Source organism: Embiotoca jacksoni, unplaced genomic scaffold (assembly GCF_022577435.1).
Source record: "Embiotoca jacksoni isolate LCO1_2020_lvr unplaced genomic scaffold, fEmbJac1.0.p SCAF_3, whole genome shotgun sequence".
NCBI classification, from domain to species: Eukaryota; Metazoa; Chordata; class Actinopteri; family Embiotocidae; genus Embiotoca; species Embiotoca jacksoni.
Window position 1 is genome coordinate 8,191,190 of NW_027185381.1, and position 142,275 is coordinate 8,333,464.

The following is a 142,275-nucleotide window of genomic DNA, read 5'->3' on the forward strand; positions in this document are numbered from 1 at the left end:
TCTTTGGTGTAATTATAATTTTGTTCCTGCATATTGTCTTTTAAATGATCTTTTCTTAAACCCTCCCCCAGAAATACTTTCAGGACATAATAGCTCTAACCTTTGACTTATTTGTTACTAAAGCTACTGATGGAGGAAGAGAAGCTGATTGTATTGTCTCAGACATTGTCTTCCTCTAATTTTTCAGCACAAACAATGGAGTCAAGATCCTTTCCCATTCTTGTTAAACATGAAAATGAGCAGCGCTGTTAAGGCACTGGCTTTCACTTGAGCTAATGATAATATTTGGCTTGCATTAGGTAGCGCCTTTTCTTCCTATGTTCCTCATTGGTGGATTGGAACTCTGATTATTTTGTGGGTTGTACATACAAGAAACTCCAGTAACTTGTTTTATAAAGCACAGGTAGAGCACAAAATACCATTTAAAAGTTCAAGCCATGTTTTGTCTGAGGTAGTTCCTCTGATTTAAAACAAAGTGACAAGTAGTGTCCCTGAGTCATATTTTCATTGTGTGGCTTTTGGAAAACGTCATATGGAGTAAACTTTTTAGTTTTATCACCTTAACACCGCTAATACCAGCATCAGACTACAAGAATTCAGCCCAAAATGTACCCAAATTTAGTCACTGCAGACACATTTGCCGTGTCAGACCCCGAATATGAATGTCGGGAACGACAAACAGTGAGACACAATTGAAGAACAGCGATGCGAAAAGTCAAGCATGTCAGAATTGTTTGTTTTTTACCTGCTTACTTTGACATATCCTATGACGTGTTCCTTGACATTGACTAATAAGATGGGAGGGTGCATCACACTTAGTGCTTCTGCAGCTGTGACTGACAACTTCACCCGCTTCCCCGACGACACAGGAAGTTGAACACAAAGGTGACTGATGATTGTTCCGGGTCATTCTTGTACTGTTCCCAGTCTCCCGACTGTTTCTTCTAACATAGTTACCATCGTGAAAGAAAAATATACCAATGTAGTCTGATTCCGGCATACAGGAGGAGCTCCAGGATTCAGGGCTGTCGAGTCTGTCTGAGAGGCTATCACTGTAACACAGTAGTATCTGTAGGGATTGTCAGTCACTTATTAAGACTTAGTCTGACAGTTGCTCTCCTCTTACCACCAAATTACTGCTCTATTGGTGTTCTGTGACCTCCTGTTTTACAAATTACGCACTTGTATCTTTTCGGTGTGCTACAAAACAAAAATAACACTTTTTTAAGACTTGTTCGGCATCTCATGAAGATTTGTGACGCAACTCGCCCAGCGCCCCCACCGTGGGGGGGCTGACAGGAACAGGGGAAGGCTTGTGGAACTGCTTAATAGTCATTCACTCATTTTACTCTGGCAGGATTTGAGTTGGGATTGACGGCCTGATTTGAGAAATATTTGAACGTTCCTCTTGTTTCCAGCAGAGGAGGCAGAGAAGAGGGCAGGATTTGACTTCACTGATGGATGTTATGGTCTGGTGGGTTTCTGTGGTTCAAATACCACCTCTGCCCCTTCCTCCTATAATTTTTAACTTCAACAGTAAAAATGGGTTTAGTACATTCTTTGGGCTGAAAAAGTTTTGGTGACAGGAAGGAGAGTCTCCTGATTCCGTGAGGTTCCTACTTATTGTCTCACCCAACAGGGAAGCCTCGATTTCACTTCATTTGTATTGAAGATAGGAGGACGATAATAAGAATTTCATTGTATAGTGTAACCGCCTGGATTTGTACCGTGCATATGACAATAAAAATCTCTTAATCTCCAGAACTGTGGTGGTAAACCAGAGACGCAAGCAGTGCTTACATGACGTTATCGACAGGCTGGCCGTCTTGGGCCGAGATCAAAAAGCAATATAATAATAATCATAATTATTATTATTATGATTATTATTATAATAAGTATTGTTGTTATCATAATTATAATAATAATAATAAGTTTAACAACTCATCATTCCTCATGTGCCTGTAATAAATTAAGCCATGCAAATCAAGACTATGTGCAGAGTGATGTTCTTTGTTTCAAAAAGTTTACTGCATTTCTGCATCACAACTACAGCAGCTACAAAAGCGTTTACTACTTCCTGCTGTCACTATTGAATAACTAAATGCTGCAGCCTGTTAACTGAAGCGCTACTGAAGATTCCAATGGATTACACAGCAACTTAGTGTCTCTTATTATATTCCTCATCAGGGAGACGATCATGATCTATTATCCTTCTAAATTAAGACCATGATATACAGTAATTCAACCAAGACTCTCTCCAGTTTCTGACACAGATATCTGTTGATGTTTCTCCTCTGACAGCTTCTACAGGCCGAGAGATAACAAATGTCCCACAGAGGATTTTTTGCAGATGGACAAACTCTAACTGTTTATCATTATGGCCGTCTGCCTTTACTCAGCAACCACTGCAGCTAGGTGGGATGCAAGCCTCCCTCCATAGACTGTCCTGTGCAGACGCAGCACTGCCTCGGCCTGCTGTGCAGCACCAGGGCTGCAGCGGAATTTTCATTATTTTCAAGGCGGCTGCTCCTTCTTGGGTGGTCCTCGCCATGTGTCGGCCCCCAGTATGTGTAAATATGTGTGTGTGTGTGTGTGTGTGTGTGTGTGTGTGTGTGTCTTGTTGCTTGCATATTTTGTGAATAAATTTTGTCCGTGTGGTTTTGCAAGTGTGCATTTTTGTCCAAAAGTGCACAAGTCACGGATTCCCTCCCGAAGTAATTAGCCATGGCTGCCTTTTACGAGGGTGATAATCTAAACTGGGCAGCAGCCAAGTGGTTGGGACACAGCTAAGTACAGCTTTTGTCCACCACTAAAGAGGAGATGTCTCCCAAACTGACAGAAATAGGAGTTCTAGAAAATTAACTGATTCAGGACCTGATGATGGCTTTAATTTTGTTTATTTCTTAGAAAAATTAGATTAACTATTCACTAAGCTCCAGAACATTGAACTGATAATTACAGGACAGGTTTGATTCCAGGTCATTTCCTGCACATTTTAAAGTTTGAGGCAGTCAGGGCACACGCAGTGACATTAACCCTCCAGAAAGAACTTGTAAGGGACCTGCACTGGTGTGGTACTGCCAAGGGGCAACCAGGAGTGACCCAGTGGTATCACAGCTTAAGGCACTTCCGCATCTGCCTCATTTCTCAGAGCCTGTCTATGGGTACTGCAGAAGAAGTTCATAATTTCTTCATTTTCAAAATGAAACTTTGAAAACTGACTTATTGGCCTCGATTTGAAATGACCTTTTCTTTCAACAAACTGCATATTTTCCTTAAAATTTGTATTAGATTACATTATTCTTTCCCAGAAACCTCTCAGGAAAGTATTAAGGCATTATGGACCATAAAGCATACCTAAATTTCTTCTCCTTCTCCTTGTCTAAAAGTGAAACAGTATAACCAACACACGAGGCTGCACACTATCAGGTATTACCAGGAATGTGCACTGGTGCATTTTTTTCAGTGTAGTGCATTGCCAGATGATGTGCAAACTGAGCTGTTGAATAGGGTGAGGCAGGCTCACTAAAAGTCCCTGATTGTGCAAAACTCCTTCAGGCAAATGTATGTCCAAGGTGCATGCACCCCAGCTCGATACAAAGCACCAACAAATGCTTCAATATTTGTGGTTGCTTGAGAAGAAGTCTGCTTGGAAATTTGACTCTTCTCCTCCGAAATGATTTTTCCATTGTTTTGGCCAATTCCACAGAGCTTGGAAATGGAGCCAAAAGAGTCAACTGTTAGTCCCAGCAAAGCTGCACATGCTGTGTATAGGCCGTCATGCCATTATCTCAATACAAATGTACCACACTAATCACACAGAAAAAAAATGCAACCAATTTTATTGCCATGACTTGTCATGTGGCTGGTTTACCAAAATAATACTGCACATTCACATTTCGCAATAATTCATAAGAGCTATTCTTGCAGCAAAAAGATGAGTAAGGAAGAGCTGAGGAATCATAAAATGACTAAATACTAATATTTAGTATAAAGAGGTGTGTCTGTTGTGGGCAGTGTGATTACACATTGTTGTGAGGTCTTTTCAACTGAATATCAAATGTCCAACTGTAAAAGTTAAAAGGAGAACAACACAGTGGTGGGTGGCTGTGGTTCAGATGGTAGAGTGGATCATCTCTCTCTTGGTGGTTCAATCCTTGGTTTCTTCTGTCCACATGCCAAAAGTTTCTTTGGTTAAACAAGTTGCTCTCGATAGCAGACCAGCACCTAGCACAGCGACTTTGTCACCATTAGAGTGTGAGGACGCTTTCACATCTACCTTGTTTGGTACGGACCTTCGGTTTTCTTTTTGGTCCAAAATTGCAGGTGTGAAAGGTGCCATGGACCACAGTCCGGACAAAAGGACAAGAAGTTGGACCCACCAAAAGAAGTGGTTTTGGTCTGGATCAAAATGAACCAGTGTTCAGTTCTTTTGCAGTGTGAAGACACTTTTTGGACTGTTCAGACTTTCCTTTCAGATCAATCACAGAAAATTGAGGCAGCGTGCAACATGCAAAACAACACAGTCACACAAGTGGCCGTGTGTAGATACAAAGGAGATTAGTGCAGGGTAAGTATAGCTCATTTTGTTCTAGCTTTGCTCTTTTTGTGAAAAACAACAATCAACAGAGTAGTGTTTTATTGCGTTGTCGTAACTTAGTTCGAAAGTAAGTTTTCAAGTGTGGTCTTTAACACCAGACTTTTTCCCAAAGCACAAGAATTACCACAAAGCCAATTACCTAGAAAGAACCTTTTCTATTCTTGGAAGTCAACTGCTTGCAGCCAGAGGATAATGATGCAAAGAAAGGGGGATACGGACAGAAACAGCACTGATGGACAATGGAGACACCTGAATGAATTAGAAGTGGTAGAGGCAATAGTTAAAATATATAGGAAGTATGACAGTAAAGTCCATTAGAGACTGATGGAGGCTGACGCCTGCTGAAACAGGAGCAGAGAGACAACAAACACCAACAGATCTGTAGGCAGAGTCAATGAAGCTGTCGATCTACTGTTTTTAGTAGAATTTTTTTTAAAAAAAGGTGTTTTTTTTTTTTTTTTCATTTTCGAAGGAGCATAAAAGTGTGCACGTGTGTGCCTTAGTCTGACTGAGTTTGTCCTTGTATGTGTGAACATGCCTCTTTCTCTTCCCCGCAGACAAGAACAATAGCCCTGCGGTGAAGTCCTGAAGAGCAGCCAAAGCCGGGAACAATGAGAGGGGCTTCGCGTGTCTCAGCAGGAGGCGGTTCATGCCCGGGCCCTCGTGAGGCGAAAACGTCAAAAAGACACGACTACAACCAGGTGAAATGGCCGGAATGCCAGAATCCCATCTGGCTCGCTGCAAAGGAAAATACTGCCAAAAACACCCAGAAAGGGAGAAAGTGAAGGATTATGTTCACTGTCCAGAGAGGTGGAATGTCAGGCTGGGAAGGATGTAGATGTGATTGGACCGAAGCCACTGGTATTCAAGAATCCAGCTCTAATTTCTCCACAGAGGTAGACGGGTGGGAGTGAGACGTCATGGCCAAAATATATTCTCTCTCTCTCTCAAAGAATATATTTTGAAGATGCATCTTCCACCACATTAAAAATCAGTTGTATGGATATGTCAGATGCATAAAATCTCTCCACTAGCTGAGACAATCTGATGTGCATCACGGTCACTGAACGTGTTCAGTGTAAATTGACGAAGAAAGAAGAATATGTTTTCTTTATAACGATGTACATTTGAAAGAAGACATTTCATCTATTTCAAATCATGTTGCTTGGATACACTTATTTGAAGAAACACTTTGGCTGAAAGGCTCTGCTATTTGAGAGAGTTTTTAATGAATCCGAGCAGCTACGAGGATCCTGCTGGACAGCTAATCCCCCAAAATAAACATACGAGAATATAAATCTTGGCTAAATCAACATTCAAAAGATTCCACATGAAGACGAAGTCATGGAGATGGAGGGCGCTTTAGACCAGCGATAAATGCGAGATTATAATTCCTGTGCCATACACCTGAATGTGTATGACTTGCTGTTCTATAGCAGCTCTGAAAAAGCCAGTGAGTGTGAAGCACATTGGAAACAGCTGATGCTGATTGGCCAATAAAAGCAAAACTGTCTGAGCCAACGCTATGCTTCATTTATGTGTATTTTTTTTATATTTGTGCAATAAAAAAGAACGAGGATTTTTTTTTTTTTTTTTTTTTTTTTTTTTTTATCTTGCCAGATTATTTTTTTTTACAAAATGAGAGTATATGGTTGGCTGGGGAGAACCAGTTGGCACAGAGGAGCAGCAAAAAGGCTGATGAAAAGTCAAAGGCACAGTCGGATCTGCTTCTCATTCTTCTGTAGACGGCATGTCTTGCTGCCAACATGCTTTCCCTCCACTAAGCCAAAACATTAAAGCTACGTAAAACAGGTGCGTCAAGTAATTTCTGGTACTCTCGTATTGTCGTGTAACTGCAACGTTGCGGTTAGACAGTTTTTTCGAAAATGTGACAAGGTATATAGATTTGTATGGTTTATTTAATAAAAGCTGATGATGAAAAAAAATATTGATTCACATTTTGGATGGAAATGTGTCCTAACATGTGTTATCGATCAAGTTTCACGTTAGTCATACTCCAGGGCTTGTAGACAAGTCTGGACTTGTCAACTCGTCTCAGCAGTAAATATTCTGAAAAATCAAGCCAATGTTTTTATAAGACAGAATCACAAATCACAAGTTTGTCTCAGAGACCTTTGCAGTCTATATAGTATTTAAGCCTGGTATCATGCGTGTAACACACCCATCACAGAGGATACTGTGTCAGTTTCACATTCTGCCTCACCTAGCTGTGAAAGCTATACGCATGTATAAACAGGGTCCAAGACAGAGGTCATGTGACAGAGGTCATATGACAAAGTACAAAGAGTGATGAAGTCCACATGGGGAGGAGGTCGGGCCTACTCGGACTAAACAAACACAGGAACTTCACTGGGAGAGTTGGTCTTCGAGTCCCTGAGAAAGAAAAAGTCAACGTGGATTTCTGTTAAGTAACATACTTCCATATCTTAACATAAAATATTTAAGTTGCGTAATAAACATTTAGCAACTTAAATGACGTACGTAACATTACTTACGTAGAATGACTTATTTAATCGTAAACCATGTCTTACTAACCTTAGCCAAGTCGTTTTTGTGCCTAAAGCTGAGGCGAGCTATTGTTCACACGAGCCACAACATGACATTGACACAATACCCTCTAGTGGACAGACGGGTGTATTACATGACTTAGCATGATACTGGGTTGAAAATTTCAGACTCCATTCTGTTTAGAAAAAAATGGAGAAACACATGGCAATATTGGTAAGCGACAAAGAAATAATTGGCACCAGTAATGCGGACCGGGTCGATTTGAGTCGGTTTATTTACTTTCATTCTCTCTCTAGCTCACAACAGCCTCAGTCTCTCTCTCGCTCTTTCTCGCTCTCTCTTTATCACAATGGATGATAGACTTTTTTCACTGTCCACTTGTTTCCCTGTAAACTTTTATGTGTATTGCCCGCATTTTGTCAACACACACATGAACACTCACAACTCACAACACACACACCAACCCAGTCCATTCCCCGACCGCCACTTTGCTGATTTGACATAAAGACATCAGAGAGTCTGAATATGAACAAGCCAGGACACGTCACTGCGCTCACTTTTCCTCTCGGGCTCTGCTCCATGTCCCAGATCTTTCAATCATTCACACCGAGGGAGCTCATGGATGGATTGATGAAAGGAACATGTAATTATGATCATGATTGAGAAACATTGTAGTTTCCATTTTTCCATAAAGAGTAAATCCTCTATACAGACAAGGACAAACGGTGTTTTGCCCTTTCTCACTATTACTTTTCTCTTTCTTTCTGCCTCTCTCTGCTTCTCGGTATCACCCGCCGTGTCCTTCCCTGCAGGTGTGAATTTTATTAAAAGCATATGTGCCGCAGTGGCCTTTTATATAATTTTTAAGTCATAGTCCCTGCAGAGAACACCTGGAACAGTTTTAAGGTAGGCAGGTTGTGCTTTTAGTGCTCAGATATGTGTATGTGTAGACTATTGGGTAGTTTATCTGTACGACTTTGTACATTTACTGAAATCTTCTGTTAAATATCTTTGTGTCCACTCTGTTTATACACAGAGCTGTCAAAATTACCAAAATATGTATTATTTTTATTAATCTTGAAGATCTCTGTTTTGTTGTGCGTTAGTGCGGCATCCCGTCTCTGATGGGACAATCAGTTCCTGATGATAGAAAACCCATCACTGGCTACATTACCACAGCTGGTTTAATTCCTAATTCTGCAATTTCAAAGGCTTTTGTCAGCAGGCCACAGGCTCTGTCACTAAGAGCCACTTTGAGACGGAACTTATTGAGGAAGTACCCTGTTTTTGTTTTTCTTTCTTTGTCTTTAGAGTAGGTATGTTCTGAGCACAAGAGGAACTCTAATGACGCAAGTGTACAGTGATTGGTTCCCTGCTTTATCTTGCTGTCAGCTATCTCCCACAGTGGAACTTTGCCAATATATCACTGTCTTTGAAGCCACCAGACTCCCTTAACAAAAACTGTAATTTTACCTTGCAGAACACGGGGAGTTGCTAGTCAACGGCTTCTGTTACTTGTGTTTTAACATGTTAGTTCGTCTTTAATCAGCCTACTCAAAAGTCAGTTTACTCAGGTGACTGAGGTGGTAAGGTGCAGGTGAGGCCAAGGAGACACTGTTGATGTTAAATATAGTGTTGCTGGAAATAACAGGTGTGCACAGCAAACAGGTGGAAGTTTGATCTTTAGGGTCTACCTGAAGGGACTTGAAGTCAGTCACAGATGGAAAACACTTAGAAAGTATACACAGAACTACATTTCCAGGTTTGGCATCAAAGGGATTATTTTTAACAGTACACCAAAGCTCATTCACATGCAAGGAATAAAATCAATGCATTCATTTGCAACACCAATGAGTTGACTTCAAATGAAGTGAGATTAATCTGCATGTCATTAGGATCCTTTCTTATAAACAGGTCGACAAAGCGCTGCACAGATCGTAATAGGTGCTTTGGGACATGTTTAACCCTTCTGTTTCCGCGTCCTCTGGCTTCCTGTCCTTTGTGTGAAATCCCATTTAATCACTGCTATTGATTGTTGTTAATCACTGATATTGGTTTCATCTCATTTGGTGACCACATCTGCGGTACTAATGATACGCACAGTGCCATCTGTTCCGTTTTGAGGCAGACCCGGTTATCTGCCAGGTGGCACCTATTCCCAGTTGACATACTCAAACGACGCTCAGTCGACCTGCCCGTCCCGTATAGAGCTGCCGTGGCCCACCAGCTAATCACTGTGTTTCCTTCGGGATGTGTGGGTCGGTGTGCCGGGGAGGATGGGCAGCTGCTAAGCTCTTAATGTGACCCTTCAAAATTGTGTGTGTATTTTCTTTTGATTGTGAGGAAATCAGCATTTTAAAAGTGTAACCCCCCCACCCCCATAAAAAAAAAAATCCCCATTATGTTTTAGATGTTCATGTCTCCTGATTATTTGCCGCTGACTTTTTATGGAAAAGTGTGAAGTCATAAAGCACAATGACAAAGCACAAAAGGGATGGGGTGGGCATCCATCCTCAAGCATATCACTTATTCAACTTTCCACAATAGAGACAAAACAATAAAAAAAAAAAACCACACAAAAAAACCAGTGGTGACGAGTCACTGGATTGTCATTGTGGGCTGGTGCTCAGAGAGACACTGAAATGATAATGGGCGTTGTGTCCTGCGCCTAAAGGGGACTGCAGTTTTACAGTCAGAAGAGAAGGCCTTTTACTGTCTGGTAACGCAGCACCAACAGATGTGTTTACACAACCTTTATTACCTGTCATTAACGAGCTGTCAGCATGTGTGTGTGGAAACAATTGAAGGTTTACCTCAGAGACATATGTGCAGAGGATGTGGCTGAGAGTTGGTTTCAATATGCGGGATTGATCTGAAAAAGTGGGAAAACACTGAAGGTGTCTTCGAGTAAAGATCTTTCCATTACCTGGGGAGATAACCTTGGCTGCTCTCTAACCTATATGAAAAGACTGATCGTACTTTCATGTCTGTGCAGACGGTAGAAAGGTTCAGGACATGTTTAGTCTAGTAGTAGCTTGGCACGGAGACTGGAAGCAGTCAGGACGGATTTAAAAGTCAGGAAAGTGTGAAGCAGATCAGTGTTTGAAAAATCCAAGTAATCCAAGTAATTGCAGCTCCTGTTAAGTATGACTAATGAGTAAAGTAATGTGATGACCTCAGGTTATACTTTTCCAACACTGATAGAAGACACAAAAGTTGTTAATAACAAACTCCTAAATTTCAGGAAAATAGAAATCAGCAACCACAATGTGAGACAACTTTTCCATAAATCTTCATATTATTGTTGTGCGAAATTCATTTTGACTTCTGCATTGTGTTTTTTGTCAGCTGAGTTTTGTCCTTGCAATAAACATATTTGTTGCAATAACATTGCAAAACATTTTTTGTTCCTTTTTCTACAAATGTAGCATGTTGGGACATAACTTTGTTGATGAAAAACAAGTTTTAGATGTGAACATAGTATATTTTTTTTTTCCCCCTCTTACAAAGACGGAGAGTGTGCAAACAAAACCGCAGCTGGGTGAAGGTGTTGGACAAACGCAGCCTAAAAAGGAAATGTAAATATTCATGATGCAAACATAAATGTTGCGTCTAGAAATGTTGGCATGTTTTGAATTTCAGTTCGCATTTTATCTCTACTTTACCCTTTCAGTCGTATCAATTAATTTGTTCTTTATGCATGTCAGAAGGCATTATGAGTTTGCTCCGGTGTGGAAACCCCAGAGCTACTTGCAAGTTTTTCCTGTGCGGTTCAAAGAAAGAGTTTAATATTTTGGGTAATCTTGCCGAGTCCAAGATGAAAAGTTGACTCTCATAACAAACTCCGAATCTGCTGTTAAATATGAAGCTGATAAGTTAAGTCAGTGTTAAGCGTTTAAACAGCAATTTGTGTTTTTTACGGGAATTTCTGCACTAGATGTTTATTTCAGGAATGCCAGAGCAGCTTTTGTTCCCTGAGGACAGAGTAAAACTATCTTTTCTGGTCTTAATGCTAAGCAAGCTGGATGCCAGCTCTAACTGTTTAGCCTATTTACTGGGTAGTATACAGGCAAAGTAAATAATAGCAAATGTAAAAAAAATAAACAACAATACGCAAGAATATGAAGAGTGCCCTGGTGAGGGAAGTGAAAGTGTGAAAGGTGACTTTATAAAGAAGGAACTTAATGACAATGCTACACCACACGCAGCCACACAAGAGTTCCCGTCTCCGTCTGGTGTTTCGGTGGGATAAACTCAGCCCTCCTTCCACCACAAATATGTTATCACAACTTTCTCTGTTTATGGTCGAAAACATTTGACAATCCTGTAAAAACTGCAGAGGAATAACGAGTGGAGAGGCCACGCAAAGGACCAAAAGTGTCTGTTTATTTTCTGCCTGTCCAGAGTTTGTTGCCGTTTCTGGTTGGCTGCAGCCGAAGCTTTGGAGAGGTCCACAGCTGCAGGCTGTAGTGCACCATACAGACCACTGCAATTATAGTAGAGCATGTCAGCCAAGCAAACAGCTACAGTGGACACTCCAGGGAGCGTGTGTGTGTGTGTGTGTGTGTGTGTGTGTGTGTGTGTGTCTGTTCTGTTACATTGTGTGTTTAGTTATGGACAGCTGCCAGTGGAAGGAGAGAACAGTGAAGGGGGGGGCTGGGGCTGGTTGGATATCAGTGTTTGCTCTGGCTCACCACCAAAAGACTCCTCTGTTTTTCTCAGCTGGCGATAATAAATGGAGAGGACAGAAACAGAGGAAAAAAGAGAAAGACTGACCAAAAGCAAGAGAAAAAGAAATATAATGTGGAAAAATGGTGGGGTTGGGGGGGGGAAGGAAGAAGAGATTGTGAGGCAAAGAAGGCAAAACGCATAAGAAAATTCTGATGAATGTCTGTAGTGAACGTAAAAAGGGGAGCAAAAGATATGTAAGAAAATCAGAGGAGAGAGAAGTGGAAGAAGGGAGTATAGAGAGGTGAAGCAGACAGGAAAATGAATAATAGGAAACAGGAAAAGAAAAGACAAAGGGAACAATAAGGGGAAGGAACAGGGAGAAGAGGATGGAGGAAAGGGAAGGAATATGTCCAGAAGTGCACTTTAAGTCAGTGTCCTCAAACTGATGTTGGACAAAAACTGTGGGCAAATGTGAAAAGGCTCTCGTAGCCTCAAAACCCATTACTGGTGTGAAATAAAGTAGAAAAACAGTCACACTAATTAAAAAAAAAAAAAAATAGTCTCTTCTTAGCTCTGATCAAAACCAGCTCAAAACTTAACCAAGGAAATAATGTTTTGATTGCAGTACAGGAGACAGACATTTGAGGCACTAAAACCAACCAACTACCAGCAACCACCGCTGTCACTGTTCTGCTTGGACAGGCACGGTGATGCTGAAGATTACTCCACCGCTTCATTAATCTAAATCATTTTCTTCATCTTAGTTCAAAGATTAACGGTTGCGGTTTTGTTCTTTTTTTGAAGTCACTGTTTAAACACACACCAGTAAGCCATCACATGGCCTTTAATAATGCCTTCACTCAGAGGATTCACGGTTAAATCGTGTTGAGTTATGTACTTACATCTCCTCAAATGTTTCCAAAAATATATATATATTTTTTTTTTATATGTTAATCAAGGTAACAGTTAATTTCATTCACCCAATTGTCAATGGCATCATATCCACTTTACCTTCCCTATTTGCTATAACTTGTGGGAAAATACTTTTCATGGTAGCTACTGAGCAGCCAGAGGTGGCGCTGTCGCTGCTTCGAGCTGACTAACTTACAGCCGCTAACGATTGGGTTTCGACGGTGTAGATCCTAAATCATTTAACATTGCCTCCAACAACAATCACTAAAGGAGGCAGAGGGTTGGCGAAATATGAGACACAGAGCAAACAACCCATCAAGGCCTGCTGACATGTCCGACAAATGAACGAGGTTCCTTGTGTTTAGACATCAAGACGATGTGGTTTGGTTTGCATCGTTGGCGTTAGTTTTGGGTGTAAGTAAGATTGGTTTTTTTTTATGTTTGGAACATTATGTGCGCAAGTTTTATTAAACATTATGCACGTTACGCAAGAGAGATGCCATTTCTAATTGCTAAGCGAAAGATCGATTGCCCTCTGCTGCTGTTGTTCAACAATGCAGACAACAATTCCCACGTTCTCTCACTGCTTCACGACATCATCAAACTCCATCTCTTGCTATCGGTTTGATTGAGAGAGCCCCCAGTGGCAGAAATTACATCCTGCGCGTTTAACATTTTGCATTCGGGGCGCATGCGTTTTAAGGATGTGGCCTAAACGTGAGCCATGCGTGAGCAGCAGCTGCAGCACTTACACTCTCTTGGTACAAGAGACGCACGCACCCTTCCACAAATACACACAGAGTGCGTCAGAGGGTCGCATGTTAGCGTCATGTTCACTCGTCAAGCTGTACAGCGGTTACAGTCGTAAAGGATTACAACAAGAGGACTCCACTCCGACACACACACACACACACACACACACACACGCAAACCTATCATCCCCATTTGTGCCTTTGATCGCTGAGACCACAAATCCAGCTGGGACGGTGTTTATAGTGTGTAGTTGTCGCCTCTGTGTGACTTTAGAGTGGAAGAGGTGGGCGTCGCACCGAGCGACACGACTTCCAACTTCATAAAGATCAGCCAAGTGCAATTAGTTGTGTTTTTACACTGCAGCCCAGTTACCCAGCAGCCCCTGGGCTTTTCATGTAGGCTTCTCTGTCTCTGCTTAAAAGACACACACACACACACACACACACACACACACACACACACACACACACACACACACACACATACACACACAAAAAAAAAGGCAGTGAAGCAGCCATGTTAGCTAATTGGGACCCACATCTGACACAGGCCTCCTCACTGATGTCAGAGCCCAGCCCAGATGTGACGCTGTGGGCAGATGAAAGAGTTTAATGGACTTTTTTTTTTTTTTTTTTTTTTCCATCCATGGAAGCAAGGAGCGAGTGGTGGTCTGATAGAAGAAGAGATAAAAGACGTGGGGATAATTTTAAGCATAATGGCTTGAACACGGGACTCTCCGTCTCCGAAACAGAATCACAATCCCGACGTAAAGAGCGGATGGGAGGGAGGCACATAAAAGAAGCCGACTCCTGGGGTTCAGATGGCTCCTCAAAATGTTTGTTGTTGTTCGGTTTGAAGTTTTCTGTTGACGATAAGAGCCCCCTCTGATCATGGGGCCGTCTTATTGAACTATTCAGAAGGAAGCTCATTACGGCCATCTGATAAAAAAAAAAAGAGCTAAACAAAAAGGCCGATTTGTGTTTTCATGACAAAAGACAAACACACAATATCTCCGTCCCAGTGGGTTTGTTTGCTTACTTTGCTTGCCTCCCCTCCTGGATGTGCTGCAAGTGTCTCTTGAGGCTGATAGTGTTTTGTGGTGAGAGGATTTAAAATCTTAGCACTTCTCCTTCTTTGTTGAGGGAGTCTAATCAAAGGAGGGAAAATCCTCTTAGATGCAGCAGGACCAGGGATTGGATCTGTTAGGGAGATGACCAACAAGCCTTTCAGCCGCTCATGAATGAAACCTTCTGATTCCCAGTGAAAGGACTTTATCTGTTCCTGCTCTAGTCAGATCCGGATGAGGAGCATCTCCAATTTTCATCTACAACTGTTAACAAAGATCTTGCACACCTTAAAGTCTTAATTATGGCTGTGTAGGTCCAAAAACTGTAAACCACTTTATTTAATGGGTGTTGAATTGCCATTAATTTGTTGGACTCACAAGCAAAGTACAAGCAAAAAGCAGCAGATGCCGAGACATCTAAACTTGTATGATCTCCAAAAAGCTGGATCTTGTATTTCTAAGTCAAAGTGAAACTCAACAGCATCTTTTCATTCGATATAAGTTTTTTTTAGGTAGTTAAAAACCATTTGCCTGGTGTTATCAGACCCTGTGAATAGATAGGGTTTGGTCACGCTCCTTTGGAGACTATGACCAGTTGTTGCATCCTACTGGGAGTAGATCTTAGGTTAAGTTTGAAATTATTGGAGCAGCCTTTAACCAGTCAGCGTTGACGTATGTTGTGCGCAGAAATTCATGGAGCTGTGGACAACTGATCGGTCCAACACTCAGAGTAGTAGAACAAACCTTCATGCGAACAGAGTTTCCAGACTTTAATTGCGGCAACGAGACAGTTCTCATTTTGGCGTCCCAGTCTAAGCTGAGATAGAACCGACAATGCCATCACTTCTTCAAACTGAAAAAGTTCACCCAGAGCAACAGGAGACGTTATAAACAAAGAGTTTTTCCATGCAGGCTGAGTGGTGCTTTGGTCATCATTCCTAACAGTATTTTGGTGCTTACAAAGTTGATTGCGACAATCTTTGTGTGTTGAGTTCAACTGAGGAGGAAGATGAATGTTTTGATGATTACATGGGTTCTGACTAACCTTCGCTTGTGCCGGTGGAAAACCAAGACATGATTACATTTAATATGTGGATAATAATAAGGCACAGAATTTGTGCACAACTACAAAGTTGAACTCAATTTTACAACAGAGAGGTTAAAAAGAGATTAAAAAGAGTGGAGTAAAATGTCATCATATGTGTCCAGTGACAGTGAGTATGAGGAAAAATTGGTGTAAGAAATAATACAAACAATGCAAAAGCTTTGGCAAAAAGGAAGAGTGGCTACATAGACCGTTACCAACACTAACTGAAAAACTCCTTAAAGATACAGAAAGGTGAGACATTGGACAAAGTGTTTGACACATGGTTATAAAAAAAAAAAACAGAATAAAATAACGTCTGGACGAGCACAGAAGTCCATCTCCCTCCGCTTTCGACCTTTTACTTCTCCCAACGGTCACATGGGGGCATACTTGAACCAACAGACTGCTCTTTCTCACCCGCTCTGGCCTGTTGTGACACACACAAACACACGCACACATTCACGCCGACATTCACTCTCACACAGGCTGACACCCCCTCTCTTTTGAAAATACACAATCCCCATTCACTCTGCAAAATCCACACACACCACGTCCTGTCTGCTTGGGTACACTTTATCAACATACACACGCTCCTGCACACACAGGCACGCACGCACACACACGCACGCACGCACACACACACACACACACACACACACACACACACACACACACACACACACTTCACAGAGGGCCCCTCGCCCTCGCCCCTTGCCTCTCCATTTGGCTGGTGCTATTTGTTCCACACTGTTTGTCGGTGACTGACGAAAAGCTGCTCAGAGCTGGTGGTGCTGTGAGGCCACATGATGGAGGGCTTGTCCAGACTTGTTGGAGGTTTATGTCATGACCTGAGACTTTTTCAAGCATTTATCTATCACATGTAAAGCTATTTGCAGCGCTATTTGGAAGCAGATGTCACCACTGGTAAACACCAAGTCAATTTAACTGATCTCAGAACCCAAATATAAATTGTGTTCTCTCCTATGCTGACAAAGTTTGGTCTCTAACTGTCTCCACATACTGAACACAATAGGCTCCGGCACTGATGAAGGCTATTCCGATGTCTTATTGAAACTCGTTTTCTTAGCTGGCTTGCTAATGTAAAGTAACAGGTACATTCACATTCAGGAGTTGAAGGGTGTGTTAACCATGCAGCGGAGGTCATGACTTCTGGAGAGCTGTTTGCAGTGGCTGAACTGGCTGAACTGACTGCTGCTCAATGGTCGGTGAGTCACTACAAACTAAAAGCCTGTCTCCATTTAACCACAGTGTCGTGTGCATGTGGGTGTGGAGGATTTGGACTGTTTCAAAGGCACTTGACAGAGCTGAGGTGACCTCCAGGGTGAAAGGGAAGAAAACCGTTTCATACAGGACAAGAAGAGTCTGTGTCAGCCAAACTTTGTAAGTGTCAGAAACTGGCACAACCAATTTCATATGTATGTCATGAGGTCCTCAGGGTCACACCGTCAACACCAAGTTCTAATGTGAAGTTCCCAGGCACCTGAGGGAAAACATTCAGAGTAAATGAGCTGAACCGTGGAGCGATGGCAATAGGGTTCTCCAACATGACAACAGCCCGCTCAAAGCGGATTTAGAACGCACAACAACCTGCACTCTCGCTCACAACAACATAATCTTTGCTCCCCACCAACCATACTCCCTGGATTTGGCTCCCTGAGACTTCTTTCTGTTCCCCAAAATGAAGTTCAAGCTAAAGGGTCACTGTCTTGACGCTGTGGAGGAGATCCAGCACAAATCGCAGATAGTGGTTGGCGCGCTTACAGAACGAGACTTCCAGGGAGCGTTCCAGGTGAGGCAGGAGCGCTGAGAGGGGAGAATCTGCTCAAAGGGGCGACTTTGAAGGGGATGGTTAGCCAGATGTAAAAATCACGTTCGGTCTTTGGATGTTATAGATGCAGTCTTTGAACTTTTTGATTGCACCACAAATTTGGAGTCTTCCCAATTTCTAAATTAGATTTCAAAACCAACATGTCACAGTGTGCCTTATTTACTTTTATTGTGTACCAATGCCCGCGTTATAGTTCCCCGCTCACTGTGTTCTTAAAGCAGGGAAAAATAGCATGTACAAACACAAGACAACCTTAAAGAATGTATATGAATGGACTTTTATGCAACTGGGCTCTTTTTTTTGATACAGTGGATGTTGCAGACCTTTTCCTGAGATAATTGGCCTTTATAAACACATAAGATACAGATCAGCACTTCAGCACTTCCGTTCTTTCCATCCCTGCTGTGAGTGCATCTCTACAGCCTTATCTCTCTCTAACAAACACACACCCCATTTCCATCCCTCTGTCTTTCTTCTGTTGACTTTCTCTCTGACTGCTCGTGAAAAGGTGTATTTATTGTTTTCTCTGTGTGCACATGCAGGCACGCACAAGACCGAGAAAAGCCATCTGATTATGCTTACACGAAACTGGACCACACATCAGCAGGCACACAGGCACATGTGGTGAACACGCGAAAACACACACACACACACACACACACACACACACACACACACACACACACACACACACACACCTGAGCCACACTTGACTCTGTGGGTGGTGAACTGGCCACATTTCACTTCTTGAAACAGCAACATTCAGCAAGATAGAGAAAGTCGTGCTGCGTAATCAGGGGCTTAAAAACAGTAAAGAGTTGGCATCTTGATCAAGGCAAAACATTTACTGCCCTTTCTGAACTGGTTTCTAATACTAAATATATGTCCCTTTATTCTCTAGTTTTGAATACTTATATCTAAGTTGTGTTTGTCCAGTAGATTAATTTTATACATGTAATTAATAAAGTATCTATGTATCTTTCTATCTATGTATCTTTCTAGCTATGTATGTATGTATGTATGTATGTATGTATGTATGTATCTATCTATCTATCTATCTATCTATCTATCTACAGAGCCACTGAAAAAGTGGCTCTGTAGTGGCTTTCCACCAGTTAGGGGAAAGTCTTTAAAAAATTCCATCTAATTATTTCAATATTATAAATATACTGTTCTTGAATAAAACAATATTACAACAAGTAAACTTCATTTCTTTGGCAGAGATGTTAAATATTACATCCATAGGATAACATGTAACTAATTTGCACATGTTTCCAGTATGTGAATGTGAGAAAAAAACTGCCTAATCTTTGGAAAGTCTAAAGCAATGACAAGATTATCATATAGACAGGACAAAGTGACCCCAAGGTCTCTTTCTCTTGGGGTTAGGCATTTCAGCCTCAACTTGCCCTCAATATAAAAACAGTAAAGGTTGTACACATTTGTGTGAAAAAGTGTGCAATTCACATTATTTTCTGACAGCTAAGGCTTAAATAGTTGAGAATTTCACATTATCCTCACCAGAATCGCCATATTTAACCTCAAACGAGAAGTTGTGGCTATTTGACAAACATAATACAAAAAATGTTTAGTATGTGTTTACTCTGCTGTACTGATACTGCAGTAGTTTAGAATTAGATTTATTTTCTTCATTTTATAGAGGTCACAAAAAATGTTTGGGAACCACTAATGGATTGTTTGCAGGTTTTATTATAAATAAGTGAATAAAAAACTAAATTACGTTCCTCTTGTTTCATTCATTTTAGTCCAATTTCAATAGGCTAAACAGCAAAACAATTGGCCAACAGGAGGCAAAAGTCATTTTTATGTCCTAAAATGATAAGACGGCCTCCTCAGGTAGACTCATGCACTATTTAAATCATACAATGCTGATTCTTGCCAGTTCAGTGCCCCTGTCCCGCACCCAGTCACTCTCTAGGAACGGTCCAGGGATCACGAGGAAGATTTTGAGGGTGGGGGGGGTGGAAGGTAAAAAAAAAAAAAAAAAAAGGGGGGGATGAATTTGGGGGACGGACAGGAAAGGGGGTGCCCGTAGTGTCTGGGAGCAGATGGCGTGCCTCTCCCTCTCTCTCTTTTTGGTGACGTCCACTGGGAATTGGAGAGGCCTTTAAGCATTCCTTTAGAGGCCAGAGACAGATAAGTGAGTTATGCAGTTCGCCACCATCTGGGCTCAGACAGCGCCTGGCCTGCAGCTGACAAGTGTGCATGCATGTGTATACTATAGCAATAGTCATGGGGAGGGGTAGGGGCGTGTTTCCATAGCGATAGGTCCTATTCCTGGAGAGAGAGGTCTGTGCATACACTTGCACGGCGCCCTCCTCCACGGTGCTGTGTCGTCATTGTTAACTCGGGATGCTGACTTTGAGAACCGTATTTTTTTAGTTTTTCTTTTGTTTTGTTTTTTTGTCCATCGTCATTGTCGACAAATTTCGTCCCATTCTTGTGCAGCTGACAGTGTCTTTATGGAACATAGCATCTGTTGTGAAACAGAGGGAGGGAGCGAGGGATGATGGCAGGACACCATGTTAGGTTTGCCAATTTCCCTGTTCCCATCGTTCAAGGCTTTGTGTGCATTGTAAGATGCTGCGCTGCGCTGCCAATTCTGATCTGCGCTTGACCTGCTGTATATCTGCCTGTTGTTATCAAGGTCTAAGTCTTTTGTTTTACTCAGGGGCAACATTGTACAAATGCATCTGTGTATACAGTTCTGGGTAATTTTTGAACTCTATTTCATTCCGTCTTGTTACTGAAAACCATCAATAAATTAATCTTACAGTTGCAGTTTTGGTGAAATAAAAACACAACAACAATCGTTAGCAGCACAGCTAATGCAACTACGACTTCCACCGCGACTTTCTCGTCTTGGGTTATAAACATTAGTTCTTAGCAGCTTCCTTTCAGAGGATTAAAGGAGGCAAAACAGCCTAAGAGGTGTCCATTCAAATTTTTAAAAAAAAGGCTATAATAGAAGTTCCCAAACTTTTCAGACCATGTATCAAACCAAATTCACCTCCCACTGCAGATATCAACATTTTTTAACATAACGCTACTGTTTCAAAATCAAAGAACACATTTACATCTCTTTCTATACAAGGCACCGCCCGGTGGTTCAACTGAAAGGTTCATCTGACCTGCCGCATCCTCGACCCTCGACTTTATTTTGGACATTGATGCCATTCAAAAATTCCACTCATTCTGTTTGCTGAAATCAGAAAATGAGGAATCCCAATCCAACTGCATCAAATTAACGTAACGTTTTTCTATGTGAGGCGTCACATCTCCCTATGTGGCAAAATTTCTTTCTTAAATAATTAACAACTAATTTTGACATCATTATAATGCCCTGCGTATTCACTGTTGTATGTAAAAAAAAAAAAGAACCTGGACAAAAACTGGACTTTCGGCCAGTTGGAGTGCAATTGTTTGGCGATTCAGCAATACTCTTGCACACCACCAGGTGGAGTGTCCCGTACCGCTGTTGGTACATAAACCACAGTTTTGGAATCAGTGAGTTAGACAAAGCAAACTCTATGAGCACAAGTTATACAGAAGAGGTTCTACAGAAGTTATACGCTAACCAAAAGAATCCTTAAAGGGGAACTCTCACCCTGCACAGTCAAAACCTTATTTTTTAAACAATGCGGAATAGTTGAAATTAATGAGGTAGTTTTGCAAGAGACAGATTTGAAAAAAGAATCCATTATCAATACAGCAGGGACAGACATATCCTAACTAGTATTTAAACTCCAAAAATGCTGGTTTCTAGACTCTTTCCATCCTGGTATGTGCTGATTTATAATTTCTCCAACAATGTTAAGCAATAATAGTCAAAACAAATTTGACATTTACTTCCAGTCATTTGCCAACACTGCTGAGGAAGCTCCTTTTCTAAAATCACACCTTTTAAGTGACACTCTCTGATGTATTTCAATTTGAATTTGTTTTTATCTTTGCCAGGGATCTGTTGCTATTCTGATGCTCTGATGGGGTACAGTGCCATCTCTATGAAGATAAGCTGCTGCTCAGCTCCTCGATACATTGATTTCCATGTACACAATGTGGGCTGAATACCCACAGTGTAAGTACAAAACCCCAAAACACACACTGAGACAGTTTCCCTTTCTCTTCAGTCTCCCTCTCGCTCTCTTAAGTCTTCTTCAAAGCAGCCGTCCGCCACATCACCTGCTTCTCTTTCCCCTCTCAGCCAACTATTCATGTGCCCCTCTATCCATCCATACACTTTTAAATGTGTGTGTGTGTGTGTGTGTGTGTGTGTATGCATGCATGCATACGAGTGCATGTCCGAGCAGGCTTTTCCTGCTGTGTAATTGCAGGCTGTGTATCGGCCCATTGGCGCTGCCCTGCGTGGAAACTGAAAGATGTTGCTAATCCGCCAGGTCAAGCAGCCAGCAGCGCTTGAATTCAACCCCAGGACCACAGCCACAAATTAGGACAGGCTGACAAGGCCCTGAGGCATTCTGGGTATTGTTGGGAGCTGCCAACGGGCCTCTAAAGCTTCAGGTCCTGTGTGAAAGGACAACTATGGAAAGGTGAAGATTAATAGTGGCTTGGTGACCTGGGAGTATGGCTGTAGATCTATATCGCCACCAGACACTTTCTGTGATACACACACACACACACACACACACACACACACACACACACACACACCCTCTGAGCTATGAGAAAGTTCAGGGATAAAATCCAGGACAGATCAAAATTTCTGCAAACAAAACAACCACAGAAATTTCTTACATTTCAGGTTCTCCTCATCAAATATTTTCTCAGATTAAAAGCTGCTATGTTTTTTTCTAAAATAAAGCAAACTATGAAAGAGAGGAGAAGATTACAGATCCCACTGAAAAGAGACACCCATGCCCGAACATGATGCTGGCAAAAGCAAGCAGCTGAGTGTCAGTGGGATGAACCTAAATTCTGCCACTCCTCGGTGCTCTGCTGCCTGATGAATGATGGTCCTTTGTTGTGTTTCCCATAAAGGCTGCCGTGGCCATCCCTTTTCATAGGACCTGGCGAGCAAATGTGAGGCGTGAATAGCATTAGTCCGAGTCAGTGCACCCATAGCGGTGTAGCCAGCCCTGAAAACACAGCCTGCTAGCCCTCCTCCCGAAGTTTTATGAGCCAAGATGATTGAAGGAGAAGAAAACTGCACTGCCAATAGAGAGCGACAGGGAGGAGAGGAGCGAGGAAGAGAGGCGTCGGAGATGGATGGATGGACAGATAAAACAGAGACAGCAGCCGCTCGACAGAGGAGCCACATCCCGTGGAAGAGAGGATGTGAAGGGGAACAGGTTTGCCTCGGAGGGACTGAAAAGCTTTCACACAAAAGGAAGAGAGGAGAAGAATGGAGGTGGAGGACTCTGGCTGTCAGGACTGGCGCTGGGACGGAGTTAGATCTCATTTCTCAAGTGTCATCGCACTATCTGTGTGTCCTCCTCTCTCCTCTCTGTCCAATTACTGCCACAATGAGAGCAGGCCTCTTCCTGCAGAGCTGCATATGGCTCTCTGGTTGTAAAGCCATCACTCCCGAGCACTGCCATGTAGTTTTTGATAGGTACAGTATGTGTGAAACTCAAAGGGCCACAGTAGGTTGTTGTTTGACTGAGCATGAGCGGCTGCTGCGAGCACTCACCTCAACATGATCTCCTCTGAGTGCTGACAAGCCACCAGTCTATCTACAGTGCAGGATGAAATCATCCACTGTCAGCTTCACCCTCAAAGATTATTCCTGAGTTTTTTTTAAAAGCAGGCTTTCTTCTTTCTTTTTTTTTAAGGCACTTTCCAACTCACCCAAAGATCAAACGCAATGATTTAACAGTAAAACTGGTGACCTTGATCTGATGATAATTCTGATTCTAAAAACCTGTTTAATATGCATATTATATCAAAGCTTCTACCTAATAACAAAGAGGAGCTCCAAACATTCCCATGACATTTGTGTTGTGAAGGCATCCAATAGCCACATAGCATCACTGGCTGTGCTGGTGTGTGTCTTCTGTGGGAATGCGATACACACCATATGTTGATGGTGATCGGTCGATGATGCCACAGAAACCGGGGCTTTGTATCACTGCTGCTCGGGGTCAACTACAGGATCAGTCAAACAGCAATCAGTGTCTTTCTCCAGGACAGTTTTGCAGCCTGGACACTGACTATTATGAAACATTTACAAATTGTTCTTGACCGAGTTGAGTCCGAATTTTTTTTTGGAAAAAGGTTTGCTGCTTGACGTGCGACCACACATCACCACTTAAACACTTTAATTAAAAGCTATTGCTTTCATATAATCATGTGATGCTGCAATATGTCCATGAACGTGGGTTAAACATGACGTTGAAGAGAGCCTAATAATAGGGATCAAGTGTGAATATATTGATGTACTTTGTGGTACATCTAGTGTGAAACTAAATACAATAACACACCAATAATATGACGCAGATGCAGCTAATATTATTAACAATGGCTCCATTTGATTTAGATGTGTCAGTACAGGAGTCCTGGTATTGTACTGAGACTGCTGAGTAGCTGTCATGGCTTACAAACAAACTTTAATAGAACTGATCAATTCTTATTAGTTACACCTGCTTTTCCTGCTATGACAAGTTACACTGTTATTCTCCTCAAGTCCAAATTGAGCATATGAAAAGACCTGAGTCTGTGCGTGTACATAACCATAAAAGCAAAGCAAACGAAGCAAATGATTAGGCCAAAAAAAAAAAATGAGTAAAGATATTATCAAAAACAAGACATTTCACTAGTGAAATGAAGGTGGTGGAATTTCGTGCTGCTTTGGCACCAGACAGATTTTACCTTTTCAACAGGCCGGCCTGCAGAGAGTATACACTCTTTAATTGATGATCTTTATAATAATTTCCACATTCAGTCAGTTTGTCTAGTGTTAGATTATAAAAGTGTTTTTGTTTGAAAAGTGTGCAATTGACAACCTACAGTGAGACCGTCAGAGAAACATTACACTGTTCTGTATGTCATTAAATACAGTCTTTCAGGACAGAGGTGGCGCCAGCGACTTTGTTTTGCTGGTTCTTAACCTTTCACAAACATTGAATGTCGCTCATAAACGTGTTGGTGGTCACTGTTTGCTTTCTAATGCAACACCGCAGACACACGCCTACACAAAGAAACCCAGAACCAGCCCAGTGGCAACTACAACATCATGCCATGCCCACATATTTAGACCATATAGATATAAAGTGCACACTCTTGTCTACATAAACACATCTCTGAATATAGAAGTTCACACAGGACCTGCAAGCATCAAGCAACAGACACGTGTGTGTACATTTCAGCCCCAGATTCTGACGTCACAAAACTCGAATCAACTGTTCTCTGCACCGCAGACGCACTGAGCATCACACAGTCAGAATCTGTGCATCAACCACCAAATGCATTAAATCCATGACAGGCAACATAGGTGAAAAAAAACGTGCACTTACCATTACACATCTTCATAAGAGTCTGTTGTCTCTGTGTTTATAGCTGTTAGCCGTTACTGCTTCAGAGGCCGCACTTCAAACATCTCCGCTGATTCCCAAATAGCAGTGGGGGTATTTATTTTTTTTAAGAACTGGACCTCTTGGGAATGTTTGCAAACACAGCAATGCCATGTATTTGCACACTCGATGAGCAGCTCCTCTTCCTCATATGCGTAAATGACGGCAGGTGTTTGATCTACAACTTCATGACACCTGTTAACATCACCATGTATGAGGCCTCGTAGCTGCTCAGTCACTCTCGCTTCCAGGTTTTGACTGAGTCTCCAAACGCTGCCTTTTATGGAGTAAAACACCCGACACTTATGTATTACTGAGTCACCAAGACATTGCGCTGTGGCCATCAGGAAGTAGAAGTCAGGTCAGAAATTAAATGCGCTGTGCCCATTGGCTGAATCAGGTCATCTGTCTTGGCTTCACGTCTAACATCTAACATAGCCGAACTGATTTATTTTATTAATATATTTTTTTCAAATCATAAATTATATAGAATATTATAGAATTCACATATTAAAAAAAAAAAGAAAGATGATTGATAATTCAAGGATATGTCTTGTGGTTGCTACAGCTACCCGGGTTCAGCTACAGCACCCCTCAGCCCTCCGATAGAGATAAGTTCACCTAAGTTCACCTGAATCGCCTTTGTTAGGAATTTTGATGCCATTGCTGCCAAGTTTTTGGAATAGATTTTATGGCAGCATATCGGACCAAATGACTTTACATTTTAAAATAATAATAGCCTACGTATCGTCCGAGATTATTGTGAAAACTTGCTCCCGCAGATCGACACTGAATCCTTTGAAATTCAGAGCCTGCAAACTGCAGCCTTTTGGTATTGTTGACCTGTATTCTTTAAATTGCATTCTTAAACTTTATTTGTCTTTGGGTTGACGATAAAAAAAAAAAGTAAAAAAAACTACAACACAGGCTGTTGGGGATTATTTCATTACAGGGTAGAGAGGTGTGTTGCCCCCCCCCAGCAGACTCCAAACTCGCAGTGAGCCACTCGCCCCATCACGTTGTGAAACAGTGTAATGGATCTGCCTTTTCTTCTGCGCAGCATTAAATCCGATCCCCTTGATGCGTGGGGAGAGCAAAGTGAATTAGAGATTGAGGCGGCAGGCTGATTCACTCCCCTTCACCTCCCTCCTCCTCCTCAAACCGAGGCCGAAGTCGAGATGGAGAAGAAAAAAAAAAAGAAAAAAAAAAAGGAGGAGACACCGAAAGAAGATATTTGAAAAGCTGCCACGAGTTCCCTGTCACACCGCCTCCTGCGTGGATTGAGCCGTGCTCTTTGTTATCCACGGGCATGAATACTGAGTGGATGTAAAGAGAAAAAGGCCCAGGAGAGGAAAATAAAAGAAAACATTGGGGCATGTCTGCATCTGCTAAAAGCCAAACTAAAAATAACTCGGTCTACGAATTTCCTCTAGTAATTTACCATGATAACGTCAACTTTTAATACTGATAAATACTGGATCTTTAGTGTAATATTTAGTAGCCTAATTGTTATCGAGAACATTATAATCATTGACCTATAAAACCTTCCCGAGAAAGGAGTGAGTAATATAGGCTACACAACTTTAAAACGACATTTTTACTTCAATCTTGAATTAAATTAGGACCACATTGGCATTTTCAGACGGTTTGGAGGCCTTCGATTTTAATGCATCGCCGTTTCTTTGTTTTTTTTTTCTTCCTTTTTTAATCGGCTGCATGGATTTTTGTTTTTTAATGTTGTTTCATTATTTTTATATTTCAATCTGTGCTTGTGCTGTAAAGATCCTTTGCCGGACACAGTCACACCTTTTACGTCTCTGTCTACCCACTCCACTCATCCACACTCAGTGGAGGGGGACAGGTGTCCAACAATCAAACAACTATCCATCCCCCACCCATCCAAAATACGCTACACACACACACACACACACACACACACACACACACACACACACACACACACACACACACACACCGTACCAGACACTCATTAAGATCCCGGAGAGCAAGCAAAATTTAGGCATTTTGACTAAGTGTCTTCATTAATCCGAATGATACTTCTTTTATTGTGAAATAAATGCAAAGCCTTGTGCCAGAGACCTAAAGCTCAACAGGCCCGAGCGTCAGGAGGTCAGAGCCCAGTTTGAAACAAAACATATTCAAGTTAAAATCATTCAGGGCGACTCGTTTATATTATTTTATGTTCTACAGTTGAAAATCGTTAAATTAGGGCGCTTAAATGATTCAGAAATTACAAACACAACTGCAGGATACTAAGTTAAATTTAGTTTTTGTTTTAAAGCTGAATTTAAAACTTGGTATTAATGAGACAAACAGAATTACATTTGCACTTTGTCAATAATTCCTTTTTGACAGTTTTGGTCTGCAGCTCTTAAACATACACAGACCTGGATTCAGGCCCTATTCGTCACGCTATAGGTTTAAAAAAAAAAAAAAAAAAGAAGTGTTTTTCAGGGAGGGGGGGTAAAGGGGGTCAGGGAGCTTTAACTCGGTGACAAAGCCTCATTTGCAGGTCAATGCGATGGCACACTCGCCTCTCCTCTCCATCCAGCTCGCCTTTGTTCCCTGTCGCCTGCGCCGATGCCAGATGGTCATGGAAAATGCTAATTCCCCCTGGCTGATTTTCCTCCTTTCTATATTTAATTGCAGTCTTTGCAGACTGTCCCGTTAATTGAGTGTTTTGAGTAGAAAATGTGTTCTCTGAAAATATATTTTTGGTTGCTACATTAGCACTAAACCCATGAGCATCTATATAAGTCAAAGTGGCTGCATCTAAATTATTCAGATCCCTAAAGCAGCAACATTTTAGATGAAATATTGAGGTATCCTATTTTAGTTTGGGCTGACGGACTATTATTGGGAATCAATAAGATTATTTGCTAGAATTAATAGCAGATTCACCTGTATGCCAATACATTACCTTTTAAACTCCACAACATATCATATGTGAATCATATATACAACTTATTCGTTCCTTTTTGCCAATCTTGTGTATTTTTATCACCCAGTTTCAAAATAAGTGCTAAATATTAAAAAAAAAAATACTCAGCATTCCTGTTTCATTTTTACATATTTTAATGAGAATAAATGTTAGAATTTAAATGACATCCAACTATTAAAAAAACAATCAAATCTGTTTATTTATTTAAAGAAATCTATAACCTATAGTTTTAAATAAAAAATAATTCATTTCTGAAAGGATTATGGTGATAACTGGCTATAAGATCAGTTACATTTTTATTATGCCACTGAAAGCAAAACATATAATATACTGATGACATGGAAATCTTGTAACTGACTTATTAAAGCAAATAGATAATATTTTGCTAATGACTGAGACAAATGAAGCTGGATGTGAGGTAAAGGTCAGATGGGGGACTGTAGGGCCCGTGAGGCTGGTTCTCTCCATCAGCAGCTGGTTGTTGAATGATATCCTATTATAGAAGGCATGTTAATGAGGTCTGTATGTTAGCTGTCATCTCTTTCCTTTATGTCCATCATACATACAACAGGGCTGAATTAAGTCATGATTGTCATAATCTCCTCTATGGAGGCTGTTTAAACTGTAAAACTCTATCCAGTCGCATAATTCTTAGGCCTTGGAGCTCTTATAAAGTCATAACATGTCTCTTATTTTTCATTCTAGTTTGATTAAAACGATTAACTATTTAAAATACAACTCCAATGTCATTTTTGTTTTTTTATCTGCTTAAAGAGAAGCTTGCTGTTTGCTTTTCAGGCCTTAACCTCTGACCTTTCCCCGAATGGCTCAAATTCAATACCTTTTTTTGAGAAAACGAACTACTTTTGGTTCTTTTTACTGGGACAAATTTTATATAGTTACACAGCTGTAGAGACAAATAAAGGAAGATGACCCCTTTAGCACGATGCGGGGGACTGGAGCCCCTGAATGTGTCCAGTCTCCAACATAGAGGGGACTTCATTAAAGTAACACATAAACAGCTGTTGTCTTTAACATGTAAACTATTGAGAATTTAAAACTGCACTGAATGGCCCCGCAGCTCCCCGTGGGCATATGGGCGTTAATTAGCTGGATATAGCCATAGATTAATTATAATATTTTTTTTCGTCCATTCGTATCAATAGAGCAGCCAGACAAAGTGTCTTTTGTTCTCTGATGCAGGACATTCTGTGGCTGACTGAATAGGTCTTGGCTATGTCTACATGGATTTGCCATATGGCAACAAAAAGGAAAGAATGGAGCCGGAGAGCGCTTTGTGTTGGAAATCAGAACAAGCTCCGTCAGAGCTTATGGCTGCATAGAACTGACAAAGTCACTCTGGCCATCAAAAGTCTCCATTTTTATCAAAACATTCATGTCAGACAGTCAAAACTATTCACACCAATGGAGGGACTCGTGGAAAATTATGAAACGAGACTTTCTTACTTCCCGTTTTCTGCGCACTGACAGAGAGCCCAGGCCCAGTGCGCATTCAGACGCTGCATTTTGGCTTCTTTCAATTAAGGGTAAACTTGCAAGTATGACCTGTTGAATGGTTTGTTTCAATAGACGAGAACAATTACAAAGACTAGTAGTTTTCTTTTTCCAGCTCTGGCAGGTGGCCTCCACGCCCGGTGTATCTACGGCGGGGTAAGCAGTGTGTGTGAGTGGGTCTTTAGAGGGGCTTGTTGAGTGCGGGAGGATGTGGGGGTGTCTTCGTGGCGGACAAAGCGGGGATCCAAAGGCAGCTGCTGCTTCTTTAGAGGGACGAAAGGGCCTTTAAATCCTAGCCTATATCCCGCAGCTGCCATACTGCCTCAAGGCTGCGCGTCTGAATGCGTTTTCACCCCGCAAAGGTCTGAGCCCACAGAGGCAGATACAGGCGGAGCGCAGTGGGGAAAAGGACCTGATCAGACTGCGGAGGCAGGTACATCAAATATCTGAGAGCGCATCACTGACTCTTGGTAGTCGGGTATTTGTTGTGATACTTTAAGGGCCACGACTGGAGCTTTAGTTTCATAATACTGCTATGTTTCCCGAAACATGATCCAGATCCGCGTCAGAAGCAACCAGACAACACAAAGACGGCAAAGTGTCTTAACACAGTTTCAGTTTCTAGACCTCTTTTAACCGCTATAACAAAAATAAAATAAATAAATAAATAAAAAAAAAACAAGAAGCAGGCTAAACTGGACAAAACACACAAACAAATGTACTTAAAGTTGAAGTGAAATATTTATTCCAATCTTTTGCAAGACATAATTAGGGCACTTGTATGAAAACACACATAAAAACGTCTCAGAGACACAAAGAAACCTATTTTTCAAGTGTGGACTACTAATGGGAAGCTACATGATTGCAAAATATCACAATAACAAAACGTAAATAATCAAATAAAATATGCCCTTTGGCTAAATCAACAAGGCATTTAACAAATATAAAGAAACATAAATAAATCTTAAGTTAAAATAGACTTAAAAATATACATTTACAGAAAAAAAAAAAAAAACAGAACAGAAATAAACATTTATAAGCTATTGTCTCTATAAAGCTGTACACTTTTGGCCAGTGTAGACGATTCTTTAAAAGAAATTTAGGATTGCACAGATGTTAAAACATTTAACACTGTCGAGTGGCTGTATGCAAAAGCAACAATGAATGCTACATTTTGTACTGGATAGAAAGTCATTCGGCGAAAGTTCCCTCTCCTCTCCTCTTCCTCTCCCCAAACCGTTTAGTCCTGAGAGTCTTGTCCGGTGCTCAGGCTGCTGCGCTCCGCCGGTGATCGCACCGAGCCGGCAGCCGACCGGTCGGACTTCTTTGTCCCCCCCCCCCCCCTCCGGGGTTTCATCTCGTCTCGTTACTCCAGCGTTTAAGTGGCGGAGTTTCCCCGAGATCCTCAAAACGCGCAGGTATAACTTTTTGTGCAAAAAAAAAAAAAAAAAAAAAAAAAAGAAAAGAAAAACACCTGGGGGGGGGGAGGAAGAAAACACGGTGAGTTTTCTGAAGAACAGACGTTCCGAAGAAAAAAAAAGACGGCGAGTCAGCTCTCTGAGGAAACAGGAGATGGAACCTCGGCAGCGGGCGTCACCCTTTTTACCCAAAGCCCTTTTCCCGCCACATCGTGACGCACATCCCCCTCCCCCAACCACTAGTGTTACTACAGCGACTACTATCACTACTACTGCGATTTCACCAGCGCAAACTCTCCCCACCTCCCTCCACCCAGATAAGACCGTCTGCGCTTTTTTTTTTTTTTTTTTTTTTTTGGCTCACGTAATCCTCAGCAATTAAAGCGTAAAAACCCCACAACAGAAATACGAGGGGAGTAAGGCGGCAAATAGTCTAAACACAACCGACAATATTTAACATTTTTGACTGTCTGGGGTGTAACAAATCTAAACTGTTACATTGGCCTTAAAAAAAAAAAAAAAAAAAAAAAAAAAAACCGAAATCATCAATTTTAGAAATCATAATAAATCTTCATACCTTCAACGTATCCTTTTTCGTGGAGTTTGTTCCACCGGTATCGGAGACTTGGGAAGATGGCAAGAGCTCGTTTCATTCGATATTCTGTCAGCAGCCCTCCTTCGTTTCACGAAAAAGTCTGTAGGGGGAAAAAAAAAAAAAATAGTTAGGCACATAAATCCACTCGGGATGAAATTACGCACGGAAAGGAGCGGAAGATACGGGGGGGTAATTTGGACACTATAGGCCGCAGCTCTGAAGAAAAGAGCAAACCATGAGATTTAAAATGCCTCTTATTCACCTGTGATGTGTGTGTTGTTGTCAGTAGTGTCTGTCCTCTTGCGTCTAACACACGGGACCTGTCTGTGAGTCGGCTTCCCTGAGTTGAGCTTGTCAGCGCGGTTCTCCTGATTGACCTCGACTGGGGAGGGAGTGCTGCTGCTTTCGGGCACGGCCAAGCGCTCCAGTACATCCATATGAGGGCTCTCCGGGACAGCAGAGTCCGAGGAGACTTTCTGCTTCACGGGTGTCTCAGGCACCCGGGTCCTCTCGTCCTGTACAGAGTCCTGATAAAACGCCGGGGTGTTATCCACGGGCACCTCTTCCCACTCGTAATCCCCATCCAACGGGGTGTTGGCCTCGAAATTAAAGTTCCATCTCTGCTGGTCCCGCTCGGATATCTCCCGCAGCTTGGCTTTCACCTCCCGGTTCAGTTCGTCGTGATCCACCGGTCCAAAGAGGTTGCGGCAGACGCTGGTGCGTCTGTGGAGAGGGAAGGTCCTCCTGGCCACCAGCCTCTCCAGCGCGCTGCTCAATAACTGGACGTGGGACATCGCCAAAATCTTTCCAAAACAGCCCCCCAAATAACAAGACGTGTACGGCTGGTTGATCCCCGATGAGAGCGTAAGCTATCAGGTCTTGTTGTTGTTGTTGTTGTTGTTGTTGTTGTTGTTGTTGTGCCTGAAGTGTGTGCGTCTCCTCCACTCGCTCTCTTTACACCTCGCAATTCAGTTTAAATGTACCTATCGTGGTGTGTCTCGGAGTATATAAACTCACAGCAAGTCGTAAATCAGAGCAGGCACCTCAGACGACTTGCTCATTGGTTGCCTCAAGTCCAACCCTCTCCAGAAAACACGCACACACAAGCCCCACCCGGTTTTCTCATCTCCTTGGCTGTGCGCCGAGCAGAGCGCAGCGTTTGGAGTTTTCTGCCAGTGTCAACCGCGAGCGGACTTTCCCGGTGTCAGCGGGGAAGTGTTGGAGCTGCATGAGCCTTTAGGTACTTTTAAAGCCCGCTTCCATTTTCGCTTTCTCTTGGCATTTTCGGAGCTGTGCGTCCGATCATACAATGAATTGATCATATTACACTGGGCCATATGACAAGCGTATTAACAAGTTGAACATTTTCATTAAATCAGGACTAAGTGTTGTTGTTGTTGTTGTTGTTTTTTAAACATACAGTGAAAATCAAACAAATGTTGGAGAAATTGAACCTCGCCAAGCTTCTGTCCAATAATTGACCCTTCAACGTTTCCCAACACATACTCTGTTTCCACACACATTGCCTGCCCCCTTTCTTTCTGTCTCTGACCACAACAACACTGCCGATAAACTCCACGGGTCATATCGTATCTTCAGTTAGCAGTCTGCAGGGATTTAGCGCTGAGAGCTGCTTTGGTTTTACGCACAGGAACAAAGCGAACAACAGTAATGGAGGCCATGGTCGTACAAGAAAATTGTTTTAATGTAGTCAAAAGCCCAGCTGGGGCACTGTTAACTTAAAAAACAAAATCAAGACTTTTTAGCCTTTTTCATCCGAATTGTTCTTCAAGAAGAATTATGGCCTTTAGTCGTTTAAAGAGAATATAATACAACAAAGTAGTGGATTACAACCTTTTACCATTTCATATTCATTTTATTGAACTGAATATTAAATCAGCAGTTGTGACACAATCGTCCTGTTACCACTTATATGTGTGCTTGCTTTCAGGATGATTGTTGGTAGACTGGTAGTTGAATTTTAATTAATTAATAATAATTCATTATTCATGATTTTGTATGTACATTCAGATCACCGTTAGCTAGCATATTCTGATTTTGCAATTTACCAGAACATTAAGATTAATATCTCTGCTGTCCTCAGATCAGAACAGTCGGGGGAGACGGACAACGCCTTTGCAGTGGATGATGGGTACACAGCGCCCCTTAGTGGTTTAAATCGAAACTGCTGCTTGTTAAAAGAGCAAATCCAGTAGATAGATGCCACTAAATAAAACACATTTATATGTAAATGAACAGTTTTGATCAATAAAACTCATTCAATCTGGACTAGAGTAAAATATTTTTTATAGGTATAACTGATTTGATAGCTATAACATACTGTTGCTGAAGAGCTTGATCCAGTTAAATCGACAGCAGGTTAAAGTACAATGCGGAGAAGCCTTGACCATCGTGTAAGTCACATATAGGTCGAGATGTCACAGTTTATCTGTGAGTGTCATCCCAGTCACATGAAGAAAAGGATGGAGAGAGTGATATCAGCAGCCTTTCGTCGATGACTCACCTACTCCACCAGCAGTCAGGCGTTCTCCTGCTGATGTTAAGTTCCTCAGGTTGGTCGTGTGATTCAATCATCTGTAGTCACGCTACAAAGGCTTCCTGTAGTCAAACTGCAAACTCATACATTCTCCACATGATTAGATGATTTGATCTGCTCAAGGAACATCAGTTTATTCCACCCATCCGTCTTTCATAAGGAAAAGCAGGTTTTCTTGATTGTTGCTGTTCATCAATAATGATGACATTGACAAGATCATTTTTGAATGCGTTAAACTGAGCTTTGATTAACGCCACGTATATCTGATTGTTAGGGCCATGCCTGTTGGCTCTAATTAAAAAGATGAAACAGAAGCTCTCAAGAGTCTGTGATTGAGCCAGACAGGGATCTCTGTGTTGTGTGTTGTCTCCCTCTAGTGGTGATTGTTGCTTATTAAAATGTGTCCCTTTTTATTTAGGGAATGTCTCATTAATCAAATAAAGCAGATGTAATTTAATGAAACAGCTTCAGTTTAATCATATGAGTGACTTTGTTGAGGTAATTTACAAACCAACACACTTGCAGTGGTGGAATGTAACTAAGTAAATTTACTCAAGTACTGTACTTGAATACAGTTTAGAGGTACTTGTACTTGAGTATTTCCATTATCTGCTACTTTATACTCACTCCACAACATTTTAGAGGGACATATTTAAATTCCTTCTTCACCGTATTTTCAAGGCTATAGTTACTTTTCAAATCAATATCTTAGATGTAAACTAAATGATTAAATTGGTAATGTATGAATTGTTCATTAGACTATTCAGCATCATGTGTTGAAATTTGCGATACCATGAAAACATTAAAATGCTGCCTACATGTACATGTCAATAATGTAGGTAATATAGGTAAAGACCTATAAGGCCATTTCCAGGGCGTTGCAATCCACCCCACCCCCACACGGACCACTCACCTCAACAAAGTGATTCTTTTGCATCACCACTGGGTACTGGACAGGATAAAGGTCATTTCATCCCACAATCCCATGCAATACCTATAAAACAGTTTCCCCTGCATGCTTCCCCTAAGCTTGAAGTTGGCAACCATGAGACAAACTCAGCTGGAGGGATTTCCTGGAAGAGTTAGAGACTATTTCCTGCCTAATGAGCCACTCCACGTATGAGTGTAAGCTTATCAGACCTTTCTAAGAGATTGATGGAAAGAAAAGATTTGTCTCTTCCTCTTGTTTGCATTGTGGCTCCGGAAAGTCTCTCGTCAAGCAGGCTCCGAAAAGTTTCTTTGGGCTTCTCTCTTATTTGAAAGTGATTCCTTTTTGTTTTACTTTCCGCATCTAATTGACGACTCCCCTGTGTCCTTATCTTGTGACCTCCAACCAACTCAGTATTACCATACGAAAGCAGATACAAAGGGAATGGGGGTGACTGTCAACTGTTTGTCACACTGAATAAAAGCTGGCCTACGGAGGAGTGACTGGGGCCCTTTTTGCTGGACACCTCTCTTTGAGGGTGCATGTATGTGTTCCTTTTTGCAAGAATAAATGTTCGATGTGTTTGATTTTGAACCAAGCCTCTGAGTAATTTTTCCAACAGAGATGCGTAAAACAATGAGCAGTGCAGGCAGTGTGGCATGACTGCAATCAAGCATGTTTAACACAAGCAGTTGGTCCATTGCACATATTGTTTAAGGAGCTGTCCATTGCTGTCAGCATTCAGTGAGCTCTGTAGGTATTCCTTTAGTGACTACTGGCACATTATATATCAGCAAAAGAAAAAAGATTTTATGAACACTTTAAAACACTTTAAAAATCACATTCTTTATTCACCTTCCAAATCCATCACCCTGCATCCACATGGAGCATATGTTCTGAAATAAAGTCACTCAGATCATTTTATAGAGATTCACAGTTCAAAGAGGTGAAAATGGTGCTAAGAATGTTTTCATACTTTTGCAGAAGCAAAGACTGAAATTTCACCATGTGCTCCTTGGAACGAATTTATGCTTTTTCTTTCCAGATAAGACTTCAGAGCTACGTGCGTTTGTCTTGCTGACCCTTGAACTTCTTCTAAACTCCGCCCCTCCATTATTTTAGCTGTAAGAGGCCTTTTAAGGTCTTAGATTTGTGCTGTGTGTTTCATAGTTTTTAAAGTTTCATTATAGTAATTAAAGAGCAGCATGCTCTGCTCCAGATTAACAATAACAGACAGATTCAAAGGAGCAGCAGTGCTCAAAGGGTTTTTATTTTTTACTGCAAATTTTGTTTTAGTATCCATGCAGTTAAGTATTATAAACTGGTTTTAGACACACAGTCAAAGCCTCAGGCTACTCATTCTACTCATTTACCTTTACAAAAATAAAACTTCTGTTCTTGCAGTTTATGCTCTGTTTGTTAGGTGTCAGTGTGCCTCATCCAGCCTGCAGAGAAGGAGCCTGTAGTTAGTAGAATACTAATCACATAAAAACACACACACACACACACACACACACACACACACACACACACACACACACACACACACACACACACACACAATAACAGGTGACAATAACACATGCCTGTCTTCCTTTTTTACAACACAAACACAAAGCAATGTACAAAAAAAAACCACCAATGAGATATTACAGAGGTTAAGTCTGCACTTAGGTTACTGTTGGAAGAGGCTGAAAAAGCAGTCCAATCAAATACTTGTAAAAAAAAAAAATCAATGATGTAAAAACTGAATGTTGCAGGTGAAACTGCGTAACGAGATGTCAGTGATAAATTCAACTCCATAACTAAAAGTATTTTAAACCATGATTCTTTTCAGTGTTAAATTATGGATACATAACAAAGTAACCTGTGAGTAGAAAACCTCCGGCCTGAAGTCCCAGACTGGTTACACAAGAGACAGATGAACGTGGTTTGGCCATGTGCTGTCAGCTGAGGGATTTTCCCAGAAAGTTAAGTCTTGAGGAGAATCTTCTGAAAGGATCTCTTTCTGGATAAACTTGGTAATGAGGTCTTAACAAAAGTTATACTGGCTCAGTATGTGGAAAGCTCTTTAAGACTTCTGTAACAGTTGATGAAGAGCAGAAAGGGTCTTCACAGGTTTTCACAGCACTCCATCTGTGGGAAAATCAAGCTGTTGAGGACCATTGTGTAAGTTTACACCCAACTGAGTGGACGAGATGACATCATCTGCATCTTTCAGTGACACTCTTCATCTAATTCCATGAACTCTTAAGTAAATACATTTTGTTATGATGCTATAAACACAAAGTTTCTAGAAAGAAAAAAAAAATTTGCAAATGGTTTCATAATAATGCAATCAACTAAAAACTTAAATAATAAGCAATACATGATAATCATATTATATTATAATTTACAAATAGCTGCAAACGTTGTCAGGTGTTTATGCTCTTTTGGCCTATTTAGGTCTTTAATTAATCAGAAAGCCAAAACATCACCAACATCTAAAAGTTAGATAAATAACAAGATTTTTATTTTAAGCCTGGCAACCTTCAAATCGATTTTTTTTTTTCCAGATCTTTATAACTGCTCTATGAAGCATTAGTAAAATAATATTGGGATACTCACTAATGTCATTGTTTACAACTTATAAAGCATTTTATAAAAGCTGCTTGTTCTGTTGAACTAATCATTGAATTTCCCCATCCTGTACTGTACAGCAAACCTTTTTTTCAGTGTGATCAATCAAAAGCTGTCACTTCGTAGATCATCATAATCATTTATTTAAAAAAAAAAAAACAATTGTTGGATTTATTTGCATAGCTTTAAATAATTTGGTTGATCAAGGTAAAAACCAGCAGGAGAAAGAATTTGTATGTTTTATTCTTTTTCTTTTACTTTTCCTCATTTCTGTTTTTTTTGTTTGTTTTTGGCTAATGACGCGAGACATACACTAGACGGAAGTGACGACATACAAATTACCTAAATAAATCCATGCCCAAAACATATTGTCAGAGCTCCGTTTCTAAAGTACGTCTTTATACTTTAAGCCTTGAAACCGCGCGGCGCAGCGGAGTCAGCTGTGTTAAACCCACAGTCACTGTTCAAAACTTTGACATTCACTTCTCAATAACGAGGCACAATTGTCCTCAGCTAAACCCGCCAGATAGGTCCCGGGGCTGTCAATGCGCCGCAATTACGGAAAGGAGCAGAAGTAACACTTCCGTGTTCAAGATTTTTTGATTCCAAAGTAAAAAAAAAACAACAACACGTCAACGCGTGGATATTGGAGAGCCTTTTATTCTGAAGGAAACAGACCGGAAACGGCATTGTTGCACAAGCGAACGCCGCCATTCCCCATGTGATGTGTTTTGGAGTTCGTGCTGTGGAGGGTCTGCGGCGGGTCGTCTGTACGGTCGTAGCGCTCTCCTTAAATGGGACACGAGACACCGCGAACATATTTTCTTTTGCGCTCACAGGGCGGGATTGAAACGCGTGTGTTTCACTCATGTAAAGCGGCGGCAGCGGGTCCTGAACTCATCCGGACTTCAGTCAGTAATCCTCCAAAATTCAGCTGGTAAGTCGTGTTAGCATCATTTGAACTGCGGCGAGGAGCCACGTCCTGCACAGACGCGGTAGGAAACACGGCCTCGCTGATCGGGTCGGCGAGTTCATTGATAACAAAAGCTTTTGCGTAAAGTTAAAGTTATCCTTGTTCGGCGAGGTCAAACAGCCACAGAAACAATCTGCCGCAAACAAGCGTCGTTCACCGAGCTGGTCTCACGCACAACATCGCAGTGCAGAAACCGTGAAAGTGTTTTTTTTTTTTTTTTTTTTTTTTTTTAACAATGAAACGTTTATTTGTGACGGGGGGAGGGGGGGGCGACGTCAGAAAGTGGTCGCCATTGCTGACACATGACAGTCCTGCCCCGCTTTGTTGTTCGGGGAATGCTTTGACATAAGTAGGCGGTGTTTAAAGGACGAAGTCCGGAGCCGCGTTTCTCTCTGCGCGTCGGTCCGCCGGTTGATCCGTGCAGGTCCACCACAGCTTGCAGGACGTGATTTTCAGGTTCCTCTCTTCTGCCTCCCCTTGTGTCGTCCCAGTAACGTTCATTTCCCTCCGACCAACCCCAGGATGCTGACAGTCACCAGGGTGGGGCTGACGCGGATGACAGCAGAGCTCCGGGATCGATCAAACCGCACAGGATCGTTTTAAGAGCAGCACCGTGGGCGGCTGCTCGGCTCGAGCCATGAGCAAGCCCGAGACGAGGAGAAGCGGCGCGGCCGCGATCAACGCCGCCGGTAAGAGTGCCGCTGCCGCGGCCGCCGCCGCCGCCGCGTCCGCCGCCGAGCAGGTCAACAACGGCTCAGTGGATCCCGGGTGTCCGGAGCAGGGCAAAGCCAAGGTGATGAAGCAGATCTCCAGGGAGAGTCTGCAGCGGAGGAACACGGAGTGCGAAGTCTACGACGACGGGACCAACACCTTTTTCTGGTGAGTGCTTTCTGGCGGTGTCAGTGATTCGAAGAGAGATACTCAGCAGTCCTGCAGACAAACGTGTTACATGTTTCAAGGTGAACTGAAAGACGGGCCCAGGTGACCCCCCCCCCACCCCCCACCCCCCCAATTCATCACAACAAATATTACAACCGTGTTCAAACTCTTAATTTAAACGTGCAGACAGTGATCCGTACAAGTCAACCCGAATGTTTGAAGGTGAAAATGTTCCGATGCCAGGCGTCGCCGAGTCTTACCGCACGGGGTGTCACTTTTAAAGGTGCTCTGCTGAGGGTTCGCCGTGCTGTCATCGGTGCTTGTGTTGCACATCCAAGCTCAGAGCTTCAGCAGAAAAAGATCCGTGACAGCCCTGAAGTCAAGACAGATGCGATGTCCATTAAGTAAACCAGAGGAGTGCCACAGCTGACAAAAATGCACGCACGCACGCACGCACACACACACACACACACACGCGCACACGCACACGTGCAGAGTGAGTGTGTGTTTATATTTGCAGGGTGCAGGTGTTGCAGGGTATGCGGCGGCTAGTCTAGAAAAGTGACATTCCCTCGGGTGGCCTGTAATTTATAGCTAGCTTGGTCCTTCAAGCTGTCGCTGCAGGAATATTCAAGCCTGTGTGTGTGTGTGTGTGTGTGTGTGTGTGTCTTTGTGTGTTTCACCTCTGCTTTGTGTGTATGGCGTGGGTCAATAAGAATCTGCTCAGCTATCCAATATCTCTGGCAGCAGAGGAGACGGGTCCTCCCACAGAGCACCTTAATGAGAATTTCTCATTACCGTGTTGCATAGTGTCGGCATTAACAGGAGCAACGATGCTGAGATACCTAAGCTTATTAAAGCGGGAGGATCCTGCGGTATGTGCAAGGATTTCTAACATACAGCCACCCCATTTATATGAATTAGTGTCGACTAAATACTATAAACGCCTCTCGTTATATGCAGTATAATTCAACAGCCCCGCAAACAGCGTTCTCCAGATGTTTTAACAGAACCCGACCTACCCGAAGGTAGAATTTTATTCACATTTACCCAAATAAAGTGTTAACTGAGTGTATAGATACGTTTTAAGTTGCAATCGGAGAACATAGGGTCGTAATGTTATAATTATTTTGACAAAAATCTTATCTCAGGTTGGTCTTACAATGATCAGCTCTGGTCAACACTGCTTGTGATTAATGTGATTGCAGGTGAAGGATTTGCTGTCACAATAGTTGGCACACTCAGTTTGGTTGTCATGGAGAATTGATAAAGAATGGTGTGGTTGCTGTTTACCTTCTGGTCAACTTGGAAACGTTTGGGAAGCACACTGGATATTTGTAGGCCAACACTGCATGCAGGAACGCACATATATATAAAAAAAAAAATGACACGATCATGCAACGTTTTAAGAGCAGAGTCTCGATAACGGTAAAGAAATGTATTCGTACACCAGCATGGAAATACAGGAAGTGGCAGTGAAAACGGTGGTTGCGCTCAGTTGATTTGTGACTGGAGTCGGTACCGGAGCTCACTGGCTGCGTGTGGGAGTCTCCTCCAGTGCTGCGGAGTTTGTTTGGATGACGGCAGCTTCCTCTGGTTGGTAAGGAAGGATCACCTCGGGGCATGCTGCCTACTTTATTGGCACAGATTAGAGCTGAAGAGGTGTCTGTTTTGTTTTTCCTGAGAGACGGGAGGATTCGCTCGGGCAGACCATATATAGAACTCAGACTGATGAAACAACATTTTGTGCTGGCATTACCACTTTTGGTTGTTCCTTTAAATAGTTCTGGTGGAGAGGCGCTTCAAGTCAAAGAGACTTTTGGGATCGTTTTGTGGAAAACGTCTGGTCAGGTACATGAAACTGACAGCAGAACATGTATTAAATCCTTTTCGGAAAAACATTGGGCTGTTCGTACATATTGTTTTAATTTGTCACGAGGCTGTCGGAAACCAGTAGCTCGTTTAGCCCGGATGCTCAACCTCAAGTGTCGCCTGCCTCCGGGTCGCAGCAGACTGGCATTGCCGCTGCGTCTTCCCGCTCCCCGTAGTGTTGTGTGGTTGTCAGGCAGGAGAGCGGCCCGGCCCTCCTCCGAGTCTCCTGCCTAACAGGTTGGACGAGGCGGTGAAACGGGGAGAAAGCGCTAATGACACCTGGCGAGCCATCTTGTGACTCAGGCTCTGAGCCGGTGGGGGGGGGGGGGGGGGGGGGGGGGGGGGGGGGGTGACGTTCTGTGATTTGACGGATGACAGCAGCTCACTAGAAAGAAAATAAGGTTTTCAAGCCATTGCTGTATTGCAATATCAAGTACCCTTAAATAATAATGTGTATCTGTGTAGCTGCAGGCTTTCTATAATATATGCAACATTTACTTCAATTGCTGTCTCACAACTATAAAAACGTATCAAAGATTCATGCCGTTGCAGCAGATGATGCTTGTGTACAGTTTGTTTTTTTTATTCCAAAACAACTTGATGACTCCATCCTTTAACTGCACTCATGATGGCAGCATGAAGTGGTGCCTTAAGGCTGTTTTCTAGTTTCAGCTTTAAAGAGCTGATAGGAACAAACTATTTATGCCGTAAAAGGCTGTATTGGTTCATTTTTGGACATCAGAGCTGCAAAGCAATATATAAACAGGTCTGCCTGCGATGGAGCTCAACAAGTTCACAAGTTAAGGTTGTTAATCATTAAGTGCTTTCTACTGTCAAGGGTCAGCTGCTGAGACAAAGCTTCCACATGTTGTTCTTCTGCTCGGCTGACAAATGTGAGGCTAACATTCACGCTCCTTTTACATCTGTTTTGATGTCAGCTTACTGCTGAGAAAACACCTCTGCACCTCCAGTACATTAGCATCACTGACGGCGTCACACGGTTTGTCACCAGATGATTGACGCAGAAGCTATTTTTGACTCTTTTCCCTTAAGTTAAAGAAAAGTTTGAACCAAAGTTTGTTGTATGTCCTTTTTGCAACTATTTTCAGCTGCTGTAACCCAGTTTTCCAGCGCAAATCTGTTTCATCTTGTCTGTTTTATCTCGGCTGCCTTCATTTCCCCCTATATTTACTTTTGATGATTCGAGTCAACGATTTTTCAGGCACAAACGCGGAATGTGAAGCTTTGTTAGGACTCTCCGTTTAGTTCTTAGTTCAAATTGCAACGCATTCATATTGCTAAACCTTCTGCCATGATGCAGTCAGTAACATCAGCTGATTTGATTTTTCTCCTCTGAGGATTTTTTTTTTTTTTTTAAATGTTCTCTCTACAAATGGTGTTAATGTCCTTCTCTCTGTGCCTTCTCTCCGGCTCTCTCTGCAGGCGAGCCCACACTGTGACAGTGCTGTTGCTTCTGACCTGTGCACTGGTCTACGTCACGCTGCTGGAAGAGACTCCTCAGGACACGGCCTACAACACTAAAAGGTCAGTAGGCTGCATTCGTCACTTTCTCAGTGTCTGCAAAGCCACAAGCCACGAAAGACCCGAGGCAGGCCAGAAAAATTCCATTTAAAGCACCGGAGCTTGTCGATTGGACCGTGTCTTTGTTTTGGCAGCAGTTTCATTCGTAATCAGCATCACTGGGAATTTGACGTACTCCTCTTTCCCTCGCAATGGGAAGGTGACTTTGTCCTCGAGTGATATTCTGTGAGGGCACGTTTTTTTTTTTTTTTTTTTTTTTCCAGATGCGTCAGCTTATGCAAACTGTTTCCCTCTTTATGTGTAACATGTTGGGAAGTTGCAGAGCTGGGTGTATTTGTCCATGTCTCATTGGTCATGTCACATTGTCATTCAATGCCCAGTGAAAGGAATGAACATAACACAACCAGCTGACCAGCAGTTTTATGCCTCTGTGACTGCAGGTATTATGTCATAATGAATAAGTCACCTTCTCATAAACACCTTGCTGATTAGACTTTGGTGGTGAAAGGTCACTGTGACCTCGTGTCCTTCCCATTCTCGTGTATGCAATGATTCAGGAAAACCTTTAGGAATGTCTTTATCTGTGACACAAACGCTGAGTTCATCCTTGAGTCAAGCTGATTAGACTTTAGTGGGGTCAAAGGTCACTCTGACCTCACAAAACATGCTTTTGTCCATAAGTCAAGACTCCATTTGCAAATTAAAGCAAAATTTATACTTAAATGTCTAACAGGATAAAATGATGAACTGATGAGAATTTTAATCCCAATGGTCAAAGCTCAACTTCGCTCTGACATCTCAATCTTCTGCAAAACACTGTTCTGGCTATTATTCAACACCAGAACTCTTGAACAGGACGGAGGATTGGGACCACAGTTTACATTTGGTTGGATACTGAATTGGTGACTGTCATCTTGGGTGTCCATCGAGAAACTGCTGATTGTACCGATCCGTCTTTGCTGTCGGGTTGAGGACGTGTGTGAAACATCTTGAGAATTTGTAGCTTCCAAGTCTCCACACTCCACAGTCTGTAAAGACTGGGATGTAGAGGACAACCTACTGGTTGGCGAGGCTGTAATTTTAGTTTATCTCATATTTAACACCAGACTTGGCACGATGCCACAGCAACATTGGTGTGGTGCAGAGTTCCTGGTTACAAAATGAATCACTTCTCTTCCCAGTGGCATTCACCTTGAGCTCAGCTGGCCCTCTGTCAAGGCCACGATGACCATGAAAAAAGAAGAACATGGATGCTTGGTCCCCATTTAGTAATGGAAACTATTTTTGTATTGCTTATTTGTTCAACTTGCAGTAGATTACATTTACTGAACCATAGCGAGAACCAGAGTGCAAATAGCAGAAAGTGGCACAGTGAAGTTGGCACTGAAACTCAGTGGCAACTGTACTGACTGCTGTGTGCTTCCAGAAAACAGTGTAGGAAAGAAGGCAGCGCTCCAGAAGTCAAAAACAGCAACAGAATCAACCTACATTTTTAGGGACCAAAAGTAGAATGAGGATACTTTCAAGAATCGTGCCGTCAATAGTTCTTATCTATTAACTTCATGCGCAGAGCTGTAAACAAAAAGAATCTAAATCCTACATAAAAAAAAATTGGAATCTTTTCAGGTTGCTTGGCAGGTATGTTGCTCCGAACATCTTGGACAAATTACCACAGTTCAAAGTTGTGGATTTTGGCTGTCGTCTCGGTGTCTTCTGTCTCCTCATGTAATCTCACACGGACTGCATGAGGGGGACATCAAATCTGTTATTCTTCTTGTGGCAGAAGATGTGAGTAGATCTGATTAGTTGTGAGTCTGGTTGTATGTTTGGGCTCATTGTGTTGCTGCAGAATGAATTTGAAGCCAAACCGACCTCTCACTGATGGAACTGCATGATGGATACGAATTTTAAAATCAAACTTCCCGCACACCTTTTCGGTGTATATGTATCAGAGGGCTGAAAAATAAAAGCAACTTCCAGGTTGTGGCGGGTTTCTTTGTGGCACAACGTTCATGGGGAAGAAATCTGTTTTAGCATCACTTCTAATTTATTTTATTTAATTACATGGGGCAACACAGCTTCTTCTATTTCTGTCCTCTCTTTATGTGGCTTGCGATTTGCTAAAGACTCAAATATGTCCATTTTTACCAAAGCTACACTGAAGGTTTCAAAAAAGTCATATTAGACTAAGCTGCTTTCGTTTTTTAAAGGTTTCATTTGCTTTTAAGCAAATGTAGTTGTGCGTTTAGGAGAGTGTCAATGACGTGTGTGTTTGTGACAGAGAGAGAGAGAGAGAGTGTGTGTGTGTGTGTGTGTGTGTGTGTGTGTGTGTGTGTGTGTGTGTGTGTGTGTGTGTGTGTGTGTGTGTGAGGGATTGTGGGACAGTTCTTAACTGGATTTGCTGCAGTCTGGATAAAGACTATAGAGCTTCATCCTGGCAGCAGAGTACACACAAACACACATACATGAACACACGAATGAACACACACGAACACACGAATGAACACACACACACACACACACGGACATTCATTTGAACACCAATACTCACTTGTACACTTGAGTAACCCTCAATATAGTTCACACACATAACTTCACTTTGACACATTGTACTCTTTGAATGACATGCACTTAATTTTCCACCTACACACACACACACACACACACACACACACACACACACACACACACACACACACACACACAATCACTCAATGCTACACACTCATGCTGTAATCTCATTGTATGCCCAGTCTCTTAAACTTCGCCTGTTTATTTGTAGGCTCAGAGTAACGTCCTCCTCTGGTCTCTTTTCTGGTCTTCCGATCGTAACACAACGGTGATTAAAGGCAACAGCGCTCCACATAGATTGGCCTGATCTCTTTGTAAACACAGAGGGAATATTAATAAGGGAGAAATCCATGGCCAGCTGCTGAGACAAGCCTCCAGGTTTGAGATCTACGAAGTTATACGTCATTACTTTCCCCTGCCTGCTCTGTGCACCTACGTTTAAAACCCATCACAGATCTTTGAGCAAGCCCAAGGTGGAAAAGGATGGATGCTCAGAAAAAAATGACTAAATATTATTGCATAAACTCAACTAGTATGTTTCTATTTCTAATTGTGCTCCTGTAGGGGGATTGTGGCGAGCATCCTGGTCTTCCTATGTTTTGGAGTGACACAGGCCAAAGATGGACCTTTTACCAGACCACACCCAGGTAGGAAAATCACAGTCATCACCCGCTCAACTGTTTCTGTCTCATACGCTATCACGTGTCTTAATATTTAATAAAATGCCAATCAACATTCAGGTTGAACGTTTAGGAATTTGAGTCATCCAAGATGTTGTACTGCTGTTTTATTCCACTGTGAATCACATCCACAATATGTCAGCGAAAGTGAAAAGGTTGAAATGCATCTCTGAACATCCCCCGATACATTAAAAACAAACCGGAGAAGCCACGGCGTTGAGTCGGACTTAAAAGGGTACATTGATTATTTCTCCATCCATTCACTTCCTGTGTAGAGTGGTACCAGGACCACAGCTAATGCAAATGTCATGTGTGTGTTAAAAAAAACCTGGTTGTGCAGATACAAAGAGATAAAGTGTATGGGCCTGAATGCAGCAGATGTATTGCAGCAGCTGGATTTGTGTGGTGGGTGTTTAGATGATGATAAATGCCCTTTTGAACTGTTTTTGATCCATTTCAGTGCACTCGTTTGACTGTCACAAGAAATGTGCCTCGGGCTTGTTGTTGTGTATCTTGTTTTTCACCACACACACACACACACACACACACACACACACACACACACACACACACACACACACACACACACACACACCAACAAACTCCCCAGAGAAAAAGAAGGAAGGGAGGATAAGAGGGTGCGGAGGGCAGATAGACACACGTTGAATGTTGTTGTTGTTTTAGGCGTGAAGTGGCCGGGCAAGATTTTATGTGTCTGTTGATGCATCACTTATACCTTCTTGTCGCCCCTTTCTCCTTTTGTTGGATGAAGCGGGGATTTTGTTGGTGTGTGTGTACAGAGTGACTGCGTGTCACTCCCTGACCTGTCGATCCTGCCAAGTAGGTTCCTGTGTTGTTCAGCTTGTTGCTGTTGCGGTGACACGCCATATATTTGTATCCCAGGGAAAAGACCCAGAGTTTTTTTTTTTTTTTTTTCAGATTTACAACCTGTAACTGGGAGTGTCACGGCGGACATTCGGATTTAAAACACTTCTTATATTATGTGGGGCTTTAACTACTGTGTCCTACTAAAAAAAAAAAATGCTCAAATCTTTCACCACATTTTAATCAGTTCTTTTTATGAGTTTTAACTTGAATGGAAATGAGGCCTTCACTGATTGTAGGAATCTGACATCACCACAGCTCAGAATCATGATTCACCACTAAAGACACTCCTGAGCTGCGAGCAGCCCATTTTTTTTTTATATTTGTGTGGTCATGTGTTCTTTTTAAATGCCTTGCACCAAAACCCACATTAACCACGTATTCATTATGGAGACTAGGATGAATAATGGCGTTAATGGAAAGGCTTAACGTCAAAATCAGGGCAGGATAATAGAAGTCACACAAGCTAACATTGAAATATTACAATTCACTGAATACTGAATGACATTCAGAAACAGATGGTGCTGTTACAACAGGGTCTTTTTATGATTTGAAGTGACGCAGCTCGTGTCTGGTGTAACTTCTCTCTCTCTCTCTCTCTCTCTCTCTCTCTTTCTATTTCTCTCTTTCTTTCTCTCTCTCTTTTGCTCACTCTTTCTCTCTCTCTTGCTCTCCCTCGCTCGCTCCTGCAGCTTACTGGCGGTTCTGGCTGTGCGTCACTGTCGTCTACGAGCTGTTCCTCATCTTCATCTTATTTCAGGTTGGTGTTCTGATGATAATATTGATGCCCAGAACGGCTGAAACGTTTGCATTAAAACACTTAAGAGGAACGGGTACCTGAGCAGAGGCCCATACAAAGACATCGCTGAAGCGAGTATGTTAGTTACATGGTGAACTCCTCTTTCTTGGGTGTTTTAATCAGTGGTTGAATCCAGATAAGTACATTTACTCAAAAAAACATACTTAAGTACAATTACTTCAGTATTTCTTTGTTACCTTCTGCTTCTGGAGACAAATATTGTTCTTTGTACTCCATTTATTTTATAGCTTTAGTTATGAGTTATTTTACAGATTCAGATCATTAATATGATATATAAATCAATAAGTGATGCTGTATTACTATAGATTGTTCTACCCAGCAGTATATAAAGTAATTAAAATTAGCTTCAGATGCTGCTTTTAACTGATGTACTTATTAATGAAACTATAATTATATTCCAATAATATAGAGAATGTGATTCTGAAAGACTCGCTCTGCATACTTTTTACTTTTGGTACGTTAAGTACATTTTGATGCTGATACTTTTTGAAGGATTTTGAATGCAGGCCTGTACTTTTAGTAGTTTTACACTGTGGTGTTGCTACTTGAAGGATCTAAATACTTCTTCCAAGCTGGTTTTACTCGACCATGTTGGTGATACAGTCTCTCCCTTGAACTCCCAGCAAGGCAGCAGAACTCAAGTCACTGAAGATGCTCTTGATTTTCTGACCTTTGGGTTAAATCTTGGATTGTGTAGTCCACAAACCAAACTCCAGATGGAGTCCATAAAGGCGTGTTAAAACTATCCCAGCCAAAATGAGGGATTTTTTTTTTTTTTTTTTTTTTTTTTTTTATCAGATTTGTGCTGTGTTCTCTGGAAGCCTCTTTCCTCTCTCCCAGTTTAATTAAAATGTCTATGACCGAGCCAGACCTTTCAAACTAGGAACACTGTCTCTTAATCAGACTAACACTGTAAAAAAAAAAAAAAAAAAAAAAGTTTAGATACTTAAGCCATCAACTCTCTGGACTCGTGGGAGGAAATTTAAGTTTGGTGAAAACTGTATTTTTATGCTCCAAAAACTCAAATTGAAAAAATATATATCTAAAGAACACATTGTAGAGGTTCTACTTCCTAAGTTCCTTAGTCTTAATCTCTTTATCCAGACAGTGCATGATGGACGACAGTTCATGAAGTACATTGACCCCAAATTGGGGGTCCCCCTCCCTGAGCGCGACTATGGAGGAAACTGCCTTATGTACGACCCAGGAAACACCACGGACCCCTTCCACAACATCTGGGTGAGAAAGTGTCCTTTATTTTACTTCCTGTGAGCCCTGCACCTCATCTTGGAATGGCTCAGTTTTTAAACAGATTTTCTTCAAATATGTAGCATTATTCACACGCATAATTTGTAATGTAATATTTTGCTGAAAACCGCTTTGGAAGTAACAAGCCGCTTTCTAAGAAGTGAAATGTCTGACCCGCTCCTGCAGTTATAATGTGGTATGCTCCGTCCTCAATTAAGACTAATAAGGAAATGACCCAGCTCTCATTATAATGTGGCAGCCTAAACATGTCTGTACACGGCCCTCTGCATTACTGTGAAGCTGAGCAAATCCTCTCCTTTTCTCTGTTTCGTTCCCTCATCCATCCATCCATTCTTACTCGGCTTCTTTTTTTGCCACTCGTTTTCCTTTGCTGTCTCTTTCTCTCACACACACACACACACACACACACACACACACACTCTGCTGCTGCTGCCGCCGCCGCTGCCGTGACCCAGACTCCATCTCTGCTACTAGCCTGCTGTCAGCCTCTCAGAGTGGGTCAAACCACCACTTCCTCCACTGTATGACAGCCAACCTACATGAAACTCATTTTCAAAATAACAAATTATGACTAGATTTTTAGAAATAAACACAATGAAACTGGTGTTAAGCTGTGGGAGGTTTTGGATTTGTTGGTAAAACAACATAAAGAACTAAAATATGCTGCATTACCAGGCAGAAAGAACTGAATCCAGATATTATGGGGCTGAACTGTGCTGTAAAAAACACAGTTAATAACTGGCTTTGAATGTATCATATGTTTGTGTTCCATGATTCCCATTTAAGTTTTGTCCTGTTTAGTGACCCAGTTCTCACTGTGCTCATTTCGGCTATTGAATTGCTACCAAAGTGAACTGGATGTTTTATTAGAACATGGAAGATCCTATTTTCATCGTCCAACCACAAGTGCAAGTGCAAAGCGGGAGGTCTTGGGCGGACAAACTGTGTGGGTGTCTCCAAGTGCACCGGCTATTTTAGTTCTCATAAGCGCTGCAGTTCAACTTGCAAAAAGGCTGAATGAACAGGAATATAAAGCAGAGTGTACTGAAGGGGAGGCTTTTCATAGAATATAAAGCAGCTGTGGTCAACACACAGCATAAGAATGACTTGTATTCATTTCCAGGTAAATGCAAACCGATCCTACTGTTTTCACGAGTGATTCATTCAGATGATTTATTCACATTTTGATGTTATTATTGCTGTGCAGTGTTTAGTTTGTGTTTGTTGACAAGTCAGACATGTTTTCCATTAAGATACCGACAACTGTCCCCCTCCATGTGTGTATCGTGTAAAAATACCACATGGATTTCAACTCAGGAAATTGCCAAACTGTTGGAGCGCCGCTTGCTCCTGTTTACACAGTTTTCTAATTCTCGGTTACATCAGAGACACGATGATGTCATGCTTTTACTTTGTTATTCAGCGGTTGGTAAAGAACATACAATTTAACTACAGTTGTTTTTAAATGTAAAGTTTGATGACGTAACAGGTGTGAAAATGGCCTACATACTACAGGATGATTGTGTGTTAGGTGGGTGATGGAGTCCTAAGATCATAATATTTCTATCTATTATATTCTAGACAAAAATCCCAAAATACTGAAAATTGTGTTTTCTGACACGTTCAAGAACAGGATATTGCAACAAAATAGATTTTCATAGTTTTATGTCAGCATAAACGTAACAGTGTGCCTTCAAATATTCATAAAAAACAAAACATCTTTCCTCTTAGTTCTGTAGTTTGGAAACGACAACAGTAACTCAGAGAGATTCAAATTCGGACTAAAATCTAGTCATTTTCAAAAGTTTTTTGTTAGACTGCACAAGTTATGCACATAATATACGTCGTACCCTCATGTAGCACAACATACATTTTGTCAAGAAGTTGGAGTATTGCCACTATCACGATATGACATTTCTTTTATTATATACAAAATTTGAGATGATACTGATATTAATGTGAACGATACCATACGGCAGTGTTCGTGTTCGGAAAGCATTTTATATAAATAAAAGCTTCACAGCATGTTCGTGAGGAGATCACGGTGTTAAATAACATGTTTGTCTGTCTTTACAGGACAAGATGGACGGCTTTGTTCCAGCTCACTTCCTAGGATGGTACATCAAGGTTGGTTTGAAATAGGCTGCCTCACACTCCCGACTGAAAACAATTCACCAAACGATTCAACTGGTTTCGACTGAACTGGTATTGTTCAGTGACTGAGAACAACCTGACAGCTGCTTCATTAAAATAAACAAACATGCTTCATGAAAGCAGTAGAGCATGTGACATAAAAATGATCTTCGTGCCAATAAGTCCTGCCGGATGACAACACTTTCCTAGCCGGTAGTTACAGATGGCAAGCATTTAAATGCAAATGACGAGGTGCACATTTAAATACATTTGACTTTCTGAGATTACAAGCATCTCAATCAGTAAATACCAATTCAATAATATCTTTGCAAATAAAGAATGAAGACGGGCTTGTGTGTTTTTGTAGTGTGGACTTACGACTGAACGATGTGAAGTTTCTTTCTCTGGTATCTTGCTGACCTCCTCCCACTCTATTTCAACTCATTGTCCTTTTTTTTTTTTTTTTTTTAACTCCCTTTTCTTTCCTTCAGACTCTGATGATTCGGGACTGGTGGATGTGTATGATAATCAGTGTCATGTTTGAGTTCCTGGAATACAGCCTGGAGCACCAGTTACCTAACTTCTCAGAGTGCTGGTGGGACCACGTACGTACAAGTATTCCTGCTTTTCTCCGCTTGCACACCACAACACAACAACACATTTGCAATAAGAAAGTCAGAGTAAAGAATCGATGCCATTAATAACAGAATTAACTCCGTCATCTAGAAGCGAGAAATTGTACAGAACATCAAGACACTTGCTCTTAAAGGCCTGACGGTGTTAACAGCAGATGTAATGCTGGAATTCTACCATAAAATATAATAAAACAACAACAACAACACGTTTTGCATTTGTCAGACGGGTGTTAAATGAGAATGTGCTACAGAGAGTAGACATCAGTAGACTGAACGGGACTTTGTTCAGATGTGTCCACATTAGAGATTTTCTGTCTTGTGACAGACACAAGTTGCAGTTTCTCAAAACAAGGAGTGAACAGAAAATGTAGTGTAACTGTAAAAATAAAAAAAAAAGTTTTGCAGAACAGATTGGTAAATTCTCCGTAACTCTGAGCTGTTGCTCTGCAGCACAGCGACCAGTGAAGGGGCCGAGTGTGGAGCAATTAAAGCCGTTTCATTTTTGCTTTTTAAGATTTATGATAGCAATTAAGTGCCCTTTGCTCGTATGATAAAAAAAAAAAAATTATATATTATAATATACCAGCAGAAAAACAGGCGGTAGGCAACACAAGTGATAGCAGAGAAAAAAAAAAAAAACGAGTGAGCACTATTAGAAAGCAATAAAGCAACACAATTAAATGTTATCAGACAAACAGTGAGGATGTTATACCAGTCTGAACCTGCGTCTTGTCATCATCTGCTTCTACTTGACGCTGATAGGTTTGTAGTCCGGCACAGGTCCGACGTCCGGCTGGGTTATAACTTGGGCTCGTAGCCTCGAATGAATGAACGGATTCCTTTCGTTGCCACTATACTGTTATTGTTATCGTTATTAATATGACATGACTAAATAACTTGCTTATTTAGAATTTTTGCTGGCATCAAATTCAAAATAAGACGGGATTGTAGATCCACTGTAAAATAGAGAAACTATTCCGAAAAGAAAAAAAGATTATTTAGCTTCAGAGGATACACACACACACACACACACACACACACACACACACACACACACACACACACACACACACACACACACACATTTCATTCTGTCAGACAGCTGGATTTTTCTGACGTCATCAAACTTCCATAATCTTAAAAGAAAGACCGAGTGATAGTTTTCCTTCTCGGTAGACTGCAACAAAACGAGCAGCCGAGTCGGAGAGCTGTTAGTCGAGCAACGTCTCTTCACTCCCACACGGTCCTAAGAAAAGGTCCGATCTAACAAGCTTGTGTGGGTGCATCGCAGCTGCGGAGGAGCAGCGTTATGTCGCCCCTGAATAACATGTCATTTTTTTTTTTTGGGGTTTTCTCCCTCCAGTGGATCATGGACGTGTTGGTGTGCAACGGTATGGGGATCTACTGTGGCATGAAGACCCTGGCCTGGTTGTCGATGAAGCCGTACCAGTGGCAGGGCCTCTGGAACATTCCTACCTACAAGTACGACGCCGTATGAGCCGCACGACGCAGACCTCGGCTCAACCACAAATTTCAAACGCATTTACTTGATTTTAAAACGTATTTCTTTCACCGCCCCACGCTGATCGTCCCCCAACGTTGCCGTGTGAGGTTAACCTATTTGTTTGTTTCTAACTGTGTCTCTGCTCTGCGCCTCCAGGGGGAAGATAAAGCGAATAGCATTCCAGTTCACTCCTTACAGCTGGGTCAAGTTTGAGTGGAAGCCTGCTTCAAACCTTCGCCGCTGGCTCGCCGTGTTAGGCATCATCTTCATGGTAAGACGTATCCTGTTTTTACTGACATGAAAAGGGAGAACTTTGGGTAATTATGGCAACCAAGAATGAGATTACAAAACATTTAAAAGAACTGAAAATGAAACGCATACCCTCATCATGTCTTTAGAAGAATCGTAAGGTGTCATCACACCTTTCCTGTCCCCATATGTACACGGCCTACTCTTGTTTTATCCTCCGTTCTTACTCCACTGCCTGACACCTGAATTCATTTCACGAGTCTTGAACAATTAGTTGATAGGATATTAAATGAATCGATGACGAGCACACGTTTGTGTCCTTTTCTTATCGCCGCAACCTTTCCTACTTTTCTTCAGCTCCTTGTATTCATCTCGGTGCTCTTAAATTAACACGTGCATCGTTTGATCTCCTCCCTCGTCAGTTCCTCTTGGCGGAGCTGAACACCTTCTATCTGAAGTTTGTGCTGTGGATGCCTCCTGAACACTACCTGGTGCTGCTCCGCCTCGTCTTTTTTGTCAACGTGGGCGGCGTAGCCATGCGGGAGATCTACGACTTCATGGATGACCCGTGAGTAGCGACGTGGAGTCGGGTGGGTGGTTGGTGGTTGGTGGGTGGTGGTTTGCATTGGTTAGTCGTATGTATGAGTGAAGAGAGTAACACGCTGTCAGAATCAGTCAATCGTAGCACAGGCTTGTCTATTGTGTGTTGTACATGTATGAGGAGCCCGCTGACGTTCACCGAGTGTTTGCCGTTGTCTTTCGAACACGTCAGAATGAATCACATCTTAAATCGGAAAAGTAGATAATGAGTCACGCCGTTGGAAGTTGTTGGAAGAAATCGGATCGGTCAAATGTTTGATCAAAAAGTTCAAGACATTTCCTGTTGCACACAAATGGAAAGCACCGCAGTAACGCACATAAAGCAGCGGGAAGCTTTATCTTTTGTCAGTAAGGGTTCCAGGTTTCGTCCCTTGATCTGCATCAGCACCTGAGTTACACGTGTTTTTTTTTTTTTTTTACCAATAGTACACGCGAGGACCTGAAACTTGATTACAGAGCAACATCGAATTTTTGGGGGACAGGAAGAAGTCGCAGGGAGACAAATCTGTGAAGTAGTGGTGGTGGTGGTGGGGAGCAACGGTTGTTGTTGCAGGCTAGAAATCTGTGCGTTTTCGAGGTGGCGTGAGAGGACCTGCCGTCGTGCTGGAGAAAACAAGCGCCATCACACCGCAGCTCAGCTCATTTGCGCAACATGTTGTCCCTCAAACGCCTCTGAACAGATCAAAGTAGAACTCCGTCTGGTCCCGGGGAGTGAATTCACGGCCACAACCCGCTGATCTGATGAACCTTCTTCAGTCGCGGACAGTGACGGTCCTCTTGAAACGCAAATGCCTCTCAAAACACCTCATCTGGATTATTGCTTCACTGCTCAGATCTATTGTGAAATCACCAGCGGTCACAAAAACGCTTGAAACGCAGCTGCCGATGTTGATAAAGCGACACGACAGGGAGTACTTGGTTACTGCTTCCTCCTGCTTTATGCACATCACTGTGCTTCACCTCATCTGTGCACAACAGGAACAGTCTCTGGACTTTTGATTGCACCTTGCATACCAATAATGGCAATAAAAAAGAACATCTACACATTCCAGATGGAAAAGAAACCTCTGTATCATTTCTGTTTGTATCGGGCATTTATGTTTTTTAAGTTCCCCTCACGAGCATTCCGATTTTTAGTAACAGAATCCAACAAAAATATTCCTTTTTTTTTTTTTTTTCTTCTGCCTCTTATTCTAAGTCAGGCCGAGGTTGCCCTGCTAATGATACAGCGTGTATTTACCCTCATTACAAACTTACCTGCTGTATAAACAGTAAACTCATTCAGCCAGTTGAATGACTTTTCCACATTCACCCGCTGCGTCATTTTCCCAACAGGAAGTTCCACAAGAAGCTGGGCCAGCAGGCGTGGCTGGTGGCGGCGATCACAGTGACCGAGTTCCTCATCGTGGTCAAGTATGACCCCAACACCATCATGCTGCCCATCCCCTTCTTCATCATGCAGTGCTGGTTCTTAGGGATGTTCCTCATACTCATCTGGACCCTGTGGAGGTTTTTCATCCGGTAAGAAAGCGGGGCCGGTTACCGGTGAGGGTTGGAGACGACGTAGGACGTAGATGCTTAAGAATCGTACCGAACTCCCCTTCTGCAGGGGAGGCGCTGATGTTTGGTGCAAATCAAGAGAACTGTGAAAATGGTCTGCATTTTAAATGTGAACCATGTTTACTATTTCCAGCTGCAATTTTCTCAGTTTGAAGTACTTTCCGTCCAACCCTGGAACCCGAGTCCAGGTCCAAATTATATTTGTTGTATTTTTGTTAGGCGGGTTTTCACTTTGGGTCTGCGGTCTGTGCGCTCTATTCTGTCCGACAATGTGTGCACGGTGTTCTCTTCCTCGGCCTATTTGGGTTCATTGGACACCCCGAGGTCTGTTTAGCACAGATTCGGACCGTCCCTCGGTCCCGTTTCTTTATTCGACTGCTGAGGTGTTTCTTCGTGTCGGGTTCATGCAGGTTTTTGACTGGTCTGTCTCACACCGGGTCCCAATTTAGACTTGTGAACATGCAAATCATAGGAAGGGAAAGAACGTAATCAGTTTACATGCTGCAGTCAGGTGAAAGTCGCTGCGCCAACAAAGGACAATCTAACCACCGCTGACTGTCAGCAATGTCAGTGATCCAATCCAGTGTGAGTTTCAGCAGCTGGTCCTGCGGGTTTTTTGTTTTTTTTTGTCCTTGTGCAGTGATGTGACTCCGGTTACTCTGATTCCCCGTCTGTTGACTAGTGTTCCTGTAAACGCAGCCCTGCCCCAGCATGTGAAGTTTCTTGTCTGTTTTCTCCCCCGTCCTCCCTCCTTTTCTCCCTCCCTCCCTCCTGCTCATGCTCAGCAGTAATGCAGTCATGTCCTTGTTCAGTGAGGTAGGTGTAAGAGAGACGTGCCTGGCCCGATCCACTCCCTCCGACCAACACTGTTGGAGGTTTGTTCCTCTGGCACGTCACTGTTTTAGATCCGTGATTTTGATCGGAGGACCTTCGGTGTCCTCTGGAGAACACGGATGTCCCTCCACAGACCCGTCTCCCACCTGCACGTCACAGTATCATCTTCATCTTTTAGCATTTCCCTTCACATCATCTCTAGAGACATCCAGCTTCTGCTGACACTGTTGAACTGTTCACACACCTGCACACACGCACACGCACACACACACACACACACGCACACGCACACGCACACACACACACACACACGCACACGCGCACACACAACCACAACATATGCCAGTCAGCATGTCACCTCCTTCCACTGAAATGTCCATCACCCGATGAGAGCCAACCAGAGCACCTCTTCTCATGGTGTACCTCCCTCCAGTCACCGCACACTAAAGCATGACGCTTCACAGTGACTCAGACCTGCGTGAGTCGTATGTGCAGATACTGTTTGACCCAGCTGTACATTACGGACGAGCTATCGGGTATTACTCACGGAGTTTATTCAGTATTTAGTTGTGAAGTCTGTTAAATACCTGGACACACTGGAAGTTACATTTTATACTCCTAGTTTAGGATCTTTTGTTCCGGAAGTGGCGAGTAGAACCTGACTGACCCTGGATTTTTTTTTTGGGAGCAATAACGATTTAAGGGGAAATAAAACAAAAATTGATATCGGTATGAGCCGACATGTTTCTTCATGTCCGGTTTGTGCAGGTGCTTCACCGGTCTTTTTTCAGACCGATGTTGGTAAATAAAGTCGGCCAGCTGAAATATCAGTCGAGCTCCAGTGGAGCGCCGACCTGCCCATTCGACTCATGCCTGATCAAAGTGGAGAACGTTTTCCTGTTTACAAAAGATGTTGCTCCTTTTTGAGAGGAAAGCAGCCGATTTTATTTGCCACTTAAAAGAAAGTGAAGCTCCGTCACAACATGGAATTTGTCTCGTTCACTGGTTCATGGGTCGATTAAACAAATGAACAGACTGAAAAAAAAAAGGCCACTTTCTTCCCTGCAGAGTCCGAACTCATTCCAGTTCTGCTTTTGTAAGATGCAGCAGATTCTGTAACACTCTGTTTTCTCTTGGAGCGTTTCTATTGAAGACAGGGATTCTGCATATATATTATACCACAAAGGGAACTCGATCTCTGTCTGTACTGAAAAGCAAAAAATGATTTCGACAAAGATAAACGGGTGATTATTTATACAATGCACAGTAGCTCACTGAAGGCTTTGACTGCGAACGTACAGTGTATAAGGGATGTTTCTTGTTAACGAAGTAATCACTGTTATCTGTTTAAAAAAAAACAAAAAAACGATCCTCCGCTCTGAAGCTGGAAGGCTGTGAAGCGCAGGAATGGACAGACTTTTTGAAGAAGTCCTCTTTGAGAAAACACATTGAGCAATCCAATTTGGAGCAGAAGGCAAATGTCTCTATTAATAGCGCGTCTGCTTTCCTCCCGTCTCCCTCAGTGACATCACACTCCGCTACAAAGAGACCCGCCGGCGCAAACAGGAAGTCCCCATCGACTGGGACCGGCCTCTGGGCAACGGCAGCACGGCCGCCCCGTCCGGGCGAAGCAAGCTGAACGGCAGCTCGGAGACGCTGCGGCAGAGGAAGTCCTGAGAGGAAGTCAGCCGGTTGGCAGCGGGAGGGGGGGGGGGGGGTTGTTGTTAATGGGGTGGTGGGGTGGGAGGGGGGGGGAGGGGGGGGGGTAATCGTGACACAAAGAGACACGTAGAGGCAGCCGGACGGACACACGGTTGCCGTGTAGACTGTTCTTGTGCCTACATGAACCGAGACGACGTGGAACCATGGGAGGGGCAGTTTTCATGTGGTGCATTGCGTAGTTGTTGTCACACTACAGGGATTTACCTCATTCTATTTTTTAAGGACATTTGGGGAATTATACACAGGACAAGATCATTTTTTTTTTTTTTTTTGCAAGTAATATGTTATTTTGAATGTTGGGTGAGGGGGAGGGGGAGAGAGGGAGAAAAAGCTAAATCAAAGAGAGGCGGAGCAGTTTGGGAGGAAGATGCACTCTTAACCAATAATCGACAGCGGATTCCTTTTTCGCAGCTGCACTTTGTCTTCACTAATTAACCCGAGGTGAGCGGGAGCGTCGCGGCCGCCGCTGTAAATACGCTTCGCTCCTGCGTTGCGCAAGAGTTCCCGCGGGCGCGACGACGACCGATCTGGATTCTGCTTATCGTCCGCTGCTACGCAAACTCCCGTTTCCATTTTGGCCACGTCATTTACCAAGCAGCGGTCAAATTTGAAGCTGGTCGATAATAATAATGACTCGGTTGAGTTCAGATGACACTTTTCACTTATTACGGCGCATTTTTTTTTTTTTTTTTTTTTCTCCTTTAAAGTAAGTTCGATCCAAGGTTCATCGCTTACGTGCGGGGGGACGCTTTCGGCTTTTCATTCCCAGGTCAGGGGTTCCCTTCCGGAGGCCTCGAGGGTCGTCGCCGAGGAGTCCCGACACGGAGGGGAAAGCCGGCGGAAGCCTTTTCCCTCCTCCCCGACTTTGCTCTCGAAAAGAACGTCGAGTTTGTAAAAAGGAAGAATCAAGATGTACCATATCCTGGTTATTTAAATGGTGACAAATGGGATTATAGTTTGGGTGTTTTTGTAAATGTTTAGTTGTGACTGCGGCTATTTCGTCAGGCTAAATCGACCATAAACAGCAGATTGTACTCGAGTTGCTTTTTGTGGAACGAGGTGGGGAGCGAGCTGCAGTCTAACCAACACGCGACAATCAACACGGCTTGAACGCGGCGCCGCGGAGACGGGTCGCCTCGCCAGCAAATCCCCCGGCCGCGGCATCGCGTTCGAGGCGGCGCTCCGCCGTCCGCATCGGAACGCGAGTTTGATCCCCCTGACGCCAAATGTAATTCGCGTCACGCGTCGCGGCTGAATTTGCTTGGAGACCGGCTTCGTCCTCAGAGGAGGGGCGTAGCGGTCCGACGGGGGGGGGGGACCGCCACCTACCGCTCCGTGCGGTCCAAATATTTCACGCGCCGTCAGCCGGAGCTTCGATCACTCTCGCCGAACCCCATGAACGCCACGCAGCCATGTTTGCATGTCAAACTGCTGTTGAGCCTCATTTCGATTCCTTTAAATTCCCTCGCGGCCATCGGTTGACGTCGCGTCTGCGAGGTCACCGGGAGGTCAAACCAAAAACCGCCTGAAATGTGACACAAATCCAGCTCCCTCACGCTCCGAGTCTAAATACGTGAAGTCGTCTTCGTTGCTTCAGGTCTGTGTGCCAGCAACAGCGTCGATAGGCGCGGAGCTGACGTGAGCGGCCGACGGGGAATTCGTTGGCGCGACGGTTCATTTCCCCAATCAAACCCCGCCGGGTCGTCCAGCTGTGGCGTCTCCACGACGAGGGTCTGATGCCATTTTGTGATTGTGGTTGAATTTAAAATGATTTAACTTATGTTGTGCATTTTTCTCTAGTTTCTCACATTTAATAGACAAACTGATGAGTCACGATGATAACCTGGAGGTGCGTCCGATCGTGGAAAAGCTCGTTAGTCGCAGCTCTCGTTAAATGTTCAAACCTCTTCGCGAGGAGACCAAAAATTTGCTTCACGCCGACGGTGGTCGTCCACACTGTCAACCAAAAACCTTCTCGTCTTTGTCCTGATCATTCCTGTGTTGCTCGTTGTGCCCCAGTGACTCCGTATCTCATAGTAGGCCAGAAAGTAGAAGACGTGCGTGAATTTAGCTCCAAACGTTCCTGTTGTAAGCTCGGCTTAATGACGCTACAGTAATTGTCTGGTGAATGTAAATCCATCAGAATCTGCCGTTCAGATGATGTTGTGCAAATTTAAAAGCCTAAAATAATGTTTAGATGATGTATCAAAGTTTGTACTTGTATTCCTGTGCTGTGCTCATTCAGTCGCTTGAGAAGTTTGCTTTTTTTAGATGTGTTCATGCCTCGGATTGGTCGGAGTGCTTTTGTTTGAAATACCTAAAAACTTAAAAAAAAAACCAACCCAAGTCATGGATTTGCACATCCACAGAACATGAACCAAATCAGAAAAAAAAGAACCAACCCGGGACCTTCTCCTGGAGCGTGTGAGGGTTCAGTGTAGTTCCACTTGCAGCCACACGGAGGCGGCAGACGCTCCGTTGTCTCTGCCCCCCCCCCCCCCCCCCCCCCCCCCCCCCCCCCCCCCCCGTGCAGTTGCGTCTCATCAGCAACCTGCTGTAAAATGCCATTTTTCAATTTGGTTTGTGTAAATGTGAACGTGTTAAAGATCTTACAAACTGACATATGCTGCTGCACCACAGAATTTTATAATGTTTTCAATAAAATCAACAGAAAATCGGAGTTTCGTCAGTCTGTGGGATTTTCTGAATAAATCAGAAACGTTTATTTGGGCTGACGAGGTGAGTGCTGTCGTGTGACCGTGACATGCAAAGTGTGTAATGAATCTTTTTCCTCTCGTCCGTACTGTAGAGACTAAAGGTTCACCGTTTGCTGCCGGGTTTTTTGTTTTTTTTTTGCCCAGCGGAGGCGGTGTCCATGCTGGGTGAGTCGGGTCGGTTTACAGTTTCTGTCACCATGGAGACAAATACTCCAACCGGTTTGATCACAGCGTCTACCCCGAAACCCCAGGAGCAGGGCAGCAAATGCTTTGCTCTTTATTATTCTTTCTACTCGTTTTACCTCACAAGTACACTTTATTTTGGAGCCGCCTGCCTTTGCAGCTGTACAAACATTTCCTGGCGCTTTCGAGACTTCCTCACCGATCACCGTGGCGGCTGACGGCTCGGGAGGTCGATCAGCTGCTTTAATCCCCGGCTCCGCCCCGGCCGCGAGGTACGGAGGCCCGACACGCGACTTACTGACGAGCAGTAAGCTCACGGCTGAATAATCGATGCTGCAAAGTGGGTTGTTTTTTTTTTTTCTCCCCTGTTCTCAAGGCTGGTAAAGTGTTCATTTGCTGTCCTTCTGTGTTGGTCCTGTGACGGACAGGTGACCTGTCCGGGGTGTAATATTAATAATAATAATAATAATAATATTAATGATGGATGGATGTAAAAATTGTCTCCAGGGAGGTGCGAAGTTTAACATGAAGATAAAAGTGTCCCACAAATGAATGAAGAATTCACATTTACCCGAAAATTAAAAGCGGCGGTTATTTCAATTCAAATCTTCCTGGATGTCAAATATTGTTTACAACTCGTCTCGAACTAAATTAGCAGTCTCCTTCATTTCTGCCCTCGTCCCGTTATAATTGCACCGAATTCCACAGTTCTTTCGAGAAGACTTTTCAAAAAAAAAGCTTTTGGGAAATAAAAGCCTCATAAAAAAAAATTAAAAAAAAGTTGTGTGCAAGATCAGACGGGTGTTTTCAGTCCGACATGAAAATAAGCCGTTTGCTTATGTTCATGGGCAGCGTGCACGTAATGAGGAGTTATTTGGAGCCCGGTAGTTTTAGAATCGGAGCAGCGAAGCTCCACTTTTATTGCATAAGTTCGTCCATCTTTCACCTGGTTTTCTTACATTTGAATCCCTTTTGCAAACACGTTAAAAGTGATTAGGATAAACTTGCATAGCGGTTTCTTGCGGTTCATTGTGCGATAAATACGGCGGTTCTCATACGTCCCTGCTGGTAGTGCATTCATCAGAACAGTTCAAACTCTCCGTGGCCTCCCTGAAGCAGCTGCAGTGGATTTAACCCCCCCCCTCCCTCCTCCCCGAAAAGCATTAGAAAACATTGGACACAATGCAGTGCGGTCGAGCAGACAAGCGCTCCGAGTGTAAAATACAAAGTAAAAAGGACGGGAGAGGAATCGTTTCATCGAAAAACAGAATCGGGAGCTTTAGAAACCGACCGCAGAATGTATTTTCATGCCTGAGCTCTTTCCTCTGAACTTTGGTTTTAAGATTAAAAGGACCAGCCTCCGCGGGCTGTTTGCTGATCCGAAGGTAAAAGGCAACGCGTGAATGTTCGAACAGTAAATGTGCAAGAGAGTTTCGGTGTGCTCGGTCTCGTCCCACAAACTGGCATGTACGTCTGCGGAGGGATTGTTGGGAGAAAAAAAGACCTTGAAGTTGAATCTTAAAAAAAAAAAAAAAAAAAAAAAAATGCACATTAACAGAACTATTATTTCAAAGAACATTTAAAAACTGGTACGGCAGCCGCTCCGCCGAGGTGAGGAAGGCGGGACGGTACCCGGTGCCCCCGGACAGCCGCGTCCTCTGGGCCGCGCTGGCCAGCAGCAGGTAGTCACGTCGCTCCGCTGGGCCGGGGTGCCGGGGACACATTTTCTATCAGTAACTGATTCGTGGTTGAACAAGGATGCTGGTAAGTTTTCGATCCAATAGCTGCCTGTTTTCAGGGTCCAAAAAAAACCCCCAAAACAAACCTCTTTTATAAGAAATATTAAGAAATATTCTGTGTAAAACAGAGAAATAAAATCTGCCGGTGTTTCTATGATCGGACCAGTTTGAAGCCTTGTCCAGTGTCCAGTATCGCCGGCGGAAACCAGTTGAGTTTGACCCTCTTGAGACATCGCAGGCAGACGCCGCAGATCCACAGCAGGTTCAGGCCGCCGCACCACAGCGCCAGCTGGACCACCGGGTAGGTCATCCGGGGGAAGTACATGCTCCAGTGGTTGGTGACGTCGCTTCCTGTGGGCAGGTGCAGCGTGTAGTCGCTCCAGTGTTTGGAGATGCCGTATATGGCGGAGACCGGCCGGTCCCTCTCGGACCACTGGATGTCGCTGTTGGAGTTGCAGTTGTACTCCACCCACTGCGAGGTGAAGTCGCCGAGCTGCGGGGGGTCCTGCAGCTCCACGTCCGTCGCTCTGGCGAGCGTGGCGCCCTGCGCGGCCACGTACGAGCCCTCCACCTTCTTCACTCCCTTCACCCACGGCGACGAGTTGTCGCAGTCCAGCACCACGATGAGGCGCGAGCAGAAGCTGCCGTTCTTCTCCCTCCACCAGTCCAGGATCTGGTCCAGACAGAGCGCGTCTCCTCCTGGGGGAGGAACACAGAACGGTTACAGGGGGACGCCGACTCAAACCGCCGATGAGGGGGAAACCAGACGGGTTCACTGAAAAGATGCGGGGAGGGTCCGGGTCGTTTTGCGCGATCGAGTCTGCGGCGGGGACCCGGACGTGTGCGACTGCGACTATTAAAGACGACCGGGTCGTCGTCGGGGGGGGGGGGGGGGGGTGTGTGTGTGTCCCGTCTCACCTGCCAGCGCCCACTCCCCCGTGCGGTGCGTGTGGCCGCTGTAGAAGATCACGTAGGTGTCGTGGCGAGGCCCGTCGGCCGTGCGGAGCTCCAGGAAGGACTTGATCTTGGCCTGCAGAGCCTCCAGACTCACCCCGCTGGTGGAGTAGTCGCAGCTGAACGGCTCGATGAGGTGGTGGGCGAAGAAGCGCTGCACGTTGTTCAGCATGCCCGTCGAGCGCCTGTTCAGCTCCTGCACCTGACCGGGAGGCAGCAGCGTCGCATGACCGTCGGGGCTGCGGGACCAAGAAGAAAGTCGCGGGTCGGTGAAGACTGCCGTCGTGTCGGTTCCCGTCAAGTCGAAAGAATGTCTGCCGAGTCGACGGCATTTCGAAAATAAAGGCCGGCGAGTGTGACTGATATTAGAGGGCCAAGTAGCCTAAACTGGGGGTGGCCAGTTCCCCCCCCCCCCCCCCCCTCGCCTGCATCAATGCGCCGTCTGTTAGACTGACGTATCAGCCAGACGATATCATCGGCGGCCTGTCAAAGATATTATCTGTGCCTGCGTAAATGTTGGCCGGTGTGTAAACTGTAAAATGTCAAAAGGGTTGCCTAGCAACATTTGAGGGAGCATTGCAAAGATTGCGTAGATAGATCTACAGTCATGTGTACAGTGTACATCAGGCACACAGTCTATATATATATATATCAGTGTACATCCATCTATTTATTGAGAGAATATTGATTCGGCCGACATGAGATCTGCATCTTTAACGTTGGTATCATCTGTGGTGATCGGGTGTCGTTCAGACTCTTGTTGAATCAGACGAACTAGCAGTACAAACTCGTTCTGATCATTCACCTCCAGATCCATTTAACGTAATAACGCTCCCTTCAGAGATTTTTTTTTTTTTTCCCCCCCCCCCCCAGGGATAGCTTTGTTTTCTATTGGGAGGACCCGGCGGGCCCGGATTCGTCTCCGGCGCCGCGTTTTTGTCAACGTGCAGGTCTGAACTAAGCGGGAGGCGTTTCCCGCTCCGCCGCCGGCCTGGCTCGTCCCTACCTGCAGTAGTTGGTGGGGATGACCACGGCGTAGCCCACGCACGTTCCTCCCAGGCTGCTCCCGAGCTCGCGGAAGAGCCCGTGGAAGAGAGACTCCAGAGCCAGGACGAGCAGCAACGTGCTCACAAACTCACTGCTGGACGCCTGCGGGGCACAAAGAAACACTGCTGTCAAATAAAAGTGGAACGTGAGATGTGATGGCGAGGAACCCTGCTGCTGCTGCTGCTGCTGCTGCTGCCCAAAACTTGATGGGGGTCTAAATAAACAAGTAAACAATGGAGTACAAGATTTGTTTTTAATGAACTAATAGTAGACACGGTCAATTCAAATCATTTTGTTTCGTTACAAAAACTTCTGCACAGTTTACGATTTAACAGAAATGCAAAAGTTTGATCCGTTTGAGCTTTGATGGGATTCACTTATCACACGCTTTACTTTGCGAGGACGTAAGAACACCGTGTCGGACTGTTCTGTTCGATCCGGAAGTGTTAAATCTGCACGTGCGAAGTGTAAATGAGTCCCGGCGGACCGGCCCGGTTCTGCAGCACAGAAAAGGGTTCCGGGACGCCGTCCGGTCGCTCTTACCTGCCAACACAGAGCGGCGACGGCAACCGTTGACAGCAGCGTGAAGAGCACCAGGCGCTCCGAGATGAGGCAGAAATGCCTCACGCCCTTTGAGGCCATGACCTTGTCCAGACCGCTGACCTCTGACCCCTGGGACAGGCACATCCTCTGGCAGTCGCTGAGCTTGGTGTGAAAGCCCCACAACGTGATGACGAACACCATGTGGCAGATGGCCCAGAAGAGCGCGCACGCCACGAAGCCCGGGACCGTCAGGTACCAGCGGTCCAGGTCGGTCACCTTCCGGGCCGCCAGGACGACGAAGGCCGCCTCCGCCAGCAGCAGCGGCAGGAGGGACAGGCGGCGCCACAGGCCCCTCCGCACGAGGAAGGGCCGCCAGCGCTCGGTCACCGACAGCCCGCTGAAGTAGACGTCCAGCAGAGGGTCGCAGACGAGCCGGCTGAAGAAGCAGGCGAGGGCGAACGGGTTGGCGGCGACGTCCAGAGACCTGAAGAACAGCAGGGCGCTGACGACGGCGAAGCAGACCAGGACGGGAAGAGCCAGGAGAGCCTTCATCCGCAGGGAGACCACCACCGCGGCCAGCGCCGCCACCAGCACCGTCACGCTCAGGGACTTCTGGACGAGCAGCGTCGCGCTGGCGACGGCGAAGCCCGCCAGCTGCAGCCGCTCCGCCGAGGTGAGGAAGGCGGGCCGGTACCGGGCGCCCCCCAACAGCCTCTCCAGCAGCGCCCACAGCGCCCTCAGGGCCGCGCTGGCCAGCAGCAGGTAGTCGGCCGCCCGCTCCTTCACGTCGCTCCGCCGGGCCGGGGCGTCGAGGAAACAGAGCAGACCCAGCAGGAAGCCGAACCACAGGTGCAGCAGGCTGAGGCTCACCTGCTCCATGTGGAGGTAGTAGTGCAGGACGCCCGCGACGCCGAGGACGCACAGAGCCAAAACCAAGACGACGAGCAGCGTGGACTCGGCGGTCCTCTCCCACCGGGCGTACAGACCCAAACACAGGGCCGCGAGCAGGTTCAGGTCGGACAGGTAGCCGAGCCACCGGACGGAGGACCACACGCTCACCTCGCCGTTCACCTCCTCCAGCCGGGTCATGCCCGCGCGGAGGCCGTGGCTGACACAGTAGCGGAGGAAACGACACATTTTATTTATTTTTTTGGGGGGGGGGGGGGGGGGGATACGCGGGGAAAAAACAAAACAAACAAAACAAACAAAAAACGAACCGCCCAAGAGCCACAACAGGCACTTTAGAGGAGTTGAACGGAGGGGGGGTTAGTCTCCTGTTGTGACGTCACAAACCCCGGAACAGTCGCTTTCAGCGGTTAGCTTAGCGAACGTCCGCGCGGCATCTTCGCGTCGCGTCAACGTCAGCACTCGGAAACATTCACATCTTGAAAGTCGTCGCTCGTTCGCCTTCCTCTGTTCGACGGCTGCAGACGGAGCACCGGGACGCCTGTCAGGACTGTGAAGTACATGTCGGTCCAAAAAGTTTTGTCACGTCCAAACTTTTCCGGGAGAAGACCGCCGCCATGACGCCCGATGCGGCTACGGCAAGTCCGGAAGGTCAAAACTGTGCTTTACCGCGTTCGATGGTCAGTCCGTATTTTTGAGCTCAAGTTTTCTGATTTTTTTTTTTTTTTTGTCAAATAGTCTGTTTGGCATATAGATATAATAATTAAATGAACGAGGGTGAAACTTAATTAAAAAGGCTTAGCTCGGGCTATTTGCCGAGTTGCTTTTGCTGGAGCTTTCAATCGCTTGTCATGTGTTAATTTCGACTTTTTATGGGTGCAGAAGTTTTACTCCTGATAATCACGGCGATGTCATTTTTTTCAGATTTTAATTGTGGTTGTTTCGCATGAACTATTATTGGAGAAAATCAAAATCACAATGTTTTGGACCAAAAACCCCAAATTTCAATGTTGCAATGAATTTGTAGGGATGACTATCGGTCCTTTGGCAAAATATTTATATAGTTAAGATTTTTGATGAATAATCATCAGTATTGTGGATATAAGGACTAAGTGAATGAAGGAAAATCTAGAACATCCTGGTGAGTTCAGAATATATCGTAGCGCAGTCTTTTAAAGCAGGAAAAGACAACACTGGTGCAATATTACCAAATTATGGTATTCTACATGTAGGATGATATCTAGTCTCATCATGATATAATAAAATATAGATTTCCTCCTGAAAAACACAACATCACGAGTTGTACACAGTATTATTTTGAATATTTAAAGGTAAAGGTGGAAAAAAAAACACACGCACAAACATCTTACACTTACATTCATTTATAAAAGAGAAATACAACCATTCTATAAGCACACATTGTTCTGCATTGTTGAAAATGTTGATAATGGAGATGAACCATTTCATGCAAATGGACCAAAAGAAACACTGGAAGACAAATCACAAAACACGCTTCTTCGAAGTCTGAATATGTGTGGAACTGTGAAATGTTATTTTTTTTTTTGTCTTTCTGTTAAAACAGGAACTATCAGCAAAGGAACTGACTGGAGAAATGATATGGAAATGTCAACAACACACTGCATTACACCAACACTGGAAATGTTTCTTGTTCCGTTAATATGACAAAGGAGAGCTATGATTATCTCCAGGTGCATGCAAGTCTGTTTGCAACATAATCATGAACAAAGAAGGCACCTTATACTTATTGGTATTATCTTATTGTCCCATCATATCGGTTGTAAAACTGTCATCATGGGAAAAGAATTACATTTTGTGACACCCTTTGGGATCAGTGATAAAGTGCCACCGACAAACAAACAAACAAACACATCGACGTAAATTCTTTCATTCACACTGAAAAACCCAACCACACCCGCACATTTAGCCCGTTCAGGAACACACGCGCTCATTTCACCTGGTAGTGTCTTTAGCTAAAAACCTGCAGTATACAGTTTCTTCAGATCTGGCTTCGCTTGCTGTTGCTAAAATCGACATCCTTTCACTCGTTTCAGAGGTTCCCTATGACAAAACTGTGAATTAGTGCAAATCTTCTTCTGTCGAGGTGAATTTTTGGACTGTGAGGAGCTCAGATCTGGATCGTTTTGGAGGCAGAGTATTTTACTTTATTTTCACATCAAAGTTAAAAAGTTGTGTCGAAGGGTAGCGGTGCTGTAAAGTACAACCTTTGCAGTGTTTCTCTGCTGGAGAATTAATAAGAATAATATCTGTAAGGACATTGAAAGGAGGGAAAAAAAAAAAAAGAAGAAGTGCAATACCTATTTTGCACTCGTACCTTGTTACACAATAAGTAAACAGTTAAATTTTCACATTAGTAAACCTAGTAATACTCCTACTGTAATGGTTCTGAAAATGTTTAAAATGCTACAAATACCACTTTCTTGTAAAAGATACACCACTCATTCAGCAGATGCCATGTTAAAATGGCATTGCATCACTTTTCACTGGACAACACCAATGTTTGACTGAGAATATATATTTCAAAACGATGAATTTCTTTTTTTCTTTTTTTCTTTTTTCTCTTGGAAAACTAAATGCACATCTTGAATTTTCAGACTGTGACAGAAAGCAAGCGTACCAGTCCACTCATTCAACCTCAGTCTCTCCAGTGCAATCAAACTCCTGTCAGACCGCTTGGGGTTTGCTGGATTTGGCTTTTGTACGAAGCAGCCTGCGACACTAGCTTATTCAAACGGAGACTGAGTACAGGATGTAGACAAGCTGACTTCTGTTGCGGAGAGCTGATTGGAAGATGGGGTGGAAATCAAGGAGCGGGAAGTTTAGATATGTTAAGGGCATTCAATTTCCAGCTCTTAAAAAACCTAGCTATTTATCAAAATATATCCATCTGTGTGTGTGTGTGTGTGTGTGTATGTATGTGTCTGTTTATGTGTGTGTGTGTATGTATATATATATACGTGTGTGCCGTCAGAGGAGCGTGGATATGAGAAAATAATCTGTAAACTTCTGTCTTTCACACTGTGCAAACTGCATTGTTTGGAGAGGAAGGGGAGGAGAATGCAGCAGGTTTAATTTGGCAGCGCAGCAGTTGAAGGGGAGGTGACGGGTAGGTAGAGAACAAGGGCGGGCTGGGGGGTGCTGGTTTAGCCTAACTCTGAAGCAGGATGGGATCCTCTATCTCGTAAAAGCCAGGCACTGAGCTGCTCTGGCTCTCCCCAGAATCAGAATCGTAGGGCGTGTCCGGTAGCTCTGTGAAGCCCCAAGCCAGCTGGTCGTCCTCGAACTCGGAGCGCTCCTGCGACGGCATGTCGGCGCAGTCTTCCTCCTCGTTGGAGTTGAAGTCCTGAGGGATGTAGAGCATCTCGGGGTAGTTGCGCGACACCAGGTCGCTGGTGGTGGCGAGAGACACTTTACGGAAGGCAATGAGATGCATGTGGGAGTACTTGATGTACTTGTAGCGCTTGAAGCCCAGCGACTCCACCGCCACGCGCCAGCTGCGCATCATGAGCGCGTGGCGGTTCTGGTGGGAGGAGTCGGGTGTGATGATGAGCAGCAGGCCGTGCAGCTCCAGCAGCTCGTGGGCCTTCTTGCAGCAGATCCAGCGCTGGTACGGTGAGGGGAAGTAGGAGAGGAGCAGGGAGAAGACCACCACGTGGAAGAGCTGAGCCGGCAGAGCGTCAATGGGGTTGTGGAGCTGGCGGAGGAAGGCCTCTACGGCGTCGCCGGCCAGCTGGAGAGGCTGCTGGAGCTGCAGGTTGAGGAAGTCACACTTGTACACACTCTGAAAAGAGAAATTTGACAGAAATCATGGTTCAAATGTGAACTTCTATTCCAATCACCAAAGTCACACCACTTGGTTTCATCACTTGCAGCTGCAGGATGCGCAGCGTTTTTTTTGTTCTGCTTTCTGCTGAACTTGCCTCTCGGACTGTAAACCACAACACTGACACCTCTGGCTGACTCAGTTCTGCTGTTGTTGGTTTTTTTTTGCATGTAATGCAAACACTTTGCACCCGGGTAGGAAAACCTCACGCAAGAATTTAAAATGCGTCATCGACAAAAAGGTGAACAGGAAGAAGAAGCACTCGTACCTCGACTGCAGGCACTATGTCAATCCCAACTGTCAGGAACTCGTCAAACTTCAAGAAAGGGTTGAAGCAGCTTCCCACATCAAGAAGGCGCATTTTCCCCAGCTGAGAGATCGAACTGTAGCACAGATGTGGAAGAAGTGTCAGCGTCTGCAGCTCGCATGTAAATACCAGCAGTGTACCATGTAAATATACTAATGAGTGCAGGTAGCTGATACACAGGTCCATAGGAAACGTTTCATAAAGGTAATGGGTGTTAAAAATAAAGCAATCAGGAGATAGATGGATGGATAGATAGATAGATAGATAGATAGATAGATAGATAGATAGATAGATAGATAGATAGATAGACAGACAGACAGACAGACATCATTGACCTGCTTCACCACTTCTGAGGTGATATTTCAGCATCAAAAGTTAATGACATGCAGCGTGTAAGTGGTTTTTAAAACGGTCATGAATCCTGATGGATAAAGACTGTTAACACAACATTTCTCCCTTGGTTTGCATTACATTTACTCAATATTGTCACGCGAGTTGGTTGAGTTAGAAATGCTCTTCAGGTCAAACTTTAAATGTTAATCCTTTAATAATCAATTTAAATGAGTACATTTAAGTGTGCATGTTTATATTGTGTGTAGTATGATGTACACCGCAGGCTGTAGGGGACCTCCGCGTAGAGCATGAACACCCATCTGCAAATGAATATTCAGGTCTGTCCAGTACGTTTAAGAATGAAGTAAATCAACTTTCAATCTTTAAACGGTTTTGCCTGGCTGGAATGTTGAATCCAGAGTGAGTGGATGTTTCATTGTTTTAAGGCTTGTGCAGTGTTGACCGTGTCAATCAAACAAATACAGTAAATTCTGAGCCGGAAGGATGCAGTCAGTTCAAGTATCCATAATGTATCGTAAACTACTGACCTGCGGTTTAAGGAAATTGAAAAAATAAAGAGGTCACAGTAGAACTCGGTGTTGACAGATCCTAGAGAGCATACTGATGGTGGCCAACACCGCAAATGTCAAACGAAACCCACCTGGTTGCGCCCCTGACCTGATGCACCCTCTTCAGTCTTGGACAGTAATGTTTTACCCCTCTAAAAACACGAATGTCACTGAAGAGCACCTCACCAGGCTCATTCCTTTATTGCCATGGGCCCTCTGAAACATTTCAAGGGTATCCGTTTCCAAATTCCTGAGTTTAACACAACATCTGATGTGGCTCAAGTCCATGGTGACATCGCAGTAGCATACGTACCAAATATTTACTCACAAAAGCTACTGGTTCCGCCTGCTCCATACATTACTCGGCTTTGTGCCTTCGAACTAGGCGTTACCATAAAACAGGTGGCCTAACAGAAAGAAGAGCATACCACGAAGATCGGTATGTCCTCAATATGTGATACGATCAGTATGTAGTATGAAACTGGGACAAAGATTAAAGGCTGTTGATGGAAAGGAAAGATTTGTCTCTTCATCTTGTTTGCGTTGTGGCTCCGGAAAGTCTCAGGTCCCGAAAAGTTTCCTTTGTTTTCCGTCTTATTTGCAAGCGATTCTTTTTGTTGTACTTTCCACATCTAATTGACGACTCCCCCGTGTCCTTATCTTGTGACCTACAACCAACTCTGTATTACCGTACAAAAGCAGGTACAAAGGGAATGGGGTTGACGGTCTACTGTTTGTCCCACTGTATAAAAGCTGCCCTACGGAGGAGGGAAGGACCCCTTTTCTTTGCTGGACACCTCTCTTTGAGGGTGCATGTATGTGTTCCTTCTTGCAAGAATAAATGTCCGATGTGTTTTTTTTTGTGTGATTTTGAACCAAGCCTCTCGAGTAATTTTTCCAACAGTTGTACTGAACATGTACAACAGAAGGCGATGTTACTGCAGCTCACCTGGGGATGGTGCTGTACGGTTGGGCACCGACAGCTGCTGCAGTCAGACCCACGGCGAGCGTGGCGCTTTTCTCATCTTTTTCTAACATTCTTTTCATTCCACCGTCCAAGAAAAACTCTTGACAGACACTGGAGACACAAGCGGAATCGAAATAACAGAAGTGTCACAGACGCTCCTCCTGCAGGTATACATTGGTCAGAGTTCACAGAGTTCAGAAATCAAAAGACATTTTGAAGTCAGCGGTACCTGCGGCACCATTCGATGCGGCCCTCTCCTTCGCAGTTTTTGGTCCAGTGGTTGTCGGCAAGGTTCTTCATGGCGAGGGCGTACTCGCTCAGCGTCTGCTCATCCTCACAGTGCTCACGCCAGATCTTGTCAAAGTCGCCCACTGAGGGAAAAAATAATAATAATAATAATAAAAAAAAATAAAAAAAATAAATCACAAACCGAACAACTTAAAATCAATTCAGACTTTCAATGGCAGCTCGAGATGCCCATCTCATCGTGCCCAGCAAGTAACAAACATTCACAACCTACTTGCCAGCTTTGGTCATCCACTTTAGCACCAAAACATGATTGTACTTCTTAGAAAAAGCTCAGGCCACTGCTGGTACTCCGCTGGCTGCTTCAACATCGCCTACAAGCTCACTCGTCTCTGCCAGCAGCACAGAAGCAGAACTCTAACAATCAATCTGAAATGGTCATTTCACAGTAATAAAAAAGTCCACAAAAACTTGCTGTCAGTACATCTTCCCAGCTGCTCAGGAGCAGACAGCCTGTAGCAAAAGCAAACATGCTGATAAGGGAGAAATCCCATGACCAGGAGGGGGAAAAAAAACAAAAGAACTCTACATCTGATTTGCAGAAATGAAAGGACAACAAGAGGAGTGGTGGTAAACAGCAGCGCTCTGAAAGCATGACCACCGAGATTCAATGCCAAGCCTACTAGATCATGCTTTACTTATTAACCAATCATGAGGTCTGCTCCGAGGACGACTTCTTTGTGCTATTCTCGTCTCCAAAACAACCAGCTAGTCTCTCCTCCGCCGAATACTTTCTGATTTGATCTGCTGTATTCAAAACATGAGCTCATTTGAAAGCACTGTATCGCAGTTATGTGGTGTTTTATGGTGGGAAAGTAGGGCAGAGCACACAAATAACAGTAAAACCTGACCTCTCTGTGCATGTCAAACCAAACAACTGATACCAGAGAACGTGGCCACATTTCACTCCAACACAAGATTAAATGCTTGAAAACTTAGCGCTCAGTGTTTTCTTTCTGCTGTTTGCTTTAAGATTTGAGCAGCGAAATGGTCCAACGTACTTTTTTTTTTGACGGCGAGGCAGTCGAATGAAGCGAGCCATCCGGGCATTCAGGCAGGAGACAACCTCATTCGTGGCATTTGTGGCTTTTATTCTTGCAACCAGCCGTGCTCTGCTCGTTACACGATGACTTTCATTTTGTCGAGATAAAGATTTTCCACCTGCTGTTTTTGTGTTCACCTCCCACATGGTCTCCAGTACGACTGTGCATTTCTTCAGAAAGAGGAATCGAAAGACCAACAACAACAACAACAACAGCAGCAAGCAGCAAGCAGCACAAAGCCTAATGAAGGTTGGCACTGCAGCAAGGTTTTAAATCCATTTCGAACCACAGTCTTTAACTGCTAGCTCGTCCTGTACCTGGAACAAACTCCTCCGTCTTAGCGCTCTGACTCATACGTGTCACACATCAGTGCTGATGTGTTGTAAGAGGGGTTTTCCAAACTTCCCATTTTTAATCAACAAGACAACGGTTTCTGTTTTCAGGACAGACAGCTGCTGATGAACACACACCGAAGGAAGAAAACCCTCATACCGTCTCTGCAGCTACAAAACTACATTAAATCTTTCTGTTTCAGTCACTCAAACATGAAGACACGACGAGAGGAGGAAGCTCCATTCAACGTCGCATTTTTGCATCTGGAAGGGTCGAACGTAGTCCTGCTCAAATCACTGTAGGCTCGTTCAAATCAAAAGGCGAGGTCATGGACAACGACATCCCAGGTGAACTTAAATAACAACACAGTCTCAGAAATACACTATTATCTGCTACTATTAAGTAGTCACTATATTCAGATTTTTTTTTTTTTTACTTCCCCCAAAATCACAAAGCAGAAGAAAATCCCACCTAAAAGTTTGGACCTTAATTCAGTTCATCAGCAATTAATGGGGACCATTTCTCCGACAACTCGCACCTGCCTCTTACAGGTGGATCCTCTGATGAAATACAAATAAATAATCAGTGAAAAGATCATTATTTTAGACCAGTATCATAATCCTACATTAAGCCATCATTTTATTTTCACTTCATTAAAATGTTTCCCTTCTAACACACTCACACAAACAGCGCTGTTGTTCCCACTACGTACATACTGTGCAGTGATGAAGTTTTCAGTTTATCTTTTAACTTATGCAATAAGGTTAATAAGAGCAAAATAAAAGCATAACTAGTTAGAATGGTCTCCTGCTTTCTCTGATTCCATGCTCATCAGGATAATTGTACACTTTTCTTTTTTTTTTTACCTCTTGGAAAGTTGATGATGACACTTCCAACTTTATGGACTAATTAGGCTACTGTTTTTTTTTTTTTTTAAAAGACACTCCCATAATTTTGTAAAAGGACACATTTTTTTAGACAGTGACAGCAAAAGTGTATATTTGTAAATATTTTTTTTTTGTAATTTCCCACACTGTCCTCCTCCACAGTTTGACTTCAAATCATCTCCCGAGTTTAGATCTGCTCACACAAGTTTGTGTCCTCGTGTCTTCAAACAAACTGTGTTTGTTGTCTGCAGAGTAAAGTCTGCAGCGGTGGATCTGAGGCTCTTTATCAATGTCAGATATCAACTTACTTTTGACTTGTCCGGCTGTGAATGACGGCGACGCGCAGAAATAATAATAATAAAAAAAGAAAAGCTAATTTGGTTGTAAAAGTTGTGACAAATGTTTGTTCAGTCCACAGACTTATCTTTTATTAGCAGCAGAGAGGCAATAGAAAGTCATTCATTGTCAGCAGGTTGATTCTTTTAGTGTCTCTCATTAGTAACCTATTATACTCCCGAGTTGACTGGGTTTGGAAGACAAATACATATTTACTCTCCAGAAGACAAACAGCAGTAATATTTGCTGTGTGTGTGTGTGTGTGTGTGCAATGTTGAGGAGTTTTAAAAAGGCCCGACGTGCTGAACGCAACCCTCTCTCTGCAGCCCGGCGCAGCTAACCTGCCTCCAAAACACGCGTCACGCTGGCGACCACGGTAAAACCGTGTTTACCGGGCTGATTACCGGAAACTTGAGGATTTCAGGTTCCTTTTAGTATTTGTGAGCTAAAGTCTAAATAATCAGTCACGGAGAGACAGACAGAGAGAGACAGAGAGAGAGGGACACAGGGGCCCGCCGAGGCTGCTTACCCTCTCTGTATTTCCTGCGCAGTTTTCTGTGGACGTTTTTCACGACCCCCGACAGCTTCTCCTGCTCCTCGTTGCACGGGGCTTCGCTCGGAATCGGCACGTAGAAAACCTCCAGCTGGTTTTCCGTCTCCCCCGTCTCGACATTGTCCCAGGGGTCCATAGCACCGCACCGCACCGCGCCGCCGATGCTGCCTCCGCCGGTCGCTTCCCCTTTTTCCAAGCTGGAACCCGACCGGCGAAACCGGCGCACCGGCCAACAACACGCAATCCGATTGGTTGAATTTAGCAGACGTGCCTCGGAACTGACAGCGCATCGTCCAATCACAGGCCCGGAAGAGAGCCCGGGGCAGACTGCGTGCTGTGCAGCGTTCAAAGTGCATTTGTAAATCCCAGAATTAAGTAATCGAAAAATGCAAAGATTTATACATTTTTAGGATTTTATTTCGTCTCTTGTTTCTTATTTCTTTACACTTACATAGTTCTGGAGGAATTATAAAACAATACATAATATGTGTTAATGACTGATGGGGAAAAAAAAAAGATTTGTCCCTTCCTCTTGTTTGCATTGTCTCTCCGGAAAGTCTCTTTGTTAAGCAGGCTCCGAAAAGTTTCTTTTGTTTTCTGTCTTATTTGAAAGTGATTCTTTTTGTTTTACTTTCCCCATCTAATTGACGACTCCCCTGTGTCCTCATCTTGTAACCTACAACCAACTCTGTATTACCATACGAAAGCAGATACAAAGGGAATGGGGGTGACTGTCAACTGTTTGTCACACTGTATACAAGCTGCCCTACGGAGGAGTGACTGGGTGGACTGCGGAGGAGAGGACTGCTGGACACCTCTCTTTGAGGGTGCATGTAGTTGCTCCTTCTTGCAAGAATAAATGTCCGATGTGTTTGATTTTGAACCAAGCCTCTGAGTAATTTTTCCAACAATGACCTAGAATTATCATTCATTCATTTAAATAACTCGTGTTCAAGTCTACTGCGAATGAAGCTATTTTAACCATTTTAAGGCCTTGATATGCATAATTTAGCATTATGGCACCATAAACCACATCATTTTCCATGAGATCATCTACTTGTAAAATAGATCAGTCCAAAACACGCTCATAAAAGTGCTCAGGACAACCTGCAGTAATTTGGCATAGATACAGACTTTTGGCAAACTGCCTCAGCAAGTGAGATAATCTGATTAGGTCCAGAAATGGGATGTAGTCTGCCCAAAAGATTTGAGAGAGTGTGACTTGACGTGATGTTTTGTTCTGTTCAGGGGGGACAGTGTGAGGAGACGGACCTTGGAAAGCTTAAATAGATAATGTTGCGTTTAGTATGGCTTCAGTGCAGATTATTAAAGAGCATTAGACATCTTGAACCTTTTCAGAGCTGCTTCTTTAAATAGACTAAGAATTTGAAAGCCTGTATGAGTAAGATCAGTCAGAGTGTCTTTCTTTGGAAAAATGCAATAGAAAAGCCTGCTGTAGAGTGCTTCAGTCTGGTATGGTGACCTGTATGTTACTGACAAAAACAATATACTGGTATCAAAACAGCAGGAAAATTGTGGGCTGCCAGAAAGATGACTAAATACTCTATATAACACTGTTGTTTACAGAAAAGCACAGCCTGGTTTGAAGTACACGTTCAATCATCTCAGAAGTTGAGGGAATACCTCCTGGAGGACGCTGTACAAAACCTAAAAAAAGATGTTCACTACACCCTTTCTACCAAGTAATATATATGAGCAAAGAGCTGTAAAGCAGCTCATACTGAACGATTTTATTTGCAAAAATCAACATCTACATCACTGCTGTGATGTTGTTATAGTTTGTGATGTGTGTAGTGTTTATTATGTTTCTGGTCAGACAAAAATAACTTTTCTTTTCTACACACTTGAACAGAAAAATCAGTGATGGATGTGGTATGCTCACATTTGTTCAGCACAAACATACATACACAAGCAGGTCCAAAGTCAAACATCTTACATTCAGTATGAACAATATTTCTTTATAAGGATAATTTTGTTCATGATTGAAATGTTATATTTCATTCTTGTGCATCACATTTGACTTCTATGTGTACATTGTATAATACCCACTGGCTTCAGGGCTATTTACTGTGTGGACTCAACATTTTTCAAAGACCAATCTCCACTATACTTGTCCTTTTCATCTTTTTAGTTGTTTTTTAGTTAGTTGACAAAGTATTTATTTCACTAATATTTAAAAAAGTATAAGACTGACATGATTAATTTTTCATAGGATTTAGTTGTAACAGTAAAAAAAAAATAGAAATTCATTTGCAATTTTTACACTGCTTTTGTCCTGAGTCAGTTGAATTCAGTGTGAAGTAAGGACATCTGTAGTTTTATTTAAAGCTTTGTTATCCATTAATTCTTTGAAACCCCTTGACAGTAACTATTTTCTTTCCCACCTCCCAAGATAGCACATAATGGCCACCGCACTGTTTACTTAGCTGCACAGACGCTGGTTGGATGCGCTGCAAAACTGTCTAGAGGGATGTGCTTCCATAAAACCATACTAATTGTAGCAGATATTATGAAGTATCATCATGTGACGTTTTACATAAAGGCTTAGCTAGTAAACAGGAAAAGAAATAAGATGCATTCACTAAATTATAATGTTTGTCATTGCATCCCATTTCAGTTTGTATGATATTATTGTATCAATTTGACATTTCTCTTGCTTATTAAGAAACTATGTTGTGTACAGATTATTGTGTGGCTCAGATCATAAATCATACATTTTTCACATTTATATTTAAATAGATAAACATTTAAGAAATATCTCTAATACTTACATTTGTAAATGCAGAACCAGGGTTTCTTAGAAATATTTCCTGGCTTCAAACATTGATATATGGTCACGGTACATTTGATTTATCTCTGTACTCGAGTAATAAAACACAGAAAGAGGTCAGAAAGGCATCTGTTAGCGTGGATATGAAAACACTTGGCTGGCAGCAGTTTGTTGTCCAACAGGTCCAGGGTTCAACCAACACATGTGGCAATAATATGTGGCCAACGTAAGCGCCACCAGCACAGCTAATAAAAATTTATTATTATTTCTCTCATAAGTTCTATCACTTTATCAGGTCACATATTTATGAAAGAAACTTTAGACATGAATTGAATGCAATAATTGGAGTGTGAACAAAAAGAGGTGAATGGAAAAGGAAATCATTTGTATAGCACAGTCAGATACACCCTTCTGTATGTGTTTCTGTTCTTCCTTTCTAAAGAGAGTGGTAATCCTCCCAGCGGACGGCCCTCGTGACTACATTACTGCAGCTGTGTTCACCTCGCAGCTAAAAGTCAAAGTTGAAAACTGGGAGTAGGAGCTACATGCTGGAGCTACGAGTGACTTGATTTCAGTCTGCGTTCCCTGAGACAAAAATACTCAACTGGACAGGCATTGAAAGATGTGAAACGTTTGTATATGAGCACTTACGTTTGTCATCTTTTTGGAACAATGAAACATGCCTGTATTCTTTACCAGAAAGAGAAAAAAAGGACAGAGCCAGAAGAGGAATAATCCTTAAAAACGTGTACAAACAGTTGAATGTGTTGGTGGGTTTGATACCAAACATATTTTAAAACTGATAACTGGTGAAAATGAGGTATTTTGATTTGATCAGAATGCAGCTCGAGATAAAAGAAAAAAAAAAAAAAGAAGTTTCAACACACCAGAAACGCAAATAAAAATCCAACCAGTCGGGTCATAATCTGGTTTGAGTTTCAGGGTATGACCGTAGATCACAGACATAACATACCACTGACGGCATTCGTCTAAAGCGCAGATTACAGTATAATGCTACTGACCTGAAGAGTCTGAGTGGGAACAATCATATTCCAAATGACCTCTGTTCATGTGTCCATGATTCAATCACAGTATAGTCCAGTTCATCATAGGAAAATATCTGAAAACAACATCAATCTCTCTGGTTCCTCCTGAATTTTTATCAATTTTTAGCCACGCTACACTGTCAAAACTCAAAATGATTAAATGCACTCAACAAAAGTATAAATGAAACAATTACTGAAACAATCCCTTTTTAAAATATAGTTTAAAAAAGTTACAATTAACTTGTCTTTTCTACTCATGAAATTTGTATATGCACTTATTTTTCTGAAACACATATGTGTATCATCATAAGATTCTTTATAATATCCCTGTTTTTTGCTCCAAGCTGAACTATTAGTAAACAGGAGGATATAGACAGATCCAATGAATTATTTTTCAGTTGTAAAATTGATTCATTTTATTGTTATGAAAACGAAATGAATCATACACAAAGCCAACACACAGCACACCGATGAGTCTCACTTCCACCTCACAAAGGATGAAGTCTCTGCAGAGCTGATCAGTGTGAGCTTCACTGAGGAGACGCTCAGTTTTATATACAGGAAAGCATAAAGGAAATTGTTTCATAGACTCTTGACAACAGAGTTAACATCCTCCCACGGGGTATATACAGCATTTATTCTGATGTGTCCCACTTAAAATTGATGCCCATTATTATTTACGATTGTATGAGTTTTACAATGTGATTCAGCCTATTCTCTTGTTGTTTTTCACTGGTTGCCTCTCTCCTTGACAGCAGAGCCAAACCACAGATATCAGGTAGAGGCCAAAACAGGCCAGAAAATCATAGTGGTATGCCACAGCTGCAAATACCACTAACGAGGTGGTGCAGAATAATGTTTTTGAGATATTTTTGCAGGAAAAAGTATCTTTCCACCACAAAACATTTTGCTTGATGCCTTCCTGTCCACTTGACGCTGACACAGCTACGACAGCAGCTGTCCTTTCGTCCTCATGATTCTCCTGAAGGCGGCTGAGGTGTTGTTCTTCATCCAGAGATTCACTGATGGATGGCATGGGTGTGGACGGCAGTTTGTTTCTGCTTACAGAGAGCCTTCTGCTCCCAGAACAACTTGTATCTTTGTTCCTGTCCCTGCGGGCCTGTGCTGCGGTGCCAACGGCCCTCAGACAGTGCATGTACAGTTCAACCTCGTTGTCTGAGTCCGACTCTTCTGAAGTGCTGTTGTGGCTCGTTTGGTCGTTTTCAGGTTCATCTGTTATTAAAATGTCTCCCTCTGCAGCGGAGGATTCATTCTCAGCTTTTGATCGCTCATGTGTGACACTCTTGTTGCTCTGGAAACCCTCCAGGTTGTAAAGACAGATTTCAGTGTGGTTGCATGCTTTTTGCCCTCCTCCTGTATTTTCCTTCTCAATTACTTTCACACTGACATCCTCCTGCCCGTTGTTCACCAGAGCAGATAAACCATCTTCAGCCTTGTTGTGTGTAATGTCTGACCTCTCTTCTGAACACCCCTCTTCATCTTCTCTGTCCTCTATTGCCATGCATGAATCTGCATCTACAATCTCTGCCTCTCCTGCCTCATTGAGGATTTCTTTCTTGTAATCTGGATTCTTCTCCTCTCCGTTTTCCTCCTTCAGTTTTACCTGATCCTCCTCTTCTTCACCTGCTTCACCTTCATCATTCAAGTCTATTTCCATTTTCTCTTCTTCCTCTTTCTCCTCTTCTTGGACATTTTTCCGTTTAATATTGACCTCTTGCTTCTCTGTAAAGTGTTTTTCTTTCTGTTTCTCCTCTGGTCCCTCGGTTTTCTCTGCTTCAGCGTCTTCTTCCTCCCCAGCTGTCTCATCTGTCTTTGTGACTTGAACATATTCTACTTCAGTCTCAACATCTCCACTATCGTTCCCAGTTTCTTCCTCTCTTATCGACTCCTCATCCTCTAACCCCCCAGTGTTGTCGGCCTTCACCTCTTTCACTTCTGTACCTGTGACCTCCTCCACAAACTCCTCTACTTTTTTCTCAGTTGTATCTTTCTCAACTGCCTTAGTGTCCTCTGCCTTTAAATGTATGGCCTCACTGTCTTCTTTACTTGTATATATGTTATTTTCCTCTTCCTCAACCATCATTTCCCAGTTTTTCATTTCAGTAATGTCTGCTGAACAGAAATCCTCATCCTGTTTTGATATGGCAGATTCCATTTCACGAGTGTCTTCATCTTTGAGCTCCACAAACATGTCTTCATGTTCATGATACTTAGTCATCATTACTTCTGTCATGGAGTCAGATACCTCACCAATTACCTTAATTTCACCAGAGTGTTTTGGTTCCTCTTTTGCTAAAAGAGGGTTTGAATCTGCAGATCTATGTTTACATATCTGGTCTGAGTATTCAGTCTCTGCTGGCTCCTGCAGTGTATCTGCACAGTCCAGGACGTCATTCACCGTCACACTTAAACTTGTCTCTTCTTCTTCAGTAGGACAGTTCAGTGTGGCATCTAAGCTTTCATAGTTTGATTCCTGATTGTTGATCACATTTACTTGACTTTTGTGACCTGTTGGAACAATGCAGCTAAACTGTCTTCTGTCAGAGTGAGGATTTAAGCCCCCAACACCCAGTGGAGCCCATGCAGGATTTCCTCTGTCACCTACGCTCTGACTTTCACTTCCTGCTCTCCCAAACACCTGATGATACAGCGGAGCCACCACAGTGCCAAAAGTGAAATTGTTAGTCGGGCTAACTTGACTTTCACAGCTCACTGCTGCTGTGTTGTTTGTCTGACTGCTTTCCTCAGCTTTGGTGACAAACATGTTGACGTGTTCATCTGCAGACGAAGCTTCATCATTTGAATGCAATGTGTTGTCTGGGACATCTGTGGCACGCTCACCTCCTGTTAATGTGGCTGATTCAGCCAAAGTGGTGTTCTCAGATTTCTCTGTCTCACTGATAGTTGTGTAGTCGTGTGCTGATGACGTATCATGTTGAACGTTAAGCAGTGCTTCGCTGAATGTTTCTGGAGAATCAGAAACCAACTGAGAACCTTCTGATTTGCGATTGTCTTCAGAAAACGATTGCACATCTGTGTGTTTTTCCTCTGGGGTTTCTTGTTGAGCTGCCTCTTTTATTCCTGGAGGTTGTTCATCTCTTTGCGTATCATTCGCTGCTCCATCTCTTTGAGTAAAGTAGTTCTTCACTCGGGCCATCCGTGCAGCCTTTCTGCGGCTTTTTCGGACGCTCTTCTGTCTGCTTTCCATCTGTCCATCAAGAGAGATTAAAGTCAGCTTGCCCACACAACAGTTATCCTGTTTTTAAAAAAAAAAAAAAAAAAATGTCACAGAGTAACATGCTCAGATTAAATGTCTCTGACTGCAGTTTTGATTGAGAGGATAAACAAGAAATGCGAGCATATGTAACAAAATATGAGACACCGAGGAAGTGTTCACAGCGAGCACCGACTGTCCTTTAGGTGTGCAGTACATTTTGTTACACTGGCGGTACTCAAGCTCCAGTCATGACATTCCCTCAGAATGTGCAGCCAGGGTCATATAAAGTGTTGTGTTCCTCTTGTACCTTGCAGACACATCATGGTGTCTTTAAGCTCCATTTCGTAGCTAATAATACATCAAACCTGCCAAGTTTAAGAATAAGAGCTACTTTAAGTCATCAAAAACATTTACAAGCGTCTGTTAAGAAGGATTTAGGATATAAAATATTTAGATTTAGAGCCAAGTAACAATCGCAAATAAATTTGGCCTTGCACAGTACAGTATCTGTGTTTTAAAATTTTTTTTTACTCACTAGTAATTTCTGGCTTTGTTCCCCTGATGTTCCTGATTGGCCATCAGAGATTTTCTTGGCTTCCATAGTGTCCACTCCCGGTCCATGGTTGGACACATCTGATGAAAAGAGACATATTTTACATGCGTTTTATTTTTAGGACAATTTCTTGATTTCACAATCAGCAAAAAAAATACTCACCTGTTGAAATATTTTCCTGTGAGGAAGCTTCTGTTGCTGAAATGTTTTCCACAGTGGAGAAGTTCTGACTGTGAATTAATCAAATTGGGATCAGTCAAACTTCATTTGTATGTCCGTCTCGTATAGTTTTATACGACTATCAACAATCAACAAACCACATAAGGTGACGATGTTGAGAGACATTAATCATTTTCATTTAAAAATATAAAAAATATCACTGATGGTGTTTTTAAGTGCAGGATGTGATTGTGTATGTTGGATGTAAAAATGAAATCTTTGGCTATTCTGTTATTCACAAATAACCTGGATTGGCTGCACATCAGTAATTGATATAATGGCTCTTTCCACCATTTAAGTGAAATTATTTGCTTTAAACTTGGATCAAATATATTCCTCACTTTGACCCCACCCACATAAACTTGAATGGATGGAAAGGTTATCCTTTGCAGAATGCAGGATTAATGTATTTTGAAGCCTCTTTACAACATCAAGGCTGTCAACACAATCGTTTTGATCAGACTGTTCTCTTCGGTTAATGAATAACTAATATTCTTTAAATCAAAAGGCTGAAACTGGCCTGTCCACTCTTCAACCATAATAGAATATTTTACGAACCATTCTCATAAATGAATGCATTTAATTGTGTCATAAAACAAAAGAAGTGTTGATCATTTTAAATCCCTATCAGTGAACCACTTTATATCCTCACCTGACGGTCTTGAGGCAGCTTTTCTTGTTCACATTTTCCGTCTGTGGTTTCTCTCTCCCCTCTTTCATTTTATGGTGACAGAAGAGCACATAGTTTCTGTTGTTATTGTTGGCCCAGAATGTCCCCACCGGAGTCTCATACCGCAGACAAAAGTCAACTCTGGCTCCCTGCTCGCCGAATGGAGGCACTAAGGTAAGCTTAAACGAGAAGCAGTCCATCAGACCATCGCTGGAACCAGGAATGTACTCTGCCAGGAGGTCAAAGTGGGTGGACCAGGAGTCCAAAGTGGTTCGGATGTAAACCGCCTTATTGAAGGAGATGTTGAGAACACGGATCAGTCCTTTTAGTGTCGTGGTCCCCGGGAGTAACTCGATTGTTTCCAACTCTAGTTTCTGCTCCTGGACTCTGGCAGAGAGCTCCTCGGTTGAAAGTGGAAGAAGGAAAGTATGAGGTGAGAGGAAGTATTCCTCTGTATTTTTGCCTTCGCCCTCAGAAGAGTCATATCCTGGCAGCTTGGGAACATCACATGTGTCAAACTCCTTCACTTGCACCAAACTGAGGCCTTTGGCGTCTGCAAAGGACACTCTCCTGGAGCCACAGAGAGGAGGCTCAGGATCTGAGTCCTCATCGCTGGTAGAGCTTCGTCTCCGTGGTAGGGGAGAAGATTTGGGCCTGATGCCGCTGACCACCTCGAACTCATCATCGTCCACGTCCACGGAGCTGACGCCAGGCACTCCTAAGAGGTTACAGGCCCCAGAGGTTCTTGGCTGTCCCACAAACTCCATGAAGCTCTCCGTGAGAGAGTCAGCGGGTAATGAACTGCGGTGCTTCTGCTTCTGCCAAGTGACATTCAACATGCTCTGACTTAACAGATGGAGTCGAGTTACAGATGACATTGTTGCAAGGGCCAACACTATAAATAGGCCAGAAGGGACTTAAACTATGTACAGTAGTTTAAGCTCAAGAGGAGAATATATCAACCACTTGCCTCTTTGACGCAGAGTCCTCTTGTTATATAATCCAAACTATAGGTGGCTGATTATCTTATTTTCTTACTGCAAAACTCAAGCATGTTTTATAGGCATCTCTCTTGTGTAACTGTACTCATTGCTCCCAAGAGTGTTATTTGGCTATTTGTACAAAAAGCATGAGGTTTACCACAGCATCTATTTGCGTTTCGTTGCTTCTTTTCCACAAAGGGTCATATGAGGTCTGACAAAGAACAAATGACCTTTGCATACTATTTAAGCCTCCAAAATAATATCCTTTGACCAACTGGTGACTCTCAAATGATGCAATAAATGTCTGATAGTGAGAAACAACCATTGCACACAAAGTTATTATTTTATCTGCTTATCTCATACTAGGATTTATCTGCAGATACTAGAATCATACAGTTTACGGTTTACATTGTGTACTGCAGGTATTTCCTGTATTTATCTCACAGCTGTGACAAAGTGGCATATCCAGCTCCATGTGGTTAGTCCTTAATCTGAGTGAATAAATAAAAAACATACTTTAACAGTGAGTAACAACGCTGTATCTTAACCAATGAATGTGAGCACTACCCTCGTTTGGATGGGAATAATATAAAAGCATGTAAAAAGCTGCCAGAGAAGATAGTTTTGTTGAGACTGTCTGAGGATGTGGGATCGAATCCACACAGGACATTTTCTGTACTAGGACTTGGAAGTCAGAGTGACAATAAACAATGAATGGAGAGGAAGGAAGACCCGGACAACATCTAATGGACACTTCATACATCCCAGAAGAAAAAGCAGGATGTGATATCACACCTGCATGTGAGACAGAGGAAAGCAGCCTTGTTGCAGGAGAAACAAATTCAATAATGGTAAATGCTGTCAAAATCTACGATGGCATCATCACCAATCAAGCCCGTCCTCCAGATTACACGATGAGCTCCTCCTCTCAGGACACACAGACCTTCTCAAAGCCCTCGCCTTCTTACATTGCCCTGATTGCCAAAGTCATCCTGTCCTCGCCCTCCCAGAAACTCAACCTGGGGTCCATCTACAAAGCCATGGAGGAGCAGTTCCCCTACCTCAGGAGCCGGGGTCCTGGCTGGAGGAACAGCGTCCGGCACAACTTGTCTGTGAACGACTGCTTTGTGAAGGTGAGCCGCTGCGAGGACGGTCGGGGTCATTACTGGGGCGTCCACCAAGATCACCTGAGGGACTTCCAGCATGGGAACTTCAGGCAGTACAGGAGCAGCAGAGGGAGGGGGGAAAGGGAGCGCTATGACAGTGTGGCGGGGTGTCTCGCTTGGATGCAGACCAGTTGCTTCCGAGGACAGTTCTGTGAGAGTAGATCTGAGTCCTGGCCATGGGTGGAGTCACAATGCCCTCTGCAGGAACCAGGGAGGAATCAGATGAGCCCTGTGGTCTGGACCCAACCATGCTATCAGCCTTGGAGCCTGAGCGTGGGTTTGGTACAATCCCCCGCCTGGATGAGACCTTTCTATTTCCCACAGAGGCTCCCACCCTTATATGGAAAGGCTCCAGCTGGGAAAGGGCTCGACAGTCAACCCCTGACCTCCAGACTGCACTGTTGGGAGATGAATGATCCAGTACTGAATGGCATGCCAGAGTCATGTGACAGCAGGTTCACGACACCACCAGTGGAACGCCGCAGGTTTCCTTGCTACTGGTGCATGTCTCCAGTCATCCAAGAGTTCATAAAACAGAGCAAATAAAACGATTAAAAGTCAAATTCGGATTCACCTTTGAACTGTCCTGAAGAATTATAATGAAACAGAACAAGGTGGAGGCTACAGGACTTAAAAAGAGTTTTCCTATTGTTTGATATACACAACAAATGTATATAACTTATTTCCTCCAATACAAACTGGAGGGCAGGTAAATACTAATCCAGTAGGTGGCAGAAAGTTACCTTGGTAACAATGTCTACAATTCAGTCACTAATTGCTCCCAGGTTTATCTTTTAAGACATTTGTATAACCGTGTAGATATATTTGGTAATTTCAGTCAGCTGTTACTTACATAATATACATTTACAGGATGTGAATACTTTCATATTTAACATGCATTAGTCTGGATTATTGTTGTGCATATTCATTACTATACCGCATTCATTATTTTTTTCTTGTTTCATGTGTGTGAGCAAAACTATAAATGCATGTACTATTTAGGGTTCTTGTTCCCTTGATATTCCTCTCATCTCACCAGGAGATAAAGACCTCCTGATGGAATGCCAGCCTGGCCCTCTGTCCTCTCCCGCTTCTTTTATCATGTACTTACACACTAGAAGAAACCAGGACATGTGTGTGAAAGAAGAAAAAGAATGATGACAACAAAACAAACATTATGAAACAGAAAAAAAAAAACCACAGCAAAAAAAATCTCCTTAAACAAGACATGATTATGCAGAAATGTCTTGTACAAAGTTAATTGTGTCTGAGTTATTTAAGGTGTTGTTTGTCACTGTGGCTGGATGTCTACACTCTAGGGTGCATTGCATTTATCAGCAGCCTAAATTAAAACACTTTTATTTATTTTTAATAGATGCACTGATATGCTATTCAAATACAAGTGCAGGTAGAACTGTAAATAGCTCTTTGATAACAGTTTGACAGTTGTGTAGTTACACAGCTCTTTCTGTTGTTCAAAACTCTCAGATACTGCATATCTAAATAAAGTCACAGACAACTATACTTGTCTTCTCTCCAAGAAAGAGACCCTTTGTTTTTTCATTTAAAACAATAAATCCTGCTTGTTTGGAGGCATTTTGTCTTTATTTATATATTTTGTTATTGGATTATGTATGTCTATGAATACCAACAAAGAAAAGTAATACCTGCATACAAGAATTATTACTGCAAAACAGGCAGCTGGAAAGCACTAAATCCTCTTCTCTATGCAGCATTATCATGTTTTTACATTATTGCAATGCAAACAAAATGTTAACTGATATTAACTATGCTGCAACAACAAAAACACGAAGAAAACATCCCTACAAATAGTGATTAGGTCTAAAATAAAAATGATCTGTGGCTGCAGCTCATTTGATAACTTTTTTTTCTGCTCTCCGCAATGGACTGCTATTCTCACTGTCATGTTCACTGACTGGCACTGAGACTCCGCCCCCTCAGGTAGACACACACAACTCCATCAGTTCTCCCATCCTCAGTCCAAACTGCTTGCCTTGGAGACACCAACTCTGCCTGACTGCTCTGAATTCAACTGTTCACCCTGACGGTACGTAGGTTTAGATTATTCTGACAGAAATAGAGGGGTCAGGGAGTTTTCTGTTATGATGCAGAGCTAAGATTTTACCTTTTGAATTGTTTTAGGGGTTAATACCTGAAGATAAATTCCTATTTTAGTTTGTGAGTAGGATCTTTTTCACCACTTAGATTCTATTTTTACAAAGTGACAAGGCAAGTTAACACGTGTAATTAAAAAGATTGGCATTGAAAAATTCCGTGCAAGCTATTTTGGACCTTCATACCTGTGTATGTGATAAAGAGCAGATCAATACCTATATTCTGTGTTGAATAAATAACAATGATATGAGTTGAGATAATCTGTAATTATGAAGGATGTACCGTACAAACTGTCAGATGAATGTGCAATCATCAATATCATGTCAAAATATTTTTGTGTTTCATTTTAGAACTTATTGTAAAACAAGCATGTTATTTTCACATGATATAAATTGATCATGCTAATAATGCCAATGCATTCTTTTCTCTTTCAATTCTTTCAATTCTCACATGACAATCAATGATTTGTTAACTTTTTACTTCGTCTGAGGTTCTTCGAATCACATCTTTGGCATTTCATTGGTTTTGAAGCCTTATTTGAAGCCTTTCATTTTTTATATCAGTTGTGCAAAATTATGTTTTTTTTAACAGTAGGTTTTTTTTTCATCCATTCTTTGAGCAGAACTGAAACCGTCACACCATCTTTAATATTTCTAAAGTTACAATAGAATTTTTTTTTAAAGTAACGATAAAATCGTAGTTTTCTTTCTTGCCATGTGTTTATTTTTTTATACACTTTATTATTAGTTTAGTGCAAAGTCACACAGTTGTAATTTCACTGTGATGTTGAACTGTATCTTGAGTCTTTGAGTCTTATTCAGTGATGACTGTTTTCTTTTAGGACCTGAGCTGAGATGCCTGAGTCTCCTCTCAGTCACACAGCAGCCCGTCAAACCCCGGCCAGCAGCCTCCTCAGCCACACAGACAGAGTTGCTAACGGGGACTCCTGCAGTGGAGTGAGTGGTGAAAACGGTCCGAGTCTCCACCATAAACAGGTACTTTCATCCTGCTACTCCTCATCTCCCCTTTAATCCGCCTGCTCTTCGTCCCTCAACTCTTCCTCGTCCTCTTTATAAGTGGGAAAAAGATCAGTCTTGGGCAAACATATGTCAAGAGAAATACCCCAGAGCTCCATAATGGAGATCCTCTAACAGGACAGCAAACCCAGAGCCTGCAGCTCTGTTGACAGTGGCGGAGATTTAATAAATGAAATCTAAGCTGAGTTGGGAGTTGACACGCAGGGCTCTTGTTTGCGAGTCTGAGTCAGGGAGGAATAGTCGTGCGCAGACCGAGGTCAAAGAGAAGCACGGCCAAACATAATTTTATGGTTGTCTCTTGCAATTCCATCCCTGGTAGTCTTAATCTAAAGGATCAATGAAACAACCACAATAATGAATCGTTTCCTTCATTTTGTTCTCTCATTTTGACACTTTTGTTCTGCTCTTTTCTCTTAAATCACTTTCTAAATCTGTGCCTGTAGTGAAACGTGAGCTTGCAGGATTCTGCCAACTCTGACGCTGCGTGCTGGGAATTTTAAAACATGTTACTTTTTTTGTTATTTTCAGCTAACACAATAACTACAACAGGTGACAATGTCATGCAGTAGTAGCGTTGTTGTAACATTGCCTGTCTGTGAGGGCGTGATTCCAGCTTTCAGAATATAATAATGACTTGTGATATGAACATTTTTCAACCTGCAAACTCTAAAAATGTTACAAATGAAGACTATTTACAGTGAAGACTGGTTTTTCTCTTATAATGAAAGAGAAGCACCTCCATCTGTAATATATTTCTTTTCTAACGGTACCATTGAGTCTGCACACCACAAGTGGCTACCAGTGATTTGAAAAGCATGATAATGAAGTCAGCTGTACGTCAGAGTTTTCTTTTAAACCACATGCAGAAGAACATTCAGAAAAAAAAACCAAAGTTTAGGACTAAAAATCATTTTTTTAAATCAGTGAATCTGTTTTTCTAATTTGTATTTCTGTGATAAATCAATTAATTTCCATCAGTCAGCTAATAAACTGACAGACTGTTTTGGCACTAAATAAGACCAAATTATGAATGTTTTCAATCAATGCAGATCATTACACCTGCTGCACAACAGCATTTCTTCATCTATTATCTACCTTTCTTAACTTTGTCATTGTCTTATTAATCTGGTAGAAACAGACTGTTTCATCAAAAATTATAACAAAATCTTTGGTGGTTTTTTTTTTTCATTACATCCTGCAAGCCACTGAGATATTACTCCAATATGACACAAGACTTCACTAAACCCTGTATGAAGGGTTCACTTCACAGCTTTTGCAGACCTGTACGTAAATGTTGACGTTTTATATCTACAGTAGAACAAGAGGGGACATACTTACTAAATAAAACATTTCCACAGAGAATCATTTGGCTGCACTTATATTATTTTCGTATTGTTTGTAATACAACGTGTTGAATTGGCTTTTGTTGTTTCTTAATGCAGTCATGGTAATTGCTGCTGTTCGACTACAAAGGAAGACAATCACTCTGTTATTTGTCCCTCTATCAGTAACAGAGCAGATCAGTTATTATTCTGTGAGTGTTTGCCTTTATTAATACCCGTACACTTCTATTAGGAGCCACAACAAGCATGAAATTGTGTTGCTAATTAACTGGTCAGCCCATCTCCCATCTCATTTAGGGTCAATGACACAATCCAGCATGATGATGTTCACAAAGGGTTGACAACACTGTAGTGTAATTGGAAAGATTCCCATTGGACGGTTATTACTGTTTATCAGCTGACTGGTACCTTCTGTCTCCTCTTGACTTCACTCTGAACTGTGTGGTCCTTTATAAATGCATTATTCTCTTCTTCTTCTTCTTCTTCTTCTTCTTCTTCTTCTTCTTCTTCTTCTTCTTCTTCTTCTTCTTCTTCTTCTTCTTCTTCTTCTTCCTTAAGCTCTTCTTGGCTATGATGGCTCCTCAGCAGATGCAGCAGCTTCTGTCTCCCAACCAGCTGCAGGCTCTGATCCAGCAGAAGCAGCAAGCCCTTCTGCTCCAGCAGGTATTTAATACACTCACTCCTTCTTACTGGACTGTACCTGTGCAGAATGAAGTGTGACTTTATTTATATATATATATATATATATATATATAAATAATATATATTAGCAACTGTAAAACTAATTCGGTATATTAGCAGTCTACCTGCGAAAAAAATTAAAATGATAACGAAAATAATAAAGTTAAGTTATTAAGAGAGATATTTTGGTTAAGTTATTTTTGCATTAGCTAGTTAGCATCATAGGCATTCACGGTCCAAACAAGTGCTAGCTCGTCTTTGTAAGCAAACAAAACACAAAATACAAGGAATTATTATACTGTATGTTTGTAACCTGGTCTCGCTAGTTTAATTGCTAGTTATAGTAGACATAGCAAAGAGAACCTCAGGTATAATTAATAATGTGAATGAAGTCTGTGCCCACGTGGTCCATACACTTACATTATTGCTTTACTTCCTTCTCTCATGTAAACATTGAACCCAATTTGTGTTTCTCTTTCTGCTGAGGTTGAACTCAGCCTCTCATCATTTCTGCCTCCATCAAATACTTTGACTGTTGTTCATTTGTAACGGTGAATGAATAAATGACGATAACGAGCATCATCTCGGTCCATCTCCATTTTTTTCCCCCCAGCAACATCTGAAAGAATTTTACAAGAAGCAACAACAACAGATTCAGCTGCTTCAGCAGCAGTCCAGCAAGAAAATCAAAGAGGTTGGTGCTCCTGGTTGAGGGACGGCAATTTACACATTCACTTTGGGGGATGTTGAGGATTGGAATGATATATAAATAAAAATGTTGCTGATGGTAGGGTTGATTTGACAACTGCTGTGGGGAAGTAGGTGAGATTTGACAGCATTTGCCCTGTGAAGAAATAATGTATTTATCTTCTTTGATTTCCAGGTGAGATGTTATTTGTTTTTTCAGTGAGAGTCAATCTCAGCACCTGATTAAGTAATTGACTCCCTCACACATCCATATTGCAGTGTTTGTTTACCTGCCATAAAGTCTTGTCATGTTCATACAGTGATATTCAGCGTTTGGACACTACAGCTTAAAAATGATGTTTTACCAGGATGAAGCCCTAAAAAAACAAAACAAAACAAAACAAAAAACTCCCAGAAGCTGCTCTCGCTCCGGTGGGGAAAAGAGAGCCGGGTTTACTACTTTGTTTTCTCTCTTTGTCCTGCAGCTGCCGGCGCAGCAGCTCGTCTTCCAGCAGCTCCTTCAGCTCCAGCAGCAACAGCAGCTCCTGCGGGCGCAGAGACCGGCGTTGTCCTCTCCTGCCGTCGCTCCAGGTCACTCCTCTTTACATTTAACGACACAATTCACATGTCGTCTGAGATTCTTCTCTCATTGTGACATAGAAATGGTAACGTCAGCTGCTTCATTTCCAATATACTGTGTTTTTCAGTTTTGTGTACGTTATCAGTATATATATATATATATATATATATATCAGTATACATTAATTGGGAACATATTTGAGATTGAGTAGACGATACTATGTTGTATAATATCAGAGATACAAAAATAGGCAAAAATCGGCATTCATTGGATTCTTGTTGAGATAATGAAAGTAAAACCTGAAAATAGAAAATTCCAGAAGCCATATGAAATTGTACTTCTGATAATTATTCCTGGATTAAATTGAAAGGGGGACGTGGGGTCATGAGGAGGAGTTGCTCCCACCCATTTGTTCCCTGAAGCTTTGAGGTGAGAATGATTGAATAGTGTAAAAAAAAAAAAAAAGTGCAAAATAAATATCATCGTCCTGGAAAAATACGCCACATCTTCCTGCAGCTTCCTCCAGTGTATTTAATTACAAAGGTCATTTAAATTTGAACCCCCTCTTTATTTGTTTCCTTCATCAACCGATAAAATAAACACATTGCACTATATGTTTTCTGTAATCTTTTAGGCTGTCTCAGCCCTGCAGAGATGCTGCAGATATGGAAAGAGCTCACATGCGGATTGACTGACGATAAAACCACAATGAAGAGCAGTCAGGACTCCACTGCTCACAAAATAATGTCAACGAAAGTCACGGGGAAACAGCCCGCCGACCGGCAGTCTCCCTCTCCTCGCAGGGCAGACAGGTACGATCCGTCTGTCGGTGCAGTGAACAGACTGCAGGGCTCCAGTGATGCTGCCTTTTTGTAAACATCAAAGACTTGTCATCTGCAGACATCTTCTTTCTGTCGAGGTGCAGGTGGGGAGCTGTTTGCTTCTGAGACTTTGCTTTTAATTCCCCCTGGGACGGTATATTTTGTATTGTTTGTTTGCTTTGTGTTCTCGCCACCTGAAGTGGTTCAGCAAAGAAAAAGTTTACATGACTTCAGTACATGTCCCAAATCAAAAGTAAATAGTTCTCCGTTTATTTCTCAGTGCTCCCTTCCACCTCGCTCTGTCATTTCATGCCACCTGAAAAGAAAAGAAAACACTCTCATGTCTGTTTTATTGCTGTTACGCTGTCTGGCGGCGGTGTGTGTGTTTTTTTTTTTTTTTTAAAACCATGACAGTCTTCTCTCTTCTTCTCTTCCTCCTCGTTCAGCACCGCTAAAGGTGATCGCGCTGCCACGCACGTTCTCTTCGGCCACGGTGTGTGTAATTGGCCTGGTTGTGAGTCCGTCTGTGAAAACTTCAGCCAGTTTATCAAGTAGGTTTTAACTCCACCTTCATGTATTTCACTTCAGAAGCCTCAGTTCATGCCTCTCTAGTCTAGTGTAGCCTCTAGTTCAGGGCTCAGTTTTTCTGAAAGATGAATCCGTATTGAAGAACATTAAGGCTGTGTAGAAACAGAAAAGCAAAGTAAAAGACGCAATCTACAAACATTCAGAGATGTCTTTTAAGTTGTTGGTTTTTTTTTTTTTGTAGGGAGAAGAAATATTTTCCTTTGAATAAGCGTCTGCGTTTGTTCCAGGCACATAAGCGGTGACCACACTCTGGATGACAGAAGTACAGCCCAGTGCAGAGTCCAGATGCAGGTGGTTCAGCAGCTCGAGCTTCAGGTCGGTACGAGTCCTGTAACTGTCAGCAGTGAGCAGTGTTTTCTGGATGTTTGCTTAAAAGTACAAGTTGTTCTTTGGTGCAAGACCAAGAAAAGCGGAAGCCTGAAAATGACATCAAAAATAAAAAAAAAAGGCTGCAGGAACCTTGTTGCTTACAATCATCATCCTGTTCTCCTCTTAAAACTCTTTTACTCTTTTTTTCCTTTGCTCATTTTTATTTATTTACGTATGTTTTGAAGTGCTAGAGACTAAATGATGAACTGAGAAAATACTTAGCGGATACATTTATCATGTAAATAATTGTTAATTAAAGTTAACGTTCACCTGAGTATCAGCCTGTAATGCAAACCTGGCAAACCCGTTCCCTGGCCTATATTTGGACCAGTAGCTTGGTAATTCATTTTGCGAGTGTCACTTTATTTAAAAAAAAAAAAGAAAAAGAAAAAAAAAAGCAACATCAGTCTGAAACTTGATACTTCTTCCTAAATAGTTATATAATAATTGAATAACTGAATAATAATTTCACCATCTAAACACCTCTGTATTTGCGGTAAATATTCATGTAATGTTCTGCCAATGTTCCTCTTTCCTGTTGTTTGACACGTCAGGGAATTCTACTTGGCAGAATGTGTGTGGTTCACAGCCTTCCATTTCAATAACCTGCGCTCAGCAGCGATGTTGATGTGACACCTTCTGCTACGATTTCCTCTCCCTCCCTTCATCTCCTCCACCAGCTCTGCAAAGAACGGGAGCGTCTGAAGGCGATGATGTCTCACCTGCATCTGCCACCTTTAGAGGCTCAGTCGCTGTCTGCGCCCGCGCGGCGGCCACAACCTGATACGAGCGCTGACCCTCGCGGCCTGCAGGTAGACAGCGTGCAGTAATAGCTGTGGGGGTAAACGAGCCGGAAGGTTTGTGGCGCTTCAGATCTGTGAGGAAAACTCCAAATATGTGGTGAAAGTAACGCGTGTCCAGCTGCGAGCTCATCTTCTGCAGCGCTGATGAAGATACTGGCGGACTGTAATTGACCTGAGGAACTCTCTCAGTTTCAGAGAGCCTGTTGGCTTCTGTTTCTTCAAAAAAAAAAGAGGAAAAAAGAAACTAAAAACATGGCTGAGAGGCCAAACTACAAGTACGTGAGAGGAAGGTCAGAAGCATTTAAACCTGCTCGGAGAAATTGTATCGGTTTGACTCACAAGTCCCTGTTTAGAAAAAGCTTAAGCCGTGTGACTCATTACTCTTTCCCCTTGTGAGGAACATCCTTTTTGAGTGGGACGCACCGCATGATGTTTGGAGCGCTTCCTTTCCTTTCGGTACCCAGATGTTGGCACCAGATGGCTGCCATTGTGTTTTCAGACAGCAGACATGCTCTGATAATGTGGAAGCTAATCATTTGTTAATCTTGCAAATGCTGCACCATAATCACAACACTCTCCAAACAATTTCACCCTGTAATTACCAATAATTGGCCTCCTCCTTTTTGCGATATTAGTGGAATCACCTCTGAAGAGGCGAATCCAATCGCTCGGTTACACTCCCACTCTGTTTTGTCTCCCTGCCGGTCTTTTCATTCCACTTGTTCCTTTGTTAACTTGCTTTTGTCGCCCTCAGCTCAGCTCGGCCACCGTCACCAGCAACCCGCGCTCGCTGAGCCCCTCGGACTCAGACCGGATGTCCCCCCAAACTCTGGACCCTAACGCCACTCCATCCCGCGGGTGTGGAGGAGAGTCGCCCGCTCACGCGCCGTGTGCTGGAGCCACAAGACGACGTCATCACCCTTTGGTCTACTCGCTGTCTTCAGGTAAATCAAACACTGCAGCCGCTTTCACAAACTGTACGTCCACACGGCCACTAAATACAGAAGTTAATCGCAGATTTGTCTGTTTCATGTCGTTTCAGAAAATGAATATGAGCTTTACAAGAACACGGACATCAGACCACCTTTCACCTATGCAACTCTGATTCGACAGGTATGATCAGGAACAGACAACAGAACATGAGCTCTTTATTTGCTTCACTTTAAACATTGTAAACAGATGTAATATATCTACTATATACTGCACATCATTTTGTAAACTCAGTGTCATTTGCATTTAAGAATTCTTTATTTTTATTTATAATTTTGTATCTGCTCGTCTCTAAAATATGACCACAGATTAATGATGAACTCTGTCAATTCATGTTGATTGCCATGGAAGTTTATTTATTCCAATAACAGTTTATACAATTATTTTATTGAGATTTTTTTTTTTTTTTTTTTTTAAAGAAAATGATGATAGTCAATTAATTTGCCTTTTCAATCCAAGGTGGTTGGAGCTTCTTAGATATACATATTTTCTGGTTCTCTTTAACAGGAAACTGACTATTTATTGGATTTGGAGAGTTGATCAGACAAAAAGGGGATTTAATTATGTAAAGTCAGACTTTGTGATGGGAATTTTTAACTATTTTTAGATTTAATAAATTATTAGTCAATACAACAAATAATTATCAAATTAATGGATAATGACAACTTTGCTTAGTTGTAGCTTTGTTGTCACATGTCCACTATGCAATGTACTTATATCAGATTAGTAGTTGTAGAATGAATCCAATAAAAGGCATTTAATGTGCTAAAATATTCATTCATTCCATTCAACGGCTCCATCAGAGGAGTGTGTGAGCAGCTTCACTCTCCCTCCTCGGATAAGACGTGAAACAGTCAGGGCTTTAATGTGATCGTGTGATGCGCTACAGTTTTATTTTTTTTTCATCTCCAGGCTATTATGGAAGCATCCGACGTGCAACTAACGCTCAACGAGATCTACAACTGGTTCACGAGAACGTTCGCTTATTTCAGACGCAACGCCGCCACTTGGAAGGTATCACACCCGCAGATAATTAACTCCGTGATCCCGCCGTGTGTCATACCTGATTCACGCACGTGTTCAATAACATCTCCTTCACTGTGATTTGCTCCGATCAGAACGCGGTTCGCCACAACCTGAGCCTGCACAAGTGTTTTGTGCGCGTGGAGAACGTGAAAGGAGCCGTGTGGACGGTTGACGAGGTGGAATACCAGAGGAGGAGATCTCAGAAGATCACAGGGTACAGCACGTCCTTCCTGTTTCCCACAGCTGGTTTCAGGGCGTCTCCACACAATTGAGCTGAAATCAAATGTTATTTTGGACATTTTAAGACTTTCAAAGCAACGAATGATACAATTTCAGAGGCAGAAAGTGCCGAGGCCCTTGGACGTGGTCCATCGCCACAGAAGATGTATTTTTGTGTCGGGTATTTAACGGGCAAATGAATAAATTGTTATGGAGCATAAACATACAAGACGTGAAGAATGAAAAACCGGGCAAATACCAGGAACTCCTTTTAAGTCATTTTAAGAAACAAAAACATGTTAAGTAGAGCCAAAACGATATATCGCCTATCAGGGATATATTTTTTTCCAGGAACATAATGCAGAAAAATTAGCTTGTAGTAAATTAGAAATTGTTCTACTTGTTTTGTGTTTTTAAAAAAAACATTTTTTTATAGGTATTCATCATGATAAAATTGCCATTGATGTTCACTATTTCAGTGCACTGATGTCAGTGTAGACAATAAACTGTAACATATCCTGTGTCAACAGTCTGATAACCACATTTGAGAGATCATTTTAAAATGTGCATGTTTAGATGTCCTGTATATAAAATATTGATATATATCAATATTGTATTTTTTTTTTTACTCCCTAATGTCACTACTGTCCCCAAACATTTCGTATCAGCTGGCCTCTAGTTTAAAGATCTTGGGAATGCGAGAGTTTCTATGTACATTTTACAGGGTGGAAAAGCTCTGAAACCACTGATTGATTTTCATCCTTCATTAGTGAAAGCAGATGAAGGTAATATCAGTTTAAAATGGACAAATTCATAAAGCAATTCCATATAGTCTGACATAAAGTATTGTTCTTTGTGCTATTTATGGACCACATCAGGTTCTCTATTGTGTCTGCAGTGTTGAACACATTTCAACGAACGGATAAATATGACTGGAACAACAAAGGCATATTTAATACGAGGCCTTGTCATGTTCAGTCATTGAAATGAATTATTTGTCATCAATACTGACCTTGCGTCAAACTACTGCTGTTTACACTGCCGTGGATTTTGGAATATATAGAACATATTGATTTTCTTGGTTATAAATTAGACATAGATTATGTCTCTTTTACTATTCAGTTAGCTTTGTTATTCTGCAGGAGTCCATCCCTGATGAAAAACGTGTCCTCCAGTGTTGCTTTTGGGACTTTTCTGAATGCTACCTTACAGGTGAGCCATTGTGTTTCAGTGTTTGAGTGCTTCCCGATCGCTGCAGTTTGGTTGATGCGTACTCACTGTTTAATTGTTGACCAATCTTCTTTGTAGACGGCTCTGGGAGAAGCATCACTGCCGGGATTCAAGAAGGAGAGTGTGAGCAGAAACTCGAGGGGTCAAACACAGGAGAAGAAAGCAGCAGACGGCAACAGTCCCGCAAACCATAACTTCTTTATGCAAGTTCAGCAGTGAGTTGTGTTCACCGTGACCCGCAAAAGAAATCAGTGAAATGCCTGACGAGCTCCCAACAAGGGATTGAAATGTGTGTTCTTCACCTCTTGCAGGCCACTTTTCCTGAAAGAGGAAGAGCTGAATGGGAATGATGAAGACTGTCTGCTGCCGACAGTGAAATCAGGCTGTCTGCGGTACGACGCGGCTGAAAATGACGAAGAGCATTTGTTTGACCTTGAATGACCCCTGGCGGACCAAACGGTCGATACAATCATAAATCATAAAGCAAGCCTTCATTGAGGCCGTACAGTTTTAATACAGCACTGCTGTGACTTCATTTGTGTTCCTTCTTTGGACACAGTTGGGGTTTGATAGTTTGAGTGAAATATGATTTTTTTTTTTTTTTTTTAACTACAAACAAATCCAACCCTCTCCTGTGTTGTAAGCCCACACACTTTATATGCCAAAGTGAATGATTTATTTATCATGACAGAAAATGTTTTAATGTGTGAATATGTTCTTGTTTACTTGTTGTGATCGTCTACATGTAATAGATTAAAGAATAGGAAGGGTTAATCCCATGTTACAAAGATGGAGATGTGTGTCATTGAAATTGTTAAAAATGTACTTCGTGTGCTGTTTTTCTGTTTTCTCTGCACAAAGAAATGTATTACGTGTATTCATTTGTAATAATGAGTTTTTCTACATTTTTATTTAAAGAAAAAAGAAAAGAAGCAACATCTGTATTCCTTGTTTTCTTGTGTGTGGCTTATTAATTCCAGTCATGTGTTTCCACTAAATAAAGATTCCTCTTTTATTAAAGTATCGAGAATAGATCCCGAGCACATACAATCATCTGTACAAAGATGTCTGTCTGTAGGTGTGTCCAACGCACGTTATTACAGTGTGATACATATATGTAAAACCGTTTAATGTTGCATTTATTATTATGTTGTGCAGTGCTACGTTTTTGCCTTCAGTTATCTACCAGTATACTTCCTACATATATAATCTGGTTGCCCCCTGTGAGGCCGTCCGTGGGGTATTTCTGCTGATTTTTCCAAAAAGAAAAGAATAAATGACTTTTTCTTGGGTAAACACACTTGTAGTGTCATGATTGGTCCGTGACATCGTACAGAAAACCTGAAGACCGTCGGGTGGCTCTGGGTTATTGTTTAGTTGGATAAATATCAGATCATGTACTTTAAAATATGACGAAAAGAAAATTAAGAGAAAACTATAAATAGATCATATTACAGCTTACATAAATTTAGTCTAGCAATGCATGCTATAGTCATTGACATAAGATTTATCAAATGCATATGTAGACAGTAAATTCATTTCTATGTGCATCAATTAATACCATAAATAAATATATACCCTAAAATAAGTACTGTGCATTATAGCGATGTCAAATTAATATTTTGGAGTAAAATATTGTTGGAGCAGCCGATTGTTTTCATTAACTGGTATTTTCTAGTTTATTTTACAATATATTTTATATTAGTAGTTGTTCGTCTCTTGATGTTGACTGAGGTACGTTTTTTTTTTTATTATTTACCCTCCTGTCTAATTTTCTACATCAATGTGTAAAATAATAAAATGATTGAACCAACATTCTCACCTGCATCACATTGTCTCATCAACACATAATGATGTAAAGCTGTGACTGTCGACTTCACCACCAAACACAGAACAAAAGATATTTCAGCTCCCTGTTTTGACTAATGTCAGTAATTGTCTTTGCTGATTTGGTGTTAGCTTTAGGTTTGCTGTTGCCTCTCTGGGCTCCCTTTGATTCGCTGTCAGCCTATTAGATGACATTTTCTTCTGAGTGCCTCCACGCTGCGGGCTCACTGACTGAAAGTTAGCACGGTGCTAGACAACTTCAACAGCTTCACTTATGTGCTGCTTTGATGTGCCACATACTCACTGAGAGGCAGGCGAGTCAACATGGTTTTCAATGTAACACTTTTGACAGCACTTAGTCAACAGCCCCTCCAAAAGGGCTGGTCCCTGTTCATCATCTCCACATGTGATGAAGACGCTGTCGCCCATGTGCTCAGTCACTTCATGAAGTCCTCCGCATCTGTGGGAAAACAACATCTCCACATGTAGGCCTACAAAGATGTTGCTTGGTGTAAATAATTACTTGCTATTGGTTGTATTTAATTCAAGGAGGCTTAAATAAAACCTCGGAACCAGCGATTGATTTCCTTGATATAGAACCGCAGAAAGAGCCACAATGAGAGAGCACTGAAATGAACGACACCAGAGGCTGGAGGCTTTATTCATCATTGGCTGCAATCTGGACAGTCTGGAAAAGGTGGTGGAAAGGAGGACGCTGAACAAACTATTATCCATATTGGATAATTCTGACCAGCCTCTCCACCACCTGCTGCAGGGACAGAGGAGCACTTTCTCCAATAGACTCCTCCAGCTCTGCTGTCACAAGGACAGATACAGGAGATCATTCCTGATACAGGAGATCATCCCTGATACAGGAGATCATCCCTGCCGACCGCAATAAGACTGTACAATAACTCACCTCTGGCAAAATCAATCTCACAACAATAACACTGTTGTCTGTTTTTCTTGGTTGTTTAAAAATAAAAAAAAACTTCTATCTATCTATCTGTCTGTCTGTCTGTCTGTCTGTCTGTCTGTCTGTCTGTCTGTCTGTCTGTCTGTCTGTCTGTCTATCTATCTATCTATCTATCTATCTATCTATCTATCTATCTATCTATCTTTAGCAAATTGCAACTTTCACTCACAGTTCTGCAGGTTACAGGTAAACAGGATGCAGGCAAACAGGCCAAAAGTCAGGAACTGGCAGAAGTCAAACACCAGGAGGGAAAATTCTGGAAACGTTGAACTCACATGGGGGACTGAAGACAAGTAAAGATCTGGCAACTGAATGGGAGAGGCAGAACTATGCACAGTCAGCTGATTGGGTAATTAGGAACAACACAATGGTAGGAAGTAAAACAGATTAGACACAAGAGCTGAGTGATTTTAAAGTAAAACAGGACACCCAACAAACTGGAACCATAACAACACACACACAGCCCAGTGAGGCCTGTGAACAAAAGAAAAGTGTTCGATGGATAAAAACATCTTTACTGAGGAACGAAAGGCCACATTTGACACATTTGCTCTCAAAAATTAAACCCTGAGTTTTTTAGGTTTAGATTTTAAATTTAAATTTAGACTTTATTACTCCCACAGTTTTATTACACCTTTTAAATTTAGTGCATGTTAACAAGTGTGGAAAGCAGCTCATTTAGACAGTCAAGCCATGGAGTCGGCAAACTCCCTCCACGGACAGTTTGCACATAAACTTATAGTATTTACAGATGTGGAAAGTCATCGAGCACATTTACAAAAGTACTGTAGTTAAGTATGATTTGGTGGGAAAAATTGTAGATTTGACACAAGGGATAAAACAATAAGCTGTTAAAATACAACATGTTAAAGATTAAACCAGTGCTTTCAAAAAGCAGTGTAGCTGGGGTCACATTTCATTTCAGATGTCTGTGAGTTGCCAACGGTTCCATCAAATACGGGTTTTTCCCACTACAATTCTCACATGGATGTATTTTAATAACCAAAAATCAAAGACGAGTGAAAATGTCCAGACCTGGAAACAGGCGTGTATCACCTCTGTTTTTTCTTCTTTCCTTTCCCAGTAATTATCTCACAACCCCTCAGCTTTATCTTCAGTCCCTGGATAAAAAAACTGGATCTAAAGTAGTTCAAACCAGCTCCGCCTGCAGCAGCACAACAGTCACATGCCGCTTACACACTGATGCTTTAGTTTTTACAATCTAATTTTGTCATATATAATTATATATCAGTCCACGGGACCAAACCAGGACTTTTAATTAATACTTCACAGTTTGCATTTACATTTTTCCAACAGGAATTTTACTTGTAATGGAGTATTTTACGTTGCTGCACTGTCGTACTCGAGGATCCGAATACTACTTCCACCGCTGGTTATTTAAGTGAATATGCTTATATACTAATGTTGTACAGCGTACTGTATGTTCTCTATCAGAATATTTTAATATTTATTGGTATATAGTTGAGTCTTCTCATGCAGGACCGCATGTTCGATGACAAAAAAAACGACTGACTGATAAACTAATACTTTAATTGACAGAGCAAATTAGTAATTACATGTATTTGCATGCTGAATGATAGATAGCACACAACTCTGACAGGTTTGTATGAGTGTGTGTGTGTGTGTGTGTGTGTGTGTAAGAGCGCAAGAGAATCTTCATGAATCTTCAGCTGACACACTCGTGGGGTATGTGTCTCCATCGTGTGACATGACTAAAAGCAGAACAGAGAGGGCGACCCGAAAGTCACACAGTCCGGCCTCAGCTGCGCTGCTCTGTGATCAGCATGTTCACAGATGTGCTGGGAAAGGGGAGTGTTATCTGGTCAGCGATCAACAACTAAACACACACATTGTGCGGGAGTGTACAGCTCACAGCCCCCCGAGCGGTGACTCATGCCGGCGTGTTGGGTGTCGTTGGAGGTTTCCTGACCTCTCGCCGCGGACGGAGAAGGTGGTCGGGTGAACAAAGTGGGAGAAGCGATCCCGAGCAGTCATGTGTGTCAGACATGTTACCAGGAGAGCGTTTAGCTGTGGATGGGAGGGAGAAACACAGCAACCAGACTGAAGGCAAGTACTGATGATCTGACCTAAAATAAGATGTAAAGGAGTCTGTTTTCCTGCTAATATCTGCTTGTTTTTAAGCTTCAACTAATCAACAAAGGGAATGATATTTTGTGATGGTGGTAAAGTTTTCCATTTTTATTCCAAATATGTTAAAAGGTTTCAGTGTTTCTCTCAGAAGCTTCACACTCTGCAGCGAGTTAAAGCCCCTGAGACACAAGAAAAGCATCATGGGACTCTGAAAGCTTCCACTTAAACACCTTCTTTAATTATGAGGGTTAGAGGCTTTTTTACAGGCAGCATCACAGCCTGCCTTGATCTGGTCAGGGATCAGTCTCCATCACGTGTCCAACCTCACAATATTCTGTAAAAAACACACGAGATGACAGTCATTTATCTTTCTTAATTTACTCTCTTGTGTGTGAACATACAGTTTGTCAGCTAACACGGTTTTCTTTTGACGTGCTTTAAAATCAGGCCGGGAAATCCTTTCAGCCTGTGACCCTGTTAACAGAGGAAACACCACACCCACTGACATCATCAGCAGTAAGTGGACACCAAGAGACCTGGACAGTAGGCAATACAGAATACAAAATTAAATGTAGTTACTCCTGATGAGGGGTTTGTCTAAAAAAAAAAAAAAATCAGATTTATGAAAGTGAAGCAGGGTTATTGAGAAGCAATGTAAGATCAAGTATACCTGCCTTACTGAATACCTGCTTTTATACTGCACTAAATTGGTGAAAATAGCTGATCAAAGTATAAATAATTTCAATAAACCTTCAAATCGCGAAGGAGCCGCTGCACTTTACCTTGTTGTGCACTGATCACGCAAGTCTGTCCGTGTCTTGTGCGTTTTGCCCAGCCCAGCCTCAGCCTGCAGCAGCTCCCCCGGCAGAGGCCTCCCGGCAGGCGGCAGTGCTTCAGAAGCCTCAGCGTGACCTCGGGGAGCCGGCGTGCCCGCGATGTGGCCTCGCAGCCCCGGACCCCAGACGCCCTCCTCTCTCTCCGGCCCCGAGCCGAGTGCAGGGCTCCAGGTCGTCGGTGCACAACGGCGGCGGCGGCGGCAAAAGGAGCAAAAGGAGCAGGAGCAGTGTGGCGGGATCACACCGAACTGCTGCTACACCCGCTGGTAGGCTCGATAACGGTTAAATATGGCCCCACAATGTGATATACACAGTAGATACAGTATATATATCACGTCCCATTTATCTGATAACACAGCAGTGTGTAACATTTGCAGTCCGAACCCTGTTTACTGTGTTTCTTCCTTCTGGATGGAGCTTCGTGCTGATTGACCGGTTGAACATTGGTGTAAAGGCGCCGGGCCGATGCTTCCCATTCAACTTACACTTGTACAAGAGTGTCCCAAGTGTTTTTTTTTTGACTCGCAGCAAGTTACAACTTTAAAACGTATTCGCTCGATCCGACGGATTTCGATAGGACACGCCGAAGCATGCAGAATACACCCGTCAGTCCACGACGGCAGACGGTGTCAGTGGCACGTTGTGCTCCTCCAAAAGTGCGAAAAGTGAAAACCCGTGTGGTTAGAGTTAGGAAAAGATCACGGGTTTGGTTTGAAAGAAGTCATTTCACCTTACATAAGTCATTTACAAAAGTTAAAATACGTTTAATTACATTACTTAAAAGGACATTTACACTGACTTTTGCTCTCTGAAGGACTCAAACGAACACCTCCACCACACTCTGACTCCCATCACTCTTTATATTTTGTAACATGTCCTCCCTTCTTTTGACGCTGCGTCTCGCTCTCCACGCTTATAGACGGAAACGTGACACTGACACGGTGTCCTGTGGTGGACTGATAACACCGGGCTGAATGATGACATGAAACTTAAGTTGCCATCCACCATTTCTCCGGACATGCAGCCGGGGACTGCTGAGGGCACAAATGGAGGCTGTACTCTTGTGTTCCTTCTTTAATTTAGTGGAAATAAAACAGGTGATTTTTTTTTTTTTTTTTCAAACTGAGACGAATAAATTTGGGATGAAAATATTGGTTAATTTTATTAATTTAGGGGAAAATAAGCATTAAAAACACTGTGAAATGTTTACATTCAACAAACGCACAAAAAAAAATAAAAAAAAATCTTTCTATCAAACGGAGCAACGAAAAGTTTCCCGTGAAGACTTGGTGCACTTGCTGCACTTCGTCCAGTTCTATCGAAGCGTGCGACGGGCCACTCCTTTGTTTATCATTGTGTTCATGTTGTTATCTCTACAAAGTTATGCATTAAATCAATACACCAGCCACACATAATGCTGCTTTTTTTTTTTTTTTTTTCCCCCATCTACAGACATTAGCATAAGTTATATGCGGGGGGTGGGGGTGTGGAGGGGTAGTGTATAACTCGGGCGGCTGAGCAGGAGCAACGCTGAACTCCGCTCCCCGGGGGATTCTGCCGTCTCCTCGTTCATTTACTTCCCGGAGTAAACAGGATAAAACGGACCCAATTTGCATGAGCTCACGCGAGCCGGTTCCGCGCTCGGATGAAAACGGGAGCGTCTGCAGCGACGCGCGCCGGCGCGCACCGGCGGGGTCAACGCATGCCGGCGTCGTGTGCGCTTCATTTGGGCGGCTGAGCAATCATCACGCGACAGCTTCTTTCCCGGTTGTTGCTCATCACTTGCAGCCCTTCGGTGGCCTTTTTCTTCTCTTTTCTTTTCTTTCTTTCTTTTTTTTGTATTTTCCCCCGAGGACTGAACAAAGCTCTGTGATTAAGTAAAACACAATCACACTTGATCACCGCAGCAGACTGGTTTACGCTTTTAAGTTGCAAGTTTGGCACCGCAAACAAACATGCAGGAGATTAATTTGGGGTTAATAGACTCGTTAATCTCCGTTTTTGATGGCGAGTGACAGTTTTTTTTTTTTTTACAACTCACAAACAAGCCTTTTAGTGACCTCAGACGTTGGCGCGTGTGTTTGCTAAAATGCTTTCCTGGTCTCGCGTGTCGCCCGCAGACGCGTGTTTCCACGTGCTGCTGGCGTGCCTGTCGTGTCGGTGGTCCGCGATGCTCCTGGGTGTGCTGGAGGCCTGCTCCTCCTGCCTGCTTGGGGGCCCCTGCTCCTCCTGCCTGCTCGGGGGCCCCTGCTCCTCCTGCCTCCGCGCCTGCGCCCGCTGCTGCTGCTCGGCCGTCCAGGAGGCGCCCGTGGAGGAGCTCGACTGCCACGCCCACTGCCACGCCACGCTGGTCGAGTCCTGCTGCGACTGCGAGGCCGGCGAGTGTCTGGAGTTCTGTCTGGAGTTCTGTCTGGAGTGCTGCGACCTCTGCCACCGCAGCTGAGGACGTCTCCGAAGACACACGTGGGCACCCCCGGGGCCGACGACAGACATTTAAAAGTGCGACGTGGGACCCGTTAGGAGGACGGGGGACGTTTCTTGAGACTATGGGTCGTCTCGTTGACCTCGTCGTGAGGACAAAGTCAAAGTTACTTCCTGGGACTTCCGGTATCCGTTTCAAAATAAAAGCCTCCAGCGGTCCCCGGGGTCGGTTTTGCTTTTGTCTACTTTTTGCTGCAACAAGTGGAAAGCAGATTTTTTTTTTTTTTTTTTTTGGAACGTTTCACGCTCGTCTTCGGTGGGTTGAACGTTCTCGATGAGGGAAATAAAGCGCTTAAACGGGAGTTAGAAGTTTAAGGCGTAATTAATTATCGCTGATAGATATGGAGATCGATACCTGGAAGAGGTCACGATTACCTTGGATTAAAGCTCCCTAATCGATGCGTTGTATCCGGGTGTGTTTAATACTAACACAAATCATAACGGAAAAAAAAAACCCATCAAACTAAGGGAGTCTCAAACTTGTAATATCTGCTCGTGTGCAGATTAAACAAACAAACAAAAACGATCAGGTATTAATTACTGATCTTATTTTGAAACTTTTTTTTTTGATGCTTTTGAACACACCTCTCTGCACACTCACCTCCAGAGGAAGGACCGGACGCGTTATTGATCTCCGAAGCGATTTCTTGGAAAACAGATTCAAAAACCTTTTGAAATATTAAAGCGAGTTTTGTGGAGGTCATGTGCTCTAATAACCCCCCTCCCCCCTCTCCCCCCCCCTCCTCCCCCCTCTCTCTCCCCCCCCTCCCCCCCTCCCCGGTGAATAGAACTGACTCATTCCTCGTTGTTGTTGTTGTTGTTGTTGTTCTGGAACATGTTCGTACGTGCAGATGTTTTGGACTTTCATGTCCCGAGGTTGAGGGTCCTGAGGGTCGCACCTCTTCGGTTTCTGATGACACAAAGGTTGCTGGTTTGACTCCCCCCTCCCCCTCCCCCCCGCGCAGCTCTTTGCAGCTGAGGAGCAGGGCGACGCCAAAGCTCTCTCTCTCTCTCTCTCTCTCTTTCTCATCCCTTTTTCATATTTGTCACATGAAGCACTTAGAAACATGAAAGGACGCTTATTCTCTCCAGATCTCGGGAGATCTGAGCCGGCTGCTTTAAAGCGGCGGTGCGAGGTGACAGCGGAGAGGCGGAGTAAACAGCCAAAAATACAACAAAGCGGCGACGGAGACGACGCCGTCAATCTCGCCCGAGAGGCTCGTTTAAATCACGTCGGAGCGAGTAAATCGAATTTAAGCGATCTCTTTTGCCCCGCGACGCGTTCGGATTCTGCCGGCGACAAGGGAGCGGGCGGCGACGTCTTAATTTGGAGCGCGGCGCGTACGCGCGCCGTCCAATAAACACTCGGGTTTGTTCCACTTGTCTCCCTCGATTTGTTCGAGCCGTTCGGCTGATGTCTCTCCCCTCCCGCGAATCGCAAACGGCTCGCGCTGTCGCATATCGCAGTCGCAAACAAGTTTTAAGGTGGATGCGCAAATATGTACATCAGACTCCGGGGGTTGTGAATCCGTCTTGACGGATGAGAGTGACGCCGCGCAGCCGACGCAGCCGACGCAGCCGACGCAGCCGACGCAGCCGACGCAGCTTCTCCTACGCACAGCTGGTAAACACCGAAAACAACCAAACTCACTGCAGCGACTAATCGATCAATTAAACAACCGGCAACGAATTGGCAGTTTTTTTTTTTGTTTTTGTTCGCTGATTAGTGATTTAAGGTGTTTTGAAGCGACATCTTTGTTATTTCAGCTCCTTGTGTTTGCTGTTCTTCATTTATTTGCCGCGATGGATTGATTATCTGGAGGTCCGGTTGAGCATCGCTTTGGGGTTTGGGGACATGTTTGGATTCTTACATTTTATTGACTGCACGGCAGCCTCATTGATTTAATTGTTAACTCTATAAAAAAACAAAAACAAAAAAAAAACATGTTGCGGATGAATTAATTATGTATGATAATAATCAACATTAATTGGAACTTTGGTTTTTATAGAAATATGAACATGATCAAATATGAATAATAAAAAAGCAACATAAAAAGCATGAGCATTAAATAATTAAATTATGAATTATTTCACACTATAATTATTGCTATTTTTTTTCTTAATCATACTATATTTGGGATCAATTACACGTCTCCTCATTTCATTATTTATGACTTAATTAAAGAATCATCTGTACAGTGTTGTACCCCCTCCAGCAGGGCCGTCTGATGACCTGGGGCCGTGTCCTCTCACTTTGTTTTTGTACATTTGTGGAAACCTATCGGGGACTTTATGTTCTGCAAATTAAAAAAAATGACACACGACGGGTATTTCAGACCCACTTTATCAGCTGACAAAAATATTTTGTGACCGAGTATTTTTAAATAGATCATCTCTGAGGTCAAACAAAGAATCTTTGTTTTAGCTTTAAACTTCAACTACAATCACCCGACGGAAACCAAAATATTTCTGAAGTGCAACATGCTCATCATCATAGGGAGTGATTCAATTTGACTCTTTATTAGGTAGGAGTTGCTTTTTTTTTTTTCCCTTCCTTCATCGATTTCCTGCAATCTGACCATCAGAAAAAAAAAAAAAAAAAAAAAAAAAAAACACTTAAATCTCCACAAATTACAAAGCAGTTATTTAGAAAAGTCTCCCAAAAATCAAATACTTTTAACAGCAAGAATTACAAAAAAAGAAAAAAAAACTCCTGCAGGAACTGGTCGTTGTGGAATTTTTTGCCAATGATGAAAAAAAAAAAAAGAAAAAAGAAACCCGTCTCAACCTCATTGTGTGTAAGAATTCTCTTATTTGTAAAGCCCACTTGTTTGGGGACATATAAAGGACTTGTTGTAGATGTAAAGGACTCATCTTTTCATATTTTACAATCCAGATTGAGCAGGTGAATGTATGTAAAGCAGATGGGTCTGTTCTAGCCCTGTCCCTTCTCGGGGATTAAAGATATGAAGGCATGACCACGCAGCACTTATTCCTTTGGCTTCCGTTGTCATTGGCTCATATTGTTATTTAGTGTCACGCTTTCGTTTGTACCGTTGCAGAAAGATTTATGAATAAAACGTCCCGTTCAGTTGACAACCTCATCACACGTCGGAGGCTCCAGGTTTAAAACCGACACCTTGTTTTTCTTAACAGTTGTTGGGACTGGCAGTCGGAGATAACAGGACCGGGCATCACAGACGGAAGATGACCCAGTGAGGAGCCGTTTGTTTTAAACCTCAGCTGCTTTTCAAAAACAACTCCTTCAACACTTTTTTTTTTTTTTTTTATTCCGAATCTGTCTATTTGTATTCTCGCCTGCCTCCACAGCTTCACGACAATGGTTGTAACCTCCTCAATCAAAACAAGGTTTATGTGTGCTGTATGAAGTGGCGTCTATTGAAAAAAAAAAAAAGGGGAAATAATAACACCTAATAGTCAGTCTGTCAGATGTGCCCATCTGCTGTAAAGGAAACAAAAATAAATGTAACCAGATTTGAATATCTAACATTTGAGGCTGACGCAGAGAGGACGGATCAAAGGGAAGAGAGACACACCAGAGGGGGGCAATCATAAACACATTGTCTCATTTTAATAAGTGAGGGAAATGGTTTCTAAACCGGTGCGTAGCATCAAGTTTCATGTGTTTGGGAGTGAGAGGAGGGGGAGTCACGAAGTACATCAAAACATAGCTAATGAGGGTTGGGTTAAAAATGGATGTGCACATATTGATGGCACGCTGCATTTTTATTTGGAATGTGAAATAACTGGAATCTTAAGTTTCTTTATACTATAACAGCAGAATCAGGTGGAATTCAAGCATAAGAGAGCTCAGTGCTGAACATACACTCAACTGAATTTAATAAGGAAACAGAACTGTATCTTTCTGCTCGCTTACTATTGTTTATAAGAATATAATTACTCAGTCAGATACTTTGACTCTGTAGCAATATAAGATATATATTAAAAAATAAAAAAATGTGTAGGCATTACAGTAAATGGAAAGAGGAAGGAGGTATCCTCTGAATTTACTTTTTGTTTAACAGGTAAGACCTACAATAATACAACTTTACTGTTACAAAATATGTCTTATGTAGCAGAGGTGCACCGGTCCAGTTATTAGAAGGCTTTGAGGCTGGTATTGACCATTATGGGAACTTGTTATAATCACTTTTAGTATCTCAATTTAATGCACGTTTGTTTTGATATACTATTTATAGTAGAATCAATTCATATTATTTGTCTCGTTGATGTTGCATCTCGGATTTGTTCAGGTTTTCTTCATCTTTCTCTTGTTATGACTATATTAGTGTATTTGTGTTTTAGGGAAGTTTTATGGCAGATTAAAATCCCATCAATGTTTCACAACCAAACCAGCTGCAGCAGCTTTTCATATGTTCGAATGTAGCCGAGAAATGATGCAATTGTTTATTCAGGGGCTATTTATGTATGCTTTCACTAAAATGAAAACAGGTTGAACTACCTACTGAAGAGTTTTTAATGATGTGACCAGAGTCCTCTTGCCTTTGTACTGTGTGTGTGTGTGTGTGTGTGTGTGTGTGTGTGTGTGTCTATTCCTTCAAGCCTTTATTGTTATTTTGTCGTGTTGCGTTCTTTTATTCTTCGTTACACTTACATGATGCCACTGCCTTCTGACTGACAGCTTGTTTGTTGGTATAATTTGTGAACTATTTAAGTTCAGTTTTGTTGTTGCAAGCGTACAGCCGGCCGCTGAATAGCAGGTATGTAATGTATTTACTGTATTAACTGAAACCCCCTTACACAGCTACCGTTGGCTTACTGACATATCACCGCTTCATACCGGAGAGCACAAGAAGTAATTTGAAACACGGTCCGATATGACACTTGAATAAAACATTTAATAGCGATGTGAACTGGAAAGATTTTAAATTAGATTTCACAAAAATAGCACAATATACCTTGAATTACATTAAGTATTATGTCTCTATTTTTATACTGAATATGAATAACATCAGCTAATCTCATTTTGTTACAGTATTTATGAAGAATAACAATAAAAGAAAGAAATGTGTGACTTTTGGTGGCCGTTGAAGCGAGCCGACCAGAGGCCATTGTACAGATGTGGTCACCCTGTTTCTATAGCCGGAGAGGATTCCAGCTCATCGTGTTCAAGTATATCATGATCATAAAAAAAAAAAAGAATAAATAAAATAATTAGAAACACAATACCACAGTTAAAGTAAGACCAAGACAGATATTGCACCATTGATGGCACGTACCAAATGTAATATCTTGGCAAAAGTATCAATGATGCGTACAATACCTGGAAATAAGAAATTTAGCAACACCAATATTCACAAATACAAATCCAACAGATACAGATTGAACAGAATTAGTCAGACGGAACAAATACTTTCGAGGTTGTCTGTAATTGTACCCATCAATAATGCAAAATATATATATGACTCATGCCCTTTGCTCCTGAGTGGTTAAGTGCAATGTGCATTATATATGCTTCCTTTGTTTAAAGAGGAATAGTGTACAACGTTAAGATTATTGGCGTTGGCTTTAGAGTTGGTGCAGTCAGTATTTAGAGTTTTTAATGGCTGAAATACGACCTTCGACTGGCAGCAGCTGTGATTTGTGGTCAGATCCGATTGTTCTTCTTCAGTATCTCCAAGTATTGCTGCGTGGCCCTGCTGACGGGGTCCAGCTCCGCCCTGGAGGCCGAGCCGACGGGCGACAGACGGGCCGAGGTAACTTCCAGCTCCGCTGTGGCTGCGGACCAGAGAGACCGGTTACCGTCTCCACGCAGCGGCTGCTTCACGTTAAGACAACGTTACCAACATTTCGTGAAAGGATTCGTTTCCAGCTTCAGTGCACTCACCTTTGCTTAATTCCTTTGATATGTTTCTGTCCAATTCACTCTGCATCTGGAAAGAAGAGAAAGCTGGAGTCAGATTTGAGCTAACGCGCGCTGAAGAAAAAAAAAAAAAAAAAAAGGTCTTGGAATTAAAGTATTTACACATAAATAAAAGGACTCCGAAATTATATTTCATCACCAAACACAACACGACGGCAAATATTGAACAGTGGAACAACACCGCAAGAAAATCGTGACTACGATGTAAAACACAGCAGGACATGCCAAACATGCAAGCTCAGCTTTAGTGGAGTTCTGTGTGGTCAACATGGTCAACAGGAAGTCCCACGTCCCCGCGTCCCCGCGTCTCCACACGGGATACAGAAAACTAATACATGCTTTATGGTGATTATCTGAATGAACCCTGTATTCAAATGTTCCTGATAACTAACATGTAAAACCATAAAGGTCAACATGTAACATGTGAAGAGAAATGGTACACGTGTGTGTGTGTGTGTGTGTATTTGAACTGTATTAATTGCACAATTAGATGTGCTGTAAACAGACTCATATATGTAATACGCATGTGTAAAACATACATGATACTTGGATATTTCTGGAACGGTACAGCTACTTATTATAGATTATTATCGGAGCAAATGAACATGATACAATTATATCAAAGCTCCTGCTTAGCTCCCTTATTGTAGTTCCTTTTTTCTACTTTCAATTGTAAAATGAAAAGTTAGAAGCTTTTTTTCAAACATTTCTCTTCACCTTTTCTTTGTTGCTGGTCGAGCCGAAGCATGTGCAGCTTCATGAGTTGCCCATTCTCTGCATTGTTGGTAATGCTGGTCATACGTGTGTAGACTTGTCATACCTCTCTGAAATGCATTCAATGTTTTACGTGTTGCACGGTTCAACGGTGTTGTCGGATTACTTTTTTTTTTAAATTTTTTGATAGCCTCTGTTTCTGTAAAGTCATCCAACACCTGCTGTAATGAAGAGATGAATGATTGATTTAAACTTCATTTCACTTTCAAATAAAACACCTACATGAGTGTGGAGCGTACTTAATATAACTGGTGGTGTGGAGCTCATATTAAAGGTTCAGTGTGCAGGATTTATGACGATCTGTTGGCAGAAATGGAATATAATGTTCACATTTTTCATTTCATTAGTGCATAATCACCTGAAACTAAGAAGTATTGTGTTTTTATAACCCTCGAATGTTCGCTTCATATCTACACAGCGAGCAGGTTGTCTTCTTCTCCCTTCCGTGTTTCTACAGTATTAAAGGAGATTCTAAAGAGGGTCGTTTGAGTATTTCACCGCCACCGTCGACTTTATTGCACACTTGGGAAGGGGAGGGTGAGGCGAAAGGTGTTCAACTGGTTGCGATCTACAATCTCACCACTAGATGCCGCTGAACCCCGCACACCGCTCCTTCAAAGTACAAAATGAATCTTTTAAAAAGAGCCACATCATTCTTACACTACTCGTCAACTGCAAAGCATCGAGAGAGTCAACTCCAAGCAGAGAGTAAAGGTCGAGTTGGGAGATTTCTGCTGCTGGTGTGCTCAGTGACCGACACAATGCAAAACCCGATGTTGCAGCACATTTCAGCAGTCAAATTCCACGTATCATTTTCATGTTTTAGAAAAGAACGATATGTCTTGTATATTTTTTCCATTCCCATAATAATATAAATGGGGTGAATTCCTGAATGATCAATCTTTCATTTTCCACTTCCAGATAATTGATTTAATAGGTGAAAGTTAATTTTTGTTTGGTCACTGTTTGAACATTAAATAAAAGATATATCTTTTTGCAGCCCCCTCCTCCTTTCTGTTTTTCACTGTGGGAACCCCGAACATCGAGGGTTGCATGTGAACAGAGCCATAAATGTCAGCCTGTCGGCAGGATAAAGGAAACAGCAGCCAATCAGACACCGAGCTCAACACATCTACACACCTGGTTATGAGTCTGGCTGAAGAGAGGAGAGGTGAGAAACAGACTTTTGAGCTAGGAGCTAAAAGAGTGAGAAATAGAAGACAGGTTAGAAGTAAAGTACGACTACAAGACTCGAGTTCGAGATTGACACAATGTGCAGGAGGAAGAAAGAAATAATAATACAAAAATAAAAAGAACAGGCAGAAGAAATAACTGAGTTTTGGAGGAAAGTAATATGTTTTCCCACAGTCTGAAATCTTTGACGGGTAACGCATAAAAACCCACAGATGACACGTTTCTGCAGTTATGACAACGTAACAACACACTAACCAGCGTATAAAAAGCTGTGAACAAAACGCCACCAGTTACACAGTAACAACGCTGACAACTGAGACGCTATGGAAATGAAAATGGCTCAAAATAAACACACCAATCCACAAAAAAGAATATTCCTCTGTAATGTCAATGAGTGTGTCAATCAATGACGGTACAGACCTTGGCCAGATAGTCCTCCACCCTGCTGTTCTGTCCCTCCGTCACAGGGCTGAGGAGGGAGAGGCCCAGGCCTAGACTCCGGTTGAGGGGCCCCAGCGTGGCCCCGTAGCTTGCTGGTGAACCCAAAGAGGCCACGTCCAGCGGGGGCCCTCCGAGGCTGCCGTGTGCGATGGTGCTGGTGATCAGAGACCTGCTGCGCTCGTTCAGCAACTTGGAATTGGCTTCAGCGAGCCGACTGTTGGCCCTGTGGATGGAAAGCAGCAAGTTACCACTGCGTGCATCATCACGCCACCATCCTGCATCGAAAAAGACTTGTCAACTTGTTGTAAATGAGTTTAAGACATGAGGCAGAAGCCCTCGTCTCCTGTGGAACAACTGGTAATGTACAGCGAGCTGATTCTCTTGTCAGTCTGACCTCTCTAGTTTCGCAGCGAGCGACTTGCGGAGCCGCAGCTCCTCTGAGTACAGTTGGTGGTATCTATCCAGCTCTGTGCGTGTGGAGTCTCTTTGGTTAAGGCTGTCCTGCTGGGTGGTGCGGGTCCGGCCCAGTTCCCCCTCCAGCTCCCGGATCTTCTGCTCCAGCTGAGAGCGCAGGTTGGCCTCGTTGGCGGCTTTAATCTGATCCAGTGCTTCCTGGGATGCTGCCTGGGACTACAAACAGAGACTGCCATGTTAAATCAGACTTGTGATGTTACAATAATTCAGTTATTCTGTTTTCAGTAATTCCGTCTCATTGTTTCTTTATGCTTCTTTCATATTGCTGTTTCAGTTGTGCACACAGTAACTCCTTACCTGGAGGAAGAAGTTGACCTGCTCCAGTTTCTGTTGGACTTCCTGCCGGGCTCTCTCCTCCGTATCGCGGCGGTACTGCTCCACTTGGTTCTGCTCCAGCTGAACCGTCTCCATCCGGCGTCTCAGGTCCAGCACCTCGTCCTCCAGCTCCCTCTTACTCCTCTCAAGCTGCTCATTGCTGCGGCTCAAGCTCTTCAGTGAGGCCACCTGATCCTTAAGATCGCCGTTCACCTTCTCCAGCTGGCTGCGACTGGATGCTTCCTGCTCCAGCTGCACCTGCAGATCACTCACCTGAGACAGAAGACGTGTTTGAGGCCAGTGTCAGTGTCTGACGGAGATTTTCAAATCATGTCTATATGCAATCTCATTTCTAAATACCAACAATTCTGCCACATTTTTGAATTTAGGATCATCAGCTGCGTAAAAACAAGCGCCCCTATTCTCTCCTTCAACCAGTAACAATGCGCCGTCACGCCACGTGATGCCGAGTGTCGGAAAGCGGCAGGAAGGAAAATCAACCCAGTGAGTGCGAGTGAGAGACAGAAAGAAAGAAAAAGAAAACGCACAGAAAAATACTCGTTCAAAGATTGTGTTGAATAAAAAAAGACAAGAGACTGAACTTTATTGTTTGTAGGTTCAGTATCAGATTCATGAAGCTGCTGAATTTAAGCTGAAAACAAGAGTGTTGCCTTTCTGTTGTCCAAAGTTGATATACCAGCATCATGCAGAGTTCTGCCTGCCCGTCGAGAACTATATGCACCTTGCAGGACCCTGCACAGCTACAAGGAAAACCACCAGGCATTGTAATGATCTTACTGTATAAAAATGATGTCATTTTCTTTGTCAGGTTCATCAATGATGATAAATTGTGCCATTATATAAAAAGTATAAAATTCACACTGAGGAGACAAAAACAGCCCGAAAGAGAGAATTGTGATCTCAATTCTAAGCAAAAAAAAATAAAAAATGTTGATTCTCATTTTCCCGGTGGAGCCATAACAGCTGAGGTATAACACCACATTAAAGGGACTGAAGAGTCCACCACAGAAAGGGCTTTTAGATCAGAATCATGTTGCTGCAACAGATGGACAAACCTTGTCTTTCATTCGTCCAAAGTCCCCCTCGGCCTGGCTGTGTCTGCCCAGGTCCATCCGTCGATTGCTCATTGGAGAGCTGAACTCTGCTCCACCAGCGTCTTGATCCCGCAGTTTCTTCTTTGCAGCCTTCACTAAAGTGCGCAGCCTAAAACACACAGGAAAAAGGTACATTTCACACACACACACACACACACACACACACACACACACACACACACACACACACACACACAATATCAACATAAGCATTCATATATTCAAAATTCAAATAAACAGAAAGTCTCATTACAAAACAAATAGTGATGTTGGGAATTGAAAAAAAAAACAGGTACATCCTGACATGGAGTACACAGACTGGTGCACCAGAGTCACATAAGCCAGGAAAGACTGCGCTCTACTGGATCCGAGGTGTTTCTAAGTATGAGGTGCTGCCACAGGTGAGGAGGATGCAAGGAGAAGGCTAGGAGTCACCTGTACATTTCTTTTTGAAGCTCTGTGTTTCTCTTCATCTCTTGATCCAGACGAGTGTCTACAGACTTCTTCTGCTCCCCTATTTTTTGGGCTTTCCTCTTTTCTATTTCCATCTGGAACACAACAGGCCGGAAACTCTTAAAACCACAATCCTCTCGTTTTCAGGACGGATGGGTATTGAATTCATCCTAACATTAGCCTGCGAGGGAACATGTCAGGGCGGTCACCTGGGTGCTCAGTTCTCCTTTTTCCTTTTCCAGCTCTGCCAGGCGGATCCCCAGCTTGGAGCGGCTCTTCAGCTCCTCCTCCCACAGGGCCTGAGAGTCCTGGGCCGTGTGAGACAGCATGGTTTTTTTCTGGACCTAAAGAGGAGAAAGACGAAGGCAAGACATTAAACTCATTTACAAAAAATGTACATACACAGTTCTGGTAAACTACAGATGGTCACAGAAAAAAAAAAAAAAACATTTCTTTGTGAGGTGTTGGGCCACCAAGTAATGCCGGAACAGCTTCAATGCACCTTTGCATTGATTCTACAAGTCTGTGGACTCTACTGGAGAGATGAAAAACCATTCACCCAATAAGATATTCTCTCATCTGGTGCTTTCATGATGAAGTTGGAGAGAGCTGTCTACATGTTGGTCCTAAATCTCAAAGAGGTGTTGAATTTGGTTGAGATCTGGTTTCACATCATTTTCATTCTCATGAACGTATTCAGCGACCCCACCGTGCCAAATGGATGGAGACACTTTCATCCTGGAAGAGAGCTCTCCCGTCAGGATAGCGATGTTTGAAGGTGATCACTCAGAACAATTTTGAAATGATTTGCACTGACTCTTCCTCTGAGGGAACAAGTGGACCCAAACCAGCAAAAGGGCCACCAGAACATTACGGAGCCACCTGATCACTTCACTGTAGGAGTCAAGCATTCAGGTTTTTCCTTCGTCACCCATCTGTATGTTGTTGTTTTTTTTGACCAAAAAAAAGGGCAACTTCATTATTTTTCAATGACAAATACTAAAAAAAAAGAAGAATATAAGCTAAAGGTTTTCATAATGAGGAAACTAAACCTGCCACCAACCTCTCTGCTGAGCTGGTCTTCCAAAGTCATCTTACTGCTTTGGAGGTTTGTAACCAAGTCCTCCAAATGACCTCGGACCTGCAGAATCAAAAGAAAAGCTTTGTAAATTTAAAAAAAAAAAAAAAGGGGTATTTTTGTTGGAGTTACTGCTGTTTCATTTGTTTGTTTATCATTTCAGAGAGTTGAGAAAAGACGAAAGGAAGTAACATGCATCACGCTGCTAAAGACAAGAAAAAGTGAAGGAGCCCACACACCAAAATCAGGCTTAAAGGGGAAAACACATTTTCATGTCACCAAGAAAAACCCAAATCGACGCAAAGAGATTTCTTCCTTCGTATGTTTGATCAAGCAGCTTTTGTAAAATCCCTAAAAGCCCAAATGCTTTTAATCCCATAAATTCATAGAGTAACTAATTGCTTGAAAAATCAGGCGTAACTCCACACAGAGAAACTAAACCTACATCCACAATACTAACCCCTCCTCCAGGTGAGCAGTCAGAGAGCTGGAAAAAGATTAAATACCTTCAAATATAATGAGGACTTTATAATGGAAAGTCAGATATTTTACATCAAAAGAGTATCATAAGACCAACATATTGTATTATGCGTCAGATATGGCACTACTGAGACCTTCTGTGATCAGGTTATTGAGTCGGGGTTTCTGTACTCACCATGGCAGTTTCGTGAGCCCCTTTCTGAAGTGCATCAATTTTGTTGGACTGTTGCTTTGCAGCAGCTTCTAGTCTGGCGTTCTCAATCTCCAGCCTGAAGACATTACATTGACACTGCAGTCACACACATTCATATTTGTATACAAATCATATCTAAATATGATTTATATATTATATATTATATATATATATATATATATATAAATAAAATATATATATTTTAGTGAATATATAATTATGTCATGAAGTTTTATTTGACATGATAAATTTCACACTGGTTTTTTGTATTTGGATGATCTAATAAAATGGCCTTTCAGCATGTGTTTGTACCTTTGCACAGCTTCCTCCAGCTGTTTGATGGTGGTTTCAGAAGCTGCGGAGGCAGACAGCGCCTCCTGGAGTTTCTGAGCAGCAGTTGTGAGTTCCTTTTCCTTTTCATGCAGACTGCTCTTCAGACTGTTAATACGCCTCTCCGACTGCACATACTGATCCTCGGTTTCTTCTAGCTGCATGACACAGACAGACATACACCTCGTTAAAAAAATGACTCGACTGTCAATTCAGTAAAAGTTATTCCTGTATTTTCCTGCTCATGATCAACTGTTCTAGCGTCTAAAAACAATGATAATGAGCCATGGAATTTCAGTACAGCTTTAACGTGTATTACTTCATAATTATTAACACAGCTGGAGGAGTGTTGAGCGTATGGTTCCCGTTTCCTGCCGTTACCTTTCCTTTGAGCCTGTCCAAGTCTTTGAGCAGCCGAACCTTCTCCTCCTCCAGGTCACTGCGATAGCGAGTGTTAACCTCCAGAGAAGCTTCGCTCATTGACAGCTTCTTGAGTGAGTCAGCGAGCTCCTGCTGCATCTGCCTTAAAGTAGTCTGTGCAGACAGAATCCAGAGCAGACAGGAGTTAGAGAGATATAAGGGGAGATCCTACACTAGCATGTGGAGAAAAGGCTAAAAGTGGACCTTGAGAAAGAGGTAAGGTAATCCTCTTATCCTGCAGTCTTACCTCCCTTTCATTCTTCTCTTCCTCCAACTTGTAGATCTGATCGCGGAGATCTGCAGCCTTACTGGCGAGCTCCTTATTTCTGTCCTCCACTAGCTGTACCCGCTCTTCACAGTCAGAGCGCAGCTTGGACAGAATGTCACTGAAGCGCTCTTGGGCATCTGTCACGGCACGCTCTTTTGCGACACCTTTGTTTTGGGCCTCTTCGAGCTGTTGCCGTAATAACATGCCCTCGCTCTGGGCTTGGGCCAGCCGCTCTTGTGTGGCCTCTTGCCGCGCTCCGGACCGGCTGATCAGCTCCCTCTCGGCCTGCAGAGCTGCTTCCAGCTCCTTGACTCGTGCAGCTGCCTGGTCCTTCTCGCGCTGCAGGACCTCCAGCAGCAGGCCCTTCTCCGTCAGCTGCAGTGTGGCCCGATGAACCTCATTCTCCATGCTGTTTGCACAAGTCTCAGCCTTGGCCAGCTTCTGGGACAGGCTGCTGACTGCCTCGCGCTGACTGGCTGCTTCTCCTGTAGAAATACATCAATTACAGGTTAGAAACAAGCTCGCAGTCAAGCAAGAAAAGATAGCTGGACAAGAAAATGCCCCAAAACAAAAGGCTGCTTGTACAACTAAATACGCAGGTCACTGTGTGTCATGGTTAAGAATACCGTTGGGAAAAATACACCAAAGAGACAAGCACATCATTTTGAAACATTTAGTTTAGCCTGATAGCTGACTGTCATTATTAACTGCTACTTACAAGCCCTTTAAAAGTGTGTAAAAGAAAAAGCACTTTTTATAAATTACACATAAGGTGAATACAAACTGCACTTCTTAGCTGGTGTATGTTTTCAAAAAAAATTCCATTTTTAAGTATATAATTTGTCTAAAAGAAAACACCAGTTGGGTGAGTGAGTATTTCAAATATGAGAGTTAATAAAATCTTTCACTGAGAGCTGTCCATCCATTCCCACGACTACTAACCAGTGAGTCTGTCTTTGAGACGCTGGTGTTCCTCTTTCTCTCGGAGCAAAGCTTTCTCTGTGTCTTTGTGAGCCGTCAGGCAAAGATCAGCCTCCTTTACAGCTCCGGCCAGGCGGATGCGAGTCGACTCGACCTCCACCTCTAGTGTTTCACGAGTCTGTCGCTCATTCTCCAGGCGAGTTGTTGTTATCGCCATCTCCGACTTCAGGGTGGTCAGCTGGCTGTTGCAGCTGAAGACAGTTTGGGTCAGGGCTTCACTGTTGAGTTTGAGATCTCGGCGAGCATCTTCCAGCTGCTCCCTAAGAGCCTCGTTCTCCTCTGAGAGGTGGCTCTCTTTGAGACTGCTGTTGGCCTGCGAACGCTCCAGGTCTGTCCTCAGGATGCTCAGCTGCTCCTGGAAGGTGGCGGTCTGCTGGAGCAACTCCCTCTCCCTGTCAGTGGCCTCAGTGAGCTGAGACAAGGCCTATGGGCATCAGGAAACAAAATAAGATTTGAAAGATTATGTTTCCAGTGTTGATTTCAAAATGTGTTGTTTGTTCTCAGAATATAATACCTAAAAATATTAATCCTATTTTAAAAACATCATGCCAAATCACAATTTTCTTAAATAATACAACATCAGTGAGGGGAAACTTTTATATAACATCCAAACCATAAAACCAACTATGAAGCTCTAAAATTCCCAGATATCCGTCTTAGTACCTCGTTGCTTTTGCTCATGTTTCTTTTGTTCTCCTCCTCGATCTCTTGCTGCTTGCGCAGATGGCTGTTGAGCAGATTTTCCTGCAGGGTTCGTGCACTGCGCTCCTGAGCCAGCAGTCTCTGGGTCTCACTGTGGTCCTCTTCAAGCTACGTGGTTGACATATAAACCGATAATGCAACAATTACAAACACCAAAAAAAACAACAACTAAACCAGCCAATTGCTGATAAAATACTCAAAAACATATCACATATTGCAAGTCATTTTTATATCATTATTACTTAATGTATAAATACATAGTGTATTTCAAATGAACAGTAAATCAAAGTCAAGCAATAGCGATGATTATTATCATTTAAAGTTATTAATACAACATCATATCAATACAATGAAAACAACAACAAAAAATTGTTGCAAAACAGAGGACATTTCTCAGAACGTACCTGTTTCATATTGATGACCAGCGTTCTCATCTCCAGCTCCAAGTTCCTGAGGGTGAGCTCCACCTTCTGTCTCTCCTGAACCTCTAACTGATGCTGCTCCTCCGTCCTCCTCACCTTGTCTCTGGTGGTGTTGTACATCATGGTGGCGTTGCGGCGATTCTCCTGCTCCTGTTTCAGCTGAAATCTGTGCCAAGTGTCAGAAAGAAACCTCAAGTCAACACAGTGAAAATATCCATAAAATAGGCAATATCATAAGATGTGATGCACAGCAATGCAAAACAAGAGACCGGTACACAGTGTAAAGAAATGGCCACAGAAAACTCACTTGAGGTTTGTGACTTCAGTTTGCAATTCCAGCTGGTTGCGCTCCAACGCAGACTTAACATCTTTAACTTCCTCCAGAGAGCTCTTCAACTCCGCTCTCTCCAATTCCAGCTGGCTCACCTTGTCTGCCAGGTAACCGTGGCGACCCCTGGCCTTTTGGATGGAGCGCTCATATTCGTGGAAAATGTTCTGCAGCTTCACCATGCTTCTTGAGTCTGTGAGATACAATAAAGCAGAATGTATGGAGGTCTTCCCGGTCTCATTATGTCAAGAGCATACACCACATCTCACTTTTGAAAGTGTATGATGTAGACGAGAAAACTAAACAAATGAACCGGTTGAGTTACAAAGTCCTAAAAACAGAAATAATTACTTATTCTATATATATAACAAGCAGAATCAGTACCGAAGGTGGCTGAGTCCAGCTTCTGAATGAGAAGGGAGGCGTGACGGTAGCCTGAAGTGGGGGAGTCAATGTCATCTGTGGCCGTGTCCGACGACTGAGTGAGTTCATCAAAGTCTTCTGCCATTTCCACGTCTTCGGGGTACTGGATATGGAAACAAAATGTAACCTGAACATTATCCAGTTTCTTATTCGTGCACTCCAACACTATCCATCTTTTTGTGTGATTTGTGTTTTACCTTGCTTTTCTGTTGTCCACCGGTTGGCAACCTGAGTCCAGCAAACACAGGGAAGAGAGAGAGGTTATTTAGAAAACTGATGTGCATTTTCTTGAACTGTGAGGCATAAAGAGTAATGGTATAATGCAGTATACTATTAAATTTTTTGGGAAACCATTCGTTAACCATGCAAGCCATAAAGCTTTGTTCCGACTGAACGCAAAGTGTATTTCAGCGCTGGTTTATTCAAGCCAATTTGACAGCAGGAGTATTTTAGAGGTTTGTGTTTATTTGTCCCAAACCACTAATGCACAGACATCATAATATAACTTCTGTACACTTTCAGTAGTTTCTCTTATGTATCTAGTGCTTCTCTGCTTTTGTTTCTCTTCTCTGTAAGTTCATTATGTTTTGGGAAAAAAGTGTATTTTTGTTTAATTCGACACATTCTTCACTCGCACAGAGACATTTGATTCCTGCCCTTTGCGTTTAGTCTGAACGCACAGTGTGGGTTAGTGACAGAGAGGTACAATTGATATAATAAAGTGGCATACTGCATATATACCTTCCTTCATCGTCCGACACTTCACTTAAAGTGCTATCGTCAAACACAGAGAGAAGATCTCCATTAACATGTGTGTTGGTCTGAGGGGCTCTGCCGCGCCGGGCCCCTCGGACCAGCTCCAGCTGTAGGGCCTCCTCTACAGCGTGCTTCTCTTGTGTGTTGCTATTGCAGCTCTGCTGGACCGGGGGGCGCAATTGCACTGGAGCCCTGTTGGTGCTATGGAGAGCAATAAACCTGACAGTCAGCGAGCTGTGACATCCACATGTTGGCGTCGCTGATGGCATTGCAAAAGAAAGACCTTATTAATTGAAATCAATAATAGAAAGCTTAGAGTGGTCTCTTTCTGCTTTCTGATTGTGTCATTGAGAAATAAATATAACAAATAAGAGTGTCATAAAATACTATGACAGTTTCAGAAAATAGATTTGACATTATATCAGAGTAGAGGAATAATGCGGATGTGTTGTCTTTAAACTGTTATAGTTTATGTTTGCTTATGATAACTTTCAGGCCTAAACATTTGCAAAAAAGTAAAATAAAGCATACCTGTTGGCGGCCACAGACTTCTCTTCCTGGTGAGTTACTCCAGCTCCACTTGACAGGAGTCCTAACCTGGTCTCAGGTTTCTCAGTGCCAAATTCTTCCAATGCCGTTCCACCAGTATCCCAGGAAGCACTTGACTTCTGCACCACCACTGGACTCTTTGTTGTGTCTTTGCCAGCCTGAAAAGACAGAGGTGAATATTTGATAACTGGACTTGAGAGATTCATCCTACCTGCATCAGGTTGGGGCCAGCCTTTTAAGATGCATTTTGGAGCAGCTCCTTGTACACTTTGTCATACATAATTTAGTGTCTCCCCTCCCTTTGGGAGACCTAACACCTTCGCATCGGTACTCCATTGGACATGGGATTTTCAGTTAATTACAGTTATAATGTGGCCGACGGAGTTCTCAATAACTAAAGTGAGAAAATCGTATCAGTTTGGAATAGATTGATATTGTTGGTTCTAGTAGAGATCTTCCAAAAACTGAAACTAGAATCATCACTTAAAGCATCTCTTTAAGCACCATCTCAAGCAGATTATAGTCAATGTTACTTACATGGCTTTCTCAGGGACTATTACATATGTTAGTTGTTCTCTGTGTTAATTAAAACTATGCACAAACATATGATATAAAGTACACATTATAGAGTTTTTATATTAAAAAAATTTCCCCTCGGGGATTAATAAAGTATATACCTACCTACCTACCTACCTAGAGCTGGGCAATATATAGATACGAGACCAGATATCGTCTTAGATTTTGGATATCATAATATCCTGATATGGAATAAGTGTTGTCTTTTCCTGGTTTTAAGGACTACATTACAGAAAAGGGATGTCGTTTTCTGAACTCCCAGACTGTTCTACCTGCTCTATTATCTGACTTCACCTACTTAGTTAGTGTATCCACATTACTGATGACCATTTATTACAAATCTCATTGTGTAACTTTATAATTATCCCTACCATATCTCTGTAATATTGATATCAGGGTATTTGGTAAAATAATGTTGTGAACATGTTGCACAGCCCTGGTATAAAGATATAGTACATGTCTTTCTACAGGGACATCCAAGCACTCAAAAGGCTGGCCAAAGAATTACTCTCTCCATCTCATGGTTCTCTGTCTTCTTAAGAAGTGTCTGCCTGTATGAAGACGAACTAAAGCACAGCATGCATGAAAAGGCAAAAGAAAACAACAACAACAACATGAATTGCCACAGCATCATCAGCACAGCACTTCTTTTTAGAGAAAAGAAGGCTAATACTTATACAACCTTCACACCACCACATCGCCTGGGCAACAGAGAATGAATGCAACTTAAAGACATACTCAAAGTCCATGCAGGGCAAAAGACAAGTTATTACTAAAGAACATACAAGAGGGCACTTTGGCAAGTCTGAGAGTACAGTCGAGAAAGTCATCAACCAAATCGTTTTTTTTAAATTCAAGTCAGTGTCAAAAGCTTTTTGGGTATAGTACACAAAATATTTAAACAAAAGTTCACTTCTACCATATTTAAGGTTGGTTAAAGTGGCATTAACATGTATTTTTGAAACATGCACGATCAACTCTATATGGAATAAAATGAAGAAAATAAATATTAGGACATGGAAAATAAACATGTAACAGAAGAAAAACAAAAGATGAGGTCCTGGTGTATGGCCAGTTTGGGCCCTGTGAAACAGCTGAGTGAAAGAAGGAAATTAAAAACACGAGTGAAATGAGAAAGAGAAAAAGAGATGCAATCTAGAAGGGAGTATGTTAGAGGCGATCATCCTCTACCTCGTTCTGGAGTTGGGCCTTTTCTTTCTCCAAATCGAGGAAGACAACCTTCAGCATCCCTACCTCAAGTTTAAACCTTTCCGTGTCCTCTTCCAGCTCCTCATCAGAAACACCTGGAATGGACGCTGACCGTCTGCTTGGTGAACGCGGCTTAGATAAAGCAAACTTCTCCAGATTGTCTTCTGACCTGGCACTGTTCCTCTCAGCTTCATGGAGAGCAGCAGTGTCCTTCAGGACTGAGTCCGTGTGTTGTTTGGTTTCATGTTTTAAGAATGACCTACTGCCAGCAACGCATGAGGGCATGGTGGGACCATCAGTCAGAACTTTGGTAGTATGATTGCCGCTGTCTGTTCTCTCTTTCTGTGCTGTGCTGCGTTGAGGTGAAGGAGTCCGCAGAGCATCATCAGTGACATCTGACTCTTGACGAATGCTGCCGTCACCGTCTGGCTGCTCACAGTCCTGCATCCTGTCCTCACAGTAGGAGTTGTCGGTTGACTCTGTCGCCGAGTCCTCCAGTCCAGACTCCCTCTGCTCAAGTATGGTGAGAAGGGCAGTACTCCTCGCTCTGGCCGTAGGACGCACGATGATATCCCCTTCTTCTTCTTCCTCTTCATCACTTGACTCTTCTTCTTCTGCAGAGGTGTATCCAGCTGTGGCCTGTTCTTCTGTGATGTTTTCTGCAGCATGTGTTGCTCTAAACAGTTCTCCAAACTTCTCTTTTAATTCACCAGCAACATTCTTGAAGGTGGACTTCACCTCCCTCTTCTCCACCTCTACCCAGAGCTTCTCATAACGTTTCTCCCACGGGGCGTCACCTCTTGCTTCGGGACTGCCCTCATCTCTTAACTCATTATCCTTCTCTCTACTGTCAGAGCTCACATGGCCAGAGTTCTCGAGCTCAAGCTCACATCTACCTACTGCATCATCTTTCTCCTGTGATGGCATGAGTGGACAAGGAACAACACACAACAGACAAGACAAAAATGCAAAAACCAAGTTTTGACATAATATTTACATAATTATGAAGGCATTTCAACACTGCATTCTCTTCTTACTTATACAGTTAGCAAGATACATTTTCATAGAAGAATTATATTAACAACAATGTTTAGGATAAATTATAATTATTATTGGCTTATTTGGTGGTTCACTTTGAAACAGAAATATGGGATTTCTGGCACAGTAGAGATTTGTTTTTTCTGAGCAAGTTATTAGTACAGCAGATGTAGCTGTGGAGTCCTGTGTCTCACATTGGGAAATAGCCAATATTTAAGACAATAGATCAACCATAACGGAAAGAATTGGAAGGCTTTGATCTCATCTAAGAGGATTTATACTACTGCATTTTCATTTTGTTTCTCTTATCAGGGGTAAACAAAGGCTTTAAGGATCCCCAGTGAAAGAGGGACCTGACAAAGTTCCATGACTTGATAATGTGTTGTACATTTTTTTCTGATTAAGTATGAGTGCTCATGTTGTGTCTGAATTAGTGGGCAGAGATGATATTTTCTCAATATTTCTCACCTTCTGTTGCTGCTCATCAGACTCTGTACTGCCTTGACTGTCTTCCATCACTGAGCGCTCAGGGTAACCTAGGAAACAGTCAGAATTAATAACCACAGCACAGGATTTAAACACACAAGAAAAGCCTGCTTAAAAAGACCAATGAGACTTACCTGGTTTCACCACCGCCGGCAGCTCAGCTGTATTTTGCAGCTGATTGTCAGTTTGAGCTGTTTTGTAAGATGTTATCTTGTCTGGTTCCAAATCTGAGACAAAAAGTGATGAATGATCCTGTTATCGTTTTTGACTTGAACGGTACGTACATGCATTGTAAATATCGGAGAGGACATGGGAGGTCTTTCTACACTTTACCTTCTTCACTCTCTGGTTTCTGAAGCACCATCTTTCTTGCACGAGGCTGGGGATGAGGAGCGGACAGAGAGGGTGTGCTGGGCAGTCTTTTGTCAGGGCTGAAACTCCTCTGTGGTGTCAGCGGTGCAGCCGGAGCAGGGTCTTCATTCTGCTCCATAACAGGCGAGTGGGAGCACTCTGGGAACTCCTCGAGTCCAGGAGAGGTCATTTTGCGGCCAGGCAGGGTTCTCTTACTGGTTGTACTGGCTGAGTCCCAGTCGGATGCATCTGTGCCATTAACACAAGAAGCTGTAGCTCACTGGACAAAACATGACACTAATGCTGCTGAGGGTAAGAGGTCAGTTTACACTGGGATAACCAAAACACCCCCCCATGCCATGAGTGCATATCAATTAGAGACACTCATGTATGGCAGTGGGAAATATCTGGGACAGGCTTTGCTATTACACTCTATTAAACGGAGGTCTGACTGGAGATACTGCAGCTACCAGTGTACACATCTCACTTTATCTAAACAGTTTGTTTATCTTTACCCACCTGCTTTTTTAGCTTCAAAAAGTGTAACGACAGAAACAAACAGGAGATGGAAAAGTAAGTGATGCATGCAGAGAGATGCCTTTAATCAAACTCTTAAGAAAGACAGGAGCGCCTAAGAATCTGAAACGGAAGCTTTCACAACATGGACACTGGGTGCAGTTCTGTAAAGATTATACGGGTGACCCTGTAAAGGATGCATGTGCACTGAGTTTAGAGACAGACTGAAGCAGTCCATAATCATAACTGCCTTGTGATCACATGAAGGTTTTAAATTTCAAAGTTAAAGCAGGGTACACAAAGTAGATTGTTAAAAGAGGTGCTTGATGGACAACTTAAAAATATTCATTATATCATCTTACCTTCAAGATCATCAACATCACCCAGACCGAGCTCTTCCATTAAGTCTGTCAAAGCAAAGCAAAGCTTTAAATACCAAAAGTTCTCCTTCAAATGAACTTTTCATTTAATCTTGTTCTACTTACCCGTCTTTCGGTCTACATCTCCTTCAAGTTTGCTCAAAACACTGAGGGGTTCCCATTTGGCCTTCTCAGTCTAGAAGAAGAAAAAAAAAAAAACATTGCTCTGTGATTCCAATGGATCACAATGTATAGTTTCTTCTATGGTATAAGTGTGTGAACCGACCTCTTTCTGTATAGTATCAACATGTTCACCTCCACTATCATCATTAATGGTGTTTCCAACTGGAAGAGAAGAGACACGTTTGTTACGTTCTGACTTCTTCTGTAATAAACAAAACAATATTCTGGTGAAGCTGGGTGAGTTTGCCACAACACTATCAAAAGCATCCCCGTGCAGATGAGCTTATGCTTATGCTTAGAATGAACAAACATGTTTAGGAATCAGACAAGCATTTAGATTTATACAAGCATATAGATTCTGTGTACAGTTTTATTGAGACATTAGTTCAGCATCTGCCAGGATCAATATTATTTGTGCAAAACCTGTTAAAAACCAGTGAGCTGACTACAACCTGTGGCCGTTCAGGTTCCAAATCTGGCAACGTGATTTTGAAGTGCTGCAGGCGGGATGGAGTAGTGTATGCTGCATGCATTTTCTTATGGTGATCATGAGGTGATGGTGAGGCTTCTGGTATGGTTAACATGCTGTTCGTCTCTGACCTACAAGTCAAGACATTCATACCCTCTCCCTGGCTGCCTCTCGGCCTGCCTACACTCCTCCGTGGCTCTAGCACTGCCATCCTATTGTCTCCTTGCCCACTTAAAAACGAGGGGATATAAAACAAGTCTACAAAAGAAATGCAACAAAATGTTGGAAAGGCCGTTTTGATTGACAGAAAATATATTGCAGTGCACATTGATTGACAACAAGATTGAACCATTACTCACAAATAAGATTAATGCATGCATTAATACATTTAAGCACGGTTTTCTATGATTACGATTAAATAAGGTCACATTGTTTCAGCAGCATGAAATGGGGCCTGGAATGATTTGACTGCATTAAAACAAAAATTAAAGGAATTTATGAGCTAGACTTACTTTCTTTAATCTCTTCTTCCGCAGTGGACTGCTCTGCTTGATTCTGGGTATTCAAACTTTTTTTCTCCTCATGAGGTATATTGGAGTTTTCAGAGTGGGACTGAAAAAGAAACGTCAGTCTTTGAGGAGCTGTAATGCAAACATCTGATCCTACATTCTACGATGTGTCTTGATTGTACCTCAGAGTCCCATGAATCCTCCTCCTCCTCGCCCTTCTCCAGACCCAGCTCAGACAGGAAATCTGTTCAAAACATGGAAACTGATAACGATACTTGGAAAACAAAGGTGGCTGAAGGGTGATAAAGGAAGTCTTGGATAGGAGCAGCAGATACAGAGAAAAAGTAGCTTCCGGGTATCGTGGTTTGTGCTCTCTGTGCTCCTTTCTACACTATACACTGTACCTTTGATCCCACTTTCTCGTAGAGTTAATTACAGACATTTAAAGTGAACCACATAAGGGAGGATTTTGTAGCTTTAATATCATTGGTAAGGAAGCCTGAGCCCAGGGAAGATAATAGGATATGGTCAGATGAGAGGTGTAAGGATGCTTTGCAATCTCTTGCTTTCTACCATTTTAATCGGAACCCTTTCTTGGAACCCTCTTTGGTAACGACACTCGTTTTCTCCAGAGCTGTTTTTCAATTAATGACTGTGAAGCTTAGAGTCTGCCCACCAGCATCTGATACCTGCATGCAGTACAAGGATAGGGCCTAAAATTCCTAAACCTTTTTTTCTATCACCACAGAATGGGATGTTTTCCAAAGGTAGCAGCTTTCACCTAGCAGGGGAGCAAGTCTGCATTCAAATATCTATTGACCAACATTTACTTGATGAACATGCAGTTGTTGCATCCGTTAAGAAGGAACTGCTCTTTACCTCTTTTCTTATCTTTACTGACTTCGGTCTCAGGAAGAGGTGAGACGGCATCAAGGGACTCTCCACTGTCTTCAGGTTGATCATTCTCATCTGATATGTATCCTTCTCCTTCTTCTTCCTCTTCCTCATCTGGCTCCTCCTCTTTGTCGTTACCATCCTCATCCTCACTGGAATCTTCACTCTGTACAGGAAGAGTAAAATTGTTTTTTCATAATCATGCACATTAAAACCTATTCTATTGACTCTGTGTCGACACAATGCACATTGAATGAACACCAAAGCTTTGCAGGGAATGGGGAAGAAGTGTGATGACGGTCTTCAGAGGCCTCATTATGAGCGGCTGCACTACAAAACACAAACTCTTACACTACAACCACAAATGTTCCTATTTTACCTGAATGCAGGGCTCATTAAAGTCTCTGAACTCAGTGCTCTCTGCCTCATCAGGTGAGTCTACACCAACATCATCAATGTCAGTCTGAGGTAACACTTCATCATCTTCTGGTGTCTTCGGACCTGACCGGCTGTGCTGACCAGCTGCGACGTCATCTTTTATGGGTGGGCTTGAAAACATCCTTTCTCTAACTGGTTCTTCCTGAAGGTCATCTGATGACACGCTTGTTTGGGTAACAACGGCACTTTTCTTTTCAAGTGAAACATATGCAGTTAATCTGGCCTCACGCTCATCGTCATCACACAGGCGTCCATCAAGAGTGTGATCCAAATCATCCCCCACCTCAGACATTCTGACTGTGGCGCTGGCAAAGTCGTACTGCAGGTTTTGGTGCTTGCTGTCAGAGTCCTCGCTTGACTCATCGTCTTTGCTGAGATCAGATTTCTTAATACCCACCAGCTCTTCTTCCTCCGGCTTGACATGCTCTGCAGACTCAGATTTTCTATCAGAAGGAAGCCCTTCATTGTCTTCATCACTGTCACTACCATCCATTTTATCTTCCTCTGCTACCTCTTTGCCTCTTGCACTTGTAGGCCTTGACTTCATAGACAGCAAACCGTCACTCGACGTGACATCATCACGATTTGCAACTTCACCCTTCTTCTGCTTTTCTGACTCGTCACTTTCATCTTCATCATCCCAACGACTATCATTCTCTGAGTCTAACTTTCCTTCCATTTGTGACGACTGACCATCTGATTCAACATTGTCGTTATCTAGTATTTGGTTCTTGGTCGTGTTTTCATTCTCAAGATCAAGTGACACTACAGGGGAGGGGTCTTCCGACTCTTTCTCAAGACTTTCTTTGTCTTCTTTTTCTGAAGAGGATTCTTGCCGCTCTACATTCAGGTTTGCCGTTTCAACGTTTGCTTTGCAAACTGGTGACACCTCCTGACATGTGGTGACAGGGCCAGTATCATTTTGGTCATTATTTTCAGGAGAATCCCATTCTGATTCACCTTCGGTTGCTTTACCCGGTCTGTTTTTGGACTGAGCAGAGCCAGTTGAACATTGTTCGAAAAAGGATTTATGTTCATGTACAACGTGCTTAGGTGAGGCACATTTTGGAATTGATGCCACAGGTGATGAAGAATCCCATGAGATATCCGGGTGTTCTTCATTAGATGGACGTGATGCGGTTTTCGAATGCGGTGATGTTGCTTCTGGCAGTAAATCCGGCGCTTGAACGTTGCTTTCGTGATCAAGAATCTCTGCGTTCACCTCATTGTCTTTGGGTACGTCATTGTCACTGTCCTCTAATGAAGAGCCCCAGGAGGACCTGTGTTTCTTTTTGTTTGATCCAGCATCATCTTCGGCATCAGACAGACTCTTGTTTTTTTCTGTACCAACTTCAGGTAACACATTTGTTTGTTTAGGAAGCAAAATGTTGCGACCAATTCTTGTTTGATTATCCTCCTCCTCATCATCACTGTCGTTCCACACGCCATCACCGCTCTTTTGTTTATTGCTGCAGGGATCATCATCATCCTTTTCTGTTTCTCCCTCCAACTCTTCCTCCTCGACCTTGCTAGTTGAATGAATCTGTGCACGATGTCTGGATGATGTAGGGCCTCCTGTCGAACCCTGGTTTGAAATGTTTTGATCTGATGACCTTAAACTTTCCTTTGCGGGGCTTTCGTCTTCATCAGAAAATTTGGATTCTACTCTAATGGCTGACACGATACAGTCCTCCCCTATATCTAATGTTGCTGGCATTCTATAACTTGCTGTTCCAGCTGGGCGGATGAGGTCGGTGTTTTGAGTCTCCTTTTTAGCATCTTTTTCCGAGGCGTCTACATCCTCACCACGAAGACTTCCACTGTTGTTAGAGATGTCAGTACCATGAATGTTTTGAGTAGCAGCACCGTCAATAATCTTAAGGGTGCCAGTAACAATGGGTTTTTGTACATCTTTGAATTCAGCTGTGTTGACCTCGGCAGCAGCTGCACAGTTATCATCCTCCTCCTCCACAGATCCATCCTCTTCCCCTTCTTCTTCTTCTTCACCGTCTTCATCTTCATTGTCGTCGTCATCATCATCATCGTCTTCCTCCTCATCTTCCTCCTCATCATCTTCTTCTTCCTCCTCTTCCTCCTCCTCTTCCTCTTCTTCTTCTTCTTCTTCTTCTTCTTCTTCTTCTTCTTCTTCAACTTCCTCTTCCGAGTCCTCTGCAGCCGAGCTCCCCTCTTGAGAGGCGGCTCTTGTTTTACTAGTTGAAGGTTGGGCTGAGTGTTTTCTTTTCCCCTGCTCAGCTGATTTTAGGCATTTAGGAAAAGAAAAAAAGAAGGGGAGAAAGTTGTCACAGAAATGCAATAGGCAAAGCTTCGGCACAAATGTTTTACCTTTCTGGAGTTTAGAAGAGGAATGGAAGTCATCTGGGGTGCTTTGGAGAGGAAGGAAACAGGAGAGGGGTCTACTGGGTGCTGCAGAGTTTTGCTGGATGATAGGGGAGGGATTCTCTGGACTCTAGTGTCATTCTCTGGATCAGATTCTGTACCACTCAAGGATGTGTCGCGCAGAGCAGAAGCTACAGGGCAGGTAGGGATAAAAGATTACTACCAAAAACTATAAACCACAGACAGATACCAATGAGTAGACAAGTTTAAAAAGTTTTGGTACCTTCTCCCATTTTAGATGTGATCATCTTGCTTAGATTCACTTTCAGTGATTTCTGAAATTCAGAACATCAAATGAATGTCAGAACAAAATTTACAAATAAAACACACTACACAAGGCAACAGTAGTAGCACAAACCTTTTTAATTAAAACAGATTCATCATCCTCATCTGATGAAGGCCATTCATCTGCAGCACTTTTTGAAACCCTTGAGGAAAGAGGAAGAGGAATGGTTACAGCTGGAAAGTTCATTTTAATTATGAGTTAAAAATTGCAAGAAGAGAACTTAGCTCACCGACTTAGTGACTCTGACTGAGAATTGTCCTCAAAATCTGCAAAACGGTAGAAATGACTGTAAACTTGATCTCATCTGAATCAATTCCAGCAAAGTACTCAGCAAACTTTAAAACTGCAACATTTAAACAGACACATCCTCAGCGTTTCTAACTCTTAAAAAGCCGAAAAAAACATGGATGCACGAAGCTCTACAACCTAAGCAGCGGGGAAATTGCATCTCCTGAAGACAGGAGTAGGTTGAACATCCATCACTGACTGTAAACGATGTTTACTGAAACTGACAGCCTTTGTAGGATTTTACGTACAAAGTTCATCTAAGCAAAGTAATACCTCCCCCTGCTTCATTTGCTCCATGCTCTAGATCCAGTCAAGACGTTTTGCATGAGGAATGAATAAAATAGTCAAAGTCAATAATGAATAGACACAATGACAATCACTTTCATTCACTGTTATGTGAAGTAAACTCCCTACCATCTTTGTCAGTGGCTGGTCCTCCCAGAGAGAAGCCTGCTTCAACATCTTGGGAAGGACTGCCCAGCGTCTTTTTCTTCTTTCTGCTCGGACCTTGATGTGATATGGAGGCCCCATCATTCCTCTGGGTACCATGCTCAATGATCAGGTGGGAACAACTGCGAGAGAGACAAGACACTCAAAGATGTCATAATGTCATTACCCTTAGTGTGCTTCAGCGATGTCATGGGGATAATGTGCTCTGAAAATGTTCAGGGAACTGAAAGGAAAAATGCAATTGCAGAAAATGGATTCCTATTGAATAAAATTAACCTCAAAATCAAATTGTTTGTGGACTTTCGTGGTTTACTTTGTTTCAGTTTCTTGTTCTACAAACACATCACAAATGCATAAATTACAGGAGAAAACCACTGAAAGAAAAGCTCAGCTTACGGATGATGCCCATTCTTCACTGCATAGTCTTCAGCCGACTGTCCTTTGGTATCCTTTAGTGTGATATCTGCATCAAACCGCAGGAGCAGCCGCACCATACTGATTTGTCCATTGCCAGCAGCGATCATTAATGGGGACCTGCGGGTAAAATCAATGACAGCACACCAACTGTAAACATTGATTGGGCAACATTAATTTGTTAATTTTAGGCAACATTAGTTTTTGTTTACCCCCGTGACCCTGTTCAGGATAAAGCAGGTATAGATAATGGATGGATGGATAGTTTTTGTTTAATACTGACCTTTGGTCTTGGTCCATAACATTTACATCAGCTGTCTCTCTGAGGAGGAACTCAGCCATCTCTATATGGTCCTCCCGGACTGCAACGGTCAAGGGAGTGAACCCCTCCTAAAACATAGATCATGGTCAAATGTATTCACAAGATTTTTGCAGTAGCCTACAGACACATGTCACTGAATCCACAAGATATATCCAAACACACAATAAGAACAACACACTTTACTCATGCCAAAAATGTTGTTTCATAGAGAGATGCAGAAGTGTGTAACTCAGAAAATTGATAAAAGTCGGCCTTTTGTGCAGCAGACAGCAATAGGTTCTCCCCTTACTGTAGTTGGTTATTGCAATAACACATATACAGGTGTATGTCAAATATCTTAACTGGATTTACCAATCTGGTAATATGATGGTAATGATAGTAGGTCTGTATTAACTGAAGAGTGTCCTGATGTTTGGTATAAGGCTGACAAATTATGCAGTGGGAAACAGAAATGCAGAATCACCTTGTTTGGGGCATTGATTTCAGCCCCATACTGCAGCAATAGGACAGCAGTGGAGATGATTGGGATGTTTGATGCTAAATGGAGGGCTGTATTGCCATTGATGTCCACCAGGCTGGGCTCAGCATGATTTTCCAGCAGTATGCTCAGACAGCGCTCATGCTGGCCCTGCACTGCCTGTTACAGAGGAAAAGTTAACATAAATGGTGCGACAAACTGTCAACTCTGATGTTTTACTTTTAATTAAGAATCAGTGTGTCTTGGAGTGCCATCATCCAGGATTACCTTCATTAAGGCGGATCTATTCTGATTGTCACATAGGTTAAGCTTGGCTTTGCTCTCAACGAGGAACTGCACCACCTCCACATGACCACTGGCACAGGCAATATGAAGTGCAGTTCTGTAACAGTAAAGGAGAGAGATTATTTTATGTAGGAATTGTTATTCTTACTAAAACACAAGCACTGACCCTTTAAAAAAACGTTTTTAAACCTAGGTCTTTATTTGGTGGTTCCTCCTTCCCTACAGCAATTGTTTTCAAAGTGTTATTATTTCATTGTAGAGCTTGACAAACTACACGGCATGTGTGAAGCACAGCTCTTCAATTGCAAGGGTTTTTCTTCATCACGATCATCGATTTAACATTATATTCATTTGACAGGTGTTTTGTAGTGCATATAATGTGTAATAGGTAGCACTTTAGTAGCGCCTAAAATGGCACTTACTTATAGCACTTTGTAGTTTGGCTTTCTTGAAGAAATTGTACTTTCTTGATTCTTGTTGTTCTGGGTTTTGTACCCTCATGGTTGAAATGCACTTATTGTAAGTCACTTTGGATAAAAGCGTCAGCTAAATGTAACGTAATGATTTTATCACAGAAAATAATTCCACTAATTGTGGTGAAATGGGGATTTTCAGTCAGAAATAATTTGTTTGATTGTTATTTGTATGCAATAGAAAAACGTGTTTTATTATTGAGGTTTACTTTACAAATGGGTTGATAGACACTGACTGACATTTCATGGAGTCTGACAAGTTCAACTTCTACTGAGACCATATTTACAAGCCATTCTGTAAATTGCTTCAAGTACTCCACTTACAGCACCGAGTTACTTCTGACATACTAATTGTAGATGGTAACTGGATCCTACTTTGAAACATAAGTAGAAAAGAAACAAGGGGGTGTCATGTACATTTTACTTGGTGCTCAAAACAGCTGGTAGTTTGCTTTTAACAGATTAACACAATTAAGCAAAGGCAAATAAATATCCCACACTGCTTACTGTACTCAACAACAGCTGCCATTATATTGCTTGCTGTGCCACACATCATTTGCCTGACAAAGCAATAAAACTGTTAAAAAGTGCTTTGTTATGTCAAAGAATTCAATAGATTATCTGCATAGCTACACTAATCTGCCAGATTACTTTTAATCAACTAATCTAGGCTATAACTGAAAAGAAAAAAGGGATGCTATATACTAAGAGCTAAGGTTAGTTTTGCCAGTTGAAGATTGTAAATACAAAGAGAACATAACAGTGGAAAGATTAAAGGATCAACAATAATGTGTTAAGTATAGGCAAAAGTGAGATATTGTGTATGCAATTATTCACATGAACTGCAATACAAAAGTTTGCTATGATATCAATTACCCCATCAAAATGTTCAGGATGTGACAACAAGTGCTACACTCCCACTTACCTGTTCTCCTTGTCAAGTTGATTGATGTCATTCTTCTTGGCAAGCTGCTTCAGCTTTGCCAAATCACCCACTGAGGCAGCCTTGTGAACCTTCCCGAGGTCCTTGTCTTTCAGCTCGTAGCCAACAGAAAGCACACTCCCATTGTCGGGGGTACCGGACGAGTGTTTCTTTTTCTTAGTAAAGTTGAATATCTTCTTCATTGTATACGGCAGCACGACATTGCTTTTGCACCGTCACTACCCGCCTCTCGTCTGGTGCTGAGCGATCACCACAGGCAGCTCTCCCATCCCTTAAATAAGACGTGCAAAGCGGATTAGAAGTATATAAAACCACGCTGAGAGCACCACAGTCTTGCTTGATGTAAGATCTAACGTCATTAAGTACCAACAATACTGTTCCTCACTTTGCGCCATACAAATCGACACAACATATCGGGAGACATTATTTTGTCGCGTCTCATTACTTCGGTGGTACCAACTGAGCTACATGTAGCCTACCTCATTTTCTTGACCATACCTTCCACCGGGACGTCCTCTATGACGCTATTTCACGGTTATCACCTGGGCTCCATAAAACACCTTATGGTTTCGCCAGTACACCGATTTATTTATTTATTTTTTTGACGTCATTACGTTGGTCAGCGTTGTTTATATGGAGTTAGCGTTATAGCTCGTGAGCTGTTACCATGGTAACCGACTGTACAAATGATATGCGACCTGTGTCTGCGACAGAAGGTTGTCCAACGTGTTAAGGATTTCACAAACATTTGTTTTCTACTATTATTATTATTATTATTCAGTGCGTACTACCGCATCGACTATTAAGCATACCAAAAGAAGAAAAAAAAAAAAACGTTTTAAAGTGTTTGTAAAAACTGCGCTGAACGTTATTGCGGGATTATGTTGCCTAGCAACATAATCTCATAGCCTCAGTTGGCTCCGTGCTGCGCCTCCCACGTCGTCACTTCGCCAGCGATGCTCACCGCCACATTTAAAATGAACGTGTGGTAGAGCCGGGCCAAGCGGGGGCTGCCGCTACTGCTGGGAAACCGCAACTCTGATTTGCAGAACTATTTTCGACGGGAAGATCCTGGCGCTTAACCCTGCTAACTCGAGGCTATTTAGCGAACGCTAAAGTCAAAGATGAGATGGACGTTAAGGTCAATTATAATGAATGAGTACCTCGAGAACGAACCACGGAGGACGTATGGGAGGGTATAATGCCTCGATTCACGCAAGAACGTGTGTAATTAATGCTAACTACGTATAAGTCAAACACTAACCTGTTGATTGTTGGAGTCAAGTCAATAACATCACAGAGCTCGCGCGTAAAGCGGATGAACGCGCTCATGAAAACGTGCTGGTTGTTGTCTTTTCGAGGAACCAATCACAATTGAGCGCGAGGAAACGACAGCTTCGGCTGACCAATAGGCGGCTTCAGCGTGCGCTAAAGGTTGGTTTACAAGCCACGCAGTTTTTGAAAGCCAAAGCAGCAGCTGGTTTATGTAATAGCAAAAGTTGACCGCTTGGTAGTGACATTTGTCTTCAAATCCTGCAGTTGCCGAAGACCGTAGTTCAATACTGTACACCATCTCCTGGTCAACCCATGGACTGTATAGAAAAGGGTCAACTCAATAAAATCATGTTATACAAGGAATCAAAATAAGAACTATAAAAAAAAGTAACCTGTACAAAATAGTAAATAGTCAGGTTTTTACACTTTAGACACACTGTTGTAATTCCCCTGTTTTTGCATATATTAAAATAACTTGTTCAGGCAATGTGCTCCATCAAAACAACTTGCAGGCTGAATGACTTGACAGAGATCTGACCTCTGATTTGGGTGATTTATTTTTAACATTCAATTCCTCCAAGACAGTCTGTTTTCCCAAGCGAATGGATAGGTGAGGTGGAGTATTAGGGGGATAAAACAAATATTTTAAAATATTCGCAAGTGGCTGAAGTAATCTGTGAGAGTCCAAAAGAGATGACTCATACCTGCAGCTGCACAGATAAAAACAGTGCGTCACACAGAGAGCGTAGTATAAAGCGCACCCACAATCATTTTTCTTGGTTTACTTATATTTTCAATATGTGAATACTAAAAGTCACAATAAAAAAAACAAATGAAGAAATTCTTAAAAAAAAAACAAAAAAAAAACGAACCAATTATTAATATACAGCTCTGGAAAAAAAAAAAAGAGACCACTTCAATATGATCAGTTTCTCTGGTTTTACTATTTATTGGTATGTGTTTGAGTAAAATGGAAATTTTTGTTTTATTCTATAAACTACTGACAACATTTCAAATAAAAATATTGTCATTTAGAGCATTTATTTGCAGAAAATGACAACTGGTAAAAATAACAAAAAAGATACAGTGTTTTCATATCTCAAATAATGCAAAGAAAACAAGTTCATATTCATTTTTAAACAACACAATACTAATGTTTTTAACTTAGGAAGAGTTCAGAAATCAATATTTGGTGGAATAACCTTGATTTACAATCACAGCTTTCATGCGTCTTGGCGTGCTCTCCACCTCTTTCACGTTGCTGTTGGGTGACTTTATACCACTCCTGGCGCAAAAATTCAAGCAGCTCGGCCTTGTTTGATGGTTTGTGACCATCCATCTTCCTCTTGATCACATTCCAGAGGTTTTCAAAGGGATTCAGGTCTGGGGATTGGGCTGGCCATAACAGGGTCCTGATCTGGTGGTCCTTCATCCACACCTTCACTGACCTGACTGTGTGGCATGGAGCATTGTCCTGCTGGGAAAAACACTCCTCAGAGTTGGGGAACATTGTCAGAGCAGAAGGAAGCAAGTTTTCTTTCAGGACAACTTTGTACTTGGCTTGATTCATGTGTCTCCTTCACAAAGACAAATCTGCCCAATTCCAGCGTTGCTGAAGCACCCCCAGATCATCACCGATCCTCCACCAAATTTCACAGTAGGTGCGAAACACTGTGGCTTGTAGGCCTCTCCAGGTCTCCGTCTAACCATTAGACGACCAGGTGTTGAGCAAAGCTGAAAATTGGACTCATCAGAGAAGATGACCGTACTCCAGTCCTCTATGGTTATCGTCTTTTGCAAACCTCAGTCTGGCTCTTCTTTGCTTCTTGTTGATGAAGGGCTTTTTTTCTAGCTTTGCACGACTTCAGCCGCCCTCAGGAGCCTGTTTCTAACCGTCCTCGCCGTGCACTTCACCCCAGCTGCCGTTTGCCATTGTTTTTGGAGGTCACTTGATGTCATCCTACAGTTGTTGAGTGACATTCGAATGAGTTGGCGGTCATCCCGGTGAGTGGAGAGTTGTTTTTGTCCTCTGCCGGTCTGTAGCTTTGTTGTCCCTAATATCTGCTGCTTGACCTTGTGATTATGAACAACCGTCTTTGAAATTTTAAGGATGGAAGTAACCTGACGCTCAGGCAGGTCCCCTCTGCCAGTAAAACCAGAATTGAACCCTTCTTTAGAAGTAATAAAATTGAATCCATTATAGCCCAGCAACATTCCTGTGTCCTCATTTTGTAAGGTTTTTATGATGGACAAGTTAACAGGAACACCTCATTTAATGCAATCCAACACAACGTCACCAATCAATAGCCTCAAATTCTATTAATGCCTTTGTGACGCAGTGTTAACAAAATGTGTTTATTGGATTGTTTGCTCACCACATGTAGCCATTCGTATGCCCGATGTCTGCTTCTGCTTTACAATGACAGAGAAAAGAGTGCATAGTCCTAGAAACCCAAAACTAACAAAATGGTTTTAGAAAAATCCAAATGACACTGAACTTTTTTATTTTTTGTTTTATTGCAAAGGGCTGACAGAAACTTCAGCTTTTGAAGGCAGTGGTTTGCAGAGACATCTTTAGTTTGCTTAATGAAATAAAACAACATAAAATCAATTTATACTTGATTCATGTAAATTGCCTGTGTGCTTCTTATTATTTCAAACCTTGAGTAGATGCTTGGATAATATTCATATTTGAAATTAAGA

The 142,275-nt window shown here is 42.6% G+C and overlaps 7 protein-coding genes across 11 annotated transcripts; 2 read left to right on the plus strand and 5 right to left on the minus strand.

Moving 5' to 3' along the window:
* Positions 1-30,216: 30,216 nt before the first annotated feature.
* cdkn1cb (cyclin dependent kinase inhibitor 1Cb) lies at positions 30,217-32,489 on the minus strand. The gene is made up of 3 exons (XM_069163426.1): positions 31,770-32,489; positions 31,490-31,607; positions 30,217-30,968 (listed from the first exon to the last, which is right to left on the minus strand). The coding sequence occupies exons 1-2, from the start codon at positions 32,299-32,301 to the stop codon at positions 31,492-31,494; spliced, it is 648 nt and encodes a 215-aa protein (XP_069019527.1). The 5' UTR covers positions 32,302-32,489; the 3' UTR covers positions 30,217-30,968; positions 31,490-31,491.
* A 5,841-nt stretch (positions 32,490-38,330) lies between these two features.
* ptdss2 (phosphatidylserine synthase 2) lies at positions 38,331-58,320 on the plus strand. Of its 3 annotated transcripts, none has more exons than XM_069162827.1 (13): positions 38,331-38,548; positions 39,076-39,463; positions 42,779-42,880; positions 46,013-46,095; positions 47,706-47,773; positions 48,938-49,072; positions 51,179-51,229; positions 51,727-51,840; positions 53,234-53,352; positions 53,531-53,645; positions 54,046-54,191; positions 55,559-55,744; positions 58,141-58,320. In XM_069162827.1, the coding sequence occupies exons 2-13, from the start codon at positions 39,222-39,224 to the stop codon at positions 58,292-58,294; spliced, it is 1,515 nt and encodes a 504-aa protein (XP_069018928.1). In that variant the 5' UTR covers positions 38,331-38,548; positions 39,076-39,221; the 3' UTR covers positions 58,295-58,320. The 3 variants fall into 3 exon arrangements, with proteins under 3 accessions (XP_069018928.1, XP_069018926.1, XP_069018927.1); XM_069162825.1 differs by having other exon boundaries at positions 39,106-39,463; XM_069162826.1 differs by lacking the exon at positions 38,331-38,548 and having other exon boundaries at positions 38,837-39,463.
* Positions 58,321-61,039: 2,719 nt separating this feature from the next.
* On the minus strand, positions 61,040-67,294 carry LOC138206040 (transmembrane protein 168-like). The gene is made up of 4 exons (XM_069162489.1): positions 65,523-67,294; positions 64,939-65,081; positions 63,897-64,171; positions 61,040-63,677 (listed from the first exon to the last, which is right to left on the minus strand). The coding sequence occupies exons 1-4, from the start codon at positions 66,657-66,659 to the stop codon at positions 63,130-63,132; spliced, it is 2,103 nt and encodes a 700-aa protein (XP_069018590.1). The 5' UTR covers positions 66,660-67,294; the 3' UTR covers positions 61,040-63,129.
* Positions 67,295-67,794: 500 nt separating this feature from the next.
* samtor (S-adenosylmethionine sensor upstream of mTORC1) lies at positions 67,795-76,134 on the minus strand. Of its 2 annotated transcripts, none has more exons than XM_069162810.1 (5): positions 75,901-76,134; positions 72,696-72,837; positions 72,449-72,577; positions 70,559-70,673; positions 67,795-70,248 (listed from the first exon to the last, which is right to left on the minus strand). In XM_069162810.1, the coding sequence occupies exons 1-5, from the start codon at positions 76,058-76,060 to the stop codon at positions 69,616-69,618; spliced, it is 1,179 nt and encodes a 392-aa protein (XP_069018911.1). In that variant the 5' UTR covers positions 76,061-76,134; the 3' UTR covers positions 67,795-69,615. The 2 variants fall into 2 exon arrangements, with proteins under 2 accessions (XP_069018911.1, XP_069018912.1); XM_069162811.1 differs by lacking the exon at positions 75,901-76,134 and adding an exon at positions 72,987-73,417.
* A 4,054-nt stretch (positions 76,135-80,188) lies between these two features.
* On the minus strand, positions 80,189-86,496 carry ppp1r3ab (protein phosphatase 1, regulatory subunit 3Ab). Of its 2 annotated transcripts, none has more exons than XM_069163522.1 (5): positions 86,486-86,496; positions 84,424-85,259; positions 83,715-83,782; positions 83,535-83,632; positions 80,189-82,990 (listed from the first exon to the last, which is right to left on the minus strand). In XM_069163522.1, exons 2-5 carry the CDS (start codon positions 85,206-85,208, stop codon positions 80,468-80,470), a joined length of 3,474 nt encoding a protein of 1,157 aa, XP_069019623.1. In that variant the 5' UTR covers positions 85,209-85,259; positions 86,486-86,496; the 3' UTR covers positions 80,189-80,467. The 2 variants fall into 2 exon arrangements, with proteins under 2 accessions (XP_069019623.1, XP_069019622.1); XM_069163521.1 differs by having other exon boundaries at positions 80,189-83,038.
* Positions 86,497-88,557: 2,061 nt separating this feature from the next.
* On the plus strand, positions 88,558-99,752 carry LOC138205938 (forkhead box protein P2-like). The gene is made up of 16 exons (XM_069162316.1): positions 88,558-88,658; positions 89,568-89,721; positions 91,665-91,769; positions 92,401-92,481; positions 92,960-93,065; positions 93,689-93,866; positions 94,322-94,426; positions 94,691-94,778; positions 95,513-95,644; positions 96,255-96,579; positions 96,678-96,748; positions 97,538-97,639; positions 97,744-97,865; positions 99,013-99,082; positions 99,179-99,315; positions 99,412-99,752. The coding sequence occupies exons 2-16, from the start codon at positions 89,581-89,583 to the stop codon at positions 99,539-99,541; spliced, it is 1,893 nt and encodes a 630-aa protein (XP_069018417.1). The 5' UTR covers positions 88,558-88,658; positions 89,568-89,580; the 3' UTR covers positions 99,542-99,752.
* A 12,440-nt stretch (positions 99,753-112,192) lies between these two features.
* Positions 112,193-138,867, minus strand: ankrd26 (ankyrin repeat domain containing 26). Its single transcript, XM_069161938.1, has 45 exons — positions 138,777-138,867; positions 138,280-138,568; positions 136,864-136,978; positions 136,582-136,755; positions 136,080-136,186; positions 135,779-135,916; positions 135,347-135,504; positions 135,206-135,232; positions 134,874-134,910; positions 134,717-134,786; positions 134,582-134,633; positions 134,305-134,489; positions 131,509-131,689; positions 130,812-130,873; positions 130,633-130,732; positions 130,274-130,378; positions 129,755-129,813; positions 129,595-129,664; positions 129,472-129,516; positions 128,576-128,842; positions 128,377-128,469; positions 128,225-128,292; positions 126,701-127,633; positions 124,916-125,091; positions 124,370-124,585; positions 123,826-123,856; positions 123,590-123,731; positions 123,185-123,398; positions 122,860-123,043; positions 122,417-122,563; positions 121,715-122,177; positions 120,752-121,257; positions 120,466-120,618; positions 120,067-120,242; positions 119,737-119,830; positions 119,542-119,568; positions 119,067-119,144; positions 118,213-118,347; positions 117,986-118,098; positions 117,512-117,659; positions 116,418-116,708; positions 116,041-116,276; positions 115,626-115,869; positions 113,202-113,247; positions 112,193-113,092 (listed from the first exon to the last, which is right to left on the minus strand). The coding sequence occupies exons 2-45, from the start codon at positions 138,477-138,479 to the stop codon at positions 112,962-112,964; spliced, it is 7,197 nt and encodes a 2,398-aa protein (XP_069018039.1). The 5' UTR covers positions 138,480-138,568; positions 138,777-138,867; the 3' UTR covers positions 112,193-112,961.
* Between the last annotated feature and the right edge of the window lie 3,408 nt (positions 138,868-142,275).

What these genes read in the sequence shown, in the direction of transcription:
- cdkn1cb (XM_069163426.1), bottom strand. Translation starts at nt 32,301, where the DNA reads ATGTCCCACGTCCAGTTATTGAGCAGCGCGCTGGAGAGGCTGGTGGCC. An exon ending in CAACAACACACACATCACAG is followed by an intron (nt 31,608 to 31,769) that starts GTGAATAAGAGG and finishes TTCCCCCTACAG; the next exon opens with ACTTTTTCGTGAAACGAAGG.
- ptdss2 (XM_069162827.1), top strand. Translation starts at nt 39,222, where the DNA reads ATGAGCAAGCCCGAGACGAGGAGAAGCGGCGCGGCCGCGATCAACGCC. An exon ending in TCATCTTCATCTTATTTCAG is followed by an intron (nt 47,774 to 48,937) that starts GTTGGTGTTCTG and finishes CTCTTTATCCAG; the next exon opens with ACAGTGCATGATGGACGACA. An exon ending in CAGAGTGCTGGTGGGACCAC is followed by an intron (nt 51,841 to 53,233) that starts GTACGTACAAGT and finishes TTCTCCCTCCAG; the next exon opens with TGGATCATGGACGTGTTGGT.
- LOC138206040 (XM_069162489.1), bottom strand. Translation starts at nt 66,659, where the DNA reads ATGTGTCGTTTCCTCCGCTACTGTGTCAGCCACGGCCTCCGCGCGGGC. An exon ending in TCGCCGCTCTGTGTTGGCAG is followed by an intron (nt 65,082 to 65,522) that starts GTAAGAGCGACC and finishes TGTGCCCCGCAG; the next exon opens with GCGTCCAGCAGTGAGTTTGT. An exon ending in GGGGGAGTGGGCGCTGGCAG is followed by an intron (nt 63,678 to 63,896) that starts GTGAGACGGGAC and finishes TTCCTCCCCCAG; the next exon opens with GAGGAGACGCGCTCTGTCTG.
- samtor (XM_069162810.1), bottom strand. Translation starts at nt 76,060, where the DNA reads ATGGACCCCTGGGACAATGTCGAGACGGGGGAGACGGAAAACCAGCTG. An exon ending in CGCATCGAATGGTGCCGCAG is followed by an intron (nt 72,578 to 72,695) that starts GTACCGCTGACT and finishes TTGTGTCTCCAG; the next exon opens with TGTCTGTCAAGAGTTTTTCT. An exon ending in CCGTACAGCACCATCCCCAG is followed by an intron (nt 70,674 to 72,448) that starts GTGAGCTGCAGT and finishes TCTGTGCTACAG; the next exon opens with TTCGATCTCTCAGCTGGGGA.
- ppp1r3ab (XM_069163521.1), bottom strand. Translation starts at nt 85,208, where the DNA reads ATGGAGTTTGTGGGACAGCCAAGAACCTCTGGGGCCTGTAACCTCTTA. An exon ending in AGCTGCCTCAAGACCGTCAG is followed by an intron (nt 83,783 to 84,423) that starts GTGAGGATATAA and finishes ATTAATTCACAG; the next exon opens with TCAGAACTTCTCCACTGTGG. An exon ending in AACAAAGCCAGAAATTACTA is followed by an intron (nt 83,039 to 83,534) that starts GTGAGTAAAAAA and finishes TTTTAAAAACAG; the next exon opens with GATAACTGTTGTGTGGGCAA.
- LOC138205938 (XM_069162316.1), top strand. Translation starts at nt 89,581, where the DNA reads ATGCCTGAGTCTCCTCTCAGTCACACAGCAGCCCGTCAAACCCCGGCC. An exon ending in CTCTCCTGCCGTCGCTCCAG is followed by an intron (nt 93,066 to 93,688) that starts GTCACTCCTCTT and finishes GTAATCTTTTAG; the next exon opens with GCTGTCTCAGCCCTGCAGAG. An exon ending in AACTTCAGCCAGTTTATCAA is followed by an intron (nt 94,427 to 94,690) that starts GTAGGTTTTAAC and finishes CGTTTGTTCCAG; the next exon opens with GCACATAAGCGGTGACCACA.
- ankrd26 (XM_069161938.1), bottom strand. Translation starts at nt 138,479, where the DNA reads ATGAAGAAGATATTCAACTTTACTAAGAAAAAGAAACACTCGTCCGGT. An exon ending in GTGTCGGACGATGAAGGAAG is followed by an intron (nt 123,857 to 124,369) that starts GTATATATGCAG and finishes TGCTGGACTCAG; the next exon opens with GTTGCCAACCGGTGGACAAC. An exon ending in AAGAGAAGAATGAAAGGGAG is followed by an intron (nt 120,619 to 120,751) that starts GTAAGACTGCAG and finishes CTGTCTGCACAG; the next exon opens with ACTACTTTAAGGCAGATGCA.